Raw genomic sequence first — 144,179 nt, forward strand, 5'->3', positions numbered from 1 at the left:
GTCTGGCCTCAAGGTCCCGGGACCTGAGAGTGTGGTCATCAAGCTCTCGGCTTACGCAGACGACGAAGTGATGCGTCGTGCTCAACGACGCGTACGACATCTCCGCGCTCTGCCAGGCGGTTGCAGTGTACGAGAGGGCCTCCTCCGCCAGGGTCAACTGGGCCAAGTGCGAGGCCCCCGCTGTGTTTGAGGTCGCGAGGCGGCGTTCGCTCTGTGCTCCTCTCAGGAGGATTCAATAGGCGGGACGATGGAGTCAAGTACCTGGGGGTTACCTGGGGAAACCACACGTCGCTTTGAACAACTGGACCGATCTGGCCAACACAAGGCTAAATTACTGACATGGGCACGCCTCGCTTCGCAGATGTCCTTCAGGGGCTGAGTGCTCGTCGCTAACACCCTGGAAGCATCCGTGCTGTGGCACAAGACCAAGGCCCTCGAGCCTCCTGCTTGGCTACTCACCAGAGTCAACCGCTCACTCGCGCACTTCGTCTGGCACGGGAAGCACCGACTCAGGCCGGTCGTTCTCTGCCTGCCGGTGGGCGAGGGCGGCCAGGGTCTGGTGGACGTCGCCGCCAGGATCATGAGTTTCAGGCTCATGGCAGTCAGGCGGCTGCTGTACGACTGGGAGGAGCTACCCTGGAAGTCGCCGGCCCTCGCCCTGCTGAGGAATGCAGGAAGGTGCCTGGGGTACGGAAAGGAGTTCTTCCTGATGGACCTGAGCCTGTCGATTACACGAGGCTGCCAGGTTATCACCGGAGCCTCTTGGACGCGTGGCGGAGCTTCGAGTGGAGCAAAATGCGCGCGCCCTACGACCGCGCGCAGTTCCTGAACGAGCTCTTGTTCTGCAACGGCCTCTTCCAGGGGATCAGAGGAGAGAGGACCCTGGCTCTATGCCTCACATCAGCAGGGCTGCGGACAGTTTTCCACCTCGTTCAGGCCCACCAGCTCAAGTGGAAGACCGCAGCTGAGATCGCCAGCACCGCGGGACTCCGCTTCACGCTCGCCGGGGAGAAGCTGCTGCAGGACGTCGCTCCACGCCATGAAGGAGCTGCGCTTGAAGCTGGAGGCACTGGGGGATGGTGGCGCCCCCCCCTCCTCTTTCCCGGAGTTTTGCTTCTCCTGGCCACAGCGACTCCGGCAAGCGACTGAAGCTCCGAGGCTGCAGGAACGTACCACTCAAGAGTGCCCCAAACACAGCGCTCTACACGTGCTGTGTCAAGGCGCTCTACACGTGCTGTGTCAAGGCGCTCTACACGTGCTGTGTCAAGGCGCTCTACACGTGCTGTGTCAAGGCGCTCTACACGTGCTGTGTCAAGGCGCTCTACACGTGCTGTGTCAAGGCGCTCTACACGTGCTGTGTCAAGGCGCTCTACACGTGCTGTGTCAAGGCGCTCTACACGTGCTGTGTCAAGGCGCTCTACACGTGCTGTGTCAAGGCGCTCTACACGTGCTGTGTCAAGGCGCTCTACACGTGCTGTGTCAAGGCGCTCTACACGTGCTGTGTCAAGGCGCTCTACACGTGGCTGTGTCAAGGCGCTCTACACGTGCTGTGTCAAGGCGCTCTACACGTGCTGTGTCAAGGCGCTCTGCACGTGGCTGTGTCAAGGCGCTCTACACGTGCTGTGTCAAGGCGCTCTACACGTGCTGTGTCAAGGCGCTCTACACGTGGCTGTGTCAAGGTGCTGCATTCCCGGGACCTGGACGACCTACCAGACACAAAATGGAGAGACCATTTCTCTCCCCTCATTGCGGCCGCCCCTCAGTGGAAACAAATGTACAAATCTCCCGTCGCCAAACGCTGCTGTGACCTCTAGTGGAGGTTGGCATACTGCACGGTGCCATCGGACGTGTGGCTCAGCCGAATCTCGCCAGGGGTAACAGACTTGTGCATTTCCTGCGGTGCCAGGGAGGACCTACCCCACCAGTACCTACCCTGCCAGTGGCTCAAACCAATGTTCCGCTTTTTGGGGGACATCTTCAGGAAACTGGGGGTGCCCTTCTACAGCAGCAGCTTCGTATATGGGCTGGTGCCTTACCTGGCTAACAAGCACCATGACCTCGCCAACTTCGCCTGTGCTCAGGTGAAGATGGCCGTGTACAGAACGAGGAAAAAGATGCTGGAAGGTGACACTGACGGCTGCTCTGTGCTTCCAGTGTTCAGGGGCCTGCTTAAGGCGCGGCTCCGGCAGGAGCACGCCATGTGCCACACACATGTCGGTGATGTGCACGTCTTCTTCGAACGCTGGTGAGCCGGAAAAGCCCTCTGTAACCAGCATGGACAACACCCTCATGTTCAACTTCTGAAGCGCTCGCTCGTCACCGTGGCGTGCGCAATGACCACCACCACGTGACTTTTCTTTCGTGTTGTGCGCGGTGCTTTTAGCGCCTTAGCGAGTGGATTTGTAGCGTTTATTTTCATTTCTTTGCTGGTGACTTTGTGTATTTCATATCGAAATCGCCTCCAGTGCTGTCGTGTCCTCCGCTCCGGTGGCACGGATGGTGCAGCGGTCCCTTTGTCGTTACGAAGGAGAACGAGGCTGACCAGAAAGGCGTTGCTCATAGCGACATGCGATTGGTTTATTGGTAGTTACGGCGACATAATGAACGCACGCAATTAGAAAATTATCTTCTTAAGCAGTAAATATAAAAAAACACAATTTGTAATTATACAGACCGGACAGTGCTTGTGCATGGGTGCATAACAGGTGCTATAGTGCTGGTTGCATTAACAAGCGTGGTGAAGTAGTGGATAGACCCCAAGGGCTGGCTGGTTGTGTGTGTGTGTACGTGGTTGTGTTACCATTTGATAATGGACGATGCCCCAATGATCACAGTGTAATGCAGTGGCGTGTGACGTCATAATTAGCACAAGGGGACCACATCATTTGTTTCACTTTACTCGGTAAGAATTAGTTTTTTTCTTTTCAGAAGCGACCCATCACAAATGATAGCCCAACGAAGTGGCTTATTTGTCATCATCATCATGTGGAAATGTATAGAAGCCAAATACTCTAAAAGGCGTGAGAAAAATCCATGCCACCTCCGGGAGAGAGACGCGCAAATATACAGCAGCAGGCGTCAGGGTCGTGGATCGAACCTACGACCTCCTGTAGACCAGGCGAGGTAGTTAACATCTCGCCACCGCGACGTCCATAGGCCTCTGAGTACACACCTTACCTCAAAAAAGTTTAGTTTTCTTTGTATATATTGCTCAAGTAATTTGTTTACTTTTCTTATACTGTGCACTCCTATTGTGTTTGCATTGCTCGTTGTTCTGACCCCGTGCCTCGACTGGACATCTGTGATCAAAGAGCTTCACAGCTCATCGGATTCCTTCCACTAAACATTTATATTCCGATTACCCGCGCTATAGATTGTCGGATGACATCATTCTGATCGGCTTAGTCAATATCCCGTGGCGTGATCAATGCAATGTTTCCGTTTTTGTTTCGGTCTGTTTGTGTTTCAAAGCAAGCTCGGAGCGAGCCGAGATGAACCCAGCAGCGACGTTGGGCGAGCGGCGTCCCCCGGCCAAAGCCCCCGTCTCCTCCTCCTGCGGCGTCACGGCTAGAACTTACAGCCCTGCAGGTACACCGACACGTCGAAGTCCTGACACTTCGACTTCCAGCCGTACCTGCAACGGAAGGGAGCCGCCGTTCGTTCGTTAGTTCATCCCGCTCGTTCGCTCGCTCGCTCTGGGTCAGTTCGTTCACTCGGCCAGTCCGTTCAGTCACCCCTAGTCCGTTCGTTCAGTTAGTTGTGCGTAGTGGCCCAGCCGCTGGTTGCAAAGAGTCGTGCTTCGAATCCGGGAGGCCACCATGGTTAACACTGCGGTGTGTTTTAACCCCCGACAATACTACGAAGCGTCGTCAAATTCACTCGCAGTGCGTTAATGTGCGCTGGTGTCATGGTCCACATTTAAAACAAAAATCGCACCGCAAATGACTCCTTTGAGATCCCACAGCAGCAGCTGTCTCCCCCCTCGACTGACAGACCGATATCCGCTCAGAGCGCCTGGTGCTGAATCCACCTGGTGCCTCACAGGGACAGCTGCTACTGGGGGTGCCCCCTTGCAATGGCGTTGACACGCGATGCAAGTCTCTTATCGCGCGGGAAGCTCCCTGAGACTCTCCAGTGTTGTATCACAACTAGAGGCCGACCGACATCCGGTTTCGGTTTCGGCGCCAAAAGTTGGAAAATGGCCTCTTTCGGCGTAGTTTCGGTTTCGGACGAAAGTAAATTTTTAACTTTCAGTTGACTTTCGGTTTCGGCCGAAACCAGAAATTCAGTTTCGGTCGGCCTCTACACGAAACTCAAACTCACGGTTTATTCGCACGCACACACTAATACATGTACAGCCCTTTGTCAATCCACTGCTGCACGAAGACATCCTCACGTCGCATTGAGTCATGTGGGATTCTTTGACCATACTTCACCACCCTGGTCAGTGCGAGGACTGGTTCAGATATCACTCGTCACTGATGTTAGCCGTAGCAGGGAATTGAACTTAAATAATTTGTGGTCTTATGGTAACAAGTGAACCACCGTGCCACCTTGACGCTGCTGATGATCGAGCAGATGATGACGCTGATTATGATGCCGACAATGATATGGCTGATAACGCCGAAGATGACGATGCTGATGATGATGATTCCGCTGGTGATGACGAGGATGATGCCGATGTGGATGGTGCTGGCGAAGCTGCCGATGCAGATGACGATGATGCCGATGACGATGCCGATTCGTGGTGAACCGTGCCGTGTCCTGCTGCTGCGTGTGTCGTGGCTACGCACCAGGCCTTCAGTCCCTGCTGCTTGAGAATCAACTTGGCGCAGGCGACGGACTTCGTGATGTCGTCGTCAAGGAGATCTGTGAACAACAGCGACGACGTTGAGAAGAAGCAGCAGAGCGGTGGCAGAGATGCGGTGAGTGGCACCGCTGAGCTCCTGGGTTCCAACGCGGGTGTTCGGCGCTGACGGTGATTACACCGGCAGTGAGATGGTGGTCTCAGCCCGGTCACCATGAACTCACATAGAGACCCATAGACTTACACAGAGAACCATCGACTGAAGTAGAGACCCATACACTTACACACAGATACATAGACTCACATAGAAACACAGACTCACACAGAAAGCCATGGATTAAACGGACACAAACTACTCGCACAGAGACCCATACACTCACACATCTAACCCTAGACCCACAAAAAAGCTATATTACATTTCTCAACATAATAGAAGTTTCAGGAAACGGGCCTTCATAGCACATCAAAAAGGCTTCGACAGGACACGTCCCGTGGCCTGTAGGTCAAGGACAATAACGGAGTGGCAGCCAAGGAATAGAGAACGCGTCTGAGAAGACGTCCACGGTGGAGACGGAGTGGTGAGATCAGCTCGTGCGGCGGTGTTGGTGCCGACTTTTCAGTTTTCAGTTTCATGTATTAGGTAAAGCCCTGTGAGCCATGCAGCTCTTGACTCGGGTGCAACCGCAACAAACAAAAACATGAACAAGAAACATCTTAAAGTGACGACACGCAACAGAAAAATCCAGGAAAAAACGGCAAAGTTTTCCAGAAAAAGCACCGTATATCAACGCTGTGTGCAAAAATCCCAGTGGGATGCAAGTTAAACAATAACAACCATAATACGATTTAGATTAAAGTTATCAGGCTAACTCTGTACTTCAACAAACAAACATGGCTAAACCAAAACGTTTTCAAAATCACCAAAATAAAACTATAAAAACAATGTAACAGTGACCATAGGAACTGTGATTCAAATTTAACAATAAACGATATACACAACATGTACGACCAAACATTTCAGCCATAGCTGGCTGCACGAGTCACTCCATAACCGCAGGAGCATCAGTAGCAGCGTGTGTGGCCGAGCGCCGGGCACACGGCGCCGTGATCTGGCCGAGGTAGGAGGGGTCCAAAGGGCCCGGAGGAAAGCCACGGAGAGCAGGGGGAGAGCAGAGAGAGAGTCCACTCAGAGAGGAGCCAGAGTGAGCAATAGACAGTGACCGACGATGATGGCGATGATTATGGCGATAATGAAGAAAATGACGAGCATAATGGCGATGACGATTATGATGACCGTAATGAAGACAATGGCAATGATGACGATTATGATGACGGTAATGAAGACAATGGCAAATGATGACGATTATGATGACGGTAATGAAAACAATGGCGATGATGACGATTATGATGACGGTAATGAAGACAATGGCAATGATGACGATTATGATGACGGTAATGAAAACAATGGCGATGATGAAGATTATGATAACGGTAATGAAGACAATGGCGAAGATGACGATTATGATGACGGTAATGAAGACAATGGCAATGATGACGATTATGATGACGGTAATGAAAACAATGGCGATGACGATTATGATGACGGTAATGAAGACAATGACGATGACGATTATGATGACGGTAATGAAGACAATGACAATGATGACGATTATATTGACGGTAATGAAGACAATGACAATGATGACGATTATGATGACAGTAATGAAGACAATGACGATGACGATTATGATGACGGTAATGAAGACAATGGCGATGATGACGATTATGATGAAGGTAATGAAGACAATGTCAATGATGACGATTATGATGATGGTAATGAAGACAATGACGATGATGACGATTATGATGATGGTAATGAAGACAATGTCAATGATGACGATTATGATGATGGTAATGAAGACAATGGCGATGATGACGATTATGATGACGGTAATGAAGACAATGGCGATGATGATGATTATGATGACTGTAATGAAGACAATGGCGATGACGATTATGATAACGGTAATGAAGACAATGACAATGATGACGATTATGATGACGGTAATGAAGACAATGGCGATGATGATGATGGCAATGAAGACAATGGCGATGACGATTATGATGACGGCAATGAAGACAATGGCGATGACGATTATGATAACGGTAAAAAAGACAATGGCGATGACGATTATAATAACGGTAATGAAGACAATGGCAATGATGACGATTATGATGACTGTAATGAAGACAATGGCAATGATGACGATTATGATGACGGTAATGAAGACAATGGCGATGACGATTATGATGACGGCAATGAAGACAATGGCAATGATGACGATTTTGATGACGGTAATGAAGACAATGGCGATGACGATTATGATGACGGTAATGAAGACAATGGCGATGACGATTATGATGACGGTAATGAAGACAATGGCAATGATGACGATTATGATGACGGTAATGAAGACAATGGCGATGACGATTATGATGACGGTAATGAAGACAATGTCAATGATGACGATTATGATAACGGTAATTAAGACAATGGCAATGATGACGATTATGATGACGGTAATGAAGACAATGGCAATGATGACGATTATGATGACGGTAATGAAGACAATGGCGATGACGATTATGATGACGGTAATGAAGACAATGGCAATGATGACGATTATGATGACGGTAATGAAGACAATGGCGATGATGATTATGATGACTGTAATGAAGACAATGGCAATGATGACGATTATGATGACGGTAATGAAGACAATGGCGATGACGATTAAGATGACGGTAATGAAGACAATGGCGATGACGATTATGATGACGGTAATGAAGACAATGGCGATGATGACGATTATGATGACAGTAATGAAGACAATGGCGATGACGATTATGATGACGGTAATGAAGACAATGGTGATGATGACGATTATGATGATGGTAATGAAGACAATGGCGATGATAACGATTATGATGACGGTAATAAAGACAATGGCGATGACGATTATGATGACGGTAATGAAGACAATGGCGATGACGATTATGATGACGGTAATGAAGACAATGGCAATGATGACGATTATGATGACGGTAATGAAGACAATGGCAATGATGACGATTATGATGACTGTAATGAAGACAATGGCAATGATGACGATTATGATGACGGTAATTAAGACAATGGCGATGACGATTATGATGACGGTAATGAAGACAATGGCGATGACGATTATGATGACGGTAATGAAGACAATGGCGATGATGACGATTATGAAGACAGTAATGAAGACAATGGTGATGACGATTATGATGACGGTAATGAAGACAATGGCGATGACGATTATGATGACGGTAATGAAGACAATGGCGATGATGACGATTATGAAGACAGTAATGAAGACAATGGCGATGACGATTATGATTACGGTAATGAAGACAATGGCAATGATGACGATTATGATGACGGTAATGAAGACAATGGCAATGATGACGCTTATGATGACGGTAATGAAGACAATGGCGATGATGATTATGATGACTGTAATGAAGACAATGACAATGATGACGATTATGATGACGGTAATGAAGACAATGGCGATGACGATTATGATGACGGTAATGAAGACAATGGCAATGATGACGATTATGATGACGGTAATGAAGACAATGGCAATGATGACGATTATGATGACGGTAATGAAGACAATGGCAATGATGACGATTATGATGACTGTAATGAAGACAATGGCAATGATGACGATTATGATGACGGTAATGAAGACAATGGCGATGACGATTATGATGACTGTAATGAAGACAATGGCAATGATGACGATTATGATGACGGTAATGAAGACAATGGCGATGATGACGATTATGAAGACAGTAATGAAGACAATGGTGATGACGATTATGATGACGGTAATGAAGACAATGGCGATGACGATTATGATGACGGTAATGAAGACAATGGCGATGATGACGATTATGAAGACAGTAATGAAGACAATGGCGATGACGATTATGATTACGGTAATGAAGACAATGGCGATGATGACGATTATGATGACGGTAATGAAGACAATGGCGATGATAACGATTATGATGACGGTAATAAAGACAATGGCGATGACGATTATGATGACGGTAATGAAGACAATGGCGATGACGATTATGATGACGATTATGATGACGGTAATGAAGACAATGGCGATGATGACGATTATGATGACGGTAATGAAGACAGTGGCGATGACGATAATGATGACGGTAATGAAGACAATGGCGATGATGACGATTATGATGACGGTAATAAAGACAATGGCGATGATGACGATTATGATGAGCGTAATGAAGACAATGGCGATGACGATTAGGATGAGGGTAATGAAGACAATGGCGATGACGATTATGATGAGGGTAATGAAGACAATGGCGATGATAACGATTATGATGACGGTAATGAAGACAATGGCGATGACGATTATGATGACGGTAATGAAGACAATGGCAATGATGACGATTATGATGACGGTAATGAAGACAATGGCAATGATGACGATTATAATTAACGGTAATGAAGACAATGGCGATGACGATTATGATGACGGTAATGAAGACAATGGCGATGACGATTATGATGACGGTAATGAAGACAATGGCGATGAGGATTATGATGACGGTAATGAAGACAATGGCGATGATGATTATGATGACGGTAATGAAGACAATGCCAATGAAGACGATTATGATGACGGTAATGAAGACAATGGCAATGATGACGATTATAATTAACGGTAATGAAGACAATGGCGATGACGATTATTATGAGGGTAATGAAGACAATGGCGATGACGATTATGATGACGGTAATGAAGACAATGGCGATGATGACGATTATGATGACGGTAATGAAGACAATGGCAATGATGACGATTATGATGACGGTAATGAAGACAATGGCAATGATGACGATTATGATGACGGTAATGAAGACAATGGCAATGATGACGATTATGATCACGGTAATTAAGACAATGGCAATGATGACGATTATGATGACGGTAATGAAGACAATTGCAATGATGATGATTATGATGACGGTAATGAAGACAATGGCAATGATGACGATTATGATAACGGTAATGAAGACAATGGTGATGACGATTATGATGACGGTAATGAAGACAATGGCGATGACGATTATGATAACGGTAATGAAGACAATGGCGATGACGATTATGATGACGGTAATGAAGACAATGGCGATGACGATTTTCATGACGGTAATGAAGACAATGGCAATGATGACGATTATGATGACGGCAATGAAGACAATGGCAATGATGACGATTATGATGACGCTAATGAAGACAATGGCGATGACGATTATGATGACGGTAATGAAGACAATGGCGATGACGATTATGATGACGGTAATGAAGACAATAGCGATGACGATTATGATGAGGGTAATGAAGACAATAGCGATGACGATTATGATGAAGGTAATAAAGACAATGGCGATGACGATTATGATGACGGTAATGAAGACAATGGCAATGATGACGATTATGATGACGGTAATGAAGACAATGGCAATGATGACGATTATGATGACGGTAATGAAGACAATGGCAATGATGACGATTATGATGACGGTAATGAAGACAATGGCAATGATGACGATTATGATCACGGTAATTAAGACAATGGCAATGATGACGATTATGATGACGGTAATGAAGACAATTGCAATGATGATGATTATGATGACGGTAATGAAGACAATGGCAATGATGACGATTATGATAACGGTAATGAAGACAATGGTGATGACGATTATGATGACGGTAATGAAGACAATGGCGATGACGATTATGACGAGGGTAATGAAGACAATGGCAATGATGACGATTATGATGACGGTAATGAAGACAATGGCGATGACGATTATGATGACGGTAATGAAGACAATGGCGATGACGATTATGATGACGGTAATGAAGACAATGGCGATGAGGATTATGATGACGGTAATGAAGACAATGGCGATGACGATTATGATGACGGTAATGAAGACAATGGCGATGATGATTATGATGACGGTAATGAAGACAATGCCAATGAAGGCGATTATGATGACGGTAATGAAGACAATGGCAATGATGACGATTATAATTAACGGTAATGAAGACAATGGCGATGACGATTATTATGAGGGTAATGAAGACAATGGCGATGACGATTATGATGACAGTAATGAAGACAATGGCGATGATGACGATTATGATGACGGTAATGAAGACAATGGCAATGATGACGATTATGATGACGGTAATGAAGACAGTGGCGATGACGATAATGATGACGGTAATGAAGACAATGGCGATGATGACGATTATGATGACGGTAATAAAGACAATGGCGATGATGACGATTATGATGAGCGTAATGAAGACAATGGCGATGACGATTAGGATGAGGGTAATGAAGACAATGGCGATGACGATTATGATGAGGGTAATGAAGACAATGGCGATGATAACGATTATGATGACGGTAATGAAGACAATGGCGATGACGATTATGATGACGGTAATGAAGACAATGGCAATGATGACGATTATGATGACGGTAATGAAGACAATGGCAATGATGACGATTATAATTAACGGTAATGAAGACAATGGCGATGACGATTATGATGACGGTAATGAAGACAATGGCGATGACGATTATGATGACGGTAATGAAGACAATGGCGATGAGGATTATGATGACGGTAATGAAGACAATGGCGATGACGATTATGATGACGGTAATGAAGACAATGGCGATGATGATTATGATGACGGTAATGAAGACAATGCCAATGAAGACGATTATGATGACGGTAATGAAGACAATGGCAATGATGACGATTATAATTAACGGTAATGAAGACAATGGCGATGACGATTATTATGAGGGTAATGAAGACAATGGCGATGACGATTATGATGACGGTAATGAAGACAATGGCGATGATGACGATTATGATGACGGTAATGAAGACAATGGCAATGATGACGATTATGATGACGGTAATGAAGACAATGGCAATGATGACGATTATGATGACGGTAATGAAGACAATGGCAATGATGACGATTATGATCACGGTAATTAAGACAATGGCAATGATGACGATTATGATGACGGTAATGAAGACAATTGCAATGATGATGATTATGATGACGGTAATGAAGACAATGGCAATGATGACGATTATGATAACGGTAATGAAGACAATGGTGATGACGATTATGATGACGGTAATGAAGACAATGGCGATGACGATTATGATAACGGTAATGAAGACAATGGCGATGACGATTATGATGACGGTAATGAAGACAATGGCGATGACGATTTTCATGACGGTAATGAAGACAATGGCAATGATGACGATTATGATGACGGCAATGAAGACAATGGCAATGATGACGATTATGATGACGCTAATGAAGACAATGGCGATGACGATTATGATGACGGTAATGAAGACAATGGCGATGACGATTATGATGACGGTAATGAAGACAATAGCGATGACGATTATGATGAGGGTAATGAAGACAATAGCGATGACGATTATGATGAAGGTAATAAAGACAATGGCGATGACGATTATGATGACGGTAATGAAGACAATGGCGATGATGACGATTATGATGAGGGTAATGAAGACAATAGCAATGATGACGATTATGATGACGGTAATGAAGACAATGGCAATGATGACGATTATGATGACGGTAATGAAGACAATGGCAATGATGACGATTATGATCACGGTAATTAAGACAATGGCAATGATGACGATTATGATGACGGTAATGAAGACAATTGCAATGATGATGATTATGATGACGGTAATGAAGACAATGGCAATGATGACGATTATGATAACGGTAATGAAGACAATGGTGATGACGATTATGATGACGGTAATGAAGACAATGGCGATGACGATTATGACGAGGGTAATGAAGACAATGGCAATGATGACGATTATGATGACGGTAATGAAGACAATGGCGATGACGATTATGATGACGGTAATGAAGACAATGGCGATGACGATTATGATGACGGTAATGAAGACAATGGCGATGAGGATTATGATGACGGTAATGAAGACAATGGCGATGACGATTATGATGACGGTAATGAAGACAATGGCGATGATGATTATGATGACGGTAATGAAGACAATGCCAATGAAGACGATTATGATGACGGTAATGAAGACAATGGCAATGATGACGATTATAATTAACGGTAATGAAGACAATGGCGATGACGATTATTATGAGGGTAATGAAGACAATGGCGATGACAATTATGATGACGGTAATGAAGACAATGGCGATGATGACGATTATGATGACGGTAATGAAGACAATGGCAATGATGACGATTATGATGACGGTAATGAAGACAATGGCAATGATGACGATTATGATGACGGTAATGAAGACAATGGCAATGATGACGATTATGATCACGGTAATTAAGACAATGGCAATGATGACGATTATGATGACGGTAATGAAGACAATTGCAATGATGATGATTATGATGACGGTAATGAAGACAATGGCAATGATGACGATTATGATAACGGTAATGAAGACAATGGTGATGACGATTATGATGACGGTAATGAAGACAATGGCGATGACGATTATGATAACGGTAATGAAGACAATGGCGATGACGATTATTATGACGGTAATGAAGACAATGGCGATGACGATTTTCATGACGGTAATGAAGACAATGGCAATGATGACGATTATGATGACGGCAATGAAGACAATGGCAATGATGACGATTATGATGACGGTAATGAAGACAATGGCGATGACGATTATGATGACGGTAATGAAGACAATGGCGATGACGATTATGATGACGGTAATGAAGACAATGGCGATGATGACGATTATGATGAGGGTAATGAAGACAATGGCAATGATGACGATTATGATGACGGTAATGAAGACAATGGCAATGATGACGATTATGATGACGGTAATGAAGACAATGGCAATGATGACGATTATGATCACGGTAATTAAGACAATGGCAATGATGACGATTATGATGACGGTAATGAAGACAATTGCAATGATGATGATTATGATGACGGTAATGAAGACAATGGCAATGATGACGATTATGATAACGGTAATGAAGACAATGGTGATGACGATTATGATGACGGTAATGAAGACAATGGCGATGACGATTATGACGAGGGTAATGAAGACAATGGCAATGATGACGATTATGATGACGGTAATGAAGACAATGGCGATGACGATTATGATGACGGTAATGAAGACAATGGCGATGACGATTATGATGACGGTAATGAAGACAATGGCGATGAGGATTATGATGACGGTAATGAAGACAATGGCGATGACGATTATGATGACGGTAATGAAGACAATGGCGATGATGATTATGATGACGGTAATGAAGACAATGCCAATGAAGACGATTATGATGACGGTAATGAAGACAATGGCAATGATGACGATTATAATTAACGGTAATGAAGACAATGGCGATGACGATTATTATGAGGGTAATGAAGACAATGGCGATGACGATTATGATGACGGTAATGAAGACAATGGCGATGATGACGATTATGATGACGGTAATGAAGACAATGGCAATGATGACGATTATGATGACGGTAATGAAGACAATGGCAATGATGACGATTATGATGACGGTAATGAAGACAATGGCAATGATGACGATTATGATCACGGTAATTAAGACAATGGCAATGATGACGATTATGATGACGGTAATGAAGACAATTGCAATGATGATGATTATGATGACGGTAATGAAGACAATGGCAATGATGACGATTATGATAACGGTAATGAAGACAATGGTGATGACGATTATGATGACGGTAATGAAGACAATGGCGATGACGATTATGATAACGGTAATGAAGACAATGGCGATGACGATTATGATGACGGTAATGAAGACAATGGCGATGACGATTTTCATGACGGTAATGAAGACAATGGCAATGATGACGATTATGATGACGGCAATGAAGACAATGGCAATGATGACGATTATGATGACGGTAATGAAGACAATGGCGATGACGATTATGATGACGGTAATGAAGACAATGGCGATGACGATTATGATGACGGTAATGAAGACAATAGCGATGACGATTATGATGAGGGTAATGAAGACAATAGCGATGACGATTATGATGAAGGTAATAAAGACAATGGCGATGACGATTATGATGACGGTAATGAAGACAATGGCGATGATGACGATTATGATGAGGGTAATGAAGACAATGGCAATGATGACGATTATGATGACGGTAATGAAGACAATGGCAATGATGACGATTATGATGACGGTAATGAAGACAATGGCAATGATGACGATTATGATCACGGTAATTAAGACAATGGCAATGATGACGATTATGATGACGGTAATGAAGACAATTGCAATGATGATGATTATGATGACGGTAATGAAGACAATGGCAATGATGACGATTATGATGACGGTAATGAAGACAATGGCGATGACGATTATGATGACGGTAATGAAGACAATGGCGATGACGATTATGACGAGGGTAATGAAGACAATGGCAATGATGACGATTATGATGACGGTAATGAAGACAATGGCGATGACGATTATGATGATGGTAATGAAGACAATGGCGATGACGATTATGACGAGGGTAATGAAGACAATGGCAATGATGACGATTATGATGACGGTAATGAAGACAATGGCGATGATGATGATTATGATGACGGTAATGAAGACAATGGTGATGACGATTATGATGACGGTAATGAAGACAATGGCGATGACGATTATGACGAGGTTAATGAAGACAATGGCAATGATGACGAATATGATGACGGTAATGAAGACAATGGCGATGACGATTATGATAACGGTAATGAAGACAATGGCGATGACGATTATGATGACGGTAATGAAGACAATGGCGATGACGATTTTCATGACGGTAATGAAGACAATGGCAATGATGACGATTATGATGACAGCAATGAAGACAATGGCAATGATGACGATTATGATGACGGTAATGAAGACAATGGCGATGACGATTATGATGACGGTAATGAAGACAATAGCGATGACGATTATGATGAGGGTAATGAAGACAATAGCGATGACGATTATGATGAAGGTAATAAAGACAATGGCGATGACGATTATGATGACGGTAATGAAGACAATGGCGATGACGATTATGATGACGATTATGATGACGGTAATGAAGACAATGGCAATGTTGACGATTATGATGACGGCAATGAAGACAATGGCAATGATGACGATTATGATGACGGTAATGAAGACAATGGCGATGACGATTATGATGACGGTAATGAAGACAATAGCGATGACGATTATGATGAGGGTAATGAAGACATTAGCGATGACGATTATGATGAAGGTAATAAAGACAATGGCGATGACGATTATGATGAGGGTAATGAAGACAATAGCGATGACGATTATGATGAAGGTAATAAAGACAATGGCGATGACGATTATGATGACGGTAATGAAGACAATGGCGATGACGATTATGATGACGATTATGATGACGGTAATGAAGACAATGGCAATGTTGACGATTATGATGACGGCAATGAAGACAATGGCAATGATGACGATTATGATGACGGTAATGAAGACAATGGCGATGACGATTATGATGACGGTAATGAAGACAATAGCGATGACGATTATGATGAGGGTAATGAAGACAATAGCGATGACGATTATGATGAAGGTTATAAAGATAATGGCGATGACGATTATGATGACGGTAATGAAGACAATGGCGATGACGAATATGATGACGATTATGATGACGGTAATGAAGACAATGGCGATGATGACGATTATGATGACGGTAATGAAGACAATGGCGATGACGATTATGATGACGGTAATGAAGACAATGGCGATGATGACGATTATGATGACGGTAATAAAGACAATGGCGATGATGACGATTATGATGAGCGTAATGAAGACAATGGCGATGACGATTAGGATGAGGGTAATGAAGACAATGGCGATGACGATTATGATGAGAGTAATGAAGACAATGGCAATGATGACGATTATGATGACGGTAAAAAAGACAATGGCGATGACGATTATGATGACGGTAATGAAGACAATGGCGATGATAACGATTATGATGACGGTAATGAAGACAATGGCAATGATGACGATTATAATTAACGGTAATGAAGACAATGGCGATGAAGATTATGATGACGGTAATGAAGATAATGGCGATGACGATTTTCATGACGGTAATGAAGACAATGGCAATGATGACGATTATGATGACGGCAATGAAGACAATGGCGATGACGATTTTCATGACGGTAATGAAGACAATGGCAATGATGACGATTATGATGACGGCAATGAAGACAATGGCAATGATGACGATTATGATGACGGTAATGAAGACAATGGCGATGACGATTATGATGACGGTAATGAAGACAATAGCGATGACGATTATGATGAGGGTAATGAAGACAATAGCGATGACGATTATGATGAAGGAAATAAAGACAATGGCGATGACGATTATGATGACGGTAATGAAGACAATGGCGATGACGATTATGATGACGATTATGATGACGGTAATGAAGACAATGGCAATGTTGACGATTATGATGACGGCAATGAAGACAATGGCAATGATGACGATTATGATGACGGTAATGAAGACAATGGCGATGACGATTATGATGACGGTAATGAAGACAATAGCGATGACGATTATGATGAGGGTAATGAAGACAATAGCGATGACGATTATGATGAAGGTAATAAAGACAATGGCGATGACGATTATGATGAGGGTAATGAAGACAATAGCGATGACGATTATGATGAAGGTAATAAAGACAATGGCGATGACGATTATGATGACGGTAATGAAGACAATGGCGATGACGATTATGATGACGATTATGATGACGGTAATGAAGACAATGGCAATGTTGACGATTATGATGACGGCAATGAAGACAATGGCAATGATGACGATTATGATGACGGTAATGAAGACAATGGCGATGACGATTATGATGACGGTAATGAAGACAATAGCGATGACGATTATGATGAGGGTAATGAAGACAATAGCGATGACGATTATGATGAAGGTTATAAAGACAATGGCGATGACGATTATGATGACGGTAATGAAGACAATGGCGATGACGAATATGATGACGATTATGATGACGGTAATGAAGACAATGGCGATGATGACGATTATGATGACGGTAATGAAGACAATGGCGATGACGATTATGATGACGGTAATGAAGACAATGGCGATGATGACGATTATGATGACGGTAATAAAGACAATGGCGATGATGACGATTATGATGAGCGTAATGAAGACAATCGCGATGACGATTAGGATGAGGGTAATGAAGACAATGGCGATGACGATTATGATGAGGGTAATGAAGACAATGGCAATGATGACGATTATGATGACGGTAAAAAAGACAATGGCGATGACGATTATGATGACGGTAATGAAGACAATGGCGATGATAACGATTATGATGACGGTAATGAAGACAATGGCAATGATGACGATTATAATTAACGGTAATGAAGACAATGGCGATGAAGATTATGATGACGGTAATGAAGATAATGGCGATGACGATTTTCATGACGGTAATGAAGACAATGGCAATGATGACGATTATGATGACGGCAATGAAGACAATGGCAATGATGACGATTATGATGACGGTAATGAAGACAATGGCGATGACGATTATGATGACGGTAATGAAGACAATGGCGATGACGATTATGATGACGGTAATGAAGACAATAGCGATGACGATTATGATGAGGGTAATGAAGACAATAGCGATGACGATTATGATGAAGGTAATAAAGACAATGGCGATGACGATTATGATGAGGGTAATGAAGACAATGGCGATGACGATTATGATGACGGTAATGAAGACAATGGCGATGACGATTATGATGACGGTAATGAAGACAATGGCGATGACGATTATGATGACGGTAATGAAGACAATGGCGATGATGACGATTATGATGACGGTAATGAAGACAATGGCAATGATGACGATTATGATGACGGCAATGAAGACAATGGCAATGATGACGATTATGATGACGGTAATGAAGACAATGGCGATGACGATTATGATGACGGTAATGAAGACAATAGCGATGACGATTATGATGAGGGTAATGAAGACAATAGCGATGACGATTATGATGAAGGTAATAAAGACAATGGCGATGACGATTATGATGAGGGTAATGAAGACAATAGCGATGACGATTATGATGAAGGTAATAAAGACAATGGCGATGACGATTATGATGAGGGTAATGAAGACAATGGCGATGACGATTATGATGAGGGTAATGAAGACAATGGCGATGATGACGATTATGATGACGGTAATGAAAACAATGGCAATGATGACGATTATGATGACGGTAATGAAGACAATGGCAATGATGACGATTATGATGACGGTAATGAAGACAATGGCAATGATGACGATTATGATCACGGTAATTAAGACAATGGCAATGATGACGATTATGATGACGGTAATGAAGACAATTGCAATGATGATGATTATGATGACGGTAATGAAGACAATGGCAATGATGACGATTATGATAACGGTAATGAAGACAATGGTGATGACGATTATGATGACGGTAATGAAGACAATGGCGATGACGATTATGATAACGGTAATGAAGACAATGGCGATGACGATTATGACGAGGGCAATGAAGACAATGGCAATGATGACGATTATGATGACGGTAATGAAGACAATGGCGATGACGATTATGATAACGGTAATGAAGACAATGGCGATGACGATTATGATGACGATTATGATGACGGTAATGAAGACAATGGCGATGATGACGATTATGATGACGGTAATGAAGACAATGGCGATGACAATTATGATGACGGTAATGAAGACAATGGCGATGATGACGATTATGATGACGGTAATAAAGACAATGGCGATGATGACGATTATGATGACGGTAATAAAGACAATGGCGATGATGACGATTATGATGAGCGTAATGAAGACAATGGCGATGACGATTATGATGACGGTAATGAAGACAATGGCGATGACGATTATGATGACGGTAATGAAGACAATGGCGATGACGATTATGATGACGGTAAATGAAGACAATGGCGATGACGATTATGATGACGATAATGAAGACAATGGCGATGACGATTATGATGACGGTAATGAAGACAATGGCAATGAAGACGATTATGATGACGGTAATGAAGACAATCACAATGATGACGATTATAATTAACGGTAATGAAGACAATAGCGATGACGATTATGATGACGGTAATGAAGACAATGGCGATGACGATTATGATGAGGGTAATGAAGACAATGGCGATGATGACGATTATGATGACGGTAATGAAGACAATGGCAATGATGACGATTATGATGACGGTAATGAAGACAATGGCAATGATGACGATTATGATGACGGTAATGAAGACAATGGCAATGATGACGATTATGATCACGGTAATTAAGACAATGGCAATGATGACGATTATGATGACGGTAATGAAGACAATGGCAATGATGACGATTATGATAACGGTAATGAAGACAATGGCGATGACGATTATGATGAGGGTAATGAAGACAATGGCAATGATGACGATTATGATGACGGTAATGAAGACAATGGCGATGACGATTATGATAACGGTAATGAAGACAATGGCGATGACGATTATGATGACGGTAATGAAGACAATGGCGTTGACGATTTTCATGACGGTAATGAAGACAATGGCAATGATGACGATTATGATGACGGCAATGAAGACAATGGCAATGATGACGATTATGATGACGGTAATGAAGACAATGGCGATGACGATTATGATGACGGTAATGAAGACAATGGCGATGACGATTATGATGACGGTAATGAAGACAATAGCGATGACGATTATGATGAGGGTAATGAAGACAATAGCGATGACGATTATGATGAAGGTAATAAAGACAATGGCGATGACGATTATGATGACGGTAATGAAGACAATGGCGATGACGATTATGATGACGATTATGATGACGGTAATGAAGACAATGGCGATGATGACGATTATGATGACGGTAATGAAGACAATGGCGATGACGATTATGATGACGGTAATGAAGACAATGGCAATGATGACGATTATGATGACGGTAATGAAGACAATGGCAATGATGACGATTATGATCACGGTAATTAAGACAATGGCAATGATGACGGTAATTAAGACAATGGCAATGATGACGATTATGATGACGGTAATGAAGACAATGGCAATGACGATTATGATGAAGGTAATGAAGACAATGGCAATGATGACGATTATGATGACGGTAATGAAGACAATGGCGATGACGATTATGATAACGGTAATGAAGACAATGGCGATGACGATTATGACGAGGGTAATGAAGACAATGGCAATGATGACGATTATGATGATGGTAATGAAGACAATGGCGATGACGATTATGATGACGGTAATGAAGACAATGGCGTTGACGATTTTGATGACGGTAATGAAGACAATGGCAATGATGACGATTATGATGACGGCAATGAAGACAATGGCAATGATGACGATTATGATGACGGTAATGAAGACAATGGCGATGACGATTATGATGACGGTAATGAAGACAATGGCGATGACGATTATGATGACGGTAATGAAGACAATGGCGATGACGATTATGATGAAGGTAATAAAGACAATGGCGATGACGATTATGATGACGGTAATGAAGACAATGGCGATGACGATTATGATGACGATTATGATGACGGTAATGAAGACAATGGCGATGATGACGATTATGATGACGGTAATGAAGACAATGGCGATGACAATTATGATGACGGTAATGAAGACAATGGCGATGATGACGATTATGATGACGGTAATAAAGACAATGGCGATGATGACGATTATGATGAGCGTAATGAAGACAATGGCGATGACGATTAGGATGAGGGTAATGAGGACAATGGCGATGACGATTATGATGACGGTAATGAAGACAATGGCAATGATGACGATTATGATGACGGTAATGAAGACAATAGCAATGATGACGATTATGATCACGGTAATTAAGACAATGGCAATGATGACGATTATGATGACGGTAATTAAGACAATGGCAATGATGACGATTATGATGACGGTAATGAAGACAATGGCGATGACGATTATGATGACGGTAATGAAGACAATGGCGTTGACGATTTTCATGACGGTTATGAAGACAATGGCAATGATGACGATTATGATGACGGCAATGAAGACAATGGCAATGATGACGATTATGATGACGGTAATGAAGACAATGGCGATGACGATTATGATGACGGTAATGAAGACAATGGCGATGACGATTATGATGACGGTAATGAAGACAATAGCGATGACGATTATGATGAGGGTAATGAAGACAATAGCAATGACGATTATGATGAAGGTAATAAAGACAATGGCGATGACGATTATGATGACGGTAATGAAGACAATGGCGATGACGATTATGATGACGATTATGATGATGGTAATGAAGACAATGGCGATGATGACGATTATGATGACGGTAATGAAGACAATGGCGATGACAATTATGATGACGGTAATGAAGACAATGGCGATGATGACGATTATGATGACGGTAATAAAGACAATGGCGATGATGACGATTATGATGAGCGTAATGAAGACAATGACGATTAGGATGAGGGTAATGAGGACAATGGCGATGACGATTATGATGACGGTAATGAAGACAATGGCAATGATGACGATTATGATCACGGTAATTAAGACAATGGCAATGATGACGATTATGATGACGGTAATTAAGACAATGGCAATGATGACGATTATGATGACGGTAATGAAGACAATGGCGATGACGATTATGATGAAGGTAATGAAGACAATGGCAATGATGACGATTATGATAACGGTAATGAAGACAATGGCGATGACGATTATGATAACGGTAATGAAGACAATGGTGATGACGATTATGATGACGGTAATGAAGACAATGGCGTTGACGATTTTCATGACGGTAATGAAGACAATGGCAATGATGACGATTATGATGACGGCAATGAAGACAATGGCAATGATGACGATTATGATGACGGTAATGAAGACAATGGCGATGACGATTATGATGACGGTAATGAAGACAATGGCGATGACGATTATGATGACGGTAATGAAGACAATAGCGATGACGATTATGATGAGGGTAATGAAGACAATAGCGATGACTATTATGATGAAGGTAATAAAGACAATGGCGATGACGATTATGATGACGGTAATGAAGACAATGGCGATGATGACGATTATGATGACGGTAATGAAGACAATGGCGATGACAATTATGATGACGGTAATGAAGACAATGGCGATGATGACGATTATGATGACGGTAATAAAGACAATGGCGATGATGACGATTATGATGAGCGTAATGAAGACAATGGCGATGACGATTAGGATGAGGGTAATGAGGACAATGGCGATGACGATTATGATGACGGTAATGAAGACAATGGCAATGATGACGATTATGATGACGGTAATGAAGACAATGGCAATGATGACGATTATGATCACGGTAATTAAGACAATGGCAATGATGACGATTATGATGACGGTAATTAAGACAATGGCAATGATGACGATTATGATGACGGTAATGAAGACAATGGCGATGACGATTATGATGAAGGTAATGAAGACAATGGCAATGATGACGATTATGATGACGGTAATGAAGACAATGGCGTTGACGATTATGATAACGGTAATGAAGACAATGGCGATGACGATTATGACGAGGGTAATGAAGACAATGGCGATGACGATTTTCATGACGGTAATGAAGACAATGGCAATGATGACGATTATGATGACGGTAATGAAGACAATGGCGATGACGATTATGATGACGGTAATGAAGACAATGGCGATGACGATTATGATGACGGTAATTAAGACAATGGCAATGATGACGATTATGATGACGGTAATGAAGACAATGGCGATGACGATTATGATGAAGGTAATGAAGACAATCGCAATGATGACGATTATGATAACGGTAATGAAGACAATGGCGATGACGATTATGACGAGGGTAATGAAGACAATGGCGATGACGATTTTCATGACGGTAATGAAGACAATGGCAATGATGACGATAATGATGACGGTAATGAAGACAATGGCGATGACGATTATGATGACGGTAATGAAGACAATGGCGATGACGATTATGATGACGGTAATGAAGACAATGGCGATGACGATTATGATGACGGTAATGAAGACAATGGCGATGACGATTATGATGACATTAATGAAGACAATGCCAATGAAGACGATTATGATGACGGTAATGAGGACAATGGCAATGATGACGATTATAATTAACGGTAATTAAGACAATGGCGATGACGATTATAATGACGGTAATGAAGACAATGGCGATGACGATTATGATGAGGGTAATGAAGACAATGGCGATGACGATTATGATGACGGTAATGAAGACAATGGCGATGATGACGATTATGATGACGGTAATGAAGACAATGGCAATGATGACGATTATGATGACGGTAATGAAGACAATGTCAATGTTGACGATTATGATGATGGTAATGAAGACAATGGCAATGATGACGATTATGATCACGGTAATTAAGACAATGGCAATGATGACGATTATGATGACGGTAATGAAGACAATGGCGATGACGATTATGATGACGGTAATGAAGACAATGGCGATGACGATTATGATGACGGTAATGAAGACAATGGCGATGACGATTATGATGACGGTAATGAAGACAATGGCGATGACGATTATGATGACATTAATGAAGACAATGCCAATGAAGACGATTATGATGACGGTAATGAGGACAATGGCAATGATGACGATTATAATTAACGGTAATTAAGACAATGGCGATGACGATTATAATGACGGTAATGAAGACAATGGCGATGACGATTATGATGAGGGTAATGAAGACAATGGCGATGACGATTATGATGACGGTAATGAAGACAATGGCGATGATGACGATTATGATGACGGTAATGAAGACAATGGCAATGATGACGATTATGATGACGGTAATGAAGACAATGGCAATGATGACGATTATGATGATGGTAATGAAGACAATGGCAATGATGACGATTATGATCACGGTAATTAAGACAATGGCAATGATGACGATTATGATAACGGTAATGAAGACAATGGCGATGACGATTATGATGACGGTAATGAAGACAATGGCGTTGACGATTTTCATGACGGTAATGAAGACAATGGCAATGATGACGATTATGATGACGGCAATGAAGACAATGGCAATGATGACGATTATGATGACGGTAATGAAGACAATGGCGATGACGATTATGATGACGGTAATGAAGACAATGGCGATGACGATTATGATGACGGTAATGAAGACAATAGCGATGACGATTATGATGAGGGTAATGAAGACAATAGCGATGACGATTATGATGAAGGTAATAAAGACAATGGCGATGACGATTATGATGACGGTAATGAAGACAATGGCGATGATGACGATTATGATGACGGTAATGAAGACAATGGCGATGACAATTATGATGACGGTAATGAAGACAATGGCGATGATGACGATTATGATGACGGTAATAAAGACAATGGCGATGATGACGATTATGATGAGCGTAATGAAGACAATGGCGATGACGATTAGGATGAGGGTAATGAGGACAATGGCGATGACGATTATGATGACGGTAATGAAGACAATGGCAATGATGACGATTATGATGACGGTAATGAAGACAATGGCAATGATGACGATTATGATGACGGTAATTAAGACAATGGCAATGATGACGATTATGATGACGGTAATTAAGACAATGGCAATGATGACGATTATGATGACGGTAATGAAGACAATGGCGATGACGATTATGATGAAGGTAATGAAGACAATGGCAATGATGACGATTATGATGACGGTAATGAAGACAATGGCGTTGACGATTATGATAACGGTAATGAAGACAATGGCGATGACGATTATGACGAGGGTAATGAAGACAATGGCGATGACAATTTTCATGACGGTAATGAAGACAATGGCAATGATGACGATTATGATGACGGTAATGAAGACAATGGCGATGACGATTATGATGACGGTAATGAAGACAATGGCGATGACGATTATGATGACGGTAATTAAGACAATGGCAATGATGACGATTATGACGAGGGTAATGAAGACAATGGCGATGACGATTTTCATGACGGTAATGAAGACAATGGCAATGATGACGATAATGATGACGGTAATGAAGACAATGGCGATGACGATTATGATGACGGTAATGAAGACAATGGCGATGACGATTATGATGACGGTAATGAAGACAATGGCGATGACGATTATGATGACGGTAATGAAGACAATGGCGATGACGATTATGATGACATTAATGAAGACAATGCCAATGAAGACGATTATGATGACGGTAATGAGGACAATGGCAATGATGACGATTATAATTAACGGTAATTAAGACAATGGCGATGACGATTATAATGACGGTAATGAAGACAATGGCGATGACGATTATGATGAGGGTAATGAAGACAATGGCGATGACGATTAAGATGACGGTAATGAAGACAATGGCGATGATGACGATTATGATGACGGTAATGAAGACAATGGCAATGATGACGATTATGATGACGGTAATGAAGACAATGGCAATGATGACGATTATGATGATGGTAATGAAGACAATGGCAATGATGACGATTATGATCACGGTAATTAAGACAATGGCAATGATGACGATTATGATAACGGTAATGAAGACAATGGCGATGACGATTATGATGACGGTAATGAAGACAATGGCGTTGACGATTTTCATGACGGTAATGAAGACAATGGCAATGATGACGATTATGATGACGGCAATGAAGACAATGGCAATGATGACGATTATGATGACGGTAATGAAGACAATGGCGATGACGATTATGATGACGGTAATGAAGACAATGGCGATGACGATTATGATGACGGTAATGAAGACAATAGCGATGACGATTATGATGAGGGTAATGAAGACAATAGCGATGACGATTATGATGAAGGTAATAAAGACAATGGCGATGACGATTATGATGACGGTAATGAAGACAATGGCGATGATGACGATTATGATGACGGTAATGAAGACAATGGCGATGACAATTATGATGACGGTAATGAAGACAATGGCGATGATGACGATTATGATGACGGTAATAAAGACAATGACGATGATGACGATTATGATGAGCGTAATGAAGACAATGGCGATGACGATTAGGATGAGGGTAATGAGGACAATGGCGATGACGATTATGATGACGGTAATGAAGACAATGGCAATGATGACGATTATGATGACGGTAATGAAGACAATGGCAATGATGACGATTATGATGACGGTAATTAAGACAATGGCAATGATGACGATTATGATGACGGTAATTAAGACAATGGCAATGATGACGATTATGATGACGGTAATGAAGACAATGGCGATGACGATTATGATGAAGGTAATGAAGACAATGGCAATGATGACGATTATGATGACGGTAATGAAGACAATGGCGTTGACGATTATGATAACGGTAATGAAGACAATGGCGATGACGATTATGACGAGGGTAATGAAGACAATGGCGATGACAATTTTCATGACGGTAATGAAGACAATGGCAATGATGACGATTATGATGACGGTAATGAAGACAATGGCGATGACGATTATGATGACGGTAATGAAGACAATGGCGATGACGATTATGATGACGGTAATTAAGACAATGGCAATGATGACGATTATGATGACGGTAATGAAGACAATGGCGATGACGATTATGATGAAGGTAATGAAGACAATGGCAATGATGACGATTATGATGACGGTAATGAAGACAATGGCGATGACGATTATGATAACGGTAATGAAGACAATGGCGATGACGATTATGACGAGGGTAATGAAGACAATGGCGATGACGATTTTCATGACGGTAATGAAGACAATGGCAATGATGACGATAATGATGACGGTAATGAAGACAATGGCGATGACGATTATGATGACGGTAATGAAGACAATGGCGATGACGATTATGATGACGGTAATGAAGACAATGGCGATGACGATTATGATGACGGTAATGAAGACAATGGCGATGACGATTATGATGACATTAATGAAGACAATGCCAATGAAGACGATTATGATGACGGTAATGAAGACAATGGCAATGATGACGATTATAATTAACGGTAATTAAGACAATGGCGATGACGATTATAATGACGGTAATGAAGACAATGGCGATGACGATTATGATGAGGGTAATGAAGACAATGGCGATGACGATTAAGATGACGGTAATGAAGACAATGGCGATGATGACGATTATGATGACGGTATTGAAGACAATGGCAATGATGACGATTATGATGACGGTATTGAAGACAATGGCAATGATGACGATTATGATGACGGTATTGAAGACAATGGCAATGATGACGATTATGATGATGGTAATGAAGACAATGGCAATGATGACGATTATGATCACGGTAATTAAGACAATGGCAATGATGACGATTATGATGACGGTAATGAAGACAATTGCAATGATGACGATTATGATGACGGTAATGAAGACAATGGCAATGATGACGATTATGATAACGGTAATGAAGACAATGGCGATGACGATTATCATGAGGGTAATGAAGACAATGGCAATGATGACGATTATGATGACGGTAAAGAAGACAATGGCGATGACGATTATGATGACGGTAATGAAGACAATGGCAATGATGACGATTATGATGACTGTAATGAAGACAATGGCAATGAAGACGATTATGATGACGGTAATGAAGACAATGGCAATGATGACGATTATAATTAACGGTAATGAAGACAATGGCGATGACGATTATGATGACGGTAATGAAGACAATGGCGATGACGATTATGATGACGGTAATGAAGACAATGGCGATGACGATTATGATGACGGTAATGAAGACAATGGCGATGACGATTATGATGAGGGTAATGAAGACAATGGCGATGACGATAATGATGACGGTAATGAAGACAATGGCGATGATGACGATTATGATGACGGTAATGAAGACAATGGCAATGATGACGATTATGATGACGGTAATGAAGACAATGGCAATGATGACGATTATGATCACGGTAATTAAGACAATTGCAATGATGACGATTATGATGACGGTAATGAAGACAATGGCAATGATGACGATTATGATAACGGTAATGAAGACAATTGCAATGATGACGATTATGATGACGGTAATGAAGACAATGGCAATGATGACGATTATGATGACGGTAATGAAGACAATGGCAATGATGACGATTATGATGACGGTAATGAAGACAATGGCAATGATGACGATTATGATGACGGTAATGAAGACAATTGCAATGATGACGATTATGATGACGGTAATGAAGACAATGGCAATGATGACGATTATGATAACGGTAATGAAGACAATGGCGATGACGATTATGATGAGGGTAATGAAGACAATGGCAATGATGAGGATTATGATGACGGTAATGAAGACAATGGCGATGACGATTATGATGACGGTAATTAAGACAATAGCGATGACGATTATGATGAGGGTAATGAAGACAATAGCGATGACGATTATGATGAAGGTAATAAAGACAATGGCGATGACGATTATGATGACGGTAATGAAGACAATGGCGATGACGATTATGATGACGATTATGATGACGGTAATGAAGACAATGGCGATGATGACGATTATGATGACGGTAATGAAGACAATGGCGATGACGATTATGATGACGGTAATGAAGACAATGGCGATGATGACGATTATGATGACGGTAATAAAGACAATGGCGATGATGACGATTATGATGAGCGTAATGAAGACAATAGCTATGACGATTAGGATGAGGGTAATGAAGACAATGGCAATGAAGACGATTATAATTAACGGTAATGAAGACAATGGCGATGATGACGATTATGATGACAGCAATGAAGACAATGGCAATGATGACGATTATGATGACGGTAATGAAGACAATGGCGATGACGATTATGATGACGGTAATGAAGACAATGGCGATGACGATTATGATGACGGTAATTAAGACAATAACGATGACGATTATGATGAGGGTAATGAAGACAATAGCGATGACGATTATGATGAAGGTAATAAAGACAATGGCGATGACGATTATGATGACGGTAATGAAGACAATGGCGATGACGATTATGATGACGATTATGATGACGGTAATGAAGACAATGGCGATGATGACGATTACGATGACGGTAATGAAGACAATGGCGATGACGATTATGATGACGGTAATGAAGACAATCGCGATGATGACGATTATGATGACGGTAATAAAGACAATGGCGATGATGACGATTATGATGAGCGTAATGAAGACAATGGCGATGACGATTAGGATGAGGGTAATGAAGACAATGGCGATGACGATTATGATGAGGGTAATGAAGACAATGGCAATGATGACGATTATGATGACGGTAAAAAAGACAATGGCGATGACGATTATGATGACGGTAATGAAGACAATGGCGATGATAACAATTATGATGACGGTAATGAAGACAATGGCGATGACGATTATGATGACGTTAATGAAGACAATGGCAATGATGACGATTATGATGACGGTAATGAAGACAATGGGAATGAAGACGATCATGATGACGGTAATGAAGACAGTGGCAATGATGACGATTATAATTAACGGTAATGAAGACAATGGCGATGACGATTATGATGACGGTAATGAAGACAATGGCGATGACGATTATGATGACGGTAATGAAGACAATGGCGATGACGATTATGATGACGGTAATGAAGACAATGGCGATGACGATTATGATGACGGTAATGAAGACAATGGCGATGACGATTATGATGATGGTAATGAAGACAATGCCAATGAAGACGATTATGATGACGGTAATGAAGACAATGGCAATGATGACGATTATGATGACGGTAATGAAGACAATGGCGATGACGATTATGATGACGGTAATGAAGACAATGGCGATGACGATTATGATGAGGGTAATGAAGACAATGGCGATGACGATTATGATGACGGTAATGAAGACAATGGCGATGATGACGATTATGATGATGGTAATGAAGACAATGACAATGATGACGATTATGATGACGGTAATGAAGACAATGGCAATGATGACGATTATGATGACGGTAATGAAGACAATGGCAATGATGACGATTATGATTACGGTAATTAAGACAATGGCAATGATGACGATTATGATGACGGTAATGAAGACAATTGCAATGATGACGATTATGATGACGGTAATGAAGACAATGGCAATGATGACGATAATGATGATGGTAATGAAGACAATGGCGATGACGATTATGATGAGGGTAATGAAGACAATGGCAATGATGACGATTATGATGATGGTAATGAAGACAATGGCGATGACGATTATGATAACGGTAATGAAGACAATGGCGATGACCATTATGACGAGGGTAATGAAGACAATGGCAATGATGACGATTATGATGACGGTAATGAAGACAATGGCGATGACGATTATGATAACGGTAATGAAGACAATGGCGATGACGATTATGATGACGGTAATGAAGACAATGGCGATGACGATTTTCATGACGGTAATGAAGACAATGGCAATGATGACGATTATGATGACGGCAATGAAGACAATGGCAATGATGACGATTATGATGACGGTAATGAAGACAATGGCGATGACGATTATGATGACGGTAATGAAGACAATGGCGATGACGATTATGATGACGGTAATGAAGACAATAGCGATGACGATTATGATGAGGGTAATGAAGACAATAGCGATGACGATTATGATGAAGGTAATAAAGACAATGGCGATGACGATTATGATGACGGTAATGAAGACAATAGCGATGACGATTATGATGAGGGTAATGAAGACAATAGCGATGACGATTATGATGACAGTAATGAAGACAATGGCGATGATGACGAATATGATGACGGTAATGAAGACAATGGCAATGATGACGATCATGATGACGGTAATGAAGACAATGGCAATGATGACGATTATGATGACGGTAATGAAGACAATGGCAATGATGATGATTATGATCACGGTAATTAAGACAATGGCAATGATGACGATTATGATGATGGTAATGAAGACAATTGCAATGATGACGATTATGATGACGGTAATGAAGACAATGGCAATGATAACGATTAGGATGATGGTAATGAAGACAATTGCAATGATGACGATTATGATGACGGTAATGAAGACAATGGCAATGATGACGATTATGATGACGGTAATGAAGACAATGGCGATGACGATTATGATGACGGTAATGAAGACAATGGCAATGATGACGATTATGATAACGGTAATGAAGACAATGGCGATGACGATTATGATGACGGTAATGAAGACAATGGCAATGATGACGATTATGATGACGGTAATGAAGACAATGGCGATGACGATTATGATGACGGTAATGAAGACAATGGCAATGATGACGATTATGATGACGGTAATGAAGACAATGGCGATGACGATTATGATGAGGGTAATGAAGACAATGGCAATGATGACGATTATGATAACGGTAATGAAGACAATGGCGATGACGATTATGATGAGGGTAATGAAGACAATGGCAATGATGACGATTATGATGACGGTAATGAAGACAATGGCGATGACGATTATGATAACGGTAATGAAGACAATGGCGATGACCATTATGATGACGGTAATGAAGACAATGGCGATGACGATTTTCATGACGGTAATGAAGACAATGGCAATGATGACGATTATGATGACGGCAATGAAGACAATGGCAATGATGACGATTATGATGACGGTAATAAAGACAATGGCGATGACGATTATGATGACGGTAATGAAGACAATGGCGATGACGATTATGATGACGGTAATGAAGACAATAGCGATGACGATTATGATGAGGGTAATGAAGACAATAGCGATGACGATTATGATGAAGGTAATAAAGACAATGGCGATGACGATTATGATGACGGTAATGAAGACAATAGCGATGACGATTATGATGAGGGTAATGAAGACAATAGCGATGACGATTATGATGACAGTAATGAAGACAATGGCGATGATGACGATTATGATGACGGTAATGAAGACAATGGCAATGATGACGATCATGATGACGGTAATGAAGACAATGGCAATGATGACGATTATGATGACGGTAATGAAGACAATGGCAATGATGACGATTATGATCACTTTAATTAAGACAATGGCAATGATGACGATTATGATGATGGTAATGAAGACAATTGCAATGATGACGATTATGATGACGGTAATGAAGACAATGGCAATGATGACGATTATGATAACGGTAATGAAGACAATGGCGATGACGATTATGATGAGGGTAATGAAGACAATGGCAATGATGACGATTATGATGACGGTAATGAAGACAATGGCGATGACGATTATGATAACGGTAATGAAGACAATGGCGATGACGATTATGACGAGGGTAATGAAGACAATGGCAATGATGACGATTATGATGACGGTAATGAAGACAATGGCGATGACGATTATGATAACGGTAATGAAGACAATGGCGATGACGATTATGACGAGGGTAATGAAGACAATGGCAATGATGACGATTATGATGACGGCAATGAAGACAATGGCGATGATGACGATTATGATGACGGTAATGAAGACAATGGCAATGACGATTATGATGACGGAAATGAAGACAATGGCAATGATGACGATTATGATCACGGTAATTAAGACAATGGCAATGATGGCGATTATGATGACGGTAATGAAGACAATTGCAATGATGACGATTATGATGACGGTAATGAAGACAATGGCAATGATGACGATTATGATAACGGTAATGAAGACAATGGCGATGACGATTATGATGAGGGTAATGAAGACAATAGCGATGACGATTATGATGACAGTAATGAAGACAATGGCGATGATGACGATTATGATGACGGTAATGAAGACAATGGCAATGATGACGATCATGATGACGGTAATGAAGACAATGGGAATGATGACGATTATGATGACGGTAATGAAGACAATGGCAATGATGACGATTATGATCACGGTAATTAAGACAATGGCAATGATGACGATTATGATGATGGTAATGAAGACAATTGCAATGATGACGATTATGATGACGGTAATGAAGACAATGGCAATGATGACGATTATGATAACGGTAATGAAGACAATGGCGATGACGATTATGATGAGGGTAATGAAGACAATGGCAATGATGACGATTATGATGACGGTAATGAAGACAATGGCGATGACGATTATGATAACGGTAATGAAGACAATGGCGATGACGATTATGACGAGGGTAATGAAGACAATGGCAATGATGACGATTATGATGACGGTAATGAAGACAATGGCGATGACGATTATGATAACGGTAATGAAGACAATGGCGATGACGATTATGAATACGGTAATGGAGACAATAGCGATGACGATTATGATGAGGGTAATGAAGACAATAGCGATGACGATTATGATGAAGGTAATAAAGACAATGGCGATGACGATTATGATGACGGTAATGAAGACAATGGCGATGACGATTATGATGACGATTATGATGACGGTAATGAAGACAATGGCGATGATGACGATTATGATGACGGTAATGAAGAAAATGGCGATGACGATAATGATGACGGTAATGAAGACAATGGCGATGATGACGATTATGATGACGGTAATAAAGACAATGGCGATGATGACGATTATGATGAGCGTAATGAAGACAATGGCGATGACGATTATGACGAGGGTAATGAAGACAATGGCAATGATGACGATTATGATGACGGTAATGAAGACAATGGCGATGACGATTATGATAACGGTAATGAAGACAATGGCGATGCCGATTATGACGAGGGTAATGAAGACAATGGCAATGATGACGATTATGATGACGGTAATGAAGACAATGGCGATGACGATTATGATAACGGTAATGAAGACAATGGCGATGACGATTATGATGACGGTAATGAAGACAATGGCGATGACGATTATGATGATGGTAATGAAGACAATGGCGATGACGATTATGATGACGGTAATGAAGACAATAGCGATGACGATTATGATGAGGGTAATGAAGACAATAGCGATGACGATTATGATGAAGGTAATAAAGACAATGGCGATGACGATTATTATGACGGTAATGAAGACAATAGCGATGACGATTATGATGAGGGTAATGAAGACAATAGCGATGACGATTATGATGACAGTAATGAAGACAATGGCGATGACGATTATGATGACGGTAATGAAGACAATTGCAATGATGACGATTATGATGACGGTAATGAAGACAATAGCAATGATGACGATTATGATGATGGCAATGAAGACAATGGCAATGATGACGATTATGATGACGGTAGTGAAGACAATGGCGATGACGATTATGATGACGGTAATGAAGACAATGGCGATGACGATTATGATGACGGTAATGAAGACAATAGCGATGACGATTATGATGAGGGTAATGAAGACAATAGCGATGACGATTATGATGAAGGTAATAAAGACAATGGCGATGACGATTATGATGATGGTAATGAAGACAATAGCGATGACGATTATGATGAGGGTAATGAAGACAATAGCGATGACAATTATGATAACAGTAATGAAGACAATGGCGATGACGATTATGATCACGGTAATGAAGACAATGGCAATGATGACGATTATGATGACGGTAATGAAGACAATGGCAATGATGACGATTATGATGACGGTAATGAAGACAATGGCAATGATGACGATTATGATGACGGCAATGAAGACAATGGCAATGATGACGATTATGATCACGGTAATTAAGACAATGGCAATGATGACGATTATGATGATGGTAATGAAGACAATTGCAATGATGACGATTATGATGACGGTAATGAAGACAATGGCAATGATGACGATTATGATAACGATAATGAAGACAATGGCGATGACGATTATGATGAGGGTAATGAAAACAATGGCGATGACGATTATGATAACGGTAATGAAGACAATGGCGATGACGATTATGACGAGGGTAATGAAGACAATGGCAATGATGACGATTATGATAACGGCAATGAAGACAATGGCGATGACGATTATGATAACGGTAATGAAGACAATGGCGATGCCGATTATGACGAGGGTAATGAAGACAATGGCAATGATGACGATTATGATGACGGTAATGAAGACAATGGCGATGACGATTATGATGACGGTAATGAAGACAATGGCGATGACGATTTTCATGACGGTAATGAAGACAATGGCAATGATGACGATTATGATGACGGCAATGAAGACAATGGCAATGATGACGATTATGATGACGGTAATGAAGACAATGGCGATGACGATTATGATGACGGTAATGAAGACAATGGCGATGACGATTATGATGACAGTAATGAAGACAATAGCGATGACGATTATGATGAGGGGAATGAAGACAATAGCGATGACGATTATGATGAAGGTAATAAAGACAATGGCGATGACGATTATGATGATGGTAATGAAGACAATAGCGATGACGATTATGATGAGGGTAATGAAGACAATAGCGATGACAATTATGATAACAGTAATGAAGACAATGGCGATGACGATTATGATCACGGTAATGAAGACAATGGCAATGATGACGATTATGATGACGGTAATGAAGACAATGGCAATGATGACGATTATGATGACGGTAATGAAGACAATGGCAATGATGACGATTATGATGACGGCAATGAAGACAATGGCAATGATGACGATTATGATCACGGTAATTAAGACAATGGCAATGATGATGATTATGATGATGGTAATGAAGACAATTGCAATGATGACGATTATGATGACGGTAATGAAGACAATGGCAATGATGACGATTATGATAACGATAATGAAGACAATGGCGATGACGATTATGATGAGGGTAATGAAAACAATGGCGATGACGATTATGATAACGGTAATGAAGACAATGGCGATGACGATTATGACGAGGGTAATGAAGACAATGGCAATGATGACGATTATGATAACGGCAATGAAGACAATGGCGATGACGATTATGATAACGGTAATGAAGACAATGGCGATGCCGATTATGACGAGGGTAATGAAGACAATGGCAATGATGACGATTATGATGACGGTAATGAAGACAATGGCGATGACGATTATGATGACGGTAATGAAGACAATGGCGATGACGATTTTCATGACGGTAATGAAGACAATGGCAATGATGACGATTATGATGACGGCAATGAAGACAATGGCAATGATGACGATTATGATGACGGTAATGAAGACAATGGCGATGACGATTATGATGACGGTAATGAAGACAATGGCGATGACGATTATGATGACAGTAATGAAGACAATAGCGATGACGATTATGATGAGGGGAATGAAGACAATAGCGATGACGATTATGATGAAGGTAATAAAGACAATGGCGATGACGATTATGATGACGGTAATGAAGACAATAGCGATGACGATTATGATGAGGGTAATGAAGACAATAGCGATGACGATTATGATGACAGTAATGAAGACAATGGCGATGACGATTATGATGACGGTAATGAAGACAATGGCAATGATGACGATTATGATGACGGTAATGAAGACAATGGCAATGATGACGATTATGATGACGGTAATGAAGACAATGGCAATGATGACGATTATGATGATGAAAATGAAGACAATGGCAATGATGACGATTATGATGACGGTAATGAAGACAATGGCGATGACGATTATGATGACGGTAATGAAGACAATGGCGATGACGATTATGATGACGGTAATGAAGACAATAGCGATGACGATTATGATGAGGGTAATGAAGACAATAGCGATGACGATTATGATGAAGGTATAAAGACAATGGCGATGACGATTATGATGATGGTAATGAAGACAATAGCGATGACGATTATGATGAGGGTAATGAAGACAATAGCGATGACGATTATGATGACAGTAATGAAGACAATGGCGATGACGATTATGATCACGGTAATGAAGACAATGGCAATGATGACGATTATGATGACGGTAATGAAGACAATGGCAATGATGACGATTATGATGACGGTAATGAAGACAATGGCAATGATGACGATTATGATGACGGCAATGAAGACAATGGCAATGATGACGATTATGATGACGGTAATGAAGACAATGGCGATGACGATTATGATGACGGTCATGAAGACAATGGCGATGACGATTATGATGACGGTAATGAAGACAATGGCGATGATAACAATAATGATGAGGGTAATGAAGACAATGGCAATGACGATTTTCATGACGGTAATGAAGACAATGGAAATGATGACGATTATGATGATGGCAATGAAGACAATGGCAATGATGACGATTATGATGACGGTAATGAAGACAATGGCGATGACGATTATGATGACGGTAATGAAGACAATGGCGATGACGATTATGATGACGGTAATGAAGACAATGGCAATGATGACGATTATGATGACGGTAATGAAGACAATGGCAATGACGATTATGATGACGGTAATGAAGACAATAGCGATGACGATTATGATGAGGGTAATGAAGACAATGGCGATGACGATTATGATGAGGGTAATGAAGACAATAGCGATGACGATTATGATGATGGTAATGAAGACAATGGCGATGACGATTATGATGAGGGTAATGAAGACAATGGCGATGATGACGATTATGATGACGGTAATGAAGACAATGGCGATGACGATTATGATGAGGGTAATGAAGACAATGGCAATGATGACGATTATGATAACGGTAATGAAGACAATGGTGATGACGATTATGATGAGAGTAATGAAGACAATGGCAATGATGACGATTATGATGACGGTAATGAAGACAAGGGCAATGATGACGATTATGATGACGGAAATGAAGACAATTGCAATGATGACGGTTATGATAACGGTAGTGAAGACAATGGCGATGACGATTATGATGAGGGTAATGAAGACAATGGCGATGATAACAATTATGATGACGGTAATGAAGACAATGGCAATGATGACGATTATGATGACGGTAATGAAGACAATGGCGATGACGATTATGATAACGGTAATGAAGACAATGGCAATGACGATTATGATGACGGTAATGAAGACAATGGCAATGACGATCATGATGACGGTAATAAAGACAATGGCGATGACGATTATGATGACGGTAATGAAGACAATGGCGATAACAATTATGATGACTGTAATGAAGACAATGGCGATGACGATTATGATGACGGTAATGAAGACAATGGCAATGACGATCATGATGACGGTAATAAAGACAATGGCGATGACGATTATGATGACGGTAATGAAGACATTGGCGATAACAATTATGATGACTGTAATGAAGACAATGGCAATGACGATTATGATGACGGTAATGAAGACAATGGCGATGACGATTATGATGACGGTAATGAGACAATGGCGATGATGACGACTGCAGGAGGACGTCACCGGAGCACTTGACTTGGCACGCGTTGTGCCCCTTGCTGCCGTTGTCGCACCACCAGTTGCTGTTGATCTGGAAGATGCCGTAGTCAGTGGAGCCGTTGTAGTTGTGGTACGTGGCCCTCGTGTTGTAGCTGCTCTCGGCCTGAGCCAAACACACCCCTGGGCACCAAACACAAACATCCCCCCCGCCACGCACAGCCTTTAGCGATCAGCAGCGCCTACCAAGGCCGGCACCGTGACACACGAGCGGGTGGGTGGCCTGCACCACGCCCGGCCGCCTTTGTCTCCGCAGTGGCGATGTTTACACACCACGCCAGGTACTCATTTGAGGTTGAGTTTACCTAGGGGAGGCCCAGGACCAGTTCAGATAACCACCGGTGGTGTTGGCCGCGAGCGGGAATCGAACTCGGGTCGCCGGATTCGTAGCGCAGCGTAGTGTTAATCGTCGCACCATCGCTCACCACCATCGCTCACCACCACCGCTCACCACCACCACTCACCACCACCGCTCACCACCACCAGCTAGTGAACCACAACATCCTCCCCAGGGGTGAGCTAACAGCGCGTGGGAGAAACCCGCTGTCCTGTGTGAGAGTATCTGTCTAACTCACCGTGGTGAGCGAGTGGTTGGGTGAGTGGTTGAGTGAGTGGGTGAGTGGCTGGGTGACGCCTGTATATGTGGATTCATATTCTTAGGTTTTTTCGGTAAAGTCACGTAGGTAAAACATTAAAATTTAAAGTAAAATAAAATAAAAATCACGACGTTTCGGAGGCAACACAAGCTTCCGTCTTCAGGTTGAAACGTCACAGCCACGACAGCTGTATCAAGTAAATGAGAGATTGCAGGAGCTACCACTCCGTTTATATAATGGTTGGAGAGGGGGGGGGCAAGTAAAGCACACTTTTTATTCATATGGTAAGGTGAGGCTTAAGAGGGTGAGCCTTTGTTATGGAGAGGTACGGTTTGTGACTCAACCTGTGACAAGGAGACAACCACTAAACATGGTAAACCTGTAATAGTCTGTCAAATAAGATTGGCCAACTAAGTGTAGTTAAATCTTTTTTGCATGGTTAATCACATCTTTCCAATGATTACTCAGTTTGTAACCATCATCACGGTTGAAATTATGTCTGTGTTTGTATATTTGTATGGCTTCGTGTACAAACCTTTGATGGTAGCCAGGAGGTTTGCAGAGAACCTTGGTCTCGGAAAAGACAATTTCATGAGAGCCCACCGAGTTGTAGCAATGATCGGCAACGGCCGAAGAATCAGTTCTGCCGTGTTTCAGATCTGACTTGTGCTCGCGGACACGATCAGAAACATGACGTTTCGTTTCTCCATTGTAGCAATCACCACAAATGCAACTCAATTTGTAGACTCCAGGATACTGTAAGTCAGGAACAACATCCTTCACAGATGGAATCAGATCACGGATTTTATGCACTGTACTGAATCGGACTTGGATCTTATGTTTGTTTAGAATTTTGGAGATCTTTTTGGTCACGCCTGCTATGTATGGTAACGTGATAGTTTTGGTCGGAGTTTCATGTGGCTGTTTCTGTGTGGTGGGAGAAACAGCTTGGCGGATAGTGCGGTCAGAGTATCCGTTCATCCTGAGGGCCCGATGTACATGTCTTAATTCACCGGCCAGGTGGTGTTGGTCAGAAATGCCATGGGCTCTGTGGTATAGCGTTTTGATGAGATACTTCTTTTGAGATGGGTGGTGGTGGGAATCCGGTTTCAAGTAGGAATCTGTGTGGGTGGCTTTCCTGTAGACAGAATGTCCCAAGGATCCGTCAGGCCTCCTCTCTGATCGTGTCCGCGAGCACAAGTCAGATTTGAAACACGGCAGAACTGATTCGTCGGCCGTTGCCGATCATTGCTACAACTCGGTGGGCTCTCATGAAATTGTCTTTTCCGAGACCAAGGTTCTCTGCAAACCTCCTGGCTACCATCAAAGGTTTGTACACGAAGCCATACAAATATACAAACACAGACATAATTTCAACCGTGATGATGGTTACAAACTGAGTAATCATTGGAAAGATGTGATTAACGATGCAAAAAAGATTTAACTACACTTAGTTGGCCAATCTTATTTGACAGACAACTATTACAGGTTTACCATGTTTAGTGGTTGTCTCCTTCTCACAGGTTGAGTCACAAACCGTACCTCTCCATAACAAAGGCTCACCCTCTTAAGCCTCACCTTACCATATGAATAAAAAGTGTGCTTTACTTGCCCCCCCCCTCTCCAACCATTATATAAACGGAGTGGTAGCTCCTGCAATCTCTCATTTACTTGATACAGCTGTCGTGGCTGTGACGTTTCAACCTGAAGACGGAAGCTTGTGTTGCCTCCGAAACGTCGTGATTTTTATTTTATTTTACTTTTGTTAATTTTAATGTTTTACCTACGGGACTTTACCGAAAAAACCTAAGAATATGAATCCTTGCAGTCACGAAAGCTTCAAATCTAGAATGTATATGTGGAGTTTGCATGTCTCGTTGTCCAGAGGAATTTTCTCCAGCGTCCTTCGGGTTTTCCTTCCACGTTTAGAAATGTATACACAATAAGCCACTTCGTTCAACTATCAATTATGGGCAGGTTGCTACCGAACAAGAGCTAAATAGCTCTGGTAAAATGTCAATACAGTAGTTAAGCGGTCGCGCGTTTCGCCGCTTGTTGCAGAAGTCTGCAGTTCGAATCCGATTGGCCGCCCTGGTTAGTGAAAACTCACGACGTTTCGATCGCAACACAAGCAAGCTTCATCAGGTGGGACATAACCACAGCAAAAAATGCTGAAGTAGGCGAGAGAGCTGTGGTTGATGAGGTTGTTCCACCTGATGAAAATTGCTCGTGTTGCGATCGAAACGTCGTGATTTTTTTATTTTATTTTCTACCTACGTGACTTTACCAAAAGAACCAAAGAGTATGGATTCCTGCAGTCACGAAAGCTTCAAATCAAGATAGTTTAGTTTATAAATTGAACCGTGAATAGTTCGACGAATAGTGGCTACTCAGAAAGACAAAGCCCTTCAATGATCACAACGTATTTGCTGCTAAATAATCAAACACATTTGCATTGAAAAGGCAAATTATTAAATGGTGCTGGCACACTGCATTGTCGACTATTCAATTACCATCGCAGTCGATTACCATCCCAATTAGTTACCACCCCAATCAATGACCATCTCAATCAATGACCAACGCAATAAATTATCACCCCGATCAATGACCATCTCAATCAATTAACATCTCGTTAAGTCGCCATCTGGATGAATTACCGTCCCAAACAATTACCATCTCAACCAAACGAATGCAACTGCCCGACGGGACGTGCAAAAGTGCTGGCGGATTGAAAAAAAAATCCTGAGATTTTGACCGTCAGAACACAACAACAACAACCCCAGATCCTCGATCAACGCCCGTCTCTGGCTCGGAATGTTGGTAGTGGAGGTGTGTGGGTGAAGCTCTCACAGTCGCCGAGGCTGGCTTTCCCCACTCCCATGTCGTGCAGGGCCTTCGCGAGCTCGCATCGTGCGAACACCTTGGCACGCGTGCGGGGGACGACGCAGAGAGACGCCGCCAGCACGAACATCGCGAACGAACGAAACGACATCGCGAGAGATTCTTTTTGTTTTCTCCACCACGGCCGCTCCCCGCTCTCGTTCTGCCTCTCGCTGTTCAGCCCGCACCCGGTATTTAGAGCCCCCCACCACCGCTCACACCCCGGAACTGCTCGCCGACAAGTCGTGGCTTGCGTGTGGGCGTGGGGGACGAGCGGTGGTGCAGTGGTTAGCGTTGCACTGCGCTACGAACCCTGGTGACCCCGAGTTCAGGTTTCTAGCTCACGGCCACCAACCCAGTGACGATTATCTGAAAGCGGTCCCGTAGCCTCCCCCTAGGTCGACTCAGTCTGAAACGAGTACCTGGTGCGATGCGTAAAACATCGCCACTGGGGAGACAAAGGCGGGCGAGCACGGTGCTTGGCCACCCACCCCTTCGGCTGCCAAGTCGTCGCCCATAGTTGGTCGTCAACAGCACTTGCCCCAAAATTTTGTTGACGTAATACGGTGCATTTGTGTCTCACAGTACATAATGGGGGGCGGTGGCGCAGTGATTATAGCATTGCGCATGTTACAAGCGGTAAAGCCCCGTAGATAGGTTGAAATAAAGTAACAAAAACCTACAAAAAAAGTTTTTTGGTGATTTTCTTTCAACCTATCTACGTGATTCTAGATTTTAAGCTTTAGTGACTGCAAGGATGCATATTCTTAGGTTTTTTCGGTAAAGTCACGTCGGTAAAAATTTGAAATTAAAATAAATACAAAATAAATAAATAAAGTCACTATCTACGTGACTTTACTGAAAGATCCGAAAAATATGTATTCCTGCACTCACGAAAGCTTTAAGTCAAGATTAAAGCGAGATAAGCTTCACGCTTGGTCGATAGCCGACACGGTGTGTGGGGGTTACCGACGGGAGGGACCCCCCCCCCCCGCAGAGCAGGGGGAGAACAAACAAACTCCACTTTCTCCCTCTGTAAATCAGGGGGAGATCACACAAACTCCCCTCACTCACTCTGTAGAACAGGGGGAGATCATACAAACTCCACTCACTCACTCTGTAGAACAGGGGGAGATCACACAAACTCCACTCACTCTGTAGAACGGGGGAGATCATACAAACTCCACTCACTCACTCTGCAGAACAGGGGGAGATCACACAAACTCCACTCACTCACTCTGTAGAACAGGGGGAGATCACACAAACTCCACTCACTCACTCTGGAGAACAGGGGGAGATCACACAAACTCCACTCACTCACTCTGTAGAACAGGGGGAGATCACACAAACTCCACTCACTCACTCTGTAGAACAGGGGGAGATCACACAAACTCCACTCACTCACTCTGTAGAACAGGGGGAGATCACGCAAACTCCACTCACTCTGTAGAACAGGGGGAGATCATACAAACTCCACTCACTCACTCTGTAGAGCAGGGGGAGATCACACAAACTTCACTCACTCTGTAGAACAGGGGGAGATCACACAAACTCCACTCACTCACTCTGTAGAACAGGGGGAGATCACACAAACTCCACTCACTCTGTAGAACAGGGGGAGATCATACAAACTCCACTCACTCACTCTGTAGAACAGGGGGAGATCACACAAACTCCACTCACTCACTCTGTAGAACAGGGGGAGATCACACAAACTCCACTCACTCACTCTGTAGAACAGGGGGAGATCACACAAACTCCACTCAGTCTGTAGAACAGGGGGAGATCATACAAACTCCACTCACTCACTCTATAGAACAGGGGGAGATCACACAAACTTCACTCACTCTGTAGAACAGGGGGAGATCACACAAACTCCACTCGCTCACTCTGTAGAACAGGGGGAGATCACACAAACTCCACTCACTCACTCTGTAGAACAGGGGGAGATCACACAAACTCCACTCACTCAGTCTGTAGATCAGGGGGAGATCACACAAACTCCACTCACTCACTCTGTAGAACAGGGGGAGATCATACAAACTGCACTCACTCACTCTGTAGAACATGGGGAGATCATGTGGGGGTCGCTAGTCTCCGAGATCCCTCCCTCGATAATGCTTACGGTCGGGCTAACATCATCACTCGCCCCCCCGCTGCTAAGCGAACCGCTGCTGGGTTCCTCACCCATGGTGTGGGAGCCGTCGCTCGAGGATTCCTCTACACCGCGGGTCCGCGTCGTAGGCATGGTTAGATACCGAGTAGTATTATGCCCCCTTTACGCTACCACGATACCTCCCTTGCCTAATCGCGCGCCTGCAACCCACACGGAGCGAACGTATGCACACCCACACACACACAGCTCCGTGCACTCCAACTCCACACTGACTCCTCACGTTATGATCGCGCACCTGTATCCCACGCGGAGCGAACGCACACGCACACACGCAGCTCCACACGCGACACCCACTCTCGCGCCGCTCTGCGCAGCGCTCCCACGAGGCGAGCAGCAGCAGTACACGCGTTCACACCGCTCACGAGATCACACGAGGCCACGCTTCGCTATTAATGATTTATTATTTGCTACCTGTGAATTGATGCTAGATCAGTATGAGTCGACGAGGCTGGCCTATTCTACCACCCCTGAATCTATTCTCTATCTATCGGCTATAGATGCCCACGGCGGTTCGTTGATCCCGTACTCGCAGCGTGCCTCGATGCGTCTCACGGACGTTCGGGTCGCTGGACTGGAGAGCGTCCTGTCGCCCGGCGCTAGAGAGAAGAGCGATTTCTCGTTTGTGCCCCCTTTTTATCCTCCCTACATCAAAGGGATGTGGCTCCGAGCGGGATGGCGGTCCTCCCCCCTTCCCTAACAATGGGCTCGCGCCCGCTTGCACGCGCACGGCGGTTCCGGGCGCCTTTGATATGCTAATCAATGTGCGGCATAAATTCTAATTAATCTCTTACCCTTCCTAACAATGGGGCCTGCGCGCTCAAGCGTAATTATCCCAACCCTCCATGACTATGCGCAAGAGCTCCTGCGGTCCCGCTATTCAGGCTGTGCCGTCCCTGCTTGCCCCGTCGACACGTGGGTGGTGTGTGTGGGGGATGCGCCTCAACCGCGGTGGCCGAATGCCCCACGCCGCGACCATACCATATTAAGGCTGGTCGCAGCGCCGCGGCGCAACGTAGCGTCGGGGGAGGTCATCCAATTCCCTGATCGCCGGAAACCGTGAGAGTTAATCCCGATAAGGGTTTCTCGGATAAAAACCGGTCGATCAGGTGATCTCCCCTTCCAGCGCTATGGGTGGGGGAAAATGCGTGCGGGTGTGTTCATGTGAGGTGAGGTGAGGGGGGCGAGGGGTTGGCTCCGTTGCTTGGTAGTGGCGAGGTTGGGGATGGGGCGCCTGCCGAACGGCTTCGTGGCGGCGGCATCACATAGCCCCCTGAGGTGCCAGTCCCCGTCCCGGGTTGACTGGAGCACCTCGCTTGGGCCGCGCCCACGAGGAAACGTTGCGGGGTCCGGGGGATCCGCCCGGACCTGGTGGCTGGTCTCGGCGCGGGTGGTTCCGTCCTCTGTAGCTCCTGCGGCGGCCTCCTCCTCCACTCCAGCGGCTCTCCCCGTCCTCCGGCACCTGTGGGCTGGGGCACAAACTCAGCAGCGGAAGGGTTTAGGGCCCGTCGTCCGCGCCGTCTCCAGACTGGATCGGGCGTATCGGGGGCCCGGCGGGGCCCATGTAGTGTGCGAGGCCCCCCAACACGAGGGGTGCGGGTACTCCGGGATTTCGGGGCCTTCGGGTGACGGGGTTCTCTCTCGCCGGGGCCGCTTTCCACGGTTTTAAGCGGCGGACGTTGACCACCGTCTCTCGACCCCTCTCCCCGCCATAAATTAGTACCGTCCAGGGGGAGATCTGCCGCACCACGGTCCAGGGTCCCCGCCAGTAGGTCGTCAGTTTCCCCACCTGCCCGGCCCCGACGCGAGGGGTGTGTAGCCACACCTTAGCGCCTGTCAGGAATAAGGGGGGTTCCATGCGGGGTCGGGTGCCCTGTTCCTGCCGCCGATGCGCGGCTTCGCCTTGCAGGTATGCTCGGCCTCGGGCTTCTCGCAGGGTCTCCAACAGGTGTTCCACGGGGCGGCTTCCCTCCTCCGGCTGGGGGGAAGGAACGCCGAATAGCAGATCTGCGGGTAAACGAGACTCACGGCCGAACATCATTAAAAACGGGGTTTGTCCCGTCGACGTGTGTACGGTGGTGGCGTAGGCGAAAGGGGCGTAGGGGAGGTGTTCGTCCCAATCCCGTTCATTTGCGGCCGCCATACGTTTGAGTTTCCCCGCTAGGGTCTGATTCATGCGCTCTACCATACCGTTCGCTTGGGGGTGGTACGCTGTGGTTCGGTCCTTCTGGATTCCGAATTCTCGGCACAGTGCCTGGAACAGCTCGGCCTCGAACTCGCTACCCTGGTCGGTGAGGACTCGTTCTGGGATCCCGTGCTTGAGTACGTAATGTTCCACGAATGCCCAGGCCACCACCAAGGCCGTTTTATCAGGGATGGCCACTGCCACGGGGTCGCGGGTGAAATACTCTACTGCGACTAGAATATACCGGTTGCCTCAATGGGATCGCGGGAATGGCCCCTGTAGATTGATCCCGACCAACTGATTCGTGCGGCTGACGCGGAACGGCCTTAGGGGTACCTGGTATTGTGCCGGTTTTGGCCCGCACTGCTGACAGGCGCGGCAGCCCTGTACCCAAGCCGCCACGTCTTGTGCCAATTTGGGCCAGAGATACTGGCGACGCAGGGTCTGTCGAGTGCGTCGTTCCCCATCGTGGCCCCCGAGTGGGTGGTCATGCACCAGCCGTAGCAGCTGGGGTCGCACCTGGGCAGGAACACAGATGCACCCCGGCTGGCCGGCCTCGGTTAACTCCCGTACCACTCCGTTCTGCACACACAACCGGGCATACAAACCGCTCCAGGGTCCTGGTAGGGCGCTCTTTTCCTCCCGCAGTGCCGCCTCCACTGCCGCCAGATCGGGATCTCGCTGCTGGGTCTGTCTCAGCTGCTCGTCGTTTAGGCCCGGGAAGGCGCAGCCGACGTCCTCCTGGATCCGTCCGATCGGGGCGGGGTGATCCGCCGGGTCCCGAGCCGTGGGTCCCGCGCTTGCCGGGCGGTCGACAGGATCCTCGGTGCCACCTGTGAGGGTCTCTGTGGCGCACACTGCACTCTCTCTCGCTGGGGTATTGTGCGGGTTAAACATCCGCATAAACAATCGGTCACCATCTGCGTTTACCAACGTGGCGGATCCCACGACCCCATACCGTTTTGCCAACTCCGGGTGAGGAGTTAGCATTACCTCTCCTGATGGTCGGAGCGTGGGGTCGGTGGGGGATGTTGCTACCGGCACCAGCATCTCGGTGAGCGGCCCGATGGTGACTGCCGTCGCCAGGATAGCAGCCACAGGTGCGAAGCGGGGGCGCGTCGGTTCTCGTCCCAAGAACGGTATCCGCTCGCCGTTGCTCTCCATGGTGGCGCATCGCTGGCGGGGTTGCACGTTGAGTCCCAACCGTTCCAGGAGGTCGGTACCTGCGATACACTCGTGACACAACGCACTCGACACGTAGAACTCCTGGGTGCATACCTGGCTGCCTATGCGGACCTCTAGGGTGGCTCTCCCCAGCAGCCCCATTCCGGCTCCGCTCACCGTGTGCAGCGCGCGGTCCGGTGCCTGCAGGTGACGTACGTCGACCCCGATCGCGCTGCAGTGCGCTGCGCTCACGAGCGAGGCCACCGCCCCCGTGTCCAGCAGGATTCGGGTACGCATTTCGTTCACCTCCCCTTCCACCAGCGACGTGGCCCCCGTGATTCCTGCCACCAGCTCCCGTAGCCAGTCGCCAGGAGTCACCGTTTCCGTGGGCGTTGTTGCTGGAACCTGTGTGAAGATCACTCGCTCGCCATTATTCTCATTATCATCTATTTGTATCGGGACCGCGTCGATTGCACCCCTATTTGGTCCGCTCACTAGGAGGCGTTGGAGTTTAACACCCGCGTCTGCCTAGCTCGGGTGATTTCAGGACAGTCTCTCACTAGATGCCCTCGGCGATCGCACATATAACATGTCCGGGGAGGGGGGGCGGCTCCGTAGTGGGCCCCCTGCCCACTCCCTCCCCCCCCATTACGCCGCTGTCCACCCTCCGCCTCTAGTCGGGCTACCCTTCCAGATAACCCTCCTACCGTGGCGCGTAGGTCCCCCATTTCGGATCGGATGGTCTCAACGGCGGATTGCAGTTTGGTCACATTCTCACCTACGTGGGTTACCCTCTCACCTACCTGGTTTATCATATCTCCCATACCTGCCTGTAACCCAGCTACCCACCCCGGAGTTGTTTCGCTGGGTCTCTGGGGCTCCCTTGGCCGTCCCCTTACTGCGATGGCGAGTTCTTCCTCCTCGTCGGAGAGTAGGCTTGCTACGGCGCACTCTCGTCCCCTCCCTCGAGGCTGCGCGCGCTCACCCGAGAGTTTCTCACATTTGCGCGCGCGCTCGACGAGGGTGTTAAAGGAGAGGCGTGCACCGTCTACATTTGGCTGCCACCACGGGGTGCGTGCCAAATATCGCTGGATTTTACCGGCGGCGAGGCCCTCAATTATTTTGGCCTCGTACTCTGGGTACGCGAGCTGGGTCAACATGCGTACATCCTCGGCGTAATCTCGTAGATCCTCGCCGGGTTGGCGGCTGCGTGCCTCTAAGGCCGTCTGCGCATCCTCCTCGTCATAGGCGCCGAAGCGCCGTTCGAGTTCGCACATTAATTTTTCCCACTGAGTTTGTGCGCTTGCGGGCAAAGCTTCCACAAAGTCAGCTGCCCGCCCATCTAAATGTAGCTCTAACTGCTGCAACGCCTCCTCATCTGACCACCCATTAACTTTTTTAGCCCCCCTGATGCTGCGGGCAAACGATTTCCATGATGGAATTCCTTTGCCCGTAAATGTGCATTTGATTTTAATCTGGGTTGGGGGGCCTCTTTCTCTTGGGGGTGCGGGGGATCGTCCCGTTTCTGACACCAATATGTGGGGGTCGCTAGTCCCCGAGATCCCTCCCTCGATAATGCTTACAGCCGGGCTAACATCATCACTCGCCCCCCCGCTGCTAAGCGAACCGCTGCTGGGTTCCTCACCCATGGTGTGGGAGCCGTCGCTCGAGGATTCCCCTCCACCGCGGGTCCGCATCGTAGGCATGGTTAGATACCGAGTAGTATTATGCCCCCTTTACGCTACTACGATACCTCCCTTGCCTAATCGCGCGCCTGCAACCCACACGGAGCGAACGCACACGCACACACACAGCTCCGTGCACTCCAACTCCACACTGACTCCTCACGTTATGATCGTACACCTGTATCCCACGCGGAGCGAACGCACACGCACACACGCAGCTCCACACGCGACACCCACTCTCGCGCCGCTCTGCGCAGCGCTCCCACGAGGCGAGCAGCAGCAGTACACGCGTTCACACCGCTCACGAGATCACACGAGGCCACGCTTCGCTATTAATGATTTATTATTTGCTACCTGTGAATTGATGCTAGATCAGTATGAGTCGACGAGGCTGGCCTATTCTACCACCCCTGAATCTATTCTCTATCTATCGGCTATGATCCTACTTCACCTTCTTACTCCCTGTTAGATGCCCACGGCGGTTCGTTGATCCCGTACTCGCAGCGTGCCTCGATGCGTTTCACGGACGTTCGGGTCGCTGGACTGGAGAGCGTCCTGTCGCCTGGCACTGGAGAGAAGAGCGATTTCTCGTTTGTGCCCCCTTTTTATCCTCCCTACATCAAAGGGATGCGGCTCCGAGCGGGATGGCGTTCCTCCGCCCTTCCCTAACAATGGGCTCGCGCCCGCTTGCACGCGCACGGCGGTTCCGGGCACCTTTGATATGCTAATCAATGTGCGGCATAAATTCGAATTAATCCCTTACCCTTCCTAACAATGGGGCCTGCGCGCTCAAGCGTAATTATCCCAACCCTCCATGACTATGCGCAAGAGCCCCTGCGGTCCCGCTATTCAGGCTGTCCCGTCCCTGCTTGCCCCGTCGACACGTGGGTGGTGTGTGTGGGGGATGCGCCTCAACCGCGGTGGCCGAATGCCCCACGCCGCGACCATACCATATTAAGGCTGGTCGCAGCGCCGCGGCGCAACGTAGCGTCGGGGGAGGTCATCCAATTCCCTGATCGCCGGAAACCGTGAGAGTTAATCCCGATAAGGGTTTCTCGGATAAAAACCGGTCGATCAGGTGATCTCCCCTTCCCGCTCTATGGGTGGGGGAAAATGCGTGCGGGTGTGTTCATGTGAGGTGAGGTGAGGGGGGCAAGGGGTTGGTTCCGTTGCTTGGTGGTGGCGAGGTTGGGGATGGGGCGCCTGCCGAACGGCTTCGTGGCGGTGGCATCACAATCACACAAACTTCACTCACTCACGTTGTAGATCAGGGGGAGATCACACAAACTCCACTCACTCACTCTGTAGAACAGGGGGAGATCACACAAACTCCACTCACTCACTCTGTAGAACAGGGGGAGATCATACAAACTGCACTCACTCACTCTGTAGAACAGGGGGAGATCACACAAACTCCACTCACTCACTCTGTAGAACAGGGGGAGATCACACAAACTCCACTCACTCACTTTGTAGAACAGGGGGAGATCATACAAACTGCACTCACTCACTCTGTAGAACAGGAGGAGATCACACAAACTCCACTCACTCACGTTGTAGATAAGGGGGAGATCACACAAACTCCACTCACTCACTCTGTAGAACAGGGGGAGATCACACAAACTCCACTCACTCACTCTGTAGAACAGGGGGAGATCATACAAACTGCACTCTCACTTTGTAGAACAGGGGGAGATCATACAAACTCCACTCTCACTTTGTAGAACAGGGGGAGATCATACAAGCTCCACTCTCACTTTGTAGAACAGGGGGAGATCACACAAACTCCACTCACTCACTCTGCGGAGCAGGGGAGAACATAAAACTCCACTTACTCTCTTTCTCTCTCACTCTGCAGAACAGAGTGGGAGAACATCCAAACTTGAATGCGGCAGCCCGCGACGCTGTCGCCGTGGGGGGCGCCTACCCTTCCCTCCCCCCGAGGGGGGGCGAGGAGGCTCAGGGCTGTAGGCGACGGCGTGATGAACGTGCATCAGCGTCGTGCACTCACCATTTACACCACCTGTCAACAGGTTGAAAGAAATTCACAAAACATGTTTTTGTCTTTTTTGGTAATTGCGGTTAGCGTGTATCAGCAGCTATGATGAGGTAGTTGGCCAACACCACGCCCGGCCGCCTTTGTCTCCCTCCTGGTATTTACTATATACCGAAAAAGGAACTCGGTTGAGACAATAGGAAAGTCACAGACACGTGAACGCGAAGTCATAGCGATGAGTGCACCGGTGTGAGTGCAGACAAGGAACACGTGACCGAGGCGCTGGAACAACCATCGGACCCGGCCTCGGCCACACCAGCACGACTGGAGGGGGGGCCACCCCGCCGGCCCGATCGCTCGACGGGGCGACGGCCACGGACCCCGCAGACGAGAGGCGCTCCGAGCCAGGTGGGACCCCGGCTCTGTGCAGCGCGATGCAGGGGGTGGCAGCCGCGCCGAGCGCCGACGCCCACGACGACTCCGACGACCACCAGTCGGGGTCGGAGGTCGACGAGGGCGCGAGTGAGCTGAGTTTTTTGGGGGTTGCGGGGGAACAGGAGTCTTCGCCGGAGGAGATCCTCAACTTCCTCCGATCCACCTGTAGGAAGCGGGGAGTCCGTGTCGAAACCAGCTTACCCGATGTGCCGGGATTCTTGAAGGCCGTGCAGATGGTCTACAGGGAACCTCAAAAGTATAGCGCCAGCCCACGACAATGCTTTAGGCTGAAGGCGCTGGCACAGAAGGTGAAGAGGGAGGCCGCTACCCTTCTGAAATGATTCCTGCGGTCACTCCCGACACCCTTGTGATGGCTTCGGGAATCAAGGTAGCTACTTTGAAATGTAATAACGCCCGCAGCGAACAGAGGTGGCACCGCGTGTGCCGTCAGCTTCGGGACCAAAGGATTGACGTGGCCCTCCTGCAGGAGACGTACTTTGACATTGCCCTGTAGGACTGACGTCAGCCACTCATTAGTGGCCGGTCCTTCTTCAGCCATGGTGAGAAAACTGAAGTCGCGATTTTATTTGGCCCAGGCTTCACCCCCGAGGGTGTGATCTTTAAGGAGGTTGTGAATGGTCGTTTAATTTCGGTAGACTTCGTTCTCAACGATCTGTATGCGCCTGGCAAGATCTGCAAACGCAAGCTCTTCTTCTCGGGCGCGCTGCGGGATGCCCTGGAGGCGGACGACGCGGATGATGTGCTCACAGTCGTGGGGGGTGATTTCAATTGCACCCTCGACCCGGCCCTCGACCGCATCGGCGCCGAGCCTCACCCAGAGTCGGCGAGGGCGTTGGTCGACGTGGTGCGGACATTTGTTTTGCTGGACACGTGGCGGCTGCACCAACCAGCTCAGCGTCAAGACTTGCGGTGTCGCTCTGGCTCTGGGGGGAACATTATCCTCGCCAGGCTCGATCGGCTTCATGTCGACAATACAAGTGCCAACCTGCTCGGTGACAGCAGAATTGTACCGTCGGGATTCTCTGACCACCGCCTGGTCTCCGTGCTGCTGCGGATCCCCAGGGCGGAGCGCCACAGCGCCTACTGGAGGCTTGATGTGCGTCTGCTTGAGGATACGGCCTTCAAAGAAACGTTAGGGCCTGCTGGGCTCACTGGGCGGCCACCAGGGACAGCTTCGACTGTGGCCGGTGGTGGTGGGAACACGTGAATGCCCAGATCCGGGCTCTATGTCTGCAGCTCCAGGGCCAGCACGCCACCGCCAGGGAGGACGCAGCAAGGCACCTGCAGTGTGAGCTGCTGCTGCTCCTTGAAGCGGAGTGGGGCTCTTCACAGGACGCGCACGGTGACAAGGGTGGGCTGCTGCTGGAGGAACAGCGGCTCTTCAGAACCGTTACGGACCAGCGGGCATACCACTGCTTTGTGCACAAGCGGATGCAGCACCTGACGCACATGGATTTCCCCTCCAAGTTATTTTTCTGATTGACGCACAAGTCCAACGCCAACAGCGGCATTTCGAGTTTGCAGACCCCGGAGGGCGTGGCGGCCACGAAGGGGGACCAAATTGCCAGGGTTGCCAGGGTTTTCTACTCCAAGCTGTACAAGGCGGGAGATGTGCGTGCCGAGGCGATCCAGGACCTGCTCGACGGGGGCCCTACCCGAGGGGACTCGGAAAGCAAGCGGTTGGAGAGCCCCGTCACCCTGGAGGAGCTCCATGCCGCCATGCGGGGGCTCACAGCTGGCAAGGCCCCAGGGATCGACGGCCTACAGGTGGAGTTCTATGCGGCCTTCTGGGACGAGCTCGGCCCCCGACTGCTGGAGTTGCTGACGGAGAACTTGCGGGAGGGGGAGCTCCCGCTGAGCTGCAGAAGGGCCGTGATCACCCTGCTGCCCTAGAGGGGGACCTGCGCCGAATTGAAAACTGGCGGCCTGTGTCCCTCCTGTGCGCCGACTATAAGATTTTCACGAAGGTGCAGGCCAACCGCCTCAAGACGGTGGTCGATCAGCTCGTCCGACCTGAGCAAGCGTATTGCATCCCTGGCAGGTGCATCTATGACAACATTGGCACGGTCAGGGATGTGATTTCGCTTGCGGGGAAGAGTTGGGCAGACTAGGGCCTCCTCCTCCTCGTGGACCAAGAGAAAGCGTTTGACAGGGTGGGCCACGTGTATCTGGGAAGGCTGCTCACCTCATGTGGGTTCGGACGTGTCTTCACATCGCACGTGCGGCTTCTCTACACGGGTATCTCCAGAATGGTAAAAATAAACCACCGGCTCGGCAGCCCCTTCCACGTGACCAGGGAGGTCAGGCAGGGATGCCCGCTCTCGGGGCTCCTCTATGCTCTGTCCATCGAACCGCTCCTGCGCCGACTGAGACTTTCGTTGTCGGGGTACTGCAGTCGTCACAGTCTCCGCATAAGCGGACGACTTGTGCGTCGTGATCAACGACGCTCAGGATGTGTCCGCGCTCTCCGGGGCAGTGCAGGCGTACGAAGAGGCATCCGGCGCCAAGGTGAACTGGCCCAAGTGCGAGGCTCTGTGGTTGGGGTCGCAGGCAGAGGGCTGAGCTATCTGGACTGAGTTGAGGGATCTTTTTGAGTCCAAACTAAGGGCTTGGGCACACCTCGCCCCGCTGATGTCTTTCAGTGGGGCGAGTGCTCGTCGTGAACAACCTGGCGGCCGCTGTGCTGTGGCACAGGGCCAAGGTCCTCCAGCCCCCAGGGTGGCTACTTGCGGGGTCAAACAGCTCACTCACTCACCCGCTTTGTCTGGCGTGGCATCAAACACTGGCTGAGGCCGGGGGTCCTCTGTCTGCCAGTGGGTGAGGGCGGCCAGGGCCTAGTGGATGTTTCCGCCAGGGAGATGGCCTTCATGCTGCAGACTGTGAGGTGGCTGCTGTACGGACAAGGGTAGCTGCCCTGGACGGCGCTGACCCTCACCCTGCTGAGGGACGCCGGGGGGAGCCTGGGGTACGGGAGGGAACTCTTCCTGTTGGACCTGGCCCTGGTCGACTGCGCAGGGCTGCCGGAGTACCAGCGTAGCCTCCTGGACGCATGGTGGAGCCTCGTGTGGAGCAGGGCGAACCCGCACTGTGCGATCGAACACTTCATGGGTGAACCCCTGTTCTTCAGTGGCCGCTTCAAGGGAATCCGGGAAGAGAAGACGCTGGCCCTTCGCTTCACCTGGGCGGGGGTGCGGACGGTTGGCGACATGGCCGTCGCCCCAAGTGGAAGACCGCGGCCGAGATCAGCAGCGCTGCGGGGCTCCACTCTATGCTCGCCGGGGAAAAGCTGCTGTGGGCGCTGCTTGCGGCGATGCGGGAGCTGCGGCTAAAGCTGCGCTTTTCCTGCGCCCAGCCTTCTGGGCGCATCGACTCAGTGAGGCTGCTGAAGCTTGAGAACTGCAGGGACGTGGCCTTCCGGAGTGCCTATAAAAAGGCGCTGTACGAGTGCTGCGTCAATGCGCTGCATTGCGAGGAATTGGTAGCTCTCCCGGACACGAAATGGAGAGACGTGTTACCTCCCATGTGTAATGCGAGCGTAAATGGGGTTGCTGCTGGAATCTGGCCCAATCACACGACCCAGGGTATTGTGGGCGGAGCCCAGTGTGGGGGGCGTGTGAGAGGGGCCGCCGTTCACCTCGGCTTCAATGGGAAGCGAGGTGAATGGAGGTGGAGCCAGCAGGGCAGTATGGGAGAGACGGATCTGACGATCCGGAAGGGAGGAGTCAGGGTCACGGGCGAGTCGTGACGATATGCACCCGGCCACTAACACACACCTCACCCATCTTGCTTGTCCCGAGGTGCGATTGTTGTATGTCTCGAGCGTGCGGAGCGCGGGTCGAGATGTGTGTGTGTGTGAGGATGGACCGACTGTCTGCTTGTGTTGCTCTGTGTCAAAAAGTGGTTATGCGTCACGGCATGGGGATGTTATCTTGATGGCGAGGTTAATTATTAATTTGGTTGCGTCGAGTGTCCCGCGCTGTTACCATCCCGTGGGTTGCCGTGTGCGACGTGGTTATTTTGATGATTTTTTTTTGCTGCACGGTGCGACAGGGTTAACGGTGTGTTGTCTGCCTGCAGCTCCACTTGCGATTGTGCATAATGTACGACCTGTGTGGAACTTTGCTGCTTGTAATCGCGATATGCTGACTGCATGTACTGCATAGACTGTCTTTCTGTGCGGATACGGAGTGCGGTGTATTGTTTTAACCATTGGGTTCGAGATTGTTATTAGTTGTGCGTACCTGTTCGGAAATTGGTCAATTCCGGGGGGACCCTCAAATTTGGTTGTATGGGTGTTCGTGCACACGAGATTGCATGTGTGTTCATAGGAAATTGCGATTGTTGAGGGATGAGGGCGTTGTTGGTGGCTCTGCCGTCAAGGGTGATGGGGCCGTAAATTGGCGCCAAGTGGCGTCGCTCTTTCCGTTGATTGCATGCGGCCAGGGGTTGCATTGCGAGTTGGTGTGTATGAGCAATGTGTCTTGGTCAACTATGGGTTAAAAATTCCCCCGATACGACTGCTGTGCGCAGCGAGCTGCGGCTATGCGTCGTATCATTGGGGGTTGTTAAAACGTGACAGGGGATGTGTGTTGTGACCCCCAGCAAGGGGCAGCTGGGGTGCACGCACGGGGAAAACTGCCTACGTGGTCGCACGTTGGGCCGCCATTTTGGCTAGCGCGGGAAATAGCAGGGATGCGCTTGGCGAAGGGGGCCGCCATTTTGAGCGCGCGCGGGAAATCGCGGGGATGCGCTCGGCACATAAGGCCGCCATTTTGAGTGCGTGCGGGAAATCGCTGGGATGCGCTCGGCGCATAGGGCCGCCATTTTGAGCGTGCAGGGGAAAACCTCGGTGGAGCGCTTCGAGCGTGCCTCTGCCATTTCGAGTATACACGTCGAGCCGCGTGGGATGCGGTTATGGATATCATCCCTTGACTCTCGTGTTGCACTCTAACTTGTGTGCGTGCATTGCGTGTTGTGCGCAATGCTGGCGTGTTGGCGCCCATTGGGGTAACAGGAGCATAGTGGCCCGTGTCTGACTAAGAGGTGGGGGCGTGTCATTGCACCAGCATTTAAGACAGAGATGCTGGCTGGGTTCTATTCTGGGGCAAATATTTCACCAGTATACGCCTGCCATTGTTGAGTGGGTGATGCACGAGTTGTGGTCACATCGGCCTATGGCCGATGGCTGACCTGCCGGCCCGGAGGCGAGATACTCCGTGGTATGTCTCAAACTAATTGGCCGTGTGCTCATATGGCTCGGGGAGTCGGGGTTCCGTCGTGCGGTGGCAGACTGTGAACCTGGTGGGCCGGGGGCTCACGGAATTCAGGAGTAGAGGTTCCGTTACGTGGCAACGAATGGGGAGACCTGGCTCACATGGGGCGGGGATTCCCCTTGTGGGTCCTCCAGCGGGAAGGGCCGCGGACTTGTTCCGCTCTGGGTTATGACGTTATTGAATGTATAGGGGAACTAGTCCTGCAGATTCTATTCGGGGATATGGATATTGTGGGGGTTCAAGTGATTGGAATATGGCCTAGGTTAGCGGAATGCGATGGATCCGGGGTGATTGATACGACGGCAGTGAGGACACATGCTGGACAGCGGGTTCAGCCTATTGGTGATAGTAATCCTAAGTTGTTCAGAATGCGTGTTGGGGAGTGCGACTCCATATCGTCAAGATATTGGCTAGGGAACATTGCCCCGTGGGGGGGGGGGGGGGGTCGATGGGGTCTGGCCTTGCCAAGGGATGAACCTTCCCTTGTCTGTAAAGCGTCAGACAATAAGATGCTGGGGTGTGTCCATTGGTGATGGGAGAGTACGGGATGGAGCGTGGCTGAGTCGTTGCGATGTGCCATTGTCTCGTCCCCGAAATTGCACTGGCCGAGTGTATGGCCAGTCGACGTTGCTGTGGTTGGACGACCACGGTGAGGGCGAAGGCAAGTTAAATGTTGCCGCTGGGGAGCGTGGCTCTCTCCACGCGAGGGTGTGCGGCTGGGGGCTGTCTGTGCTGGTCCTCAAGGGAGGACTGCTGATGGGCATGAGCAGGTAAATTGTTGTTGTTTTGTGTAAATAATATTTTTTTGTTAAAATGTAAATACTGGGGCATCCATCGCGTCGATTTTTGGGTATTTATTGCGGTTCTCCTTACGCGGGGCGGATTTAGATCATCTCCACTACCCTGGGGCCGGGTGGCTGTTGCGTACGACATGCGGATGTGCGTTTCGTTGTGCTGTGCCTCAGGGGGTTGGGTTCTCCTTCTCGTCAGAGATCTTCGACGCCTGCCACACTGGGTGTTACCGGTTGTGCTAACCGGATGTGGACTTGAAGGGGGAGTGGAGCACCTGATCGTCACTCCTGCTCTACCAGTTGCTCTCTGAAGTTGGACTTGAGCCAGGCGGATGGACCAGCAACACGGACACGCTCTAAGACACCGCATTCCTGGTTTATGCGCGTCGGCCGTTCTTGCGTGTCGGTTACCGTTGTTGTTTATTGCTTTCCATTCCTTAATTCTTTATTGCTTGTTGCGCGGAGGACGGGCCGGTGTTCCGTACTGGATCCAGATCCCTTGCCTTTCGTTAATTGTGTTGTCGTTGTATTCTCCGTTGTGTCTGGGGTGATTCCTGATTGTGATGCCGTCGCTCGCATTATTTTATCCTATTGCAGCCGGGACGGCTGGATTTTTCCTCGGGGGGGGGGGGGGGGTCATGTAATGCGAGCGTAAATGGGGTTGCTGCTGGACTCTGGCCTAATCACACGACCCGGGGTATTGGGGGCGGAGCGCGGTATGGGGGGCATGTGAGAGGGGCCGCCGTTCACCTCTGCTCCAATGGGAAGCGAGGTGAATGGAGGTGGAGCCAGCAGGGCAGTATGGGAAGGCCGGATCTGACGATCCGGAAGGGAGGAGTCAGGGTCACGTGGGAGAGAGGTTATAGAGGGGATCCCGGAAGAGATCGGGGCCAGTTGATGGAGTGAAGAAGCGGGACCACGTTGGGTGGTCGCCGCGCCATCAGCCACGTGGCTGATGGGGCTTCGGCACACCGTCGGCCAGCGGTGTTTCGGAGCGGCAGAAGGAGCTGACAGAGGAGCGTGCGGGGCACGTGAGAGGAGCGTGCGGGCACGCGAGAGGAGCGTGCGTAGCACGCGAGAGGAGATGCTGGTCCCTTGTCAGGACCTGCGGGGTGTGAGGATGAGTGGAGGAGCTGAGGAGGAAGCGCGTGCGCGGGGCGCGCGCGAGACGACGCTGGTCCGTGGAAGAGGCCAGTGGGGTGCCTGACGGAATCTTTTATTACACATGGTTGACGCCGCCCCCCAGTGGAGCCGCTAGTACAGGTCCCCCATAGCCAAGCGCTGTGGAGACCTCCAGTGGCGGCTGATGCACTGGATGCTGCCCTCGGCCCTGTGGCTGAGTAAGATCGCCCATGGGGTCGTCGGACCTGTGCGCCTTCTGCAGCGCGAGGGAAGATCCAGCACACCAATACCTGGAGTGTTCATGGTTGGGTTGTGGGGTCCATCTCCCGCAAACTGGGGGTGCCCTTCTGCAAGAGTCGGTTTGTTTGTGGGGTGCCCTACCTGGCGAATAAACACCACGACCTCGTGAACTTTGCGTGCGCCCAGGCCAAGATGGAAATTTACTAAACCCGCAAGAAAAAGTTGCAGGGTGACGCGGACGCTGGCTGCTCAGTGGTGGCAATGCTGAAGGGTCTGCTCAAGGCGCGGCTCCGACTGGAGCACGCGTACTGCACCTGCGGCGGGGACGCGCGCGCCGCGTTCCTTGAACGGTGGGGGGCCGGACTGGCCCTCTGCACCGACACGGATGGCGTGCTGACCTTCACGTTTTGAGGATCTGACCTTGTGCGGGCGGTGCGAGTGGCGACGCGGCGCTGGCGTGGCGTGCGGCGAGTGTACCGTGGTGCTGTTTGCATGGTTGTTGTTTTTTGTCGATACCGCGTCGAAAGTGGCTCCAGAGAAATTGCTGAAGATAGCATAAACTTGTTTAAAAGTCATTAGTCTCTGTCTCTCTCTCTGTCTCTCTCTTTCTCTACCGACGCGTCGCGTCCTCTACGCCGGTGCCACGGATGGTGCAGCGGTCCCTTTGTCGTTACGAAGGAGAACGAGGCTGACCAGAAAGGCGTTGCTCATAGCGACATGCGATTGGTTTATTGGTAGTTACGGCGACATAATGAACGCACGCAATTAGAAAATTATCTTAAGCAGTAAATATAAAAAACACAATTTGTAATTATACAGACCGGACAGTGCTTGTGCATGGGTGCATAACAGGTGCTATAGTGCTGGTTCCATTAACAAGCGTGAAGTAGTCGATAGACCCCAAGGGCTGGCTGTGTGTGTGTGGACATGGTTGTGTTACCATTCGATAATAGACGATGCCCCAATGATCACAGTGTAGTGCAGTGGCGGGTGACGTCGTAATTAGCACCAGGGAACCACATAATTTGTTTTACTTTACTCGGTAAGAATTTGTTGTTTTCTTTTCAGAAGCGACCTGGCCCATCACAAATGATAGCCCTACGAAGTGGCTTATTTGTCACCATCATCATCTGGAAATGTATAGAATCCAAAAACTCTAAAAGGCGTGAGAAAAATCCATGCCACCACCGGGAGAGAGACGCGCAAATATACAGCAGCAGGCGTCAGGGTCGTGGATCGAACCTACGACCTCCTGTATACCAGGCGAGATAGTTAACATCTCACCACCGCGGCGTCCATAGTCCTCTGAGCGCACGTTTTACCTTAAAAGTTTAGTTTTCTTTGCATGTATTGCTCAAGTAATTTGTTTTCCTTTCTTATACTGTGCACTCCTATTGTGTTTGCGTTGCTCGTTGTTCTGACATCTGTGATCAAAGAGCTCCACTAAACATTGATATTCCCCCCGATTACCAGCGCTATAGATTGTCGGATGACATCATTCTGATCGGCTTCGTCAATATCCCGTGGCGTGATCAATGTAATGTTTCCGTTTTTGTCTCGGTCTGTTTGTGTTTTAAAGCAAGCTCGGAGCGAGCCGAGATGAACCCAGCAGCGACGTTGGGCGAGCGGCGTCCCCCGGCCAGAGCCCCCGTCTCCTCCTGCGGCGTCACGGCTAGAGCTTACAGCCCTGCACGTACACCGACACGTCCTTGCTCTGACACTTCGACTTCCAGCCGTACCTGCAACGGAAGGGAGCCGCCGTTCGTTCGTTAGTTCATCCCGCTCGTTCGCTCGCTCGCTCTGGGTCAGTTCGTTCACTCGGCCAGTCCGTTCAGTCACCCCTAGTCCGTTCGTTCAGTTAGTAGTGCATAGTGGCCCAGCCGCTGGTTGCAAAGAGTCGTGCTTCGAATCCGGGAGGCCACCATGGTTAACACTGCGGTGTGTATTAACCCCCGACAATACTACGAAGCGTTGTCAAATTCACTCGCAGTTTGTTAGTGTGCGCTGGTGTCATGGCCCACATTTAAAACAAAAATCGCACCGCAAATTACTCCTTTGAGATCCCACAGCAGCAGCTGTCTCCCCCCTCGACTGACAGACCGATACCCGCTCAGAGCGCCTGGTGCTGAATCCACCTGGTGCCTCACAGGGACAGCTGCTACTGGGGGTGCCCCCTTGCAATGGCGTTGACATGCGATGCAAGTCCCTTATCGCGCGGGAAGCTCCCCGAGACTCCCCAGTGTTGTATCACACAACTAGAGGCCGACCGAAATCCGATTTCGGTTTCGGCGCCAAAAGTTGGAAAATTGCCTCTTTCGGCATAGTTTCGGTTTCGGACGAAAGTCAAATTTTTTACTTTTGTTTACTTTCGGTTTCGGCCGAAACCAGAAATTCAGTTTCGGTCGGCCTCTACACACAACTCAAACTCACGGTTTATTCACTCGCACGCACACACTAATACATGTACAGCCCTTTGTCAATCCACTGCTGGACGAAGACATCCTCACGTCGCATTGAGTCATGTGGGGTTCTTTGACCATACTTCACCACGCTGGTCAGTGCGAGGACTGGTTCAGATATCACTCGTCACTGATGTTAGCCGTGCAGGGAATTTAACTTAACTCGTTTGCGGTCTCAAGGTAGCACGTGAACCACCACGCCACCTTGACGCTGCTGATGATCGTGCGGATGATGACGCTGATAATGATGCCGACAATGATTTGGCTGATAACGCCGATGATGACGACGCTGATGATGATGATTCCGCTGATGATGCCGATGTGGATGATCCTGGCAAAGCTGCCGATGCAGATGACAATGATGCCGATGACGATGATGCCGATGACGATGATGCCGATTCGTGGTGAGCCGTGCCGTGTCCTGCTGCTGCGTGCGTCGTGGCTACGCACCAGGCCTTCAGTCCCTGCTGCTGGACAATCAACTTGGCGCAGGCGACGGACTTCGTGATGTCGTCCTCAAGGAGCTCTGTGAACAACAGCGGCGACGTTGAGAAGAAGCAGCAGAGCGGTGGCAGAGATGCGGTGAGTGGCACCGCTGAGCCCCTGGGTTCCAACGTGGGTGTTAGGCGCTGACGGTGATTACACCGTCAGTGAGATGGTGGTCTCAGCCCGGTCACCATAAACTCACATAGAGACCCATAGACTTACACAGAGAACCATCGACTGAAGTAGAGACCCATAGACTTACACACGGACACGTAGATTCGGATAGATACCCATAGACTTACACAGAACTGTCTACTCACATAGAGACCCATATACTTACACAGAGACACAGACTCACAGAGACCCATAGACTTACAGAGAACCATCGACTGAAGTAGAGACCCATAGACTTACACAGAGACACAGACTCACAGAGACCCATAGACTTACACAGAGACACATAGACTCACATCTCTCTCTTGTTCGTCCATCATAGTTGATGATGACCATGGCACGTTGTGTTGGGTTTTGACGAGTGTGCAGATGGCTGAACAGGCCAATCCGAGCCCGGCATTCTCTGTGGCACACTGGACAGGTCAGGGAGGATGTAGAGCTCTGAGGTGCAGCCACAAATCCTTTCTTGGTAGATTTGCGCTGCTGCCTCTTCAAGATGGCACAGGAGCTTCTCCTACTCTCGCAGAGGACTGCACCGTCCTGTACTGTTCTTCTCCAGGCAAGTCGGTCCTGTGCTAGGGGTTCCCAGCTTTTCAGGTCGAATCCAAAGCTCTTCAAGGAAGTTTTACGGGTGTCCTTGTAGCGCTTTTTGGGGCCACCTTGCGTTCGCTTGCCATTCTTCAGCTCGCCAAAGAAGACTTGTTTTGGAAGTCTCGCGCAGGGCATTCTGGTCACATGGCCAGTCATCTAAGCCGTTCCTTCGCAAGCAAGGTGTAGATGCTGGGGATATTGGCCTTACTGAGGACTTCCGTGTCAGGGATTGTCTTGCCAATTGATCCTCAGCAGTTTCCTCAGACAGCTCAAGTGGAGATGATTCAATTTCTTAGCATGGCTCTAGTAAACTGTCCAGGCTTCGCACCCATACAGAAGAGTTGGTAAGACAACAGCCCGGTAGACCTTCAGTTTTGTCTCCTGCTTGATGTCAGTCCTTTCCCATACCGAGTCACGTAGACGTCCAAAGGCTGCACTGGCTTTGACAACCCTCATGTTAACGTCATCATCTATGTGCACAGCGTGAGACAGAGTACTACCAAGGTAAGTAAACTTGTCAACGGCTGAAAGATTTTGCTCATTCACAAAGATGGTGGGCTCAGTGTAGGGTTTTCCAGGAGCAGGTTGGTATAGGACTTCAGTCTTCTTTGTGCTGATTGTTAGACCGAAGTTGTTACAAGCTGAGGAGAAGTGGTCCATACTGTCCTGTAGATCCTTATTTGAGCCAGCAGCCAGAGCACAGTCATCAGCAAACAAAAGTTCTCGAACAGTGACTTCCTCCACTCTAGTTTTGGCTTGCATGAAAAGCCCACCGTCAAAACGGTAGATGAAGCTAATCCCAGTTTTGTGGTTCTGGATTGAGTCTTGCAGCACGGCAGGAAACACCATGCTGAAGAGCGTTGGCGCTAAAACGCAGCGTTGCTTCACCCCGTTTGTGATTGGGAACGGATCAGAGAGTTCTTGCTGGTCTCTGACGCTGGCCATCATACCATCATGGAGATTGCGCACGATGTCAATGAACTCGTCTGGACACCCAAACTTGGCCATGATCTTCCATAGGCCTTCCCGGCTGACTGTGTCGAATGCTTTTGTTAGATCAACAAAAGCCAAATATAGATCAACATTTTGTTCTTGGCATTTCTCCTATAACTGCCGGGCAGTAAATACCATGTCAGTGGTTCCGCGGTCTTTTCTGAAACCACACTGACTTTCAGGTAGCAGACCCTGGTCTAGGTGGACAATTAGGCGGTTCAGAAGGATTCTTGCCAAGATTTTCCCAGCGATTGATAGCATAGAGATGCCTCTATGGTTGGTCGCAGGCCTGCCGATTGCCTTTCTTCTCATAGAGATGGGTTATAGAGGCATTCTTGAACTCCTGGGGAACGGATTCTAATTTCCACAGATACTGGAAGAGGTCGGTCAGTTTCTCGACTAAGTGAGGCCTTCCAGCCTTGTAGATTTCCGCTGGAATGGCATCGGACCCTGGAGCTTTGCCTGATGAGAGGAGGCTTATGGCTTTGCTGGTTTCCTCAATGGATGGTAGAACAGCAAGGGACTGGTTTATTTCAACTTGAGGCAGTCTCGCAATTGCCTCCTTATTTATGCATGATGGCTGGTTGAGGACTGCGTTGAAGTATTCAGCCCATCTTGCAAGTATTTTGTCCTTCTGTGTGAGGAGTGTTGTTCCATCTGCATGCAGGAGAGGTGAAGCTCCTGAGTGTTGCGGGCCATAGACCTGCTTGAGTGCATCATAGAGGCACTTGGTGTTGTTACTGTCAGCGTAGGATTGAATCTCCTCAGCTTTTGCGCACAGCCAGGTGTCTTGCATGACTGAGTCTCCGTTGGACAACCCTGCGAATGTTGAGGAAGGCAGTTTTCTTTAAGCTTGAGCTGCTGTCATTCAGATATGCTTCGTGCAGGCGATGTTTTTCGGCAAGGAGTGCGCGGATTTCTGCATCGTTCTCATCAAACCAATCTTGATGTGTACGTATAGGAACACCACGTGATTCAAGGGCTGTAGAATGCAGCACGGTCTTGAGAGCAGTCCAGTCTGCCTCAGCGTCTGTATGCTCGAAGCTTAGAGACTCCAGGTGATGGTCTAGAGCAGGGGTCGGCAACCTGCGGCTCCGGAGCCGCATGCGGCTCTTTTGAACCTTGACCGCGGCTCCGGGGCGGATGCTAGCGAGGGGAGGAGGCGCACTGTGACACCTGCTCTGGCGTTGCCGCTGCTGACAGGTCGCCGCTCCGCTCCACACTGCCCGCCCGGTGACAGGCAATAACGTTGCCGTTGCTTTGTCACATGTTTGGAAGAAGTAAAAACCTTCCTGGGCAGCAAAGAGCTCACCTTTGCTGAGCTGGAACAGCCAGAGTGGCTGGAAAAATTACATTTTATGGTAGACATGACAGCACATCTAAACACGCTAAATACAACCCTTCAGGGGAAAGGAGGCACAGCCCTGCACATGCTGGAGGAGGTTTTGGCATTCGAGCGCAAGTTGACAGTGTTTGTCAAAGATTTACAGAGAGGTACACTGTCTCACTTTCCCTCTTTGAGAGAGTTCAAACAAAGTCATGATACGATAAATTTGGAATATTTCAAGTCTGCAATCACCACAATGCAAAGTTCGTTTGGGAAACGATTCTGTGAGTTCAGAGAGGAAAAAACGACATTATCCTTCCCTGTCACTCCCCTGGCGATCGATCCATCCCTATTGAATATGACTGCATTTGCAGGTGTAAGTCAACCTGATCTTGAGATGGAACTGGCCGATATAGCCGACAAAGATATATGGGTGTCCAAGTTCAAATGCTTGACCGCTACTCTTGAGGATGTTGCCCGTCAGAAGGCCATTCTGGCTCAGAATCATAAATGGAGTGATATTGAAAACCTTCCCAAACAGGACAAACTTGTATTCGAAACATGGAATGCCATCCCCAACACTTATATAAACATGAAAAAGTATGCATTTGGAGTCCTGTCGATCTTCGGCTCCACATATGTATGTGAGTAGGTCTTCTCCAACATGAACTATATTAAAAACAAACATCGATCACGCCTCACAGATGACAGCTTGCAAGCCTGTGTGAAAATGAAGGTGACGTCTTACAGCCCTGATGTGCAGACACTGTGCACTGAGGTTCAGGAGCAAAAATCCCATTAACCAGGTAATTTAGCTATTAATTTGCAAAAATATATTTTACATTGTTAAGTGAAAAAGTCCTTTTTTTATTCAGATTGACAGCTGACTGCACGATCCTTTATATAGCAATAAGGTAAGAAACAATATATGCAGTGTTATATTTGTTTTAAATGTTGCAATGGTTTTGCGGCTCCCAGTTTATTTTTTCCTTCGGAAACGGGTCCAAGTGGCTCTTTATGTCTTAAAGGTTGCAGACCCCTGGTCTAGAGCCTCAACAAAGGCCAGTCTGGTGTGTTCCTGTTGAAGGCGAGTGATGTTAAGACGCTTGACATGTCTTTTTCCTTGTGGGCGTCTGGGAGGCTTAATCCGGATGTTAAGTTTGGAGATGATGAGACGATGGTCAGTCCAACATTCAGCACCACACATCGCCTTGGTCACCCTGACATCGTGCCGGTTGCTCCTCCTCATGACGACGTAGCCAATCACGTGGACAGTGGTGTGTGAACGAGGATGCATCCATGAAGTTTCTTGCGCTTTGGTAGTTGGAATATCGTGTTGGTGATGAGCAGGTCAAATTCAGAGCATGTTTTCAGCAGCAGAAGACTGTGGCTGTTACATTTTCCAATTCCGTGTGCACCTATGACTCCATTCCATGATTGATGGTCACTTCCGAACTCTGGCATTGACGTCACCAAGTATCAGGAGTTTGTCAGAGCTGGCAGTGGCAGCAATAATGACTTCCAGGTCATTATAAAACTTGGTTTTGATCTCGTCAAAGTTGCTCATGGTAGGCGCATAGGCACTGATGATGGTGGCCTCCTTTTTACCCAATAGGTGGAGCTTTAAGGTCATTAAACGGTCGTTTATCTCCTTGGGTTGGCTTGCCAGTTGGTTGACCAGGTGGTATTTTACTGCAAAACCAACACCAGCATCACGTATCTCCTCCTGGCCTCGTCAGCTCCAGAAGAATGTGTAACCTACACCCACTTCAAGCACCTGTCCAGTATTGGCCAGTCGGGTTTCACTAAGGGCAGCAACATCCACGTTGTATCTTGCTAGCTCTCTGCCCACGAGAGCGGTGCGTCTCTCAGGCCTTTTTGATCCAGATGTGTCCATCAAAGTGCACACATTCCAGGCGCCAACAGTGAGTGGTATCACTTTGGTCTTGGTCATTTTGTTTTTCTTTTTGTTTTTAGACCGCAAGTATGGGATTCCGCCAGCTGCGGTAGGCTGGCCAGGATGTTTTGAAGCAGGAAATGTTTAGTAAAACACCTTCTAAAGAAGATGTTTTACATTTTCAGGGAGTTTTTTGTAGCTGAGGAAGTTGGGTCAATTCTATGAATTGGTCATCCTATTCCTACAAAGTCTTCCAGAAAAAACACCGTATTTCAACGGTGTGTGCAAAAATCCAAGTGGGATGAAAGTCAAACAATAACAACAACCATAAGACAATGTAGATTAAAGTTATCAGGCTAACTCTGTACTTCAACAAACAAACATGGCTAGACCAAACCGTTTTCAAAATCACCAAAATAAAGCTATTAAAACAATGTAACAGCGATCACAGGAACTGTAATTAAAATTTAACAATAAACGATATACACGTAACATGTACGACCAAACTTTGCAGCCACAGCTGGCTGCATGAGTCACTCCATAACAGCAGGAGTATCAGTAGCAGCGTGTGTGGCCGAGTGGCCGAGCGCCGGGCACACGGCGCGGTGATCTGGCCGAGGGAGGAGGGGACCAGAGGGCACGGAGGAAAGCCACACAGAGCAGGGGGAGAGCAGAGAGAGTCCACTCAGAGAGGAGCCAGAGTGAGCAATAGACTGTGACCGACGACGATGGCGATGATTATGACGATAATAAAGGCAATGACGAGTATAATGGCGATGACGATTATGATAACGGTAATGAAGGCAATGGCGATGACGATTATGATGACGGTAATGAAGACAATGGCGATGACGATTATGAGGACGGTAATGAAGACAATGACGATTATGAGGACGGTAATGAAGACAATGGCGATGATGACGATTATGATGACGGTAATGAAGACAATGGCGATGATGACGATTATGATGACGGTAATGAAGACAATGGCAATGACGACGATTATGATGACGGTAATGAAGACAATGGCAATGACGACGATTATGATGACGGTAATGAAGACAATGGCAATGATGACGACTGCAGGAGGACGTCACCGGAGCACTTGACTTGGCACGCGTTGTGCCCCTTGGTGCCGTTGTCGCACCACCACTTGCTGTTGATCTGGAAGATGCCGTAGTCCGTGGAGCCGTTGGGGTTGCGGTGTGTGGCCGCCGTGCTGTAGCTGCTCTCGGCGAAAGCCAAACACACCCCTGGACACCAAACACAAACATCCCCCCCGCCACGCACAGCCTTTAGCGAGCAGCAGCGCCTACCAAGGCCGGCACCGTGACACACGAGGGGGTGGGTGGCCAGCACCACGCCCGGCCGCCTTTGTCTCCGCAGTGGCGATGTTTACACACCATGCCAGGTACTCATTTGAGGTTGAGTCGACCTAGGGGAGGCCCAGGACCGGTTCAGATAACCACCGATGGTGTTGGCCGCGAGCGGGAATCGAACTCGGGTCGCCGGATTCGTAGCGCAGCGAAGCGCTAATCGCCGCACCATCGCTCACCACCATCGCTCACCACCACCACCAGCGAGTGAACCACAACATCCTCCCCAGGGGTGAGCTAACAGCGCGTGGGTGAAACCCACTGTCCCGTGTGAGAGTATCTCTTTAACTCACCCGTGGTGAGCGAGTGGTTGGGTGAGTGGTTGAGTGAGTGGGTGAGTGGCTGGGTGACGCCTGTATATGTGGAGTTTGCGTGTCTCGTTGTCCAGAGGAGTTTTCTCCGGGGTTCTCCGGGTTTTCCCTCCACGTTTAGAAATGTACACACAATAAGCCACTTCGTTCAACTATCAAATTGTGGGCAGGTTGCTTCCGAACAAGAGCTGCATAGCTCTGGTAAAATTACAATACAGTAGTTAAGCGGTCGCGCGTTTCGCCGCTTGTTGCAGAAGTCTGCGGTACGAATCCGCTTGGCCGCCCTGGTTAAATGAAACGAATCACGACGTTTCGATCGCAACACAAGCAAGCTTCATCAGGTGGGACACAACCACAGCAAAAAAATGCTGAAGTATGCGAGAGAGCTGTGGTTGATGAGGTTGTTCCACCTGATGAAAATTGCTCGTGTTGCGATCGAAACGTGGTAATTTGTTTTATTTTATTTTCTACCTACGTGACTTTACCAAAAGAACCAAAGAGTGTGGATTCCCGCAGTCACGAAAGCTTCAAATCAAGATAGTTTCGTTTATAAATTGAACCGTGAATAGTTCGACGAATAGTGGCTACTCAGTAAGACAAAGCCCTTCTATGATCACAACGTATTTGCTGCTAAATAATCAAACACATTTGCATTGAAAAGGCAAATTATTAAATGGTGCTGGCACACTGCATTGTCGACCATTCAATTACCATCGCAGTCGATTACCATCCCAATTAGTTACCACCTCAATCAATGACCATCTCAATCAATGACCATCGCAATCAAATAGCGCCTCGATCAATGACCATCTCAATCAATTAGCATCTCGTTAAGTCACCATCTGGATGAATTACCGTCCCACACATTACCATCTCACGTGACGTGCAAAAGTGAGGCCGAAAACAAAGAGAACACTGGTGGAATATTGAACAACAAAAAAACCTGCGATTTTGATGGCGACCGTCAGAACAACAACAACAACAACCCCAGATCCTCGATAAACGCCCGTCTCTGGCTCGGAATGTTGGTAGTGGAGGTGTGTGGGTGAAGCTCTCACAGTCGCCCAGGCTGGCTTTCCCCACTCCCATGTCGTACAGGGCCTTCGCGAGCTCGCATCGTGCGAACACCTTGGCACGCGTGCGGGGGACGACGCAGAGAGACGCCGCCAGCACGAACATCGCGAACGAACGAAACGACATCGCGAGAGATTATTTTTGTTTTCTCCACCACGGCCACTCTCCGCTCTCGTTCTGCCTCTCGTTGTTCAGCCCGCACCCGGCTTTTATAGCCCCCCCACCACCGCGGCAGCTGCAGGAGGAACTCGCCGAGTTCGCGTGCTCGCTCGCCTCGCAGCGAGATAACGATCACGCTTCTCACGAGACACGTCGTGGTTTGCGTGTGGGCGTGCGAGACGAGCGGTGGTGCAATGGTTAGCGCTGTGCTACGACCCTGGCCCCCCCGAGTTCAGGTTTCGAGCTCACGGCCACTAACCCAGTGACGAGCGGTGGTGCAGTGGTTAGCGCTGCACTGCGCTACGAACCCTGGTGACCCCGAGTTCAGGTTTCGAGCTCACGGCCACCATCCCAGTGACGAGCGGTGGTGCAGTGGTTAGCGCTGCGCTACGAACCCTGGTGACCCCGAGTTCAGGTTTCGAGCTCACGGCCACCATCCCAGTGACAAGCGGTGGTGCAGTGGTTAGCGCTGCACTGCGCTACGACCCTGGCCACGCCGAGTTAAGGTTTCGAGCTCACGGCCACCAACCCAGTGACGATTATCTCAAATCTTGCATCCCACTGGGATATTTGCACACAGCGTTGGTGTACGATGATTTTTCTGCAATATTTTGCTGTCTTTTCTTGGATTTTCTGTTTGCACTCAGTCACTTAGTCACTTTAAGATGTTTTTTGTTCGTGTTTTTGTTTTCTGTTTGTTGCGGTTGCACCCGATTCAAGAGCCGAATGGCTCACAGGGCTATACCTAATACATTAACTTTGAACTTTGAAATCGGTCCCGTGGCCTCCCCCTAGGTCGACTCAGTCTGAAACGAGTACCTGGTGCGATGCGTAAAACATCGCCACTGGGGAGACAAAGGCGGGCGAGCGCGGTGGTGGCAACCCGCCCCTTCGGCTGCCAAGTCGTCGCCCATAGATGGTCGTCAACAGCACTTGCCCCAAAATTCTGTTGACGTAATACGGTGGATTTGTGTCTCAAAGTACATAATGGGGAGCGGTGGCGGAGTGATTAGCGCATTGCGCATGTTACAAGCTGTAGTCACGTACAGTGAGGGAAAAAAGTATTTGATCCCCTGCTGATTTTGTACGTTTGCCCACTGACGAAGAAATGATCAATCTATAATTTGAACAGTGAGAGACAGAATAACAACAAAATCCAGAAAAACGCATGTCAAAAATTTTATGAATTGATTTGCATAATTAACAAAAAAACATTTTTTTGTTAATTTTTTTCAACCTATCTACGTGACTTTACCGAAAGACCCGAATAATATGAATTCCTGCACTCACAAAAGCTTTAAGTTAAGATTAAAGCGAGATCAGCTTCACGCTTCGCCGATAGCCGACACAGTGTGTGGGGGGGGTTACCGACGGGAGGGAACTCCCCCGCAAAACATGGGGAGAAGAAACAAACTCCACTCTCACTTGGTTAGAACAGGGGGAGATCACACAAACTACACTCTCACTTTGTAGAACAGGGGGAGAACATACAAACTCCACTCACTCACTTTGCAGAACAGGGGGAGATCACACAAACTCCACTCACTCTGTAGAACAGGGGGAGATCATACAAACTCCACTCACTCACTCTGTAGAACAGGGGGATATCATACAAACTCCACTCACTCTCACTCTGTAGAACATGGGGAGATCACACAAACTCCACTCTCACTTTGTAGAACAGGGGGAGATCACACAAACTCCACTCACTCACTCTGTAGAACAGGGGCAGATCATACAAACGCCACTCACTCACTCTGTAGAACAGGGGGAGATCATACAAACTCCACTCACTCTCACTCTGTAGAACATGGGGAGATTACACAAACTCCACTCTCACTTTGTAGAACAGGGGGAGATCACACAAACTCCACTCACTCACTCTGTAGAACAGGGGCAGATCATACAAACGCCACTCACTCACTCTGTAGAACAGGGGGAGATCATACAAACTCCACTCACTCACTCTGTAGAACAGGGGGAGATCATACAAACTCCACTCACTCACTCTGTAGAACAGGGGGAGAACACACAAACTCCACTCTCACTTTGTAGAACATGGGGAGATCACACAAACTCCACTCTCACTTTGTAGAACAGGGGCAGATCATACAAACGCCACTCACTCACTCTGTAGAACAGGGGGAGATCATACAAACTCCACTCACTCTCACTCTGTAGAACATGGGGAGATCACACAAACTCCACTCTCACTTTGTAGAACAGGGGGAGATCACACAAACTCCACTCACTCACTCTGTAGAACAGGGGCAGATCATACAAACGCCACTCACTCACTCTGTAGAACAGGGGGAGATCATACAAACTCCACTCACTCACTCTGTAGAACAGGGGGAGATCATACAAACTCCACTCACTCACTCTGTAGAACAGGGGGAGAACACACAAACTCCACTCACTCACTCTGTAGAACAGGGGGAGATCATACAAACTCCACTCACTCTCACTCTGTAGAACATGCGGAGATCACACAAACTCCACTCTCACTTTGTAGAACAGGGGGAGATGACACAAACTCCACTCACTCACTCTGTAGAACAGGGGCAGATCATACAAACGCCACTCACTCACTCTGTAGAACAGGGGGAGATCATACAAACTCCACTCACTCACTGTAGAACAGGGGGAGAACACACAAACTCCACTCACTCACTCTGTAGAACAGGGAGAGAACACAAACTCCACTCACTCACTCTGTAGAACAGTGGGGGAGATCACACAAACTCCACTCACTCACTCTGTAGAACACGGGAAGAACATACAAACTCCACTCGCTCACACTCTGCGGAACAGAGTGGGAGATCAAACACACTTCACTCAGTTCTCTCTCTCTGCAGAAGTGGGAGAACATCCAAACTCCACACAGCAAAGTCGCCCTATCGGTAATCAAACTCAGTCTTTCTCGCTGCTCCACCCAGCAAATTGCTCAACGTTCTATCAGATGTCGTGCGGCGCCGACCGCAGCTTGAATGCGGAAGCCCGCGACGCGGTCGCCGTGGGGGGCGCCTACGCTTCTCTTCCCCCAAGAGGGGGCTAGGAGGCTAAGGGCTGTAGGCGACGGCGTGATGAACGTGCATCAGCGCAGTGCGCTATTACACCACTTCTGTCAACAGACCATCCCCCCACCCCGTGTAGCCTCAACAAATTGTTGAGGCAAGTGCTGTTAGCGAGTAGCAGCAGCTATGATGAGGTGGGTGGCCAACACCACGCCCGGCCGCCTTTGTCTCCCTCGGGATGTTTACTAAATACCGAAAAAATTAACCCGTAAAAACAAAGTTTTTCACTATAAATCCTTTATATGCGTGTTCAATGGGCCACAACCCAGCCCACATTGGTCTTTGAAACGGGCGGCTAGAGTCCTCTCGTCCTCTGGCTTGAGATGGCTGCCACCTATGGGTCAGATGATTGCCTGCCACCATTAAGCAATTGGTAATTAAATATAATTTTTTGTTTTCCTAAAAAGTGTAAAAATTAGGAAAAAAAATTTCACGAAAATTAATTGTCACGCACAACGAGTCTGTGTGCAAAATGTCAGCTCGATTGGATCACGGGAAGTGGGTTAAAAAACGACCGAAAGATTTGCACGGTCATAAGCGCGCAAGCAAGTGAACTTAATTTAAAGGATTTAAAAAGGAACTTGGTTGAGGAAATAGGAAAGTCACTATTCCACCACTTCTGTCAACAGACCCCACCCCCCCGTGTAGCCTCAACAAACTGTTGGGGCAAGTGCTGTTAGCGAGTAGCAGCAGCTATGACGAGGTGGGTGGCCAACACCACGCCCGGCCGCCTTTGTCTCCCTCCTGGTGTTTACTAAATACCGAAAAAGGAACTTGGTTGAGGAAATAGGAAAGTTACAAGACACGTGAACGGGAAGTCATCGCGATGACTGCACTGGTGTGAATTCAGACAAGGAACACGTGACGTGTCATATCCAAGCATTTTGATATGCAATGTTTTTGAGGGACTGTGCGTGTTGTCTTGGTGTGGGGTCTGGCACTCCTGTTGTTCTTCTCCCTTGCCCAAGCTTAGGAATGTGTACTTATGCAATTCGGACTTAAACCCTCTCGACTTTTCCTATTTATTTTTTGGTCCTTTGCTTTCCGTTCCTCTACTTTGCACTCCGGCCGTTTTTGTTGTTGTTATAACTTTCTGAGCTTCATAGCTCATCATATTTTTCCAGGATAAAAAAAAAATTCCTGATTCAAGCGGGGATGGCTGTTACCAGTGGCGTAGTAACGACATTATCAGCTCGGGGGTTGCGGCAATCGATCAGGTGGATCCGTCTCGCATGGTCGCACCTAAGCGATGAATTATCGCGGCTGCTCTTGTCTTATCACATCATCGTCATGCTCAAGGTCTTGAACGTTTAACGCTGTAGGGGTGCTCCGTCTTCTCCATAGTAGTTTCCTCTTTGCAATATGATTGACGCATATGGAATGAAACAAATATCCCAAACGTTGCTGCTCCGATTAAATTAAAATAAATCGCGAAAGCATTTTCATGAAATATAATAAATGCAAACCGCATTGCTCTTGTACACTGTGGTTGAAAACAAATCTCGTGGAGGTTGTCAAGGGGGCCCCCCCAAACTCGTAGCTTTGGCCATCAGGACGGGTTGGGGGCCTGCCCCCACGCTCGTTACACCGCTGTTGGCTGTTACGTCTGCTCACTGGGGAAGCGCGTGGGACGGAGGGGGCCAAGGCCATCACGGCGCCACGCTCGCAGCACTTAAAACGCGTTGCTGCAGGCACCAGCGCACGCAGGGCGACGACGCAGTGGAGAGAGAGCGAGCGACACAGTTCGAGGCGTTTCACGTGCGACGTTTATTCCTCCAGCCCCGTGACTGCCCCTCGCGTTGTCGACGGTCGAATGGCCCGTCGGCAGCGTCACAGGAAGTTCATGGCTTCGGTCAGCTTGTCCGACAACTTCGATGAAAGCTTGTCTGCAAAACAAGAAGTGAAGACGTTCAGTCGCGAACCCGCCCGTCGCCGCGACCCCGCCCACCGTGAGGTCATCTATTGCCCGATAAGTGCCGCCGACCCTTTGCAGGGATGCCGCACGGCCCAATAGCACCGTCACAGCGATTACACCGGTCAACACACTTTTTCTGGCATAAGGTATTCCAACGGGTTCAAGGTAATTTTGGGGTGCCGATTCCAAATCTGGCATCAGTTTTTGTCTATCACATCAGGTTTTTGAGAAATTAAATATTGCATTTTCAATAAAAACTGCATAAGAAAAATATTAAATAAATGTGGATATCTACATTAAATGATATTATAAACACACTATCCTAAAAATACAGCACCATATTTTAACACTAAAGCAGTCACTGACTCGCAACAACTTGCAATCATAAGTGACAAAGTTAATTTCGGGTAAAATCAATGAAAATGGGGTATGCCGATAGCATAAAAATGATGTGATAGAGCAAATCTGAGATCAGATTTGGAATCAGCACCCTGAAATTAGTCTAAAACAGCTGCAAAAGTCTAGGCCAGTGTTATTGCACAGGCTCGCGGTTCAAACCCGACAGGCCTCCCTGGTTATTACTGCGAGTGCAGTATTATAACTACGTATGAGGGTGCCACCCTAACCCACACATCCCATTCTCCTTCATTCATTCATTCAGGGTGCTACCCTGACGATACTGTCATTAAAATACCGTCGTTATAATCGCGAGGAGCAAGACGGGGAAACCCTGGTCGCCGCACACTTCCGATTAGCACGGTTGGCTACGTACGGTGTGAAAGAAGTTTAACATGCACAGAAATGTAAGGATGTTAGACATCCTTGGATAGCGTCTTTGTAGGACATGGGGTGTGATGATATTGTAAATGCCACGAGGGGGCGCTACCGCCTGAGGATAGCTATGATGATGATGATGTGGCTTGCTAGATGGCGATTGGTTGGACGCTTTGAAAGAGAGAGCAGGCGGGGAGGTTTGAAAGGGACAAGGGGTCCGATGAGGCTGTTAGAAGAGTAGAAGGGGAATTGGTGAGAAGGAAGGGGATGGGCGGAGATCAGAGGTCGCAAACGGATGTTGATTCCTTACCCGTACACGGCCGCACCAGGGTCGCAAACGGGTACCCGTACCCATACCCGGCCGTACCCGTACCCTACCCGGCCGGGTACGGGTAGGGTACGGGTACCTGATTACGACCTCTGGGATGAAGCCATGTTGCAGGTGCGGGTGGGTTGGGAAATGAGTGACAAACAGTTACTCAGTTACTCACCAGTGACTCACGGCTTACCCATACTCGTACCCGGCCACACCAGGGTCGCAAACGGGTACCCGTACCCGGTCGGGTACGGGTAGCCGGGTATCGGGTAGGGTACGGGTATCGGGTACCCGGTTGCGACCTCTGGCGGAGATGAGGGGGAAGGAGGAGAGGCCAATAGTCAAGGGTGAGAAGGGGGCTCTGGGGAGAGGGACGGCAAGGGAGTGATGTTGGCTGGTGATGGGGCGGCACTGGGTGTTGTCGTTGTCACCAAACTTTATCCAAGAATTCTAGATTTGAAGCTTTCGTGACTGCAAGGATTCATACTCTTAGTTTTTTCGGTAAAGTCACGTAGGTAAAAAATGAAATTAAAATTAATAAAAATAAAATAATAATAAAATCACAACGTTTCGGAGGCAACACAAGTCTCCGTCATCAGGTGGGACCGTCACAGCCAGATTTGCTGTATCAAGTGAGGCATCTTGGAATCCCTGCCTCACTTGATACAGCAAATCTGGCTGTGACTGTCCCACCTGATGACGGAGACTTGTGTTGCCTCCGAAACGTTGTGATTTTTTTTTTTAATTCATTTTAATTAAATTTTTTACCTACGTGACTTTACCGAAAAAACTAAGAGTATTTATCCAAGAAGTACCGCATTTAGTCCTTCGTGACCCGCGCGCGCACCCCAGCCACGGCCGCCCCCCCCCCCGCCCCTCCTACCTGCCCTCTTCTGGATCTTCTTGTGGCGCTTGACAGCTGCGCGCAGGGCCTGGCCCTGCTGGAGGGGGGGCACGGCGCGGATCTGCGCCAGGTCCACCCGCCGCAAGGCCACTGGGGCCTCCTCCTCCTTCGCGTCGCTGGGCCTCGCGCCGCCCTTCCTGCGCGCCCGGATCTCCACCGTCATCGGCCCCAGCTGCCGCAAGCAATGCACGGGTAAAGGCGCAGCCCCTGCAACGGCTCGCCGGCGGCAGAGGCCACCGGCAGCAGAGGCCAGCACGCCACCGCTGCTTCCGACGGCGTGCTTGGCCTACTCCTCCACGCTGTAGACGCTGCTCACGGTTTTTAGTTTTTTTTTACACTTTACACTGTTGCCGAGCACGCGAGCCAAAAGGCCTGAAACGGTCAAACGATCAGCAACAAACAGCACCGTAAAAGTGGTGATAAATTCAGTTGATGGGCAACACGGTGGCGAGACGTTAACTACCTTGCTTGGGGTATGAAGGTTGTGGGTTAGATCCCAACCCTGATGCCTGTATATTTGGAGTTTGCGTGTCTCTCTCTCTCTTCCCGTGGTCGCGCGGATTTTTCTCCGGGTCCTCCAGTTTTTCCCTCCACATTTACACTCGATGAGCGTTTATATTATTTGGCTGCAGTTAACTTTCCAGGTGACAAGCCAGGTCGCTTCTGAAAAAGAGCTATATGGCCGAGTGGGCCTTACCTGGTAAAATAAAATAGTTTTAGTTTGTGTGATCTCAATTGGTGTAATTTGGAGGTAATGTTTGGCCAATAACAGTTCAACTGTGTGTGTGGCATTTGCTATGGGAGGAATCTGGTGAACCTGGAGAAAGCCCAGAGAACAGGGGAAAACTGACTCAACTCACTCCACACACACACTTGCGTACGCACTCACACTCTGCAGAATAGTGGGAGAACGTAAAAATGCCACATTCACCTCTCTCACTGTAGAACAGGGAGAGAACATGTAAAATTCCACTCACTCACTCTGTAGATCAGTGGGAGAACAAGCAAACACCACAACCTCAGACACACACACACTCTGCAGGACAGGGGGAGAAACAAGCAAACACCACAACCTCAGACACACTCACTCTGCAGGACGGGGAGAAACAAACACCACAACCTCAGACACACACACTCTGCAGAACAGGCATTGCCCATCGCTGTGCCACGTACCCTGCCACCCCAAACATTCGCGTGCGACGCAGCGCAAACCGCCCTGAGATTCTCACTTCCGAATTCAAGCCGTCGTCCATCGTCTCCTCCTGCTCTTCTTCCTCCTCCTCCTCGTCGTCGTCTCCTCCATCATCCACGTCATCTGCACCCATCCCCTCCTTCATCCCCTCCTCCACCTCCTCTACCACCTCCTCTCCGTCCATGTTGGCCAAAGCTTCATGCGAGGAGGCTCCGGCCGTCACTCCGCCCGAGGTGACGCACCACGTGCCCGGCTCGGCCTCCGTTTGCAGGCCTTGGGGGCGGGTTGTGATGGTGCCACAAAACCACAAAGAGCGCGGGCGAATAAAACTAGTGCCGGAGGTGTCGGCAGCCGATAATTGACACTTTGGAATGAACGTCGTTTGGCCCGAAATAAAAAAAAGTATACAATAGGGTGAGGTGTGTCTCGCCGAATGTGCAGTGTGACGATCTCGCGCTGCGATGTTCGGTGTGATGTTCTGCCAGTGTGGCGCGCGGTGTGATGCTCACCGGCCAGCACAGCGTCGTCCTCCCTCTCCAGCGCATCCAGGTCGAAGGCAGCGCCCATCTCGGCGACGATGGTGGCGCTGATGTGCGTGGGCATCGTGTGCTGCTCGGGGGGGTGCGTATAGTAGCTGATGCGGCCGCTGGGAACGCCACGCGGGGGACAGATGGGGGGGGGGGGGGGTCAACATTCAGCCCCGCAAGTGCTCCGTCGCGACACTGCTGGCCGAAGGGTCGCAGTCATGGAGGGGGGGCATGGGGGGGCTACTCTTCCATACCGGAGGCGAGTGGGTGAGCGAGTGGGTGAGCGAGTGGGTGGGCGGATAAGTGGGTGGGCGGGAAGGCGTGCGGGCGAGTAGGAGACCGAGTGGGTGAGTGGGCAAGTGGATTGGTGGCTGAGTGAGTAGGTGGGCGAGTGGGTGGGAACGCGAGTGGATGGCAGGGATCATGTCGCCCGCAAGTATTAACAAGGGCGGCCTGCCGGGTTCAAACCGCGGACCTCTGCGACGAGTGGCAAAACGCGCTCCCGCGGGGCCATGTTGCCGTACAGAAGCAGGAGGAGGGCGAGAAGGAGGGTGAGGAGGAGGAGGGTGAGGAGGGCGAGACCTGGTCCAATCGGTGAGCACGGCCTTGGCCGCCTGCTCGTGGTCGGGCACAGCGCCGCGCTTGAGCCGGCCCTGCCTGCGCGCCAGGTGGCACAGGAACTCGCGGCTGTCACGGAAGTTGCCGACGCCGTAGTGCTGCATGATCTGTGTGACGGAGACCCCCGGCCCACACGCGGCCCACACGCGGTCAACACCCGGCCCACACGCGGCCCACACGCGGCCCACACGCGGCCCACACGCGGCCCACACGCGGCCCACACGCGGCCCACACGCGGCCCACACGCGGCCCACACGCGGCCCACACGCGGCCCACACGCGGCCCACACGCGGCCCACACGCGGCCCACACGCGGCCCACACGCGGCCCACACGCGGCCCACACGCGGCCCACACGCGGCCCACACGCGGCCCACACGCGGCCCACACGCGGCCAACACGCGACCCACACGCGGCCCACACGCGGCCCACACGCGGCCCACACGCGACCCACACGCGACCCACACGCGACCCACACGCGGTCAACACCCGGCCCACACGCGACCCACACGCGGCCCACACGCGACCCACACGCGACCCACACGCGACCCACACGCGACCCACACGCGGCCCACACGTGGCCCACACACGTCAACACACAGCCCACGCACGGCCCACACGCGGTCAACATGCGGCCGACGCCCACAGCGACACCACTTTAGCGCTCAGGTCAAGCTATTTCACCTGTCTGCACAGTTTTAGCCAAGCTAAGTGCAGAACTGAATGTTAATGTTTAATCGCAACTCAGTCCATGTGAGTCCCTGTGTGAACCCAGGTGAATCGCGAGGGCCCATATCCAACAGAGAAGGTCCTTGCCTATAAACGTGGAGCAGTTTCGCCAACGTCGGTTTAAGCAAAGCCTAATGAGACACTGATTGTCGAAACCAGCACCTGCTTATAAATATGGAGCTGTTAACGAGCGTTGGTTTGAGCTCGCCTAACTGCCGATGAGATGCTGAATATCAAAATTAGTCCTTGCCTATAAACCAGCTGGAAGTTCACCAGCATTGGTTCAAGAAAAGCCTGACTCTGCTGCTGCTGCTGCTGCTGCCGAGATAATGCATTTCGAAACCTGTCCAAGAAATCACCCGTCTTAAACAAACGCTGCTGAAAGAATTCACTCCCATGAGGACCACGTTACAGGCGGGATGTGTGATGATGAGATGTTGAATGTCACTGGCATTGATTGTGACCCCGTGACCTCCCGCAGCTGTGTTTCTGGGCACCGCGGTGGCTAGGAGAAGTTAACTACCGCGCCTGGTATACAGGATATCGTGGGTTCGATCCCGACCCTGACGCCTTGCTGTATATTTGGAGTCTGCGTGTTCTCCCCGTGATGGTCGCGTCAATTTTTCTCCGGGTCCCCTGGTTTTTCCCTCCACATTTGGAATCAACGTCACGCATTTAGAGTATTTGGCTGCTAGAAATTTCCACTTTGTCGAGCAATTATTTGTGGCCAGGTCGCTTCTGAAAAAAAGCTCTACAGTTACTCTTTGGGTCTTTCGGTAAAGTCACGTAGATAGGTTCAAAGAAAATAACAAAAAAACTACGACGTTTCGATCGCAACACAAGCGGTCGTCATCAGGAGGAAAAAAGAGAGGAAAGCTGCTGAGGCAGACTGCCTCGTAGTGTTTTGTTATACTGGTAGGAACCACCTGGTTCCACCAGCCCACAGGGGATTATTGTGTCCGTCCGTCCGTCGTGCATCCAAAAATGGGAGGGGCCGGGCTGGGTGGAGAGGGGAGGGTGAGGAGGGGCTGGGTGGAGAGGGGAGCGTGAGGAGGGGCTGGGTGGGGGGTGGGAGGTGGGGGGTGGGGTGGGGTTGGGTGGGGAGGGGCTGGTCACCCCGTGGTGCCCTTATAATACTCAACGTTTAACATACTCACGCCGGCTTGTGCCCACCCTCACAGTCGGCCATATTTGCGGAATACACCACGCCCTGGCCGTTGACCCTGGCCATTGACCGAGCAACCCGACGTTCCTATCAGCTCCCTCCGCAGTACAACGTGTTTTTTTGTTATTTTCTTTGAACCTATCTACGTGACTTTACCGAAAAACCCAAAGAATAAGAATTCCTGCAGTCACGAAAGCTTTACGTCAAGATTTATCTCTATAGCCCAGTGGGCTTTACCTGCTAAAATCAAAATTGTTTAGTTCATAGTTAGTTCATGAAGGCTGTGTAGGAGACCCCGAGCCAAACCTGCTATTCACCTGGGTCGGCAACGACATTTAGAATCAACGTGCGTAGATACTAGTCGGGCGCGATAACATTTCCACGCGATGATGATGATTATGAGCCACTTCGTTGAGCCATCATTTGTGACGGCCAGGCCGCTTCTGAAGAAGAGCTACACAGCTCAGTGGGCCTCACCTGGTAAAAATAAAAAACTGTTTCGTTTCATATTCTCCTAAAGCTCTCGACCACACCCCTGGGGCGTCCCGCCCCCCCCCCGGTCCCTCTACCCCCCTGTGCCCCCCCCCTTCCCCCCCCCACGCACCTGGCTCTTACTGCACCGCTTGAGGATCTCGTCCACCGGTCCCACGGCGTCCACCAGCTGCTCCACCTTGATGCAGTTGCGGAGGATGAGCGCGGCGCCAGACGTGGCGGCCGCCATCACGATGCCAGGCGAGTCCAGCAGACGCACGTGCTTGTCCAGGTGAACCTCCTGCACGCACCTGATAGTGGAAAAGAGGGGGGGGGCGGATTGGGGGAATGGTGGAGGTGGGGGGGGGGGGGTCACGCGCGAGGTCAAGAGGCAATGCTCGCGGCCGCTGGTGCTTGACGTCGGCCCGTGCGTCGGCCCGTGCGTCGGCCCGTGCGTCGGCCCGTGCGTCGGCCCGTGCGTCGGCCCGTGCGTCGGCCCGTGCGTCGGCCCGTGCGTCGGCCCGTGCGTCGGCCCGTGCGTCGGCCCGTGCGTCGGCCCGTGCGTCGGCCCGTGCGTCGGCCCGTGCGTCGGCCCGTGCGTCGGCCCGTGCGTCGGCCCGTGCGTCGGTCCGTGCGTCGGTCCGTGCGTCGGCCCGTGAATCGGTCCGTGCGTCGGCCCGTGCGTCGGCCCGTGCGTCGGCCCGTGCGTCGGTCCGTGCGTCGGCCCGTGCGTCGGTCCGTGCGTCAGTGTGAGTGTCTTGTATGTCTGAGTCAGTGTCTGAATCAGTGTCTTTGAGTGTCTTGTTGTTTGTGTCTTGTGTCTCTTTTGTGAGTGTCTGTACGAGTGTCTGTATGAGTGTCTGTGCGCATGTGCGTTTTGTCTTAAATGGTGCAGTGTGTAAACATTGCCACGAGGGAGACAAAGGCGGCCGGGCGTAGTGGTGGCCACCCACCCCCTCGTGTGCCTTGTCGACCTTCATAGGTGCTACTAGCTAACAGCACCTGCCCTAAAAAGTCTGTTAACTCTATAGGGGGGAACTTTGTCTTTGTCTTGTGTCTACCAATATGAATGTCTCTGTGAGTGTCTGAGTGTCTGTCAGAGTGTGCCGGGCGTCTGTCTGTCAGTAGCTATCAGACATAACAATCGCCATTTGGCACGAAGTGGTGGTTATGTCACCACGGCACCTGTGCCAGGCCTGGTAAACTTTGAGGCCTTGTGAAGTGTCGAAGGCTCGCTGACAGGAGGTCACAGGACAGACCCAGGTACCATGGGTTGACGAAATGAGATGACCGGCAAATGCACCACCTGTGCCCACTACTGTGCCACCTTGTTGTGTTTTAGCCGCGATCTGCTCCTTGTTGTGAGCGTCGCTCCTCTGCCCTTCGCTGTTGTTCCCTCCCCAGTACCATCCTTCACGAACCTCCTCCACAGGGGCCGATCTTAACGAGAAAACTATTGTTATATTACCAGCTAAGGCCCACTGAGCTACATAGCTCTTTCCAGAAGTGACCTGGCCACAAATTATAGCTCAACAAAGTGTCTTATCATCATGTGGAAATGTATTGCAGCCAAGTACTCTAAACGCGTGTTTATTCTAAATGTGGAGGGAAAAACTGGAGGACCGGGAGAAAAATCCACGCGGCCACGGACAGAACATGCAAACTCCAAATATACAGGTGGCAGGGTCGGATTCAAAGCCACAACCTCCTGTATACCAGGCGAGGTAGTTAACATCTCAACATCGTGGCGCCCCACTGGTAGCAGTCAATAGCAAGTTCACTCAGCTCCATATCCTTCCTTCTCACTCACACTCGCTCACTCACACTCGCTCACTCACTCTCACAAACGACACAACCGGTCGATTGAGCAACGGTGGACATGTTCTTTAGCCAAGTGCCACCAGGGGGGTTAGCCTGGCAAGTTACTTGGTGACCTCCGGTGTGGTGGTGCCGCCGGTGGCGGCACGGTGTGGGTGACATACTTGGTGACCCCCGGTGTGGCTCCAACGGTGCAGGCTCGCGAGCGCTTGAGGCTGTTGATGAGGCTGCTCTTGCCAACGTTGGGGAAACCTGAGGACGGCAGCAGTCAAAGTTCCACACCCGTCACAAACGTCGCCCCGAGCGGACCCTACTGCGGCCACCACTGCAAACGCCGCAACCACCGCCACCACTATTGTCACAACTGCAACCACCGCAACCAGGGCCACGACAAACAACACCACGACCGACGACACCGCAACCGCCACCGCCATCGTAACTGGCACAATCAACGGTTGGAGCGGTGACATGGCCGAGCGGTGGTACGTTTCGCTGCTTGTTGTAGAGGTTCGTGGTTTGAAGCCGGCAGGACGCCGCAGTTAATACTGCGGCACGCTGCATTGACCATACAATTGGAGGCGCCGTCCGCTTAAACTCACGGTGGACATTCAAGATGCCGTGAAGTCATTCTAACGGAGAGTAGCGGGCCATTGTGGGACGGCGACACGGTCCGAATGTGCACAATTTTTAAAAAATCACACCGCAAATTACTTAAACGAGACGCACGCAGCAAATCAGCCACCATCGACACTCATCGATTTGCCGCTCACCCACCCTTGCTCCCACACCCACCCGTGTCACCCCACCCAGGTCCACTCATCCACCCAGACCGACCCGTGTCACCCCACCCAGGCCTCTGGGTCACCCACTGACTTCCCACTCACCTCTCCACCCACCCTCTGTTACCCAGCTCTGTCACCCTTCTAGGACCCTCTCAGCCACCAACTTTCCACTCACCTACCCACCCAGGCCCACACACCCACCCACCGTACCACGCCCAACAGTGTCACCCACCCAGGCCCACACATCCACCCACCCTCCTACACCCAGCTGCGTCACCCACCCAGGTCCACACAAGCAACCACCCACCCATGCCCACCCTTGACACCCACCCAGGCCCACACACCCACCCACCCTCCTACACCCACCCGTGTCACCCACCCAGGCCGACACAGCCACCCACCCTCCTACACCCAGCTGCGTCACCCACCCAGGTCCACACAACCACCCACCCACCCATGCCCACCCTTGACACCCACCCAGGCCCACATACCCACACACCCTCCTACACCCATGCGTGTCACCCACCCAGGCCCACACACCCACCCAGGCCCACACACCCACCCACGCATGCCCACCCTTGACACCCACCCAGGCCCACACAGCCACCCACCCTCCTAAACCCAGCTGCGTCACCCACCCAGGTCCACACAACCACCCACCCACGCCCACCCTTGACACCCACCTAGGCCCACACACCCACGCACCCTCCTACACCCAGCTGCGTCACCCACCCAGGTCCACACAACCACCCACCGTACCACGCCCACCACTCACCGACCACGCCCACAGAGATGGACGTGCGGATGTCCCGGTTGCGGCAGTAGTTTCCCAGCAGCCGCATGAGCCCCTCTGCGCCCACGCACGCCGACGAGCCGAGCAGGTCGGCGGTCGCACGGCCCAGTGGCACCCTGCTGCGATGCTGCGTCACAACGTCGCACGCACAACAACAAAAACAGTTAAGTGGATGTGATGTCACCACGGCGCCTATGGCAGGCCAGGTGCACTTTGAGGCCACGTCTCGAAGGCTCGCCGACAGGTCACGGGACAGACCCAGGTGGTGCCATGGGTTGACTGAGATGACTGGCAGATGCACAACCTGTGCCCCCTACTGTGCCAACTGTCACGCACACACACAAACACAAACATCCCCTGTGTAGCCTTAGGCTGGTGGTGCAAGTGCTGTTAGCGAGTAGCATCTGTGAAGGACGGCACGCCACACGAGGGGGTGGGTGGCAAGCACCGTGCCGACCGGCTCTCTCTCCCCAGTGGTGATGTTAACACACCGCACCAGGTACACATTTTAAGGCCGAGTCGACCTAGGGGAGGCCAGTTCAGATATTCGTCACAGACTCTTGCCATAAGCGTGAGAGTTGAATTTGGATCGCCGGGTTCGTAGCGCAGTGCGCTAACCGCCAGATTACGGCTCCCACACACACGGGTACACAAACACACACGCATATACATACCATATATATTCACAACACAGAAACGTACACACACTCACACGGGTCTCACACATACAGAGACAAGGGAGCAATAGCTGGCACACATCATGGGGGTGTAAGGCTCAGGATAGGAGCCTGAATGAATCAGGGGTTAGTCAGGAAAGAAACCCGAAAGAATGAATCATGAGGTGTACGGTCAGAATAGGAGCCTGGATGAATGAACGACTGAATCGTGGGGTGCGAGGCCCGGCATGGGAAGTCTGGATGAATAACTGAACGAGAGGAGAGTGGTGGGGGGGGCCCCCCTACCAGGTTCCTGCTCTGCTGCTGTGTGGAGGATTTGAAGGCGACGGTGGGGAACTCGTTCCGGAGATACTTCAGCCACTTCTCGACCACGTCCTTTGGGACAAGGTCTGTAAACACAGAGACAAGGATCCGACATGCAGCTTTGAACAGACTGTCGGGGCAACTGCTGTAAGCGAGTAGCACCCAACCAAAAAACCAACCTCTATTATGAGCACCTATGAAGGCCAGCAAGGGACGTGAAGTGATGGTGTCTGGGTCATCACCGCACCCTGCCGCCTTTGTCTTTCCGACGCTCATGTTTACACACAACGCTCCAAGTACTCTTTTAAACAATTAAAAATAAACTCCTAAACTAAAATGTATTCTACCAGGTAAGGCCCAATGAACTATGGAGCTATTTTTAAGAAGCGGCCTGGCCACAATTGATAAAAAATGTAATTAAAATTAATAAAAGTAAAATAAAAATCACGACGTTTCGGAGGCAACACAAGCTTCCGTCTTCAGGTGGAACCGTCACAGCACGATTGCTGTATCAAGTAAATGAGAAATTCCAAGACCCGACTGGTTGAGGGGGGAGGAGCCAGGGTAGGCCCCTGGATAGGAGTTTTTTTATTATTATGATAAGGTTGGTGCGGCTGAAGCTACGGCTAGTCTACATACCGAAAAAACCTAAGAGTATGAATCCTTGCAGTCACGAAAGCTTCAAATCTAGAATTGACACAATTGATAACTTAACGAAGTGGCTTATCGTGTGGGAAGTTAGGGCGACCAAATACTCCCATTCAAGGCAGAGTCGACCTAGGAGAGGCCTAGGACTGGTTCAGATGATCATCACTGGCCGTCATTGGGAATCGAACTCAGATCACCGGGTTCATAGCACAGCATGCCAGCCGCTATGCCACAGCACCCCACACATAAAGATAAAGATCCCCCGTGTAACCTTTAACAGGCTGTTGGGGAAAGTGCCATTAGCGAGCACCTATGAAGGCCGGCACGGCACACGAGGGGGTGGGTGGCCAGCACCACGCCCAGCCACCTTTGTCTCCCGAGTGCGATGTTTACACATCGCACCAGGTACTCATTTGAGGCCGAGTCGACCTAGGGGAGGTCCAGGACTGGTTTAGACAATCGTCACTAGATTTGGCCGTGAGCAGCAATTTAACTCGGGTCACCAGGGTTCGTATTGCATGTGCTAACCACTAAACCACTACTTCCCATGGACCTTTGTGTTTACAGGCCTTGCACCAATATCACCAAAACCGCCACCATCGTTACAAAAAACATTATCATCATCACCAGATGCGCGAATGCACACACATGCACGCACACACACACATGCACACACACGCACACACACGCACAAACATGCGCACACACACACACATATTCCCCATATAGCCTTAGCAGTCTGTACGAGTAAGTGCTTTTAGCGAGCCCCTATGAAGGCCGGCACGGCACACTAGGGGGTGGGTGGCCAGCACCACGCCCGGCCACAATTGTCTCCCTAGTGATGATGTTTACACACCTCAGCAGGTACTCATTTAAGGCTGAGTAGACCTATTGGAGGCCCAGGAGCCGTTTATATAATTGTCACTGGTGTTGGCCGTCAGTGGGAATCGAACGCATGTCGCCGGGTTCGTAGAGCAGCGCGCTAACCGCTAAACTACCGCACCCGCACGCACCCGCACGCACCCGCACGCACGCACACGCACCCACGCGCGCACACGCACCCGCACACACGCACGCACCCACACACACGCACGCACCCGCACGCACGCACGCACCCGCACGCACGCACGCGCGCACACGCACCCGCACACACGCACGCACCCACACACACGCACGCACCCGCACGCACGCACGCACCCGCACGCACGCACCTGCACACACGCACGCACCCGCACACCCGCACGCACACGCGCACCCGCACACACGCGCGCACCCGCACACGCGCACCCACACATGCGCACGCACCCGTACACACGCACCCATGCATCCCCACACACACACGCGCAACACGGTGACTGCGCCCCAGCGTGCCCCCCCGGTGCCCGCGTGACCGCGCACCGATCTTGCTGAGCACCAACACGATGCGTTTGCCGGTCCCGCCCTCCATCACCGCCTGCTCCACCTGGGGGCAGCGGCAGCCCAGAGGATCTCGCGCGTCCAGAACCTCCAGCACCACGTCGGCCGCCTCCACCACCTGCCGCCCGCCGCCACCGCACCACCACCGCCACCACCGTTATTATCATCACCATCACCACCACTGCCACCGTTATCGTCACCACCACCGCCGCCACCGTTATTATCACCACCACCACCGCCACCGTTATCGTCACCACCACCACCGTTATCGTCACCACCACCGTTACCATCACCACCACCGTTACCATCACCACCACTACCACCGTTATCGTCACCACCACCACCGTTACCATCACCACCACCACCACCGTTACCGTCACCACCACCACCGTTACCATCGCCACCACCGTTACCATCACCACCACTGCCACCGTTATCGTCACCACCACCACCGTTACCATCACCACCACCGTTACCATCACCACCACCGTTACCATCACCACCACTGCCACCGTTATCGTCACCACCACTACCGTTACCATCACCATCACCACTGCCGCCACCACCGCTATCATCACAGCCACCATTACCCTCATCATTACCCTCATCATCACCATCATCATCACCATCATCATCACCGCTATGGTCAGGACAATCACCACTACGACCAGCACCACCACGGTCACCAACATTATCCCCACCGCCACTATCATCATCACCATTACTGCCGCTAGCACCATCACCACGAAGGCCAGCACCACCACCGCCAACATCACCAGCGCTAGCACCATCACCACGAGCGCCAACACCACCATTATTATCGCCACCGCCACCATCGCCCTCATCTTCACCACCATCACCATCGCAGTCAACACCACCACCGCAATCATCAGCACCATTATCGCTGTCACCACCGCAACCATCATCACCACCAACCATCACTACTGCTGCCATCACCACCACCACCACCGCAACCATTATCATCACCACCACCAACCATCACGACTGCTACCACCATCACCGCAAGCATTATCAGCACCACCAACTAGCACTACTGTTGCCATCATCACCACCACCACCAACCATCACGACTGCTACCATCATCACCACCACCAACCATCACGACTGCTACCACCATCACCGCAAGCATTATTAGCACCACCAATTAGCACTACTGTTGCCATCATCACCACCACCGCCACCGACAATCACTGCCGCCATCGTCAGCCGCCGGAACCATCAGCACTCCCGGCGGCACCATCACTGCCGCCACCACCGCCATCATCATCATCGACGCCTCCATCACCACCACCAGCAGCACCCTTGCACATCCCTTACGGGGAGCACCGGTGAATGTGTGGGTGGGGGGGGGAGGCACTCGCACCTTGCGGAACTCGCGGTAGTACGCCTTGCGCGAGCCATCACTCTCCAGGAAGCAGCTGCTCTCCAAGCTCCGCATGGTCACCTCCTGCAGCTCCACCCACGGGGGGGAGGGAGGGTGGGGGAGAGAGGTGAGGTGAGGAAAGGGAGGGGGGGAGATGAGGAGAGAGATGGAGGTGAGGAGAGGGAGGTGAGGAGAGGGAGGGAGGGGAAGAAAGGGAGGGAGGTGAAGTGAGGGAGGGAGGAAGGTGAGGAGAGGGAGGGAGGGGAGTGAGGTGAGGGGAGTGAGGGGAGGGAGGTGAGGAGAGGGAGGGAGGGAGGGGAAGAAAGGGAGGGAGGTGAGGGAGGGAGGGATTATTTATTGCTTTATTGGCACCCCAAGGCCCCCCTGAATAAGAGATGTAAGCTCTATCTTCATTAGTCGCTGAGCACTGGGCCCAAAGGCCCTCAACGTTAAGCAGCCAGCGACAAAGAGCACTGTCAACGTTTTAATAGATAACAAGAGTGTGGTGTGCGTCTTGAACTGAGCAAGGTTTGTTGTTGTTGTTGTTGTAAGCGCTTTTTGGAGACAAGAGACGATGGTGGTGATGATGGGAGGAGGGAATTGAAGAGTGCAGCAGTGCGATGGGAGCAGAGGGAGAAGTGAGTTGACCTGCAGTGTGGCGAGCGGGGGTGAGTGGGTGGGTGAGAGGGCGAGTAGTTGAGTGGATGAAAGGTGCATGGGAACAGCGACCACGGTAGTGGCAAGCCAGTGCTGGATCACCAATCAACTTGACTGCTCTAAGACGTCTTCTTGGTTCTTTCGGTAAAGTCACGTAGAATGGAAATAATACAATAATAAAAAATACAACATAATACAATTATTTCCATTCTACGTGACTTTACCGAAAGAACCAAGAAGATGAATTCCCTGCAGTCACGAAAGCTTTAAATAGAAATTTGCTCTAAGACGATCGCCGTACGGTGGTGCAGTCAGTACTATGAAACCACCACCACCACGACAACGACGGGCGAGGTTGTTGCAAATGCTACGGTGATACCAGCGAAGGGTGGGGGGGGGGTTGGGTGCCTGGGGGGGGGGGGACGGGGCCAGGCGCTCACCTTGCTGTCAAACGCTCGCTGCCGCTGCTGCACGTCCTTCTGGAAGCTCTCGAGGCTGCGTCTCTTCTGCTGCTCCTTCTCCCGGGATTCCTGCTGCTTCCGCTTGCGCTCCTCGACCTAAATGGGCGCACGCGTGCAAGCGCGGGAGAGAGGGGGGCGCCGCAGTGGCAAGACGCTGACTACTTTCTTCGCCTGGTACACACAAGAGCTCGTGGGTTCGAACGCGACCCTAACGCCTGTTGGATATTTGGAGTTTGCGTGTCTCTCGCTCTCCCCATGGTCGCGTGGGTTTTTCTCCAGGTCCACCGGTTTTTCCCTCCACATTTAGAATCGACGTCACGCGTTTACAGCATTTGCCTGCTAGCCACTCCATCGGGCTACCATTTGTAGTCAGAGCACTTCTGAAAAAAAAGCTAGATAGCTCAGTGGGTCTTACCTGGTAAAATAAAAATAGGCAATCAATAGTTAGCTCATTACGGCCATGTAGGAGACACCGAGCCAGCAATGCTCAAGTCCCTGGGTTCGATCCCTGGGGTTGGTGGAGTTGGTGATGATTATGTAATAGAACTGGGTTGGCGCTGTGGAAAACATGAGTTGAACCCAGACGAGCAACCTGCTATTTACCCGAGTTGGCAACAATCCTGTTTCATTTTAAACAGGCAGTCTCCTCCAACTTCTATACACCCAAACTTTCTCACTTCTCTTATGCGCTATAAAAAAGGGCCACTGGCTGCAGCAGTAACACTCAGAATGACGTCTCCCCCTTGTACGTCGTTTCGCATATACATTGTCCCTCTATGAACCCTTTCCCGTTCCGGGGAGAACACGAAAACTCCAAATATACAGCAGCAGGCGTCAGGGTAGAGATCGAACGCACGACCTCCTGTATACCAGGCAAGGGAGTTAACATCTGACACCTCCGATTATTACGGTTGGCTACGTACGGTGTGAAAGAAGTTCTACATAAGGTGGCACTTCGAGATCCACTCCCGACACCAGTACTTGAGTGCGGCTTCACCACTCACCCGTTTCTCCCTCTGTTCTTGGCTCCGCTTGACGTGCTCCTTGAAGGAGCCGATGTTAGGAAGTGCGCTGCCCTTCTTGGGCCCTGCCTTGGTTTTCCCGTCATTGCCGCTCACTGTTCCAAGCTGGACAGCGACGAGAAGCGGCACGCAAGAGATGTCAAACACCGGCGCTCAGGAGACGACTTCGCTCAATCCTTAGGACTCGCTAATCGATACGGTGCAGTATAACCGGCGACGACCAGTTTAAGTCGTATCAGCTTATATCTTGTCGTTTTAACATCGTTGGCGTATAGGGGACATTGTGATTGGTTTAAGTCGTCGATCAGTTTCACGTCGTCGACAACATTGTTTACATTCACTTGGGAGTTGCTCGATCACTCGCTACGAACTAATGACTCACTACCAAGTTGTGTTTTTGTGCTTCTCGCACTTTGCTCCGACGTGGCGAAGGGACTACCGTATTTGCCCGCATATAGCCCGTATACGCATATAACCCGCAGACGCATATACCCCGCAAAAATAGCGTTTTGTGTAAAACAAATTTCACATAGCCCGCACCTCCATATACCCCGCATGCATTCATATATTTAACGTCGTTACCGCAACTTAATTCCATCATATTAATACGAAGTTTACATTTGTAATACATTCCACTATAAATTTTTTACATTAAAATCATAACGTGCACAAAGAAAGCAAACTAACCGTAAACGAGTGAACTGTGTTGTCTCTCTCTGCGAGTGTGTCTGTCTGTGTGTCTATGTTGTGTGTCTCTCTGTGTGGTCTCTCTCTCTGCTTGTGTGTCTGTCTGTGTGTCTATGTTGTGTGTCTCTCTCTCTCTCTGGGTTGTCTCTCTCTCTGCTTGTGTGTCTGTCTGTGTGTCTCCGTGTCTGTGTTTAGTCTCTCTCTCAAATTGAGTTCTACCTGATGACGATTGCTTGTGTTGCAATCGAAACGTCCTACTCTATTATTTAATTTATTTTCTTTCTACGTGACTTTACCGAAAGAACCAAAGAGTAGAACAGATGAGTAATTTAGGAAAATATTACACAACGCACGAAGTACATGAAGGGGTCAAACGAAATGCATGCGCGTTTAACAATACAAGTGCAAATATGCCCGGAGCAAAAGGCGCCACAAAGAGGATTTGGGGACCTGGAACCCGATCCCTCGGCGATCGATTTGGTCCACCGATTAAGCACCGTTTGGCTACGTACGGTGCAAAAAAAGGTCAACACGGCACGTACATCAGAGGTCGCAAACGGGTTTTGATTCCTTACCCGTACCCGGCCGAACCCTACCCGAAATGAGTGACAAACGGTTACTCACCAGTGACTCACGGCCTACCCGTACCCGGCCGCACCAGGGTCGCAAACGGGTACCCGTACCCGGTACCCGTACCCGGCCGGGTACGGGTAGCCGGGTATCGGGTAGGGTACGGGTATCGGGTACCAGGTTGCGACCTCTGACGTACATACATACACGCATTTGGGCAGCAGAGGGCAGCGTAACATTTCCCGATTGCATCGGACAGAACTGTACGTCTATGTTCCCCGCATTCACCCGATCGTATCCGCCCTGCGTGGTGAAGTATGGTCAAACAGCCCAACACGACTGACGCAGTGGGAACGACCTCCTCATCCAGCAGTGGGTCCCGTAAAGGGCTGTAACATTTTTAAACTTTAAAAGTGATCCTAAATTAATGCTCTCTTCGGCTCGAGTTAACCTAGCCGTCGACCTAAATGTATGCTCATTTCAGGCCGAGTAGACCTAGAGAAAGCCCAATGCAAGCCCGTCAGCTCTTTCGGTAGTCACGTAAGTATAAAATAAATTAAATCACGACATATCGATTGCAACACAAGCAATCATCAATCATGATCATCATCAAATTTTCTTGCTGTGGTTTTCACACCTGATGATGATTGCTGTGTTACAATCGAAACGTCGTGAACATTTTATTGTTTTAAATTTTTCTTATTTTATTGTTTCCCTTCTACGTGACTTTACCGAAAGAACCAAAGAGTATGGATCTCTGCAGTCACGAAAACTTAAAATCGAGATTCGCCCATCAGCGAAAACGCAGGGAGGCCTACTTTAAAACCGGGAGGCCTTACGGTTTTCCTAGTCCCTGCTGCGGCAAAAGGGGCCTCGACCCCGGTAGGCGAGACGCTACTCACGTGCTTGGCGATGCGCAGCCGCTTGTGATTGGCCACGTGCTTCCCTCCCTTCTTTTGTTCTAAGACAACAACAAAATACACTTTAGACAATTACTCCGGTCGCCTTACAAAGTGAAACATTTTTTATCAGGAGTGTAAAACAGTTTTAAGTTTAAAAAGAGTTTTTACTGCGCGTCATGTTGTACACGTGCTGGGATAGTACGGCTGCGGTAAATGAAATAGACTTTTAAAAGTCGTAAAATTGTCGTAAAACATCTACCACGATGCTTGGAAGAGAAATAAAACCCTGCCACCTCTACCAGAAGATGCCACCGACGGTCCGTAGATATATTCCAGAAGAATGTTTCCCGTTTTTTTTGTTCCGTACCGGTGAAGATCTACATCTTCCGGCAGAGAGATAACATTTTTTTACAGTAAAAAAAGACTAATTATTGAATAAGGAACGAGCCCAAATATTTTTTAATTTTTCTTTGACACGACGATGGATTTGCCTGAGATTTAAAAGCACGAAAAAGCGAGCCCGCTGCCGTGTCTTTGTCACCACAATGCCGTGACTCGGATTCGAACCGAGGTTGCTGCGGCCACAACGCAGAGTACTAACCACTATACGATCACGGCGAGCTACGCGGGCTCGCGATCACGGGGGCGCCGGGAGACCCTCTTATAGCCGGGACCCCGCCAGACACGTGGTGCCCGGTGCAGTCACCCAGACCACGTGGAGCCCGTGGGGCGATAGAGGACGAAGACGGTGGTCGGGTGGTTGGGGAATATTTAGTTAAAATTTATACTGGTAGGATTATTGTGTCCGTCCGTCGTGCATCCAAAAATGGGAGGGGTCGGGCTGGGTGGAGAGGGGCTGGGAAGGGAGGGTGGGGCTGGGTGGAGAGGGGAGGGGCTGGGTGGGGAGGGTGGGGCTGGGTGGAGAGGGGCATAAATGCGAACCCATGCAAATCCCCACAAATCTGCCGGCTCTGTGTCTGCGAGCCCTCAGCCACCCGACCACCGTCTTCGCCCTCCTCCACAGCCCCACGGGCTCCACGTGACCTGGGTGACTGCACTGGACACCACGTGCCCAGCGGGGTCCCGGCTATAAGAGGGGCTCCCGGCGCCCCCGTGACCACGAGCCCGCGTAGCTCGCCGTGATCGTATAGTGGTTAGTACTCTGCGTTGTGGCCGCAGCAACCTCGGTTCGTGGTGGCAAAGACACGGCAGCGGGCTCGATTTTTTAGTCGTTGTTTAAAACCCAGACAAATCCATTACCTCGCTTGAATAAAAATTCTAGGATTCGTTATGCTTCATACTCTTAGTTCTTTCGGTAAAGTCACGTAGGTAAAAAATGAAATTAAAATTAATGCAAATAAAACAATAAAATCACGACGTTTCGGAGGCAGCACAAGTCTCCGTCATCAGGTGGGACCGTCACAGCCAGATTTGCTGTATCAAATGATGACGGAGACTTGTGTTGCCTCCGAAACGTCGTGATTTTATTGTTTTATTTTAATTAATTTTAATTTCATTTTTTACCTACGTGACTTTACCGAAAGAACTAAGAGTATGAATCCTTGCAGTCACGAAAGCTTCAAATCTAGGATTCGTTGTGCTTGTTATTTAAGGGTTGTGTGGAGTTCCTCTCGGACGCGTTCCATGCCGTGGCTGCCACTCCGCTCTCATTGCTACCACCGCCATCGCCCCTTCTGTCCGTGACGCGTCCTGTCCAAGCCTCGCTCACCTCTCTCACCAGGTGTCATTACCTCATTCACCTGCGCGTGTCGTCTCATCGTCTTCCTATCTCAGTGTCATAATTATCATCGTGGTCCATCCGCAGCAACATGGAGATGAACGCGATGATGTCACTAAGCTGCCCGTGTTCTCCACTCCGCGCGTTCCTCTCCGTCTCTCGGTGTCATTGTGGTCACGGGATAATTTGGTGTAATTTCAGGCATTCATAATGTATATGCGTGATTCATAGTAATTGTTGTGATCTAACATTGCTGGATGAATATAAACAATTTATTAAATATGACAGGGAATGGGTATCTATGGAATGTCTTGGTGGCGACAACATTTGCAAGTCAAACTATATTAATCTTCTTGGTTCTTTCGGTAAAGTCACGTAGAAGGGAAATAATAAAATAATAAAAATAAAACATAATAAAATATAATTCTCACGACGTTTCGGCCACAACGCAAGCAGCCGTCCTCAGGTGAAGAACAGGTCTGTCGGAAAGACAGCGTCTGAAACGTCGTGAGAATTGTATTTTATTTTGTTTAATTTGTATTATTTTATTATTTCCCTTCTACGTGATTTTACCGAAAGAATCAGGAAGATGAATCCCTGCAGTCACGAAAGCTTTAAATCGAAATCAAACTATATTGTTGACGAATAACTAAGAAGGGAAAATAGCTGAATAGACGCAGTTTATTGCATCACGGATCTTGTCGATTGAAGTCAGTCCGTGGTTGTCACCTGCTGTATACCTGCTGCTGCTGCGTCTGTGTACAGGTGGCTCTGGTTGTCATCTGCTGTATAACTGCTGCTGCTGTATAACTGCTGCTGCTGCTGCTGTATACCTGCTGCTGCTGTATAACTGCTGCTGCTGTGTCTGTGTTCAGGTGGCTCTGCGTGTAATGCGGCTTTCCTTCTGCTTGGAAAAGTTGCCGACCACTGTTCTGCATTAAACAAGGTTATTGATTTATTTGTGCTCTACGGCATTAGATTCATCTGGGATTTTAAACAATGAAAAGTCGATCCCGCTGCCGGGTCTTTATCACATTACCATGATTCAGATTCAAACTGAGGTTGCTGCGGCCACAACGCAGAGTACTAACCACTATACGATCACGGCGAGCTACGCGGGCTCGCAATTACGGGGGTTCCGGGAGCCCCTCTTATAGCCACTCACTCACCTACTCACTCACCCACTCACTCACCCACCCACTCACTCTCCCACTCACTCACTCACTGACCCACTCACTCACCCATCTACTCACCTACTCACTCACCCACCCACTCGGGAACTCACACATCCTCACTCAATCATTCACCCACTCACCCACTCAGCCATTCACTCACCTACTCACTCGGACACTCACATGCTCACTCACTCATTCACTCACCCACCCATGTACCTACTGACGCACCCACCCACTGACCCACTCACCTACTCACTCACTCATTCACTCACCCACTCACTCACCCACCTACTCACCCACTCACTCATCCACATACTCAATTACTCACCCACCCACACACTCGGGAACTCACACATGCCCACTCACCCAGTCACTCACTCACCCACTCACTCACCCACTCGCTCTCTCTCTCCCACTGACCCACTCATTCACCCACTCACTCACTCACCACCCACTCACTCTCTCACTGACCCACCCACCCACCCACTCACTCACCCACCTCCACACCCACTCACTCACCCACGCACTCGGAAAAACACACAAGCTCAATCACCTGGGAACTCAAACATCCTCACTCAATCATTCACTCACTCACCCACACACCTATTAATTCACCTACTCACTCGGACACTCACATTATCACTCAATCATTCACTCATTCACTCAACCGCCCACTGACTCACCGACGCAATTGGAACTCATGCACTCGCTCACCCACTCACCAACTCACGTAAGACATCACATTGACTCTCATGAAAAGTAGGCACACGTACGGATGTAACAGCTGCACGTACACGCTGCTTCTGTACAACGCTCCTGGGCCAATCATCGCCGGTCTTCTATAGAGACTTGCGAACACATTTACAACAAAGCGGCCATTTCTAAAACACTAAACTATGTCAAATATTTTGTTTCTGCTCATTCACCACGGAGATGGATTTGTCTGGGATATAAAAAGAAGGAATAAAAATCGAGCCCGCTGCCGTGTCTTTGTCACCACAATGCCGTTGACTCGGATTCGAACCGAGGTTGCTGCGGCCACAACGCAGAGTACTAACCACTATACGATCACGGCGAGCTACGCGGGCTCGTGATCACGGGGGTGCCGGGAGCCCCTCTTATAGCCACTCACTCACTGACCTGACCCACCCACTCACCCACCCACCCACCCACTCACTCACCCACTCACTCACCCACCTACTCACCCGCTCACTCACATGCCCACTAGGGAACTAACATATGCTCACTCACCCACTCACTCACTCACTCACTTGGAAACTCAAACATCCTCACTCATTCACTCACTCACCCACGCACCCATTCACTCACCTACTCACTCATTCACTCACCCACCCAATTGGGAAGTCACGCACTCACTCACCCACTCACCCACCCACCCACTCACTCACCCACTCACTAACTCACTCACCCACCCACCCACTCACCCACAAACTCTCCCACTGACCCACCAACCCACCCACCAACCAACTCTCCCACTGACCCACTAACTCACCCACTGACCCACTCACCCACCCACCCACCCACTCACCCACCCACCCACCCACTCACCCACCCACTCACCCACCCACTCAACCACTCACCCACTAACTCTCCCACTGAACCACTCACTCTCCCACTGACCCACTCACTCACCCACCCACTCACTCACCCACTCATTCTCCCACTGACCCACTCACTCACTCACTCACCCACTCTCCCACTGACCCACTCACTCAATCACCCACTCACTCACCCACTCACTCACTCACCCATTCGGGAACTCACATAGGACATCACATTGACTCTGACGAAAAGTAGGCACCTGTACGGATGTAACAGCTGTACGGACACGCTGCATCTGTACAACGCTGCTGGGCCAATCATCGCCAGTCTTCTATAGAGATTTGCGAACACATTTACAACAAAACGGTCATTTCCAAAACACTAAACGAGGCCGAATATGTTTTTTCTCATCATTCACTACGGAGATGGATTTGTCTGGGATATAAAAATCGAGCCCGCTGCCGTGTCTTTGTCACCACAATGCCGTGACTCGGATTCGAACCGAGGTTGCTGCGGCCACAACGCAGAGTACTAACCACTATACGATCACGGCGAGCTACGCGGGCTCGCAATTACAGAGGCGCCGGGAGCCCCTCTTATAGCCACTTACTCACTGACCTGACCCACTCACTCCCCCACCCACCCATCCACTCACCCACCCAGTCACCCACCCACGCACTCACTCACTCTCCCACTGACCCACTCACTCACCCACTCACTCTCCTACTCACCCACTCACTCACCCACTGACCTGACCCACTCACTCACCCACACACTCACCCACCTACTCACCCACTCACTCACCCACCCACTCGGGAACTCACATATGCTCACTAACCCACTCACTCACTCACTCACCCACCCATCCACTCACCCACTCACTCACTCTCCCACCCACTCACTCACTCACCCACCCACCCATTCACTCACTCACTCACTCACCCACCCACCCACTCACCCACCAACTCTCCCACTGACCCACTAACTCTCCCACCCACTCACCCACCCACCCACTCACCCACCCACTCAACCACTCACCCACTAACTCTCCCACTGAACCACTCACTCTCCCACTGACCCACTCACCCACCCACTCACTCACCCACTCACCCACTCGGGAACTCATACATGCCCACTCGCCTAATCACTCATGCAACCACTCACCCACCCACCTACTCACTCACCCACCCACCCACTCACTCACCCACCAACTCACCCACCCACTCACTCACTCACCAACCCACCCACCCACTCACCCACTCACCCACCCACTCACCCACCCACTCACCCACTCACCCACTCACCCACCCACCCACTCACCCACTCACCCACCCACTCACCCACTCACCCACCCACCCACCCACTCACTCACTCTCTCTCCCCACTGACCCACTCACTCACTCACTCACCCACTCGGGAACTGACATATGCTCACTCACTCACTCACCCACTGACCCACTCATTCACCTATTCGGGAACTCACATAGGACATCAAATTGACTCTGACGAAAAGTAGGCACACGTACGGATGTAACAGCTGCACGTACACGCTGCATCTGTACAACGCTGCGGGGCCAATCATCGCCGGTCTTCTATAGAGATATAGAGATTTGCGAACACATTTACAACAAAGCGGTCATTTCTAAAACACTAAACGAGGCCGAATATTTTTTTATGCTCATTCACCACGGAGATGGATTTGTCTGTGATATGAAAGCACGAATTAGCGAGCCCGCAGCCGTGTCTTTGTCACCACGATGCCGTGACTCGGATTCGAACCGAGGACCCCGCTGGGCAGGTAGCCCCACCCCCTTGCGTCAGGTAGCCCCGCCCACTACGCAAGTAGCCCCGCCTACTGCTCAAGTTTCCTCCGCCTGGGTCCCTATGTGAGTCTATGAGTCTCCATGTAAGTCTATGGGTCTCTAAGTGAGTCTATGGGTCTCCATGTAAGTCTATGGGTCTCTATGTGTATCACTGTCAACCGAGACCATGAACTCACTGCAATCGGGAACCCGGTTCTATCACGGCTGGCCATCTGTTTAAAGATAAATGCGAACCCATGCAACTTCCCACAAATCTGCCGGCTCTGTGTCTGCGAGCCCTCAACCACCCGACCGCCGTCTTTGCCCTCCTCCATAGCCCCACGGGCTCCACGTGGCCTGGGTGACTGCACTGGGCACCACGTGCCCAGCGGGGTCCCGGCTATAAGAGGGGCTCCCGGCGCCCCCGTGATCACGAGCCCGCGTCGCTCGCCCTGATCGTATAGTGGTTAGTACTCTGCGTTGTGGCCGCAGCAACCTCGGTTCGAATCCGAGTCACGGCATTGTGGTGACAAAGACACGGCAGCGGGCTCGCGTTTTATTAATTTGAAGGTCATAAAAATCCATTGCCGACGTGCATTTAGAAAATAAACTTGTTTAACGTAGAACAGGGGTGGGTAACGTTTCAAAGAAGAAGATGAAGCCATTGTTTAGTCTTCGACCGAAACAGTTGGAGAGCCGCACCACACGCAGAGCCACTTGTACACAGACACAGCAGCATTTACAGTGAGTGAAAAAAGTATTTGATACCCTGCTGATTGTGTACGTTTGCCCACTGACAAAGAAATGATCATTCTATCATTTTAATGGTAGGTTTATTTGAACAGTGAGAGACAGAATAACAACAGCAAAATCCAGAAAAACGCATGTCAAAAATGTTATAAATGATTTGCATTTTAATTAGGGAAATAAGTATTTGACCCCTCTGCAAAACATGACTTAGTACTTGGTGGCAAAACCCTTGCTGCCAATCACAGAGGTCAGACGTTTCTTGTAGTTGGCCACCAGGTTTGCACACATCTCAGGAGGGATTTTGTCCCACTCCTCTTTGCAGATATTCTCCAAGTCATTAAGGTTTCGAGGCTGACGTTTGGCAACTCGAACCTTCAGCTCCCTCCACAGATTTTTTTATGGGACTAAGGTCTGGAGACTGGCTAGGCCACTCCAGGACCTTAATGTGCTTCTTCTTGAGCCACTTCTTTGTTGCCTTTGCCGTGTGTTTTGGGTCATTGTCATGCTGGAATACCCATCCACGACCAATTTTCAATGCCCTGGCTGAGGGAAGGAGGTTCTCACCCAAGATTTGATGGTACATGGCCCCGTCCATAGTCCCTTTGATGCGGTGAAGTTGTCCTGTCCCCTTAGCAGAAAAACACCCCCAAAGCATAATGTTTCCACCTCCATGTTTGAAGGTGGGGATGGTGTTCTTGGGGTCATAGGCAGCATTCCTCCTCCAAACACGGCGAGTTGAGTTGATGCCAAAGAGCTCCATTTTGGTCTCATCTGACCACAACACTTTCACCCAGTTGTCCTCTGAATCATTCAGATGTTCATTGGCAAACTTCAGACGGGCATGTATATGTGCTTTCTTGAGCAGGGGGACCTTGCGGGCGCTGCATGATTTCAGTCCTTCACGGCGTAGTGTGTTACCAACTGTTTGCTTGGTGACTATGGTCCCTGCTGCCTTGAGATCATTGACAAGATCCTCCTGTGTAGTTCTGGGCTGATTCCTCACCGTTCTCATGATCATTGCAACTCCACGAGGTGAGATCTTGCATGAAGCCCCAGGCCGAGGGAGATTGACAGTTCTTTTGCGCTTCTTCCATTTTCGAATAATCGCACCAACTGTTGTCACCTTCTTCTTGGTTTTTTCGGTAAAGTCACGTAGAAGGGAAATAATAAAATAATAAAACGTATGAAACAATAAATGGGTCTCTGCGTTGTTCTCTTGAGAGGCTATGGGTCTCGTTTGTATATCTGTGGATCTTTGTGTGAGTCTACGGGTCCATGTGTGACTCTCTGTAAGTCGATGGCTGTCTACGTGAAGCTGTTGGTATTGTTTTAATCTGTGGTCTACATATTCTTGGTTCTTTCGGTAAAGTCACGTAGAAGAGAATCACTAAAATAATAAAATAATAAAACAATACAATTCTCACGACGTTCCGATTGTAACACAAGCAATCATCATCAGGTGTGAAAACCACAGCAAGAAAATTTGACAAAAGTGATCTACATTCAAGTCTGTGGATCTCTATGTCAGTCTGTCGGTTTCTGTGTGAGTCTGTGGGTCTCTGTGTGTCTGTGTGTGTCTTTGTAAGTCGATGTGCATTGCTGCCGAACGGAGTAGGACCATCAACTCGCTGCACTTGTGAAACCGGTTCACTCACGGTCACCCGTCTGTTCAAACACAAATGCGAACCCATGCAAATCCCCACAAATCTGCCGGCTCTGTGTCTGCGAGCCCTCAGCCACCCGACCACCGCCTTCGCCCTCCTCCACAGCCCCACGGGCTCCACGTGACCTGGGTGACTGCACTGGACACCACGTGCCCAGCGGGGTCCCGGCTATAAGAGGGGCTCCCGGCGCGTCTGTAATTACGAGCCCGCGTAGCTCGCCGTGATCGTATAGTGGTTAGTACTCTGCGTTGTGGCCGCAGCAAACTCGGTTCGAATCCGAGTCACCGCATTGTGGTGTCAGAGTCACGGCATTGTGGTGTCAAAGAGGCGGCAGCGGGCTCGATTTTTATTCCTTCTTTTTATATCCCAGACAAATCCAGCGTTTTGTTGAAAATGTGTTTGCAGGTCACACAGACACAGATCCACTCCAGAGACTCACAAGCAGAGACCCACATACTCGCACAAACCCATCGACTCTCAGAGACCCACTTCAGTGATCCATTGGCTCGCACAAAGACCCACGTACAGAGCACCATAGATGTGCCCTCTCAGCCTCCCACCATCTGTTGTTCGGTCGTCTCTTCCCCTTGGCGGCGGACTCGTGGAGAACACTCGAATGCCTCTGCAATCCCCCCCACCCCCCATTCTGCCTGATCTCATCTGCAGCATTCAGCTCGTGCAGTGATCTCTTCCAGCCTTGAGCGTCGTTTTCCTGCGGCATTTGGTGGCTCAGATCGAATGCCAGACAACCAAAGTGACTCATCTGGGAATTGGCAGCCAGCACGCGTGACCTCTGGATGTTTTTGTGTGTCCGGTTTGAACCCAGCCTCTGCCTTGTCGTTAAAATAACAGCGGCAATGCTGAAGCTACCAGCTATCCTGGTTTGTTTGGCACGGTCCTGGCTTCACAAGCACTGTGCCCGTGTCCCGGTCAAGGAGGCAGTGACGACTTGAGCAGTAAGACGGGGTCACCTGGGCGGTGGGCGGGGTCACCTGGGCGGTGGGCGGGGCTACCTGGGCGGTGGGCGGGGCTACCTGCGTAGTGGGCGGGGCTACCTGAGTAGGGGGCGTGGTCACCTGAGTAAGGCGCGTGGCTAGCAGAGCCGTGGGCGGGGCTACCTGAGTAGGGGGCGTGGCTAACAGAGCTGTGGACGGGGCTCCCTGCCCAGCGGGGTCCCGGCTATAAGAGGGGCTCCCGGCACCCCGTGCTCGCGAGCCCGCGTAGCTCGCCGTGATCGTATAGTGGTTAGTACTCTGCGTTGTGGCCGCAGCAACCTCGGTTCGAATCCGAGTCACGGCATTGTGGTGACAAAGACACGGCAGCGGGCTCGATTTTTATTCCTTTTTATATCCCAGACAAATCCATGACCTCGCTTAAATAAAAATTATAGGATTCGTTGTCCTTGCTATTTGAGGGTAGTGTGGAGTTCCTCTCGGACGCGTTCCATTCCGTGGCTGCCACTCTGCTCTCATTGCTACCACCGCCATCGCCCCTTCTGTCCGTGACGCGTCCTGCTCAAGCCTCGCTCACCTCTCTCACCAGGTGTCATTAGCTCATTCACCTGCACGTGTCGTCTCATCCGCATCGTCTTCCTATCTCAGTGTCATCATTATCATCGTGGTCCATCCGCAGCAGCATGGAGGTCACCGTGATGATGTCACTAAGCTGCCCGTGTTCTCCATGCGGCGCGTTCCTCTGCGTCTCTCGGTGTCATTGTGGTCACGGTCTAATTTGGTGTAATTTCAGGCATTCATGCTGTATATGCGTGCTTCATAATAATCGTCGTGATCTAACCATTGCTGGATGAAGATTAACAATTTATGAAATATGACAGGGAATGGGTATCTATGGAATGTCTTAGTGGCGACAACATTTGCAAGTCAAACTACATTAATCTTCTTGGTTCTTTCGGTAAAGTCACGTAGAAGGGAAATAATAAAATAATAAAAATAAAACATAATAAAATACAATTCTCACGACGTTTCGGCCACAACGCAAGCAGCCGTCCTCAGGTGAAGAACAAGTCTTTCGGAAAGACAGCGTCTGAAACGTCGTGAGAATTGTATTTTATTATGTTTTATTTTTTTATTTTATTATTTCCCTTCTATGTGACTTTACCGAAAGAACCAGGAAGATGAATCCCAGCAGTCACGAAAGCTTTAAATCGAAATCAAACTATATTGTTGACGAATAACTAAGAGGGGAAAATAGCTGAATAGACGCAGTTTATTGCATCACGGATCTTGTCGATTGAAGTCAGTACGTGGTTGTCACCTGCTGTATAACTGCTGCTGCTGTATAACTGCTGCTGCTGTATAACTGCTGCTGCTGTATAACTGCTGCTGCTGTATAACTGCTGCTGCTGTATAACTGCTGCTGCTGTATAGCTGCTGCTGCTGTATAACTGCTGCTGCTGCTGTATAACTGCTGCTGCTGTATAGCTGCTGCTGCTGTATAACTGCTGCTGCTGTATAACTGCTGCTGCTGCTGTATAACTGCTGCTGCTGCTGTATAACTGCTGCTGCTGTTGCTACTGTATAACTGCTGCTGCTGCTGCTGTATAACTGCTGCTGCTGCTGTGTCTGTGTACAGGTGGCTCTGCGTGTGGTGTGGCTCTCCAACTGTTCTGGTCAAAGACAACAAAATTCTTTCATTCTGCTTGGAAAAGTTGCCGACCCCTGTTCTACATTAAACAATGTTATCTATTTGTTTGTGCACTACGGCATTGGATTCATATGGGATTTTAAACAATGAAAAAGTCGAGCCCGCTGCCGGCCATTACCATGATTCAGATTCGAACCGAGGTTACTGCGGCCACAACGCAGAGTACTAACCACTATACGATATCAGCGAACTACGCGGGCTGACAGTCTCTTGGGCACCGGGAGCCCCTCTTATAGCCGGGACCCGATAGACACGTGGTGTCCAGTGCAGTCACTCAGACCACGTGGAGCCCGTGGGGCTGTGGAGGAGGTCGAAGACGGTGGTCGGGTGGCTGAGGGCTCGCAGACACAGAGTCGGCAGATTTGTGGGGATTTGCATGGGTTCGCATTTATGTTTGAACAGACGGGTGACCGTGAGTGAACCGGTTTCACAAGCGCAGCGAGTTGATGGTCCTACTCCGTTCGGCAGCAATGCACATCGACTTACAAAGACACACACAGACTTACAAAGACACACACAGACTCACACAGAGACCGACAGACTGACATAGAGATCCACAGACTCGCACATAAACCACAGATTTAAAAAATACCAACAGCCTCACGTAGACACCCATAAACTTACAGAGTCACACATGGACCCATAGACTCACACAAAGATCCACATACCCGCAAAAAGAACCACAGACTCACACAGAGATCCACAGAAGAGACCCATATACTCTCAGAAAGCCACGCAGAGACCCATAGATGGGCGAGGCTACCTGCCCAGCGGGGTCCCGGCTATAAGAGGGGCTCCCGGCGCCCCCGTGATCGCGAGCCCGCGTAGCTCGCCGTGATCGTATAGTGGTTAGTACTCTGCGTTGTGGCCGCAGCAACCTCGGTTCGAATCCGAGTCACGGCATTGTGGTGACAAAGACACGGCAGCGGGCTCGATTTTGTTTTATTTGAAATGCCAGAAAAATTAAACACATTCCTGCGGAGGGAGCTGGTAGGAACGTTGGGTTGCTCGGTCAATGGCCAGGGTCAACGGCGGCGTGGTGTATTCCGCAAATATGGCTGACTGTGAGGGCGCGCACAAGCCGGCGTGAGTAAGTTAAACGTTGAGTTTTTTAAGGGCACCACAGGGTGACCCAGCCCCTCCCCACCCAGCCCCACCCAGCCCCACCCCTCCCATTTTTGGATGCACGATGGACGGACGGACACAATAATCCCTTGTGGGCTGGTGTAATCAGGAGGGTCCTACCAGTATCACTTATGTACGTTTATGAAAATAATAATTCAGAACTTGTTATGCTTGACGATTTGAGAGTAGTTTGGACTACTTTGAAAAGACTGAATACGATGTTTAATGTGCTATGAAGAAGGGACGTAACCTGTAATTTCACACATTATATATTTTGTTCTTTCACATCCACGCAGTGTTCTTGACGAATGTGCTGAGTTGCCTGTTGTCGGTGGCTGGACACCACAAATTAATTGCGATGGTGGAATGCTACAAACCAACGTGCAGGATACAGAACAATGTTGACAATCAGTGCACAGCACGACCTGCCATGTCACGGAGTGCACGTGGTGTACGAACACGTGGTCAGTAACGAGAAGAGTACAGAGCAAAACATGAAAAGTGCGCAGGGAATCACCGAGAGACGCAGGTTACGATACATCAACATTCATGTTCATCCAGCAGTGGGTAGATCTTGATGACACTGAGAAAGAGGAAGACGCGGATGAGACAACGCTGCTGTGCCAACAATCGCCAGTCTTCTTATCCAGACCTGCAAACACATTTACAACAAAACGCTGGATTTGTCTGGGATGTAAAAAGAAGGAATAAAAATCGAGCCCGCTGCCGTGTCTTTGTCACCACAATGCCGTGACTCGGATTCGAACCGAGGTTGCTGCGGCCACAACGCAGAGTACTAACCACTATACGATCACGGCGAGCTACGCGGGCTCGCAATTACAGAGGCGCCGGGAGCCCCTCTTATAGCCACTCACTCACTGACCTGACCCACCCACTCACCCACCCACCCACTCACTCACTCACCCACTCACTCACCCACTCACACACTCTCCCACTGACCCACTCACTCACCCACCTACTCACCCGCTCACTCACATGCCCACTAGGGAACTAACATATGCTCACTCACTCACTCACCCACTTGGAAACTCAAACATCCTCACTCATTCACTCACTCACCCACGCACCCATTCACTCACCTACTCACTCATTCACTCACCCACCCAATTGGAAAGTCACGCACTCACTCACCCACTCACCCACCCACCCACCCACTCACTCACCCACTCACTCACTCACTCACTCACCCACCCACCCACCCACTCACCCACCAACTCTCCCACTGACCCACCAACCCACCCACCAACCAACTCTCCCACTGACCCACTAACTCTCCCACTGACCCACTCACCCACCCACCCACTCACCCACACACTCACCCACCCACTCAACCACTCAACCACTCACCCACTAACTCTCCCACTGAACTACTCACTCTCCCACTGACCCACTCACTCACCCACCCACTCACTCACCCACTCATTCTCCCACTGACCCACTCACTCACTCACCCACTCACTCACTCACCCACTCACTCACTCACCCATTCGGGAACTCACATAGGACATCACACTGACTGACGAAAAGTAGGCACCTGTACGGATGTAACAGCTGCACGTACACGCTGCATCTGTACAACGCTTCTGGGCCAATCATCGCCGGTCTTCTATAGAGATTTGCGAACACATTTACAACAAAACGGTCATTTCCAAAACACTAAACGAGGCCGAATATGTTTTTTCTTATCATTCACTACGGAGATGGATTTGTCTGGGATATAAAAAGGAATAAAAATCGAGCCCGCTGCCGTGTCTTTGTCACCACAATGCCGTGACTCGGATTCGAACCGAGGTTGCTGCGGCCACAACGCAGAGTACTAACCACTATACGATCACGGCGAGCTACGCGGGCTCGCAATTACAGAGGCGCCGGGAGCCCCTCTTATAGCCACTTACTCACTGACCTGACCCACTCACTCACCCACTCACTCTCCTACTCACCCACTCACTCACCCACTCGCTCACTCTCCCACTGACACACTCACTCACCCACTGACCTGACCCACTCACTCACCCACACACTCACCCACCTACTCCGCCCACTCACTCACCCACCCACTCGGGAACTCACATATGCTCACTAACCCACTCACTCACTCACTCACCCACCCATCCACTCACCCACTCACTCACTCTCCCATTGACCCACTCACTAACTCACCCACTCACTCACCCACCCACCCACTCACTCACTCTCCCACTGACCCACCCACTCACCCACCCACTCACTCACTCTCCCACTGACCCACTCACTCACCCACCCACCCACCCACTCACTCACCCACTCACTCACTCACTCACCCACTCACTCACCCACCAACTCTCCCACTGACCCACTAACTCTCCCACCCACCCACTCACCCACCCACCCACTAACCCACCCACTCACCCACCCACTCAACCACTCACCCACTAACTCTCCCACTGAACCACTCACTCTCCCACTGACCCACTCACTCACCCACCCACTCACTCACCCACTCGGGAACTCATACATGCCCACTCGCCTAATCACTCATGCAACCACTCACCCACCCACCTACTCACTCACCCACCCACCCACTCACTCACCCACCAACTCACCCACCCACTCACCCACTCACCCACCAACCCACCCACCCACTCACCCACTCACCCACCCACTCACCCACCCACTCACCCACCCACTCACCCACCCACTCACCCACCCACTCACCCACCCACTCACCCACCCACTCACCCACCCACTCACCCATCCACCCACTCACCCATCCACCCACTCACCCACCCACTCACCCACCCACTCACCCACCCACCCACTCACCCACCCACCCACCCACTCACCCACCCACTCACCCACTCACCCACCCACTCACCCACCCACTCTCCCACTGACCCACTAACCCACCCACCCACTCACCCACCCAAAACTCTCCCACTGACCAACTAACTCACCCACCCACTCAACCACCCACTCAACCACTCACTCACTCACTCACCCACTCATTCTCCCACTGACCCACTCACTCACTCACCCACTCACTCACCCACCCACTTACCCACCCACCCACCCACTCTCCCACTGACCAACTAACTCACCCACCCACCCACTCAACCACCCACTCAACCACCCACTCAACCACTCACTCTCCCACTGACCCACTCACTCACCCATTCGGGAACTCACATAGGACATCACATTGACTCTGACGAAAAGTCGGCATACGTACGGATGTAACAGCTGCACGGACACGCTGCATCTGTACAACGCTGCTGTGTCAATCATCGTCGGTCTTCTATAGAGATTTGCGAACACATTTACAACAAAACGGTCATTTCTAAAACACTAAACGAGGCCGAATATTTTTTTCTCATCATTCACCACGGAGATGGATTTGTCTGGGGGATATGAAAAGAAGGAATAAAAATCGAGCCCGCTGCCGTGTCTTTGTCACCACAATGCCGTGACTCGGATTCGAACCGAGGTTGCTGCGGCCACAACGCAGAGTACTAACCACTATACGATCACGGCGAGCTACGCGGGCACGCGATCACGTAGGTGCCGGGAGCCCCTCTTATAGCCGGGACCCCGCTGGGCAGGTAGCTCCGCCCACAGCTCTGTTAGCCACGCCCATTACTCAAATAGCACCTCCCACGGCTCTGTTAGCCACGCCCCCTACTCAGGTGGCCCCGCCCGCGGCTCTGTTAGTTCCGCCCACTACGCAGGTAGCCCCGCCCATGTCTCTGTTAGCCACGCCCACTACGAAGGTAGCCCCTCCCACGGCTGTTAGCCCCGCCCACTACTCAGGTAGTCCCGCCCACGGCTGTTAGCCCCGCCCACTACGTAGGTAGCCCCCCCCACGTCTCTGTTAGCCCCGCCCTTTACTCAGGTAGCCCCGCCCACGTATCTGTTAGCCCCGTCTTACTGCTCAAGTCGTCACTGCCAACTTGCCCGGGACACGGACACAGTGCTTGTGAAGCCAGGACCGTGCCAAGCAAACCAGGATAGTTGGTAGCTTCAGCATTGCCGCTGTTATTTTAACGACAAGGTAGAGGCTGGGTTCAAACCGGACACACAAAAACATCCAGAGGTCACGCGTGCTGGCTGCCAATTCACAGATGAGTCACTTTGGTTGTCTGGCATTCGATCTGAGCCACCAAATGCCGCAGGAAAACGACGCACAAGGCTGGAAGAGATCACTGCACGAGCTGAATTCTGCAGATGAGATCAGGCAGAATGGGGGGGCGGGGGTTGCAGAGGCATTCGAGTGTTCTCCACGAGTCCGCCGCCACGGGGAAGAGACGACCGAACAACAGATGGTGGGAGGCTGAGAGGGCACATCTGTAATGCGGGCGTAAGCGACCTTCCGGATGTGACGTCACGGGGGGTGGAGTCATGTGACGTGGGGGGAAGGTTCGGGTCCTTAAGCGGGTAAACCGGAAGGGGAAGGCAGTCGGGGTGTGAGCGGAAAAGAGTGAGGCCACGCGGGCGAGTGTGGAGAGGGGGGGGCGCCGACGGCCATCGGGAGCCAACCCCGAAGATAAGAGGAAGCTGCGGAGTGGTGTGCAGCTGCAGAGGAGACAGCCAGAAGGGCTGCGTGTTAGAGGCAGCGGTGTCGCTGCCAGGAGGAGCTGCGGAGAGAGAGAGAGAGAGGGCTGCGTGTTAGAGGCAGCGGTGTGGCTGCCAGGAGGAGCTGCGGAGAGAGAGAGAGAGAGGGCTGCGTGTTAGAGGCAGCGGTGTGGCGGCCAGGAGGAGCTGCGGAGAGAGAGACAGCAAGAGGCTGTCAGAGCTGCGGAGGGAGAGGAGTTGCAGCGAGTACAGCCAAGGGGGGCTGTGTGAGAGAAACAGCAGCGGAGCTGCTGTTGTGGATCGGGCCGACATTGGAGTCAGCACCGTGGAGAAGCTACAGAGTAAAGACAGCCGTGTGGGTGTACAGCACGAACCGAATAAAGGACGCTGAGCCAGACATCGTGGTCCAGTCGTTTATTACACTGGTGTCGGAAGTGCAACGGCATGTCGAAACAAGTGAGGAAGAAAGTTAATCCGGCGCCTGCATCGGCTTCTTCGTCCGACGACGACGAACTCCCTCCAACCACGGATCCTGTTGGGGTGGTGGAGGAGAGCCCGGCTGAGGCGACCACGGGAACGGGAGTGGAGGATGTTGGCGCGGTGGCGGGTCCGTCGACATCATCAGACGCGGATCAACAATGGCAAGCGATGGCGGTACAACTGGAGGCACTTAAGGACGTCCTGGCGCATCTATGCCATCTCGTCGCGCCAGGGACGATGGATGATGCAAGTGGTGCTCCGCGGGCCGCCACGTTGCCTGTCCTGCCGCCGCCATTGCCCACGCGGCAAGAGGCCGCCATTTTGCGCGCTCCGTGGCGCCAAACCGCCATCTTGGCCACGCCGCGGGCCGACGCCATTTTGAATTTGCCATCACAACCACCACCATTGGAAGACGGCGGGAAGAGGAGTCGGAGTCGCCACCTTACAACGGTTAAAGAATTTTCCGTCGGTGGGGACTGGAGCGCGTTCGCCTGCCGCTTCTTGGCGGCGGTACGCACAGCAAGATGGACCGATGCGGAGGCTTTGGAGGTGTTGCCGACTCTCCTGGACGACGAATCTGTCCGATTCTTCCGTTCCATAACGACCGATAAGAAGGCAACTTTATGTGGTGTTTTTCAAGAAATGGCCGATGCTTATGAGCCACCAGATGATGCGCATCGGCGATTCGCTCAACGACAACGAGCACCAGAGGAGTCGCCCGTGGCGTTCAGGGGTGCGGTGCTGGAGCTGGCCATGGCAGCTTATCCTGAGACGCCACAGGACCTGCTCGAGCCTCTCATATTAGGGAAAATGTTGGAGCTGTCTCGGGATCTAGGGATCCCCATGCCTGTGTGTGGGCATGAGAAGCTAACTTCCCGGACGGCTGCTAAGTGTCTCGATGCGCAATTCAACCTCCGTCGCTGGAAACAAGTGACGGCGTGGACGGGGGGGCCCGTCAAAGAGGGGGATGCGCTGGGGTGGAACCCTGCGCAGGCTGTCTATGTTCCGGATGACCGGGGCCCTCAACAACTGACGGCCGCCTCCGCTCCATGGACGGGACGCGGCGGGCCGAGACCGCGCGCGGCGCTACCAGAACGGGGCCGTCAGGAGGCGAGGCCTGCGCTTCGGCGCAACGAGGCCGAATGTTTCCGCTGCGGGCGTAGGGGCCACTACGCCAGAGACTGCTGGGCCCGCTTCCCGGCTCCGCCGCAGCAGGAGGCCTCGGCACCGGTCAAGTCGGCTAAAGATCCTCCGAAACAGGCATGTCGGCACGCACCAGACACTCGGCAAGGCTTTACACCTCACCCATCACCGTCGTTGCGCCATCCTAACGTTGTGGTTAAAGCATGCCCTTCGACGGGGCCTTGTCGCTCGGTCACGCAATGGCGCAAGTTGGCACGGAGAGTCGTCGCGGCCGCTACGGGCTCGTCCACTGTACCGGGGTCTATACAAGGGGTGGACGTACGCATTTTGGTCGACTCCGGCGCGTCTGCGACTATTATTTCGGATGTCATTTTTCATCTGTTGGGCATCCCGCCGGGGGCTGTGCGTCCGGTTTATGGGTCGTGCGTCGCTGCGAACGGGGGTAGCATGGGTATCGTGGGTCAGGTGGATGCTAAGATATCTATTGGGGATGTGTCGGCCTCGGGTGTTGTGTTGATATCGAGATCTTTGGCGGTTCCTTGTTTGTTAGGCACCGATTTTTTGGCTAAGATGCCCATTTTGATCAAAATCAATGAGAATTGTATTGAACTGCCGGGGGGCCATCAAATCTCGTTTCTGCCGTCGCCCTGGGGGCGACCTGCTTCGGCCGTACAAGTGCAGGCGCTGTCCGTCGCATCTGTGGACATCCCACCTGGTACACAGATGCTTATACCCTTGCGGTATCGGAAGCCCCTGCCTGATCGGCTAGGAGCAGTAGGGGTCTTGTTGTCACCGTCCGCCGCGATAACAACCGGGTTGGCGTTAGTGGGGGCACAGACCATCGTCCGGCCGGATCAATTACCGTTTTTACAGGTGCTTAATGCGGGGGGAGAAAACGTCCGTGTCCCGGCCGGTACGGTTGTGGCACATGCCACTACGGCGTTTGCGACCCATGATTGTCCACATAGCCGGGGAGTTGTTGCTGGGGTTTCCGAGCCAAGGAGTTCGGATGATCGTTGGGTTGCTCATTTATGTGACGAAAATTCTTCCCTGTCCATGGAGCAACGTGGTGCGCTGCGTAAATTGTTGTTGACATATTCCGATGTGTTCAGCTCCGATGATTTGGATTTGGGCCGCACTTCGTTGCTTTACCATCACATTGAGACGGGCGATGCTGCCCCTATTCGATTAAATTCGCATCGGATGAGTCCTGCGGAGCGAGAACACGTACGGGGGGCAGTGGAAGACATGTTGGCTGCGGACATTATATCGCCATCTAACAGCCCATGGGGCGCTCCAGTCGTCTTGGTTAAGAAGAAGGATGGCAAATTGCGATTTTGTGTTGATTTCCGCAAATTGAATAAGATATCGGTGGCAGATGCGTACCCCCTGCCGCGTATGGATGACTCCCTCGACGCATTGTCGGGGGCTAAGTTCTTTTCCACACTGGACCTCTCTTCGGGATTTTGGCAGCTTCCCCTTGACGAGTCCTCACGGGAGAAAACCGCATTCCGTACGCCGCAGGGGTTATTTCAATTCAACTGTCTCCCGATGGGATTGAATGCGGCCCCTGCTACATTTCAAAGATTGATGGAGCTCGTTTTGACGGGGTTGCAGTGGGAGACATGTCTTATATATTTGGACGATATCATTGTCTTCAGCCACACATTTGATGAACATTTGACGCGGCTGGAGACAGTGTTCACGAGGATGCGTTCTGCCAAATTGAAATTCAAACCAAAGAAATGTCACCTACTGCAACGGTCCGTCCGCTATTTGGGGCACATTGTGAGTGCTGAGGGAGTGTCCACGGATCCGGAAAAGACGGCGTGCGTCCGGGATTGGCCGACTCCGGCCACCGTGGGGGATGTTCGGCGGTTTTTGGGATTTGCCTCGTATTACCGAAGATTTGTGCCGGGTTTTGCGACGATTGCGAGGCCCTTGCATCTCCTTACGGGTAAAGGACGGAAGTTTGTTTGGGGACAGCCGGAGGAGGCGGCCTTTCGGAGTCTGCGTGATCTATTGGCCACGGCCCCAACATTGGATTATCCCGATTTCGATCACCCATTCATTCTTGATACGGACGCGAGTGACACAGGTATTGGGGCGGTGTTATCACAGTCTAAAGGGGGTGTAGAGCGTGTCGTGGCGTATGGTAGCCGAGTCTTGTCTCCTGCGGAAACCCGCTACTGTGTCACTCGCAGAGAACTATTGGCGGTTGTTTTTTTCCTACGGCAATTTCGACCATACCTCTACGGTCGTTCTTTTATTGTGCGTACGGATCATGCGGCCTTGCAATATGCCCTTAAAATTGACCAGCCATCCGGACAGTTGGCACGTTGGTTGGACACGCTACAGGAATTTTCCTTCCAAATTCAACATCGGAAGGGAGTGCGCCATGCGAACGCTGACGCACTTTCCAGATTACCGCGGCGCGCCCCTTGTAAATGTGAGTCGGGGACGCATAGGTGTTCGCCGATTCCAAACCCCCCTCAGCCGCTTACGTTGGCCGTCGAGAAGTCGGACACTCCGATGGAACCGGGACCGGCTGACGGGGTTTTGAATCTGCCGCGGTCTGTCTGGATCCGGGAACAGATGATGGATGAGTCATTGGTGTCCTTGCGGAAGCGGTCTGCTAGGGACAATGGGAGTCCGAGTACGGCTATGGGGCCGCAAACCGCTCTCCGAGATGGTCTGCTTATGTGGCGGGAGGGGTTCCAGGAACGTTGGCGCCTGGTGGTACCAACGTCCTTGCGATTCGAGTTGATTAGAACCCTCCATTGTGACACTCTCTTACATTTAGGGGTGCAGAAGACCTTGTTGACGTTGCAACGTCATTATTTTTGGCACGGCATGGCGACAGATGTCGTAGGGCACGTGCGCGCGTGCCCTGCGTGTGCACGACGTAAGCCGCCGAAACATCCTTACGTGCCACCTCTCCAGTCGATTCAGGTGTCTCGAGTCAATGAATTGGTGGCACTGGACATATTGGGACCTTTTCCACCATCGGCGAGGGGTAATAAATATTTGCTGGTAGGGGTTGAGTACCTCTCCCGTTGGCCGATGGCCTGGCCGTTGCCCGATCAGTCGGCCGCGGCCATTACCGACGCCTTTTTGTTTGGGTATATTATGGATAAGGGGGCGCCTGAGAGACTCCTCACGGACCAGGGCAGGAATTTCTCTTCTAAATTATTGGCGGAAGTGTGCGCGGGCCTTGGGACTAAGAAAGTACGGACATCCCCATACCATCCGCAGACGGATGGTATGGTTGAACGGCTGAACAGGACATTGTCTGCCATGCTTTGCCATACCGTGAGTGAACAACAATCAGATTGGGATCTGCACATCCCCGGGGTGCTTTCGGCGTACAGGATGACGCCTCATGCGGCTACAGGATATTCGCCGTTTTACCTTATGTATGGTCGGGAAAACGTGCCGCCGGTGGATGTGCAATTGGGAACTGGGGTGAAGGGACCTCGTAAACCACTTCCTGAATACATTCAGGACACGGTTCGCCGAGTCACGGAGGCGCGGGAGAATGCCCGCGTGGCTACGGCCAAAGCCCAGGCCCGGAACGAGCGATATGCGCGACGGTCTGAGGGGGAGTGCCCTTGGAAGGTTGGGGACCTAGCCTGGCTTCATTGTCCACAGGTACGTCCGGGGACCTCGCCGAAATTGCACAAACCCTGGCATGGTCCCGTACGCCTCATTGCGGTTCCCAACCCACAGTCAGCACGCGTCCAGATTGGGTCTCGTCACTGGGTTGTGCATACGTCGCGCTTGAAACCATATGTTGCTCCCTTACATGATGCGTCATCCCCCAATGTTGCCTTGCCGGGGTCTGTTGCTGCTGACTCTCCCCTGCCTGCGTCCATTGATCTTGCTAGAGAGCCTGTCGTACCTGTTCCAGACAGGCCGGCCGTGACATTGCGGGGGACGAGGGGCCCTGCTCGGAGGACGCCTGCCAGGTCTGCGGGACCTTCGAGCCCTGCAGCCCTTCCGACCCAGCTGCGGGCACGGTCACAGGACAAGCCCAAGACTAACTCTTTAGAGACACGGGACGGCGGTGGACTTCCAGCTGCGACAGGGGGATTACCCCCTGTCATTCCTCGACTTTCATCGCGTTCCCGTTCTGCGAGTGGGCCGCCGACCGTCCGGGACGGGCCGGCGACCCGCACACGTTCCAAATCGCTTACGTTTCGTTGATTGTTGTTGTCTTGTTATTTTTTTCTTACAGTTGTATTTATTGCATGCTTTTTGTACGTTCGTTGATGTTAATTGCGTTGTTGTTGTTGTTCTTGCTGTTACATTGTATGCTTAGTGTCCTTTAGGGGGGGAAGCTCGGTTCGCCGCATTACGATTTGCTATTGGTCAGCCGAGGTCGGCTGGGATTTTTCTACGGGGGAGGGTGGTGTAATGCGGGCGTAAGCGACCTTCCGGATGTGACGTCACGGGGGGTGGAGTCATGTGACGTGGGGGGAAGGTTCGGGTCCTTAAGCGGGTAAACCGGAAGGGGAAGGCAGTCGGGGTGTGAGCGGAAAAGAGTGAGGCCACGCGGGCGAGTGTGGAGAGGGGGGGGCGCCGACGGCCATCGGGAGCCAACCCCGAAGATAAGAGGAAGCTGCGGAGTGGTGTGCAGCTGCAGAGGAGACAGCCAGAAGGGCTGCGTGTTAGAGGCAGCGGTGTGGCTGCCAGGAGGAGCTGCGGAGAGAGAGAGAGAGAGGGCTGCATGTTAGAGGCAGCGGTGTGGCTGCCAGGAGGAGCTGCGGAGAGAGAGAGAGACAGCAAGAGGCTGTCAGAGCTGCGGAGGGAGAGGAGTTGCAGCGAGTACAGCCAAGGGGGGCTGTGTGAGAGAAACAGCAGCAGAGCTGCTGTTGTGGATCGGGCCGACATTGGAGTCAGCACCGTGGAGAAGCTACAGAGTAAAGACAGCCGTGTGGGTGTACAGCACGAACCGAATAAAGGACGCTGAGCCAGACATCGTGGTCCAGTCGTTTATTACACATCTATGGTGCTCTGTACGTGGGTCTTTGTGCGAGCCAATGGATCACTGAAGTGGCTCTCTGAGATCAAATCAATTAAATCACGACGTTTCGGGCGCAACACAAGCGTCCGTCATCAGGTGGGACAACCACAGCAATAAACAAATGCTGAAGTGGGCAAACGGGCTGCCGTGACAAGAGGCTATATAGGTAAGAGAGGGGGGAGGAGCAAGAAAGGAGAGATAGAGAGGGGGGTGTGGGGTAGGTGGAGTGGATTTATTTTATTTTATACCCACGTGACTTTACTGAAAGAACCAAAGAGAATGGATCCCTGCAGTCACGAAAACTTCAAATCAAGATTGGCTCTCTGTGGGTCTATGGGGAGGTGCGAGTATGTGGGTCTCTGCTTGTCCGAGTCTCTGGTGTGGATCTGTGTCTGTGTGAGACTGTGGGTCTCTGTATAAGAGTAGCTGGTGTGAGTCTCTGGGTCTCTCTGCGAGTATATGGATCTGCTTGAGTCTGTGGTTCTCTCCGCGAGTCTGTGCGTCCCTGTGCGAGTCGAAGGACAGGGGCTGGGAATGTCTTATCAGGGCAGATGTTGGAGTTTGCGTGTTGAACACGGGGGCTGGTGCAGTGGAGAAAGCGTTAGCAGCGATAGCTTTGGCCACGATGGCCACGAGACTCAGTTTGGTATGGCCACCAATATGGAACGGAACACACTGCGGACAAGTTTGAACGTCAGCTTGAAGGTATTTGTTCCATGCGCACAGCTCTATGGGATGCTGTGTACATTGGCGCGAGACGTAAGGTGAACAAGGTTCTAGATTTGAAGCTTTCGTGACTGCAAGGATTCATATTCTTAGTTTTTTTCGGTAAAGTCACGTAGGTAAAAAAATAAAATTAATAATAAAATAAAATCACGACGTTTCGGAGGCAACACAAGCTTCTGTCTTCAGGTGGAACCGTCACAGCACGATTTTATTTTAATTAATTTAAATGTTTTACCTACGTGACTTTACCGGAAAAAAACTAAGAATGTGAACAAGGTTATTGTGGAGGCTGTTTTGAGCGCAGAGGGGTCTACTCGCGATTTCCCGGGGTAATGGAGGGGGAGGGTTGTCTCGTGTGAAACCAAAAGACGGATCGTGCTAAACATTAATAAATTAGACCTTATTTATTACGTTCAGAAAGGTCAAGTGATTTCTTCATTAAAAGTGCAATGTGGCATCGGTGTTCATCTCTCGTTTACAGCCCCAAACCAGCGGTGGAAATTACACATTCCTATGGAAGGGACGAGTCTAGCAATAGCACAAACCAAATCTGTTGACTTCCCCTACAAAGTGTAAACACGGTTTTTTGTTTAAACAGACCCCGTTATGAACAGATGGCGGGCCTCCAAAGTCAACCCCGACCCGGGATTTGAACTCAACAACTTGACACTTGCGAGCCGCTCCCACTCGAGCGCTGGGGCCACCCGGTCGATAGCTGCTGGTTCGACGACTCGGACGGAGGCGACGGTCTTTTCATCGCCACGTGCTCGCTCGCCACGTCCTCGCTCGCCACGTGGGCGCTCAGACGAAGACGACCCATCGACGAGTGATCGATCGAGCGGCCCGTAATGAAAGCGGCGTTCGCGCGGTAGAGATCGACGTTTTATTTCATTTGTCGCGAAAAAAAAAACCCGTTCAGTTCCAACCGCCCCACGGACAGGGCGGGTGGTCGCCGCAAATGTCGTGCCGCACAAGACAGTAGAGCTGCCAAGAGAACACCTTTCACCTGCAAAAGAATGCGGCGTACGAAATCCTCTTCACCGTGCCAAACACGAAACAATTCCCAGCGCCCGGCAACCCGCCACTCGTTAGCACTGGGCGCTGCCGGCAGAGCCAGTTCAACGCTCATCATTTCGTCACCCCCCCACCGCCCCCGCCGGCGAGAACTTGAGAGACCAATGAGTGACCAGGACTTCAGAGACAGACAGACCAGGAGGAGAGAGAGAACAGAACGAGTGCCATTTGCAAGCGTGACCAGCACGGCAAATAAACACGTTACTTTGTACTTAAATCTTGATTTGAAGCTTCCGTGACTACAAGAATCCATACTCTTTGGTTCTTTCGGTAAAGTCACGTAGGTAGAAAAATAAAATAAATCACGACGTTTTATCAGTCTGCATCAGTAGCAGGCCATGCTTTCCCACCTGATGACGGACGCTTGTGTTGCGCCCGAAACGTCGTGATTTATTTTTATACCTACGTGACTTTACCGAAAGAACCAAAGAGTATACTTTGTACTTCTGCAGCGGTGCACAAACAACAACCAGGCTTCCTTAAGTGTTCAGTGCGGTCTCCAAACCTAACCGGTTCGATTTCTCTGGCCTCTCATTTCCGTGCTATGAAAGGGGGCCATTGCCCGAAACGTCGCCCGTTGTCTATCCTTCCCTGTTAAGGCCACATCGTGTTACTGACGAATGTGTTGAGTTTCACGAGTCGCAATGTCGTCTGGATTCCTATCACGGCAGGGTAGTAGGGTGAGCGACTTGAAGGATTCAGAACAAGTCGAGAGAGTTCGCAGAACAGGCATGAGGTGGGTGACCACAGGGTAGGAATGGAGACTGTCAGCTGTGTGTAAGTCGATTTGTGTGTAACTACATGTGTGTCTAAAGTCGATGTCTGTGTGTGTGAGTCCATGTGTGTAAGTCGATGTGTAACTAACTACGTGTGTCTAAAGTCGATGTCTGTGTGAGTCCATGTGTGTGTAAGTCGATGTGTTTATATGTGTGTCGATGTCTGTGTGTAAGTCGATGTGTGCGTCCGTCTTTTTCACCCGGGCAACGCCGGGTACTTACCGCTAGTTGTATATATATAAAACTTAGCGCTAGTTGTATATATATAACAACTTAGCGCTAGTTATATATATAAAACCGTGACTCCGAGGTGAAGAGCCAAGCTTAGTATCGCTCGAAAGCCAGGCGAACAGAGGCAGGGGCTGTACGAAAGAGGTTGGGCCTCAATAAGAAGCGTCTCTTAAAAGTCGAACCCACGATGCAGGAGGGGGGGGGGGGGCTGTGTGGAACCAGTGACCGGCAGAGACGGGCCCGGCCCTTGCTGCAGGCACGAGGAGGAGGTTGTGAGCCATGCTAGTGGCAGAGATTGGTAGTCAAGAGATTGAATGCAGGAAAGTATCCCAGCAGAAGTGATTGCTAGGTATTCATTGCGAGGCCACAATGGTAAATCCCCAAGTACCATTGACCCAAGCAGTTTTAATAATACATGTTTAGTGTTTTATATGTTTATAAAAGTCGTGGAAGTAAATTGCGTCTCACAGCCAATGTGGAACCACAGGCAGCCAGTGAGTCGGTGCTACCAAATATGTCCCAAGCTTTGCGGGCCTCCATATATTCATTTGCTTTCAGCCAATTACAGAGTGTTCGTACTTGCGGTAGAAAACCGGAGCAACCGGGGGAAAACCCACGTGCGTGCGAGGGGGCAACACTCTATCCCACTCTGATGCAACAGGCGGAGGCCACACTGAGCTGCGCCGCGTTCTCCTGGCGAGCCAGGGTACCGGCTCCTCCTGGACGGCCGCGGAGTTGGCGAGTCTCTCTCTCTCCTCGTGGTCGCGTGGATTTTTCTCCGTGTCCACCGGTTTTTTCCCTCCGCATTTAGAAACCAGCGTCACGCGTCCAGGGCATTTGACTGCGAAACATTGAACAGCCACTTCGCTGAGCTACCGTTTGTGATAGCCAGGTCGCTTCTGAAAAAGTGGGCCTTACCTGGTAAACAAACGAACGAGTTAAAAGTTTAAAGTTAATACAAGTTTACATCCTTCACCTCACGTGACCGAGTTGCCACTTTGGTGTGACCCCCCCCCACCCCTCGCCCAGGTCGCTCACTCTTGCAAAAGGTACCCCCATCGATGGGGGTCCTCTCTCGAGTTCTCGCAAATTGTCTTCGACACTTGCCGCAAAATAAACAACAGCATCACCACTCGTTCAGCCGTCGCCACAAAGACCACCCCCACCACCCTCTCCCCCCGGTAAAGCCTTAACAGACTGCTCTGGGGCAAGTGCTGTTAGCGGAGCAGCACACGAGGGGGTGGGTGGACAGCACCACGCCCGGCCGCCTTTGTCTCCCCAGTGGCGCCGTTTACGACACACAGCACCCGGTGCTCATTTGAGGCTGAGTCGACTAAGCGGGAGACACAGGACGAGTTGAGATAATCGTCACTGACATGGGTGGCCGTGAACGGGAATCGAACTCGGGTCGCCGGGTTCGTAGTGCAGCGCGCTGACTGTTGCACTACCGCTCCCTACTGCTATCGTTGCATGCACGTACATACACACGGACACACGCACACGTAGACACGTACACACACGTGTACACACACACAGACCCAGCCTAAAGGCACCGACTCCTACCACTATAATTGCACTTTCCGCGACATCACATTTCGCGACGTGACAATTACCACGACACAAGGTTGCATCGCATATTGTATCGTTTCTGTGCTTTTCCCGTAAAAACGTAAGGAAGGCGAGGGAGCGCTGAGCTTTTGTGAACGCCCGATGGTGCCATCATCCACCTGCTCCAGCTTTACTGAACAACCCAAATCAACTGGCGTGACGACTTTTGATTTGGCTTGGCTCTGCCTGGATGGTGGACGGAGGGTGAGAGCTAAAAGAAATCCGCACTGTGCACGACACGCCACGGTGGCTCGGAGATGTTAACTACCTTGCCTGGTATGCAGGAAGTCGTGGGTTCGACCCCGACGCCGATGCCTGCGGTATATTTGGAGTTTGCGTGTCTCTTTTCGTGGTGGTCGTATGGACTTTTCGCTGGAATCCTCCGGGTTTTCACTCACAATTCAAGAACCAACGCGCGTTTAAGAGTATTTGGCTGCTGTACATTTCCACGTGATCAGCCACTTCGTTGAGCGATAATTTGGGGCTAGGTCGCTTCTGAAAAAGAGCTACGTAGCTCAGTGGGCCCTACCTGCTAGAATACAAAGTTTAGTTTGCAGTTTAGTAAGTTACACTCAAAACCAAAGAATCTAATCATGGATTAAATATTATAGAGATTAGCTTCGGAGAACTTCAGCGTGGAGCACCTTCAGAAGAAAGCTGCCACCTGCAGTCTCCGACTCATCGCAATGTCGCAACCAATGACGCTCACGATGCAGAGCGCCCATCAGTCGAAGTCCACGCTGCCGTTCGCGACTCATCCCTGCCGTCAACTCCGCCACGCTAACGCGTCGGCGCGATCGACCTCGACTCGTTTAACCGTCGTGAAAGCACGTCGCCGGCAAAATAAAAACACAGGCGGTGAGCGGCGGTGTGAGCGGTGGGAGCGAAACGACTGCTGGCGTAGAGCGCGCGCGTCACGTTCGGCGCGTCGCCAGCGTCCACGCCGATACAAACCACGCGACGATTGCACAGGTCAACGCGTCACACCGTGTAAAATCATGCGCCACCCCCGCAAATAAACAACTATCGTAATCTTCTTGGTTCTTTCGGTAAAGTCACGTAGAATGGAAATAATAAAAATAAAACATAATTAAATAATTCTCACGACGTTTCGTCCACAACGCAAGCAGCCGTCCTCAGGTGGAGAACAGGTCTGTCTGAGGACGGCTGCTTGCGTTGTGGCCGAAACGTCGTGAGAATTATTTTATTATGTTTTATTTTTATTATTTTATTATTTCCATTCTACGTGACTTTACCAAAAGAACCAAGAAGATGAATCCCTGCAGTCACGAAAGCTTTAAATCGAAACTCTCGTGATAACAATAAATCGCAGTTACATCCGCGACCCCGATACTGTCCAGCTACTTTGTGTTACACAACCGCGATGGCACAAGCAGCACAAAGCCTTGAGGGCAGTGGCTCTTAACCTTTGCTGCAGGCTTGCACACCCCCCCCTGATTCTCAATCGTTAACAACCGTACAATGTCCATGAACACACAGGGTGTGATGAACCAAAGTAGCTGTACCGACGTGCCCGTGTTCGAGTTGTGTTTTTGATGATTTCGCTTCTAAAAAATAAATTGTGGCCGTGCCTCGCACCCCCAGAAAGGGCATCTCGCACCCCCCCCAGGGGGTGCAGCGTGCAGCCCCCCCTCAGGTGAAGAGCCACCGCTCCAGAGGGGAGCGTGATGGTGCGGCAGCGGTGGATAGGCCAGGGGTCGGCAACCTCTGCAAAAGACCGCTTCTCGTGACGTTATTCACGTTGCATTGCGGCTCTTGAAACAACGAGACATAATTGTTTTTGCCGAATTCGAAAAGGAAATGCGCGCACCCCAGGCTAAGAAGAATCACTGCCCTAGAGACTGGGGGGCAGGGGGGGGGGGGCAAAGCAAGCAGTGGATATTGAGAGAGTTGGTCCAAGGGCTCTTAGAGGAGCCGTGACGTCATTTATGATTCATCAAGGAAATCGCAGTCGCTCCTATTCGCCCCACAGTGCATTGCGGCTCTTGAAATATTGTGGGGGCTTTTTTTATACTGAATTCGGGAAAAACATGGCTCACCTTGTTAATTTAAACTACAACTTTTATTTTATGTTACCAGGTAAAGGCCCGCTCCGCTATATCGCTCTATTTTCAGAAGCGACCCATCACAAATGATTGAGGTTGACGACCCCTGGCCGAGCCCGAACAAGGTGGTGTGAAATAATTCCTCACGTCAACTTGGCATGTGTCCCGTCAGATCGTCTCGTGTTCACAACCACCCGCAGTGTAGGTCAAAACAAAACGCTGCACCGCTAACTCTCACACTCACTCAATCAATCAACCACACACCCACTCAATAAACCACACACCCACTCACTCAACCACACACCCACTCACTCAACCACACACTCAACCACCCACCCATTCACTCAACCACACACACACACCCACTCACTCAACCACCCACCCACTCACTCAACCACACACCCACTCACTCAACCACACACCCACTCACTCAACCACACACCCATTCACTCAACCACACACACACACCCACTCAACCACACACCCACTCACTCAACCACACACCCACTCACTCAACCACACACCCACTCACTCAACCACACACCCACTCACTCAACCACACACCCACTCACTCAACCACACACCCACTCACTCAACCACACACCCACTCACTCAACCACCCACCCACTCAACCACACACCCACTCATTCAACCACACACCCACTCACTCAACCACACACCCACTCACTCAACCACACACCCACTCACTCAACCACACACACAATCAACCACCCACCCATTCACTCAACCACACACCCACCCACTCACTCAACCACCCCCTCACTCGGCTGTGCATTGCTCGACACTGGAATTCCCTCCTCCCATCACCGTCTATTTCCTTCCCCTAAAGCTATGGGAACAATCACCTCACTGGATTCCACAAACACGTGACACTTCGTCTTTCACAGCCTCAACAGTGACGTTTGTTACTGGCCACTTGCGATTTTGGGCCTTTTTCTCTCCCAGTAAATGCGTTACCAAAAACACGGACACAACAACAAAGTGTGCTACACGGCTCGGGTTCAAAAAGCATACGGACACAACAGCTGGAATGCCAGCTCTCCCCCCCCCCCAAAACTCCGCGTGCATCGACGCGTCTCCCCGAGTACAAGAATTGTGATCACACGTAATCCGTAGTAGTCGCCCTCTCGTGGCCCGCCGGGGCTTATTCCAGTAGCACTGCAAGTGGGCGCGTTTTCCACCCACACGGGGATTTAGTGTTGCCAGCTGTCCCCACTGCTCGCACCCGTGGGGATTTCCCTCGGCACCCCCATCTTCCCCGACATCCGATGGTCATTACTAACCGCCTCGTCCTGGTGTGCAGGAGGTCGTGGATTCGAACCCGACCCCGACGCCTGTTGTTGTATATTTGGAGTTTGTGGTGTCTTTCTCGCCGTGGTCCTGGGGTAGTGATAAGGGTTGGGGTAGAGTAGTGATGGGGGTTGGGGTAGTGATGGGGGTTGGGGTAGTGATAGGGGTAGTGATTGGGGTTGGGGTAATGATAGGGGTAGTGATTGGGGTTGGGGTAGTGATAGGGGTAGTGATTGGGGTTGGGGTAGTGATAGTGGTAGTGATAGGGGTAGTGATAGGGGTAGTGATTGGGGTTGGGGTAGTGATGGGGGAAGTGATGAGTGTTGAGGTAGTGATGGGGGTTGGGGTCATGATAGGGGTAGTGATGGGGATAGTGATGGGGGTTGGAGTAGTGATGGAGGTAGTGATTGGGGTTGGGGTAGTGATGGGGGTTGGGGTAGTGATAGGGGTTGGAGTAGTGATGGAGGTAATGATTGGGGTTGGGGTAGGCTTGATCCCAGCTGGGAGGTGAGGCAGGGTGTAGTAGTATCAGGACGATGATGGGCTGGGGGAGAAGATATGGGGGTTGTCGTAAGGGACGAACGGTAGCCGGTTAAAGTGACGATGAATGTTTCGTAACAGACGAAACGTGTTAGTGCAATGCAGAAGGACCGTTGGCCTAAACGTCGCCTCCTATATATTATTATTATAGTTTAATGGTCACACGCAGTGCCATCGACGCACGTGTTGAGTTTGTCATGAATTAGGATGACGCGTTAGTCTACGGAAATGTTGGATGACAGACGAGGGCGGTGGCCGAGCGTCGATGGACATGTGACCGAGACCCCTCAGCTGCCCACCGAGCTACGTGCTGGGTAGCAGAGGGCAGTTGTATCAAATTACACTGCTGTACTCTACTTCTATGCTCCCGCTATCCGCCTTTACCAACCCGCATTTAGTCAAATAATCAGCACAATACACAGGTGAATACGTCATTGATTTAGTGAGTGAGCGAGTGGGTAACTGGGGGAATTTAGTCATCGGGTGAGTGGGTGGGTGAGAGTGCATGAATCGGTGACTGGGCGAGTGAGTGAGCGAATGAGAAATTGGGCGAGTGACTGAGTGTGTGAGTAAGTGGGTGAGAAAATGGGCGAATTAGTCGTCGGGCGAGTGGGTAAGAGAGTGGGTGAACGAGTGAGTGAGTGATTGGGCGAGTGAGTGGGTGAGTGACCGAGAGTGTGTTGCTGGGACCAGCGGTGTCGTGGTTGATGCCAGCGTGGGATGAGATGAATCGGTCAGAGTCTGTCAGGGACCGAGTCCTCAACACGGGTGGCGGAACCAATGGGTGAAGTTCACGGGAACGGCGGCCACGGGACCTTCGCCTACGATAAGATCAACCGCAGTGAACCCTGACCCAGCCAGAACTCAGAAGCTAAGCAGGTGTGAGCCTGAACAGCGGCCCGGATGGGCGACCCGCGTGCCGACACGGCCGCCATCGCGCTACGGAGCGGACGCCGTTGTCTTCACTGCTCTCCCGTACCAGCCCGCACAGACCAGAGTGGCGCAGAATGTTCAAACATCAGCCGCGGACCGCACGGTGTGGGCAGGAACCTCATCCAGCAGTGGACAAACGCAGGGGGCACGTACGCTCGTACGTGCATCACAGCGGCGCCAAGCGAGGCAGCCGTGCTTCGGGGAGATCTGGCGACTCCACGCACTGCTCGGGAGTTTCCAGGACATGCCGCTGACTCCCACAGTGAAACTGGAATATGTGTACATATATAAAGTGATTAACGTCCATAAAAAAAACAAAATCGACAAACCGCACGCACCCCTTATCACGCACCCCCTAGAAAATAAGGTCCCTCGAACGAGTAATTAACAAATAGACCCTGCCTTGTCATGGTCCAGGATTGATCCCAAGATCAAGCTTGCAAGAAAGTGGCTCAGACCCACGACAAAAAACTCCGCAGCAGACAAGAGGTGGCCGCTGGTTGACGCGGGGGATTGGCAACGCCGCGTCGGGGGACGCCACGCCAGCGCTGCCCATATCCTGAGTTCAAATCCCGGTCCCGTGTCTTGCTGTACCACACCAGCCCCCCTTCTCTCAGCCATTCCACTCACTCACTCACACATCAGTCCACCTCTTCTCCAGCCCATGCCGTGCCGGTTTAGCCCCCCTCTATCCGACCTAACAGAAGCTGCTTGGGCATGCTGTGGCTGGGCATGCTGGCTACATGACCCAGCCAAGACAGCCTCGCCTGCTCGAAGAGCTCACCGGTGATGGGGACTGTGTCCAGATCTTTCAAGGTTCTGTGAGCTCCTCACACAATCCAGTCTGGTTACACCCAGGATGGATTGCAGACAGGCCAGTCTGAATGTTTCTAACCGGTGCAGATGTTCCTTTAGAAGGGGTCCACGCCTCGCAAGCAAAGAGAATGGAGGGCATGATGGTGGCTGATGAGACCCGGAGTTTCGTGTGGAGCGACAGGCCAGGAAGCTACCACACCGCAGTGTTACGCAGCTGATGAATAGATAATGCCGCTTGGCTGATTCGGTGCAAGGCCTCTGCTGCAAAACGGGAACTGGCCATCGGCACTCAGCCCACGTGTGGGAACTCCTCCACTTACAAAAAGTAACGCAGGCACAAAAAGACATCGATCCCCCAGATAGCCGTGAACAGACTGTTGCGGAAAGTGCTGCTAGTGGCACAGCACTCGAGGGTGTGGGTGGCCAGCACCACGACTGACCGCCTTTGTCTCCCGAATGGCGATGTTTACACCTCGCACCACGTACAAATTTTAGGGCTGAGTTGACCTAGGGGAGGCCCAGGACCAGTTCAGATAATCGTCTCCGGTGTCGGCCGTGAGCGAGAATCGGCGAGTTGGGAGCGCAGCGCTCTAACCGCTGCTACGCTACCGCTCCCCGCGCGCGCGTAGACACGCAAGAACGCGTGCACACACGCACCCGCACCCACTCACGCGCACACCCACACCCACTAGCGCACGCACGCTCCTCAGCATCCGCAGCCCCAGCCGGCGCCGACGGCGCGCGAGTCCAGCTTGATGGAGCCGTGCCGCGAGTCCGACACGGAGGGGCCGCCGTTGCGTGCCAGTAGCTCGGCGGCCAGGCGCAGGAACACCTCGTCCACGTTGTCCGCCTCCTTGGCGGAGGTCTCGAGCGCGGCCAGCATGCCGTGCCGCCGCGCCAGCTCCTGACCCTCCTCCCACGACACCTGGCGCCCCTCGGCCATGTCCAGCTTGTTGCCTGCGGGGGACCGGCAGACGCGAGGAGCGGTGAGATCACGGCGACGGCGGCGGTAGCAGCTGTGATGGTGAGGGTGGTGGTGGTGGTGGTGCCGGTTCAAAGTTCAAAGATCATTTATTAGGTATAGACCTGTGAACCATTCGGATCTTGAATCGGGTGCAACCGCAACAAACAAAAAACAAAAACATGAACAAGAAAACATCTTAAAGTGAATGTGACTGAGTGCAAACATAAAATCCAAGAAAAGACAGCAAATATTGCAGAAAAAATCACCGTACACCAACACTGTGTGCAAAAATCCCAGTGGGATGCAAGTCAAACAACAACAACAACCACAAGACAACTTAGATTAAGGCCATCAGTCTAACTCTGTACTACAACAAACAAACATGGCCAAACCAAAAAACTTTTCGAAAATCAATTGCAATGGTGAGGCTGAGGAGATGGCGGTGAGGACGAAGAGATGACAGTGAGCATGGTGGTGACGGTGGTTATGATGGTGAGGACGAGATGGCGGTGATCATGTGAGGACGAGGTGACGATGGTGAGGATCGTGGTGACGGTGGTTACGGTGCCGAGGACGAGTTAACGATGGTGAAGATGACGGTGAGGATGGCGGGTTTGCCGGCGCTGCACCGATGAGCAGTTGCACGAGGTTGTGTCCGGCGTAGCGGTTGATGTCGTCGATCCATCGCGGCACGGAGAGGAAGGAGGGCCGGCTGGTGATGTCGTAGGCCAGCACCGCGCCGTTGGCGCTGCGGTAGTAGCTCTGAGTGATCGTCTTGAAGCGCTCCTGCCCGGCCGTGTCCCAGATCTGAAGCTGCGTCCGGATTCAACGACAGCAGCAGCAGCAGCAACGTCAACCGCCACCACCACCACCACTACCACCGCCACTACCACCGCCAATACCCCCCCATTCGAAACAAAGTAACGGTGACGTCACCAGGGCACGGGTGCCTGGCCAGGTGGACTTTGAGGCAACCACCGCTACCACCACTGCCGCCACCAACACCGCTGCCGCCATCACAACCACCACCACCACCACCATGGCCTCTCGCAGACTTAACACAACTGGGCGGTGGGTAGTGGTGGTGGCTACGCTGCTGCATGTGCCTGCCTGGATTATAGCGCTGTGGAGGCAGCAGGGAGGGTTGCTGGACCACGACAACAGAAGTTGTCGTGAAACTTCGTTCCCTGTGGGTGGGCGTCGAGGAGTCGTATACCCCGGCATGCCAGTAGGCAGTGCAGCAAACTGCGGACTAATCACCAATCTGTTCCATCTGTACGGCGATAGAGTGTTTCCCCACTCGCATGTGTGGTGGATTCAGCCGAGTCGCAGACGTACTCTTTGGAGGCAACACATTTGTTAACTCCAACACTCGGGTGAACAGAATAACAACCTATGGTGGTGACCAGCAGGCTGACTATACTAATTGACCGGACCACAGCTTGGGTCCAGGTCCACGTGTTGGAGACTCTGTAGGACGTAGAGCGTCGACGAAGGTTTCTTCAGGATGAACAACAGCAGCCGGTCCCTCTGGGGGACCCGGCTGATATCCTCTGCGGCGTGGCCGGCTCCGCCCCTGGCCACGAACCACCTTCCACAACCCTCCAGCGGGATCTCGACCCGGACCACGTGACCATCCCCAGCCCCCCACTTGGGGCCCCTCTGTAGACTTAACCGGTCACGTGTCCTCTTGGGTCAACCAGAGTGCACGGCCTCCAGTGACCCTTTTCCTACGGCCCGCACTCGCACAGCCGATCCTCTAGGGCTGGCGTTGCACGCCAAGCGTGACGGCATCCAGCGCTGTCAATCAGCGCTGTCAATCAGCGCTGTCAATCAGCGCTGTCAATCAGCGCTGTCAATCAGCGCTGTCAATCAGCGCTGTCAATCAGCGCTGTCAATCAGCGCTGACTGAGCCCCTCTAAGGCCGGCACTGCACTCACATCATCGTGGTGTCCGCGATGACAAGACACCGCACGCTGTGCCTCTCGAGGGCCGTCACACACAGCGACATCCCGCGATGTCACTACACACGTGCAGGTTTACTCCCCGCGTGTATGACCATTCAGAATCTTTATTTAAACTGCAGCAGGAGGAATCCGATGTGCTACTAAGCTCTTTTTCACAGATGTCCAGCGTTGGCCGATAACACTTTCATAGAGGACCGCAGAGCTTGGAGGGGAATTGTATAATGCATAACACAAATGCACTAGAACACGTGATATTGTGTGTAAGGTATAGAATATACAATTTCTATGAAATAAATATACTTTGGACAATGTTAGTGGCGGTGGATGGGGGTTATTGGGGAGCGATGGCGCAGCGATTAGCGCGCTGCGCTACGAACCCCTGCTACCCGAGTTCAAATTCCGCTCACGGCCAACACCAGTGACGATTATTTGAACCGGTCCTGGGCCTCCCCTAGGTTGACTCAGCCTCAAATAAGTACCTGGTCTCCCACTGGGGAGACCAAGGCGGCCGGGCGTGGTGCTGGCCACCCACCCCCTCATAGGCGCTGCTGCTCGCTAACAGCACTTGCCCCAAAATTCTGTTGAGGCTACACGGGGGACCTTGGTCTTTGATAAGAGCATGGTGGGGGGTAAGGGCGGAGTGGGGGATGAGGGAGGGGTGGTGCTGGTGGTGGATGGGGGGTGGTGACCCGATTGTTTGTACAGCAAATTACATCGAGCAATGGAATCAGCTAGTGAGGGTTTTTTTTTCTCTTTCTCAGCGCGTTGCACAACAAAGCAAAGTGCACGGCCACGCGGTGGTTCCAATGGCAATGACACCTCGCCGGGCTGGATCGGGATTAAACGAGCAAGCCGAGTAAATCCGCCGCTGCGCTCAAACCTCAGCGAGCACGCGCGCGGGGGTAATGCGCGCTACGTACAACAGCGCGCTACGTACAACAGCGCGCTACGTACAACGGCGCGTTACGTGCAACGCAGCCAATGCCGGATTAAGGTATTGCGTGGCCTGTAGCATATGTAATAAAGAAGCCTTAAATTTAAAAAAATGAAAATATAAAAAAACACTATTTTTTTTACTTGCATAGTAAAGTAAATTGATTTTTTTCATTTGCTATACAGCCAGATAATACGACAAATTGATGACCTTAAACACCCAGTCGTTCATAAAAGTTGAAGGCGGAATAGTACTATAGTAATAGAGCAAGTGCAGAATCACTGAACCGGAATTGATAGCTTGAAAGCATTTAGCGCGGGGCCCTTGAAAGTGCGGCGCCCGTAGAATGTGTAGCTACTTTTGCTACCAGGATAGACGGGCGCTGACAACGACGCGTTACGTTAACGCAAGCGCCGTCCTGCACGCCGGCCTCTGTCGGACGAGCAGAGGGGCCACGGTGGTGGTGTCACGCTCAGCGGGGCGCTACACTTGGCAACCCAGAGGTCGCCGGTTCGATCCCCACCCTGACGCCTGTATATTTATTATATTATATTTATTGTATAATTTTAATTTAATTTTTTACCTACGTGACTTTACCGAAAGAACTAAGAGTATGAATCCTTGCAGTCACGAAAGCTTCAAATCTAGAATGTATATTTGTAGTTTGTATGTCTCACTCTCTCTCCTCGTGGATTTTTAACCATGTCCTCCGGATTTTCCCTCCACATTAAGAATCATGACACGTTTGTGGTATGTGGCTGCTGATATCAGCCACTTCGTTGAGCTATCATTGGTGGGCCACGTCTATTCTGAAATAAAGAGCTAGAAAAAGCGCAGCGGGGCCTTACCTTGTAAAATGAAAAGTTTTGAGGGATTTCGATTTAAAGCTTTCGTGACTGCAGGGATTCATATTCTTGGTTCTTTCGGTAAAGTCACGTAGAAGGGAAATAATAAATTAATAAAAATATAAAACAATAAAAATTCTCACGACGTTTCGACTGCAACACAAGCAATCATCATCAGGTGTGAAATCCACAGGAAGAAAATGTTCTTGCTGTGGAAACATTTATTGCTGTGGATTTCACACCTGATGATGATTGCTTGTGTTGCAGTCGAAACGTCGTAAGAATTTTTTATTATTTTATACTAATATTATTCTATTATTTCCCTTCTACGTGACTTTACCGAAAGAACCAAGAATATTTTGAGGGATTCTCAGGACAATCGCTAGTTCCGCGGGTCCTACGATTGAGGAGGCCCGGGTTTTGTTTCCGGCGCGATCGTCACCTTGATCCTTTTGCCCTGCATGTCAACGGTCTTCATAGCGAAGTCTACGCCGATGGTGTTCCGCTGCTTCTCCAGGAAGATCCCGGACTTGAACCGCTGCACGATGCACGTCTTGCCCACGTCGGGGTCTCCGATGAGGATGACCTTGAAGAGGAAGTCGTAAGCGCCGCCGCCCTCGGCATCGTGCATCCTCGCGCGCTGCCACGGGCGTTAGCTCGGGCCTGGTGACGCCTGACACGCGTGATCACGCCGACACGCGCCGAGTTAGCACCGGCCCGGCAAAGCCGATACGCGCGATCAAATCAAATCATGAGCATAAGCTGTCACGCAAACTCCGGTCATCATCGCAGCAGCGCCATCGAACAAAGACGGTGCTCACCGACATCGCGTGGCGCTTTCAGGTGCCCTTCTGTGGCCGTCTGGAACGGTCTTCCTTCCGATATTAGCAAGCCACTGGGAGCTACGCACTTTTAAAATCATCATCTAGATTGAAATGTCTTTTCTTTAGAACCGCTTGTTGCGTTTAGTTTATTGTCATTCCCGCGCACCTCCAATTAGTGCGGTTGGCTACGTACGGTGCGAAAGAAGTTCAACATCCATACGTACATTTCATGTGAGGGCGCTGTCGTCATCATAGCACAGGGCGGAGGAACGTGCCGCTACTGTGTTTCACAGACGAGTACAGGTCAGCTGATCCACTCACCAAACCCAAACGATCATTCACTCACTCATTGGGCTCACTCACCCACCCACCCATCCACTCACTCACTCACCCACCCACTCACCGGCTCACCCATTTGCTCACCCATTCAATCTCCCACTCATTGCTCCCGGCAGTATTAAACGGGGCTGCCGTGCAGTTCCAACCACGAACCAGGTCAACAAGCGCCGGTGTCATCATCACGGGTCACAAAGTGATTTTCCTGCTCGCAAGGGCACCGAGGCATTGGTGCTCATACCCTGTTACAGCCCTGCAGAGCCCGTGGTGGAACTTCCACGTTCCTATGACGGGAACTGAGTCCATCTATCCATAGCACAACCACTGGTGACGTCATCACACAGTGGTACTCGTGTGGTGGCAGGGATAACGCCTCAGAACTCACACTCGTATTGTTATAACGCGTTATAACTCATACTACTGTAATTATAACGCGTTATAACTCATACTAGTGTAATTATAACGCGTTATAACTCATACTAGTGTAATTATAACGCCAAATAACTCACATTCGTATTGTTATAACGCGTTATAACTCATACTAGTGTAATTATAACGCCTCAGAACTCACATTCGTATTGATATAACGCATTATAACTCATACTAGTGTAATTATAACGCGTTATAACTCATACTAGTGTAATTATAACGCCTCAGAACTCACACTCGTATTTATATAACGCGTTATAACTCATACTAGTGTAATTATAACGCCTCATAACTCACATTCGTATTGTTATAACGCCTCAGAACTCACATTCGTATTGTTATAACGCGTTAAAACTCATACTAGTGTAATTATAACGCGTTATAACTCATACTAGTGTAATTATAACGCCTCAGAACTCACATTCGTATTGTTATAACGGTAAATAACTAATTCTAGTGTAATTATAACGCGTCAGAACTCATATTCTTATTGTTATAACGCGTCATATCTCATACTAGTGTAATTATAACGCCAAATAATTCACACTCGTATTGTTATAACTCATGCTAGTGTAATTATAACGCCTCAGAGCTCACACTCCTATTGTTATAACGCGTTACAACTCACACTAGTGTAATTATAACGCGTTACAACTCAGACTCCTGTTAGCACGACGCGCGCATTAACTCTCTTGCACCGTCACCGCTGTAATAACGCACCAGTACAGTGCAGTACAGTGCAGTACAGTGCAGTACAGTCTCTATCCACTGCTAACCTGACTGCAGGCGACGTGGAGGAGGGAGACCGACACGAGTCGAACTTGGCACATCCAACACGCGCCACGAACGCGTCTTACGTGGCAGGCGATTGCGAAACAGCAGCGGCGACTGCGGTAACTCACGACGACGACGACGACAACGCCGATGTGATTGTAACGAAGCAAAGGAGGTTAAAAAAGATGATGAATTAAAAAAACAAATCTCTTAAACTTCCCCTCGCCCCCAACTGGAAGCTCTGGGACGGAAGCCCAAGAAACCGCGGGAGGTCAAAGGGCAGCGGCGTGACGTCACCGCTGAGGCCGCACCCCCTTTGCGGGTTTTGTTTTCAGAGATCTTCCGCCACGGGTAGAAGTGGTGGTAGTGGTGGTGGTAGTTGTGGTGGTGGTGGTTGTGGTGGTGGTTGTGGTGGTTGTGGTGGTGGTAGTGGTGGTGGTGGTTGTGGTGGTTGTGGTGGTGGTTGTGGTGGTTGTGGTGGTGGTTGTGGTGGTGGTAGTGGTGGTGGTAGTGGTGGTGGTAGTGGTGGTGGTAGTGGTGGTAGTTGTGGTAGTGGTAATTGTGGTGGTGGTAGTTGTGGTGGTGGTGGTGGTTGTGGTGGTGGTGGTAGTGGTGGTGGTAGTGGTGGCGGTGGTAATTGTGGTGGTGGTAGTGGTGGTGGTAGTGGTGGTGGTAGTGGTGGCGGTGGTAATTGTGGTGGTGGTAGTGGTGGTTGTAGTGGTGGTGGTAGTGGTGGTGGTTAGTAGTGGTGGTGGTGGTAGTGGTGGTAGTAGTTGTGGTGGTGGTAGTGGTGGTGGTGGTAGTAGGTGTGGTGGTAGTAGTGGTGGTGGTAGTAGTGGTGGTGTTAGTGGTGGTGGTTGTGGTAGTGGTGGTGGTGGTAGTAGTAGTGGTGGTGGTAGTAGTGGTGGTAGTAGTTGTGGTGGTGGTAGTGGTTGGTAGTAGTTGTGGTAGTGGTGGTAGTAGTGGTGGTAGTAGTGGTGGTAGTGGTGGTGGTGGTGGTGGTGGTAGTGGTGGTGGTAGTGGTGGTGGTAGTGTTGGTGTTAGTGGTAGTAGTGGTAGTGGTGGTGGTAGTAGTGGTAGTAGTTCTGGTGGTGGTGGTGGTAGTGGTGGTGGTAGTGGTGGTGGTGGTAGTGTTGGTGTTAGCGGTAGTAGTGATGGTAGTGGAGAGTGGTGGTAGTGGTGGTGGTAGTAGTAGTAGTGGTGGTAGTGGTGGTGGTGGGGGTGTTAGTGGTAGTAGTGATGGTAGTGGTAGTGGTGGTGGTAGTAGTGGTGGTAGTGGAGAGTGGTGGTAGTAGTGGTGGTAGTGGTAGTAGTAGTGGTGGTGGTAGTAGTTGTGGTAGTAGTGGTGGTAGTAATAGTTGTGGTGGTAGTTGTGGTGGTGGTGATAGTGGTGGTGGTGGTAGTTGTAGTGGTGGTGGTAGTAGTTATGGTGGTAGTAGTTGTGGTAGTGGTGGTGGTAGTAGTGGTGGTAGTGCAACACCGCTGCGCGAGGAACACGGCCACCCGAGTTTCGATACCATCCAAGATACCATCTCAGGCATCAATACCATCTCAGAATCCATAGCAGAGCCAATAAAACACCAGTGCCGATTATCTGAACCGGTCCTGGGCCTCGCCTATGTCGACTCAGCCTCAAACGAGTACCTGGTGCGGTGTGCAGTATCCATCGCCACCGGGGAAGACAAAGGCGGCCGGGCGTGGTGCTGGCCACCCCACCCCCTCGTGTGTCGTGCCGGCCTTCATAGGTGCCACTCACTAGCGGCACTTGGGACCGTCCATAAATGACGTCACGCACCTGGGGGGGGGGGTCAGACATTTGTGACGATGTGTGACGAGGGGGGGGCGGTTTGAGAAATGTGACGTCACCTCAAAATGCGCAACTTTAAATAAATATAGACAACGCGTTCTACTTAATTAAATTGACTTTTTAATAAATGTTTTCTCCTACAACATCAGAGTGCAGCGCCACATTGAATACGCACCACAATGACAAGAGTTTAAAGCGATTTGAAGCATGTTTTATTTTGGGGAGGGGGTGGCAGAGCTTTGTGACGTCATATTTAAGGGGGGGGGGGTCTGACTTTTTGTGACGCCGTGTGACAAGGGTGGGGGGGGAGGCAAACATCGTCCAAAATCGCGTGACGTCATTTATGGACGGCTCCTTGCCCCAACAGTCTGTTAAAGGCTATAATAGGGGGGGGGGGTGATCCTCACGCCCCCCGTGATTGCTGCAACTGAGCCAGGCAGAGACGAGCCCGTAGTGGCTGTGGCCACTACGGGCTCGTCTCTCAGAGCAATCTGTCATCTCGCGGCATCTCGAGACAAATGCGACAGCCCTCGTTTGTCTCCTGAATTCTCAGGGGAGAATGTTGGGGAGGGGGGGGGAGCTGGGAAATTAAATATATAAATAACGAAATATAGTTCTAATAATACATTTTGTCATTTTATTTAGACAGAATGTATACACTGTCTGGAATGGCTGCCAGTTCATACTCGCATTGATTTTAAGATTATCCTAGGTGTGTTTGGGCTTGCTTAGATTCAGCAACTATCCAGCCTCACACTCCAATACCCAGCCACTCACTCCACTACCCACTCACTCCACTACCCACACACTCCACTACCCACACACTCCACTACCCAGCCACACACTCCACTACCCACATACTCCACTACCCACACACTCCACTACCCACACACTCCACTATCCAGCCACTCACTCCACTATCCACACACTCCACTACCCACACACTCCACTATCCAGCCACTCACTCCACTACCCAGCCACTCACTCCACTACCCACACACTCCACTGCCCAGCCACACACTCCACTACCCAGCCACACACTCCACTATCCACACACTCCACTACCCACACACTCCACTATCCAGCCACTCACTCCACTACCCAGCCACTCACTCCACTACCCACACACTCCACTGCCCAGCCACACACTCCACTACCCACACACTTTACTACCCATCCACACACTCCACTACCCACACACTCCACTACCCACACACTGCACTACCCAGCCACACACTCCACTACCCATCCACACACTCCACTACCCACACACTCCACTACCCAGCCACACGCTCCGCTACCCATCCACACAATCCACTACCCACACACTGCACTACCTACTCACTCCACTACCCAGCCACACACTCCACTACCCAGCCAATCACTCCACTACCCAGCCACACACTCCACTACCCAGCCACACACTACACTACCCATCCACACACTCCACTACCCACACACTCCACTACCCACACACTTCACTACCCACACACTCCACTACCCAGCCACACACTCCACTACCCATCCACACACTCCACTACCCACACACTCCACTACCCAGCCACACACTCTACTACCCACACACTCCACTACCCAGCCACTCACTCCACTACCCAGCCACACACTCTACTACCCAGCCACACACTCCACTACCCAGCCACACACTCCGCTACCCATCCACACACTCCACTACCCAGCCACTCACTCCACTACCCAGCAACACACTCCACTACCGAGCCACACACTCCACTACCCATCCACACACTCCACTACCGAGCCACACACTCCACTACCCAGCCACACACTCCACTACCCAGCCACACACTCCACTACCCACACACTCCACTACCCATCCACACACTCCACTACCCACACACTCCACTACCCACACACTGCACTACCCAGCCACACACTCCACTACCCATCCACACACTCCACTACCCAGCCACACACTCCACTACCCACACACTCCACTACCCATCCACACACTCCACTACCCACACACTCCACTACCCACACACTGCACTACCCAGCCACACACTCCACTACCCATCCACACACTCCACTACCCACACACTCCACTACCCAGCAACACACTCCACTACCGAGCCACACACTCCACTACCCAGCCACACACTCCACTACCCAGCCACACACTCCACTACCCACACACTCCACTACCCATCCACACACTCCACTACCCACACACTCCACTACCCACACACTGCACTACCCAGCCACACACTCCACTACCCATCCATACGCTCCACTACCCACACACTCCACTACCCACACACTCCACTACCCACACACTCCACTACCCATCCACACACTCCACTACCCACACACTCCACTACCCACACACTGCACTACCCAGCCACACGCTCCGCTACCCATCCACACACTCCACTACCCACACACTCCACTACCCACTCACTCCACTACCCAGCCACACACTCCACTACCCAGCCAATCACTCCACTACCCAGCCACACACTCCACTACCCAGCCACACACTCCACTACCCACACACTCCACTACCCAGCCACACACTACACTACCCATCCACACACTCCACTACCCACACACTCCACTACCCACACACTTCACTACCCACACACTCCACTACCCAGCCACACACTCCACTACCCATCCACACACTCCACTACCCACACACTCCACTACCCAGCCACACACTCTACTACCCAGCCACACACTCCACTACCCAGCCACACACTCCGCTACCCATCCACACACTGCACTACCCAGCCACTCACTCCACTACCCAGCCACACACTCCACTACCCAGCCACTCACTCCACTACCCAGCCACACACTCCACTACCCAGCCACACACTCCACTACCCAGCCACACACTCCACTACCCAGCCACACACTCCACCACCCACACACTCCACTACCCACACACTCCACTACCCAGCCACACACTCCACTACCCATCCACACACTCCACTACCCATCCACACACTCCACTACCCAGCCACACACTCCGCTACCCATCCACACACTCCACTACCCACACACTCACTCCACTACCCTGCCACACACTCCACTACCCAGGCACACACTCCACTACCCAACCACACACTCCACTACCCAGCCACACACTCCGCTACCCATCCACACACTCCACTACCCACACACTCCACTACCCAGCCACACACTCCACTACCCAGCCACTCACTCCACTACCCAGCCACACACTCCATTACCCAGCCACACACTCCACTACCCATCCACACACTCCACTACCCAGCCACACACTCCACTACCCAGCCACTCACTCCACTACCCAGCCATACATTCCACTACCCAGTCACACACTCCACTACCCACACACTCCACTACCCAGCCACACACTCCACTACCCACACACTCCACTATCCAGCCACTCACTCCACTACCCAGCCACTCACTCCACTACCCAGACACACACTCCACTACCCACACACTCCACTACCCACACACCCCACTACACACACACTCCACTACCCAGCCACACACTCCACTACGCAGCCACACACTCCACTACCCAGCCACACACTCCACTACCCAGCCACACACTCCACTACCCACACACTCCACTACCCAGCCACACACTCCACTACCCAGACACACACTCCACTACCCACACACTCCACTACCCACACACCCCACTACCCACACACTCCACTACCCAGCCACACACTCCACTACCCAGCCACACACTCCACTACCCAGCCACACACTCCACTATCCAGCCACACACTCCACTATCCACACACTCCACTACCCAGCCACACACTCCACTACCCAGCCACACACTCCACTACCCAGCCACACACTCCACTACCCACACACTCCACTACCAGGCCACACACTCCACTACCCAGCCACACACTCCACTACCCAGCCACACACTCCACTATCCACACACTCCACTACCCACACACTCCACTACCAGGCCACACACTCCACTACCCAGCCACACACTCCACTACCCAGCCACACACTCCACTATCCACACACTCCACTACCCACACACTCCACTACCCACACACTCCACTACCCAGCCACATACTCCACTACCCACACACTCCACTACCCAGCCACACACTCCACTACCCAGCCACACACTCCACTACCCAGCCACACACTCCACTACCCACACACTCCACTACCCACACACTCCACTACCCACACACTCCACTACCCAGCCACAAACTCCACTACCCAGCCACACACTCCGCTACCCATCCACACACTCCACTACCCAGCCACACACTCCACTACCCAGCCACTAACTCCACTACCCACACACTCCACTACCCAGCCACTCACTCCACTACCCAGCCACACACTCCACTACCCACACGCTCCACTACCCAGCCATTCACTCCACTACCCACACACTCCACTACCCACACACTCCACTATCCAGCCACACACTCCACTACCCAGCTACTCCATTACCCACACACTCCACTACCCACACACTCCACTACCCAGCCACCCACTCCACTACCCAGCCACTCACTCCACTACCCAGCTACTCCACTACCCACACACTCCACTACCCACACACTCCACTACCCAGCCACACACTCCACTACCCACACACTCCACTACCCAGCCACACACTTCACTATCCACACACTCTACTACCCAGCCACTCACTCCACTACCCACACACTCCACTACCCACACACTCCACTACCCAGCCACACACTCCACTACCCACACACTCCACTACCCAGCCACTCACTCCACTACCCACACACTCCACTACCCACACACTCTACTACCCAGCCACTCACTCCACTACCCACACACTCCACTACCCACACACTCCACTACCCAGCCACACACTCCACTACCCACACACTCCACTACCCAGCCACTCACTCCACTACCCACACACTCCACTACCCACACACTCCACTACCCAGCCACACACTCCACTACCCACACACTCTACTACCCAGCCACTCACTCCACTACCCACACACTCCACTACCCACACACTCCACTACCCAGCCACACACTCCACTACCCACACACTCCACTACCCACACACTCCACTACCCAGCAACACACTCCACTACCCAGCCACTCACTCCACTACCCACACACTCCACTACCCAGCCACACACTCCACTACCCAGCCACACGCTCCACTACCCAGCCACACACTCCACTACCCAGCCACACACTCCACTACCCAGCCACACTCTCCACTACCCACACACTCCACTACCCAGCCACTCACTCCACTACCCAGCCACACTCTCCACTACCCACACACTCCACTACCCAGCCACTCACTCCACTACCCAGCCACTCACTCCACTACCCACACACTCCACTACCCAGCCACTCACTCCACTAGCCACACACTCCACTAACCAGCCACACACTCTACTACCCAGCCACACTCTCCACTTCCCACACACTCCACTACCCAGCCACTCACTCCACTACCCAGCCACTCACTCCACTACCCACACACTCCACTACCCAGCCACACACTCCACTACCCACACTCTCCACTACCCAGCCACTCACTCCACTACCCACACACTCCACTACCCAGCCACTCACTCCACTAGCCACACACTCCACTAACCAGCCACACACTCCACTACCCACACACTCCACTACCCAGCCACACACTCCACTAGCCACACACTCCACTACCCAGCCACACACTCCACTACCCAGCCACTCACTCCACTACCCACACACTCCACTACCCAGCCACTCACTCCACTAGCCACACACTCCACTAACCAGCCACACACTCCACTACCCACACACTCCACTACCCAGCCACACACTCCACTAGCCACACACTCCACTACCCAGCCACACACTCCACTACCCACACACTCCACTACCCAGCCACACACTCCACTAGCCACTCACTCCACTAACCAGCCACACACTCCACTACCCAGCCACACACTCCACTACCCAGCCACACACTCCACTACCCAGCCACACTCCACTACCCACACACTCCACTACCCAGCCACACACTCCACTACCCACACGCTCCACTACCCAGCCACACACTCCACTACCCACTCACTCCACTACCCAGCCACACTCTCCACTACCCACACACTCCACTACCAACTCACTCCACTACCCAGCCACACACTCCACTACCCAGCCACACGCTCCACTACCCAGCCACACACTCCACTACCCACTCACTCCACTACCC

At 50.3% G+C, this 144,179-nt stretch overlaps 4 protein-coding genes and 7 non-coding genes across 11 annotated transcripts; 2 read left to right on the plus strand and 9 right to left on the minus strand.

Moving 5' to 3' along the window:
* Nucleotides 1–2,548: 2,548 nt before the first annotated feature.
* LOC144945570 (lysozyme C-2-like) lies at nt 2,549–43,783 on the minus strand. The gene is made up of 4 exons (XM_078874057.1): nt 43,523–43,783; nt 40,044–40,199; nt 4,794–4,869; nt 2,549–3,634 (listed from the first exon to the last, which is right to left on the minus strand). Exons 1-4 carry the CDS (start codon nt 43,662–43,664, stop codon nt 3,568–3,570), a joined length of 441 nt encoding a protein of 146 aa, XP_078730183.1. The 5' UTR covers nt 43,665–43,783; the 3' UTR covers nt 2,549–3,567.
* A 17,565-nt stretch (nt 43,784–61,348) lies between these two features.
* Nucleotides 61,349–71,598, minus strand: LOC144945571 (lysozyme C-1/C-2-like). The gene is made up of 4 exons (XM_078874058.1): nt 71,310–71,598; nt 69,662–69,817; nt 63,547–63,622; nt 61,349–62,376 (listed from the first exon to the last, which is right to left on the minus strand). Exons 1-4 carry the CDS (start codon nt 71,449–71,451, stop codon nt 62,310–62,312), a joined length of 441 nt encoding a protein of 146 aa, XP_078730184.1. The 5' UTR covers nt 71,452–71,598; the 3' UTR covers nt 61,349–62,309.
* A 4,608-nt stretch (nt 71,599–76,206) lies between these two features.
* On the minus strand, nt 76,207–95,514 carry GNL3L (G protein nucleolar 3 like). Its single transcript, XM_078874059.1, has 15 exons — nt 95,459–95,514; nt 95,291–95,349; nt 93,114–93,236; nt 92,089–92,205; nt 90,992–91,075; nt 89,590–89,725; nt 87,526–87,629; nt 86,546–86,690; nt 85,153–85,240; nt 83,304–83,481; nt 80,772–80,914; nt 80,172–80,308; nt 79,700–79,935; nt 78,450–78,642; nt 76,207–76,447 (listed from the first exon to the last, which is right to left on the minus strand). The coding sequence occupies exons 1-15, from the start codon at nt 95,466–95,468 to the stop codon at nt 76,392–76,394; spliced, it is 1,809 nt and encodes a 602-aa protein (XP_078730185.1). The 5' UTR covers nt 95,469–95,514; the 3' UTR covers nt 76,207–76,391.
* Nucleotides 95,515–95,836: 322 nt separating this feature from the next.
* TRNAH-GUG (transfer RNA histidin (anticodon GUG)) lies at nt 95,837–95,908 on the minus strand. The gene has a single exon. It is a non-coding gene; the product is annotated as a tRNA-His (tRNA).
* Nucleotides 95,909–100,247: 4,339 nt separating this feature from the next.
* On the minus strand, nt 100,248–100,319 carry TRNAH-GUG (transfer RNA histidin (anticodon GUG)). The gene has a single exon. It is a non-coding gene; the product is annotated as a tRNA-His (tRNA).
* Nucleotides 100,320–105,209: 4,890 nt separating this feature from the next.
* TRNAH-GUG (transfer RNA histidin (anticodon GUG)) lies at nt 105,210–105,281 on the plus strand. The gene has a single exon. It is a non-coding gene; the product is annotated as a tRNA-His (tRNA).
* Nucleotides 105,282–107,477: 2,196 nt separating this feature from the next.
* Nucleotides 107,478–107,549, plus strand: TRNAH-GUG (transfer RNA histidin (anticodon GUG)). Its single transcript has one exon. It is a non-coding gene; the product is annotated as a tRNA-His (tRNA).
* Nucleotides 107,550–108,517: 968 nt separating this feature from the next.
* Nucleotides 108,518–108,589, minus strand: TRNAH-GUG (transfer RNA histidin (anticodon GUG)). Its single transcript has one exon. It is a non-coding gene; the product is annotated as a tRNA-His (tRNA).
* A 969-nt stretch (nt 108,590–109,558) lies between these two features.
* Nucleotides 109,559–109,630, minus strand: TRNAH-GUG (transfer RNA histidin (anticodon GUG)). Its single transcript has one exon. It is a non-coding gene; the product is annotated as a tRNA-His (tRNA).
* Nucleotides 109,631–111,230: 1,600 nt separating this feature from the next.
* On the minus strand, nt 111,231–111,302 carry TRNAH-GUG (transfer RNA histidin (anticodon GUG)). Its single transcript has one exon. It is a non-coding gene; the product is annotated as a tRNA-His (tRNA).
* A 15,627-nt stretch (nt 111,303–126,929) lies between these two features.
* RAB43 (RAB43, member RAS oncogene family) lies at nt 126,930–136,411 on the minus strand. The gene is made up of 4 exons (XM_078874060.1): nt 136,146–136,411; nt 134,223–134,453; nt 130,664–130,847; nt 126,930–130,027 (listed from the first exon to the last, which is right to left on the minus strand). The coding sequence occupies exons 2-4, from the start codon at nt 134,409–134,411 to the stop codon at nt 129,777–129,779; spliced, it is 624 nt and encodes a 207-aa protein (XP_078730186.1). The 5' UTR covers nt 134,412–134,453; nt 136,146–136,411; the 3' UTR covers nt 126,930–129,776.
* Between the last annotated feature and the right edge of the window lie 7,768 nt (nt 136,412–144,179).

Source organism: Lampetra fluviatilis, chromosome 38 (genome assembly GCF_964198595.1).
Source record: "Lampetra fluviatilis chromosome 38, kcLamFluv1.1, whole genome shotgun sequence".
Taxonomy (NCBI): Eukaryota; Metazoa; Chordata; class Hyperoartia; order Petromyzontiformes; family Petromyzontidae; genus Lampetra; species Lampetra fluviatilis.

Bases quoted from the DNA above. Each gene is read 5' to 3' on its own strand.
- LOC144945570 (XM_078874057.1), bottom strand. From the start codon at position 43,664: ATGTCGTTTCGTTCGTTCGCGATGTTCGTGCTGGCGGCGTCTCTCTGC. The intron at 40,200-43,522 runs GTGAGAGCTTCA...TTTGGTGCCCAG, and splicing joins GAAAGCCAGCCTCGGCGACT to GGGTGTGTTTGGCTCAGGCC. The intron at 3,635-4,793 runs GTGCGTAGCCAC...CTTCCGTTGCAG, and splicing joins CAGCAGGGACTGAAGGCCTG to GTACGGCTGGAAGTCGAAGT.
- LOC144945571 (XM_078874058.1), bottom strand. From the start codon at position 71,451: ATGTCGTTTCGTTCGTTCGCGATGTTCGTGCTGGCGGCGTCTCTCTGC. The intron at 69,818-71,309 runs GTGAGAGCTTCA...TTTGGTGTCCAG, and splicing joins GAAAGCCAGCCTGGGCGACT to GGGTGTGTTTGGCTTTCGCC. The intron at 63,623-69,661 runs GTGACGTCCTCC...TGTTGTTCACAG, and splicing joins GTGCCAAGTCAAGTGCTCCG to AGCTCCTTGAGGACGACATC.
- GNL3L (XM_078874059.1), bottom strand. The intron at 87,630-89,589 runs GTGCGCGGTCAC...CTGTGTTTACAG, and splicing joins GTTGGTGCTCAGCAAGATCG to ACCTTGTCCCAAAGGACGTG. The intron at 76,448-78,449 runs GTAGGAGGGGCG...CTTGTTTTGCAG, and splicing joins GAAGATCCAGAAGAGGGCAG to ACAAGCTTTCATCGAAGTTG.
- RAB43 (XM_078874060.1), bottom strand. From the start codon at position 134,411: ATGCACGATGCCGAGGGCGGCGGCGCTTACGACTTCCTCTTCAAGGTC. The intron at 130,848-134,222 runs GTGACGATCGCG...ATCCGGACGCAG, and splicing joins TGCAGGGCAAAAGGATCAAG to CTTCAGATCTGGGACACGGC. The intron at 130,028-130,663 runs GTGCAGCGCCGG...GGTCCCCCGCAG, and splicing joins CCTCGTGCAACTGCTCATCG to GCAACAAGCTGGACATGGCC.